The 144,179-nt window shown below is 41.9% G+C and overlaps 1 protein-coding gene across 1 annotated transcript; it reads right to left on the bottom strand.

Moving 5' to 3' along the window:
• Window positions 1–72,569: 72,569 nt before the first annotated feature.
• On the bottom strand, window positions 72,570–141,914 carry cntn3b (contactin 3b). The gene is made up of 23 exons (XM_034083944.2): window positions 141,605–141,914; window positions 136,215–136,350; window positions 131,387–131,522; window positions 115,094–115,269; window positions 109,229–109,327; window positions 105,329–105,532; window positions 103,751–103,853; window positions 103,276–103,460; window positions 102,769–102,905; window positions 98,513–98,642; window positions 97,727–97,877; window positions 95,533–95,660; window positions 92,865–93,040; window positions 88,534–88,651; window positions 86,784–86,942; window positions 85,620–85,769; window positions 83,861–83,931; window positions 83,260–83,494; window positions 82,746–82,855; window positions 81,409–81,595; window positions 79,692–79,804; window positions 79,426–79,591; window positions 72,570–76,317 (listed from the first exon to the last, which is right to left on the bottom strand). The coding sequence occupies exons 2-23, from the start codon at window positions 136,267–136,269 to the stop codon at window positions 76,226–76,228; spliced, it is 3,081 nt and encodes a 1,026-aa protein (XP_033939835.1). The 5' UTR covers window positions 136,270–136,350; window positions 141,605–141,914; the 3' UTR covers window positions 72,570–76,225.
• Between the last annotated feature and the right edge of the window lie 2,265 nt (window positions 141,915–144,179).

The raw sequence follows: 144,179 nt of genomic DNA, 5'->3' as shown, positions 1-144,179 counted from the left end.
GCAGGAACCATGACTCTTGGGGCTCGGGCTGCTAGTCTGGACTTGCGACTCCCTCTCTTAGGAGCCTTTTGGAGGCTCCGTGTGCCTCCAAAAGCCAGAGTTCCAGAGAACGGCTCCTGGACAGGAGCAGGAACTGGGGAAGAAGCAGAGGTTGACTCCAGACGGAACACGCCGAGACGTATGGTGTCAGGTTGGGAATTGGGAGGCAGGGGACTAGCATGCCTGGAGCTAGCAGGCCGGGAAAGAGGTTTGACCTCAAATCTGCCCAAAAAGTCCTCCACCCACTCGGGGAGCAACTCCCTCAACCAGGGCCTTGAGGTTACCTCCTGGCGTGCCGCAGAAATAACTGACTGCCTCTCTTCAGTACTGGAGGCATATCTAAAGTCATTCCTCAAGCATGTTAAATTGTACTTCACCTCGTACAAACTGTCTGCTGGGTCCATTCTTGGTTGGGTCATTCTGTCACGGATGAGTGAAGGAAGCAGGACCCAAATGCAGATAACTCTTGAGAAACCCTTTATTTCAAGGATACAGACAAATAAAGAACAGAACACTCTCCGGTGAACTCCGTCACCAACAAACAATGACCCAACACTGAACACAGACAGAGACAAGACTAAATACAAGAAGGGGTAATCATGACAACGAGAAACAGCCGGGCAGGGGAGGAGAAACACAAGGACAACAGGTGAACACAATCGGGTAATCAGGGAGGGAAACAGACAGAAAGCAGACAGGCAGGAAATGGGGGTGAACACTTAACACAATAAGACAGGAAACCCAAAGACAAGAAAAACACCAACACAGACAAAACTACAAACGTGACCTAACATGTGAATTGTGACAACATGGAGATAAGCCCCTTAAAAACCATGAGTTAATAAAGCATTAATTCTGTGTTTACTCCTGTCATTCAAACAAGACGCTGGAGAGGGGGCGGGCCGTATCTCCATGTAAATCTCCATCTAAATCGGAATCGGATCCATCAGGCTAAACTAACCTGTAGCTGCTCCGTCCACACTCACAACAACGTCATACAGACATAAATAAAGCAGCGACTGTATTCGCCATGACATAGACAGTCTGTGGTTTGTACTTGTTTAACTTTTGTCCAGTTTCTGAACAGATATGAGGAGCTGTGAGCTCTGAGTGTGTGCTAACAGCTAACGGCTGATGTGTTGGGCTAATCACGAAGCGTCATTTCTTGACTGGCAGCAAAAACAACCAGTCACAGCAGTGCTTCTCTGGCTGGCTCTGTCCAATCACAAACAAGAAGTGTTCTCCCTAAGGAATACCCTTTCCGTCCAATGTGAAATGCTGTGGTGTTTTCTGAAATGCTGTTGTGTTTTCTGAAATGCTGTTGCGTTTTCTGAAATGCTGCGGCGTTTTGTGAAATGCTGTTGCGTTTTCTGAAACGCTGTTGCGTTTTCTGAAATGCTGCGGCGTTTTGTGAAATGCTGTTGCGTTTTCTGAAACGCTGTGGCGTTTTGTGAAATGCTGTGGCGTTTTCTGAAATGCTGCGGCGTTTTGTGAAATGCTGTGGCGTTTTGTGAAATGCTGTTGCGTTTTCTGAAATGCTGCGGCGTTTTGTGAAATGCTGTTGCGTTTTCTGAAACGCTGCGGCGTTTTGTGAAATGCTGTGGCGTTTTGTGAAATGCTGCGGCGTTTTGTGAAATGCTGTTGTGTTTTGTGAAATGCCGTGGTGTCTTGCACTTCAGGGCCACCGTAGCTTAGGAACCACTGGACCTCCCTAACCGAAAGGAGAGGAGAAAATGCTGCCCCACAATGCATTGCAGCCGCAGCAGTTTGCCGTCACTCAACAGTCGGCCGTTCACGGAAACAACCGATTATGACGGAGAAATGATATCATCAGAATTATAATCAAAAAGAGAAATATGAACGTTAGTTTTCACTGAAATTATCAAATAAAGTCAACATTTCACAGTCTTTACTGAGCTGTGTGGGGTTTGTTCAACTTCTAAAATATGTCTGAATGGTGATATACACAGTGATAGATGGTAAGGACTAACGTTTATAATGAATACATTTGTATTGATTTTAAGATCTTTAGTTCATACAATCATACGTATTGGGATCATTGGTATTAATGTGGACCGGAGGGAGAGGGTGACGAGCATAAGTTTCACTTTCCTTTTTTATTTCAATTCCAACTTTGGTCCTGAAGAATATGTTTCTCTGTTGTCCCCGTTCATAAAGCAAAGCAGCAGCATCAGAGCACGGTGCAGAGTCTCTAGATGAGTTCACAGTAGTCCCTCGTTCTTATTAAACATCCATGTTGGAGTCCGCTGTATAGAAAACTGTAGTTTCCATGGTTTCCCCACAGCAGCAGACGCACATTCATGACGTCCGCTGGCGCATCATAAACACGTCGGATAGTGAAAGTGCAGTCGGATTCTCTAAAGTACCGCAGTCTCTTCTCCTAAGTCCTTTTGAATTATCCTAACCACTATCCCTTAACCCCGTGACGTTTCACTCAGAGGTCAAGGAATAGGAGATAGGGTTAGAATTTAGGAGCTGATTTTTGTATTATCGGAATGCAACCGTGGTTTCCTTGCGTCTCTCCATCTGGTGGGAGGGACTAGTCGCAGGGAAACTACGCAAGTGAGGGACGCAAGGAATCCATTTAACCGAAGTGAAGCGCAGCCTATATGTTTGCTGATGATACGCCATTATCTACAGGATCACCTTTCTGTATCTTCTTAAAATGTTACAAGTTGGATGAATAAATCCCTTTCAATTGCCAGTTTTCACAGCAACCTAAACAAACAGAAGGGTAAATGCTCCGGAGTTTATTTAAAACGCACACAACAACTTGCTGTGGGTGTGAAATGATGCCACACTGGAGCTTGCTCTGATAATTGGCCGTTGTATACCTGAAAAAAGACTTATTGTTTTACTAAACATCCAAGCCACAGTTGCTTAAGCAAAGCAGTGTGCTAGTTGGAGTAATACAGGACAATATGTAGAATGGAACAAGAATAAAAACCTAAAGCATGCCAATGCCAGATCTCTCAAGGGTTCACAAGATAAATCAGAATCAGAAACAGGTTTATTGCCAGGTAGGTTCGCACGTACGAGGAATTTGACTTGATGTCATGGTGCATACATACAATATTAAAAAAAGTACACAGATAGCGAACTAGCTTAAAGGTGGGGTAGGTAAGTTTGAGAAACCGGCTCGAGATACACTTGTTGTTATATTCCATGGAATGCTCTTAACATCCCGATAGCAATGAATATCTGAAGTGCTTTGACAAAAAAATCATAAAAAAATGTCATCTCTGGAAGCTGTGATACTGTAAAAAGCACGACCAATCATCTGAGCCGGCTAAAGTAACTGGATGGCCTCCCTGCCTGTCAGCCTTCCATCGAGGCACAAACTTATCTCGTGCCCTCATTGGTCATGTGCGCGTGCGTGTGTGTTGGAGGAGGGGCTCTGTAAGGAAGTGGCAGATTTTTTCCGGCTGTGTATTTTCAAATTCTAGCGCACTCGAGCTGGTTTCTCCTAAATTACCAACCCCACCTTTAAGAACACTGTAACTACATACAGATAGATAGCAATACAATAAAGTGAAGTAATTTACAGCGAAATAGAATGCAGTGAATTATAAAACATGAAATATGTGCAGTAAGCAATATTTGAACAATATGTGTGCATTAATGTAATGCACATAGAGTCTGTGTTATGGCTGAGGTAAAGTGTCAGTGGGGGGGGGGGGGGCGGGCCTTGTTTAAGAGGCTGGTAGCGGAGGGAAATAAACTGTTCAGGTGGAGAGAGCTTTTGGTCCTGATGGAGCGCAGCCTCCTGCCAGAGATGAACAAGAAAGAATCTCTAAAAAAATATTTATGCTGCAAAATGTCTACCTTGAAAATCTATTCAAGAAACGAAACAAAAAAGGGAAGACAACACTTTCTCATCAATAAAAGACGTACATAAGCAAACATGTTTGTTAATACAACAAAGATCTGATGTTGCCTTCATGATTTGTCGCAAGCAGAGACACATTCCAATTAGCATGTTAAGCCTGCAGCTCAGTGTGATCTGCTCTCATTATGTAACAGAAGAGACAGAGATAGAACAATGTGTAATGGAGGTACATCTCTCACAGCCGGCTCGGGCAACCACCACTACCCAGCATGCCCTCTGCCTGCCAATTGTACTCTTTTTAACTGTCGCCATTTATGGCAAGGCACTGTTTTGGCCAACGTTTAAATAGATCATCCCATTAAGGACTATTGCATTTTTAAAGTCTAATCACATCGGCAAACCATTGCTACAGATGGGTTTGTTGCTCGTTTCAAATCCTCAACCCATGTTCCTCCATTTTGTAGTGGTCATACTCTTCACTGCTGGTACTGAGATCCGTCCTAACCACATGTGATACATATGATCCACATAAGGAAACCATCTGGTGCTCAGTGCTGTGCCGATGATATGAAATTCATTCAGGAATACAAATGAGGGAGAAAAACACACAGAAAATACAATTTGCATCCTACTTGGGTAAAAATATCATTAGCTGAATATATGAAAAGATTGAATGTGTTGTACCTAAAGTCTGCCCGATGCATTATGTGTTTGACATTAAAGTGGTGCTCGGGGAGCCCAAACCCAATCAATCTCAGCGAGGCAGTTAGAGAGAAGCCAATTGCTTAAGTGTTGAGATGTTCTGATTCGAGTCCCAGGTGACCTGCGCTGTCAGTAATGAGATATTATGTGCAGCCCTGGGAGACTTCTATTCACATAATGCCTGGGGAGACAAGAGTTGCAGTGGCATTTGAAATCTAATTGGAAAGTGTTTCGTCGTGAATAAAGGGGGACACTAGCCCTCTCGCCGTGTGTGACACAATGAAGCATCACAAAACTATTTAAAACAGTCCCAGCTTTCCGTGTGTGCCATCACTGAAGCTAAATACAACCTGCTGTTTGAACAGCCATGTGGAGAGAATCCAGAGTTAGAGGATTCTACTTCACGGCGAGTTATGAGAATGCAAAACAATCATTGACCTCTGATAGGCATTCACACATCCACGCTGCGACCTGTGATTAACATGAAGTCATTACCTGCTTTTTCTTTTATCTGGATGCAAGGGCGGTTCATATAATGTTTCATGTTGTTCCGTCTTTCTAAAAGCCTTTATCCAGCTGTTGGAATCCATGGTAATTTTAAAACAAGGTTAAACAAGGCATTTGTTTTCCTCCTGGGAGTTAGACAAGAATATCAAAATGTGTTTGTTTTGCCAGACAATTCCCCGAATTAGAAACAGCTAGCTTTGTGTGTGTAACATGTTCTATATTTAATTTAACTAATTGGCTGCTTCTCGTTTGTATTTTTAGACAAGGAAGCATTTGTACCAACATCTCTCAGTCGGTTTCTGCTTTTCAACTCTACCAACATGTGCACAAGGCTTTCATTGATATGTGTGCGGAGGCAGAGCCCGTATCCAATGAGGGTTGGGTTGGGTATGGATGGAGTGGTTTTCATCAACCGCACTGTTGACAGTTTTATAGAGACCATTTCTTCTGTGGAAAGCAGTTCCATACATAACTTTAAACATAATGTTCTGGGAATTGTCCAGAGTAACAATGACACCGATTTACGAATTCAAAACATATTAGTGGAAGCCTATATTTATGGTAAACAAGAAAAAACAGGAGTGCATTCCTTTATTTTTTCAATATCCACCAGTGCTGTTACATTTCTTTATGCCGGGGGTGGGGAACCTTTTTCCTCTCAAGGGCCATTTAAATGTTTTCAACATCCTCCGAGGGCCGTACAAATGATTGACCTCTGCTTAAAAAAACAAAAATCACAGGCCATTTATTTCTTCTTTCTTTCATGCTGTGCAAAGAAAAAGCAACCTCTTAATCCAGGTATTTTACCATGACTCATGCATGCATGCACGTGCACAGTTGTGGCATGACCACCAAAACAGAAAGATATGGACACAAATGTGCAAATGTATTTAGTTTCCTATCCATGTGGACATGATTTAAGTGTTGAAGTTAAAAGTATCAATCTGGTGCACTTTGAGAGCAACATTAAGAGATCTATGGATAATCTCTCAACACCCAGATGAAACAGAACTGTAAGCATATTTACTTTTTCTTTATGGATATTTTACAAATCACTCCCCTTTCAAACTGTATTCTTGTTTATTAATAACAACTTTTTTTTACTGTCATATAGTATTTTATACCCGTTTACTGTATTCTCTTATTTTTGTATAACTATAATGATCATATAAAGATGTGCCTTTACCTCACTGGTAGTAGAAAAAGCTTCTTATATTCGTTAGCATAGCGAGCTAACCAGATGCTAATAACAACAAAGTTATTGACTGTCTGATCAGTCTGACAGATGAACAGATCGCCACTGGGCTTTCAACTAAAGACACTACGCAAAAACTGCGGCATGTGTACGGCTCCTTATCTGAAGTGCCGAGCCACGTTCTGGTGCTCTCCGTCAGAACTACACCCCTGTCAGACGAGACATATACCACGTGATGACACGTTAGGCTCGTGTTGTGTTAATGGGCCCTGACCTTGGCCAGGAAAAACAAGCACTCGCTTGTTTAATTTTTTTTGCGGTCTAGATTTCTAGATTTTTTTTCTTTTTTGCGTGTGTTTATAAATTACCTCGAGGGCCGTACCAAATCGTCTCGCGGGCCGTATACGGCCCGGGGGCCGGAGGTTCTCCACCCCTGCTTTATGCTGTACCACACACTGACATCTGTTCACATATTTGTATTGGTAAAGCTCCAAAAAGAGATATTTCCTGATGAATCTAAATTCCCAAACAACGTTTAGGAGAAGTCACAACTTTCAATACAATTGAATATATTGACTTTTTTTTTGTTTAAATTGTATACATTTATTCTCTGGGTGATTTGTCTGATTTTTTTAAATGCAATACCAACCATATATTCTGTGATATGATCACAAACAGATAATGTTTTCATAGAAGCCTCCATAAACAATGTCTGATTCTAAGCCTATGGGGACCTATAGGGACAGCTGTGAAAGTGTTTGCCTAAAAAACAAATAGCTGGACAAAAACAGCTGGAAAACACTGTAACGTATATGATGTATAATAATAAAGTTGAGATTAAAACTACAGTATGACATGAGGAAAACATTTATTATGCCCATGTCCCACCAAAGATGCGTATGCAGGAACACCTGTCAAAAATAGGTGAAGTTTGAATAAAGTCCGCTTTTTCCAATAATATTCAGTGTAACCTGAAAAGATAACATGTGTATATTTTGTACGGTATTTTTAACAATTGTCTAAATCCCGGTTGAATTGATTTATTATACTCTCTTGAATGAATCTGCACATAGCATTGCACTGGAAAAAGGTGCACAGATTAGCGTGTCCACCCGGTTGTGATGTTTTTATGTCTGGCGATAAGAACCCGATAAATACTGTAACCGTGTTCTGCAGATGCATGCGTGCCGATTGTAACCATTCCCACTGTAGACAAAAAACAGATGTTTTGGTTTCTCGTCCAGTGGGAAAGGGGCTTGAGGGGCCATCATGATTTCCAGCTAACTTTGCAGCAAACATTTTGTAGTGCATTGAAAGAGGTGACATCTCTCACTGTAAGCTATTCATTATTTCAAACACATATCATGGCCAATAGAGACTGTCAAGTCTTTCATATCTGCCCTGCAAGGGAAGCAATCCAAAACATGTCTGAACGGTGCCTCACTTGAGATTGTATGTTACTCTGTCTTTTCTCCAAGGCACACGCACTTCACTCCGCTTCTCCTCCTGTCTATACACACTATGGTGCATTGCACTGTGGGACTTCACATCCAATCTATTTAGATGTATCTGCTTCTTGTTGAGCCACAAGCAGACATGTCTCCGATGTTACAGCTCCAGATGCATTTCCAAAAGCCGGCCCTCTACATTTCATCTCTGTCTATGGCTCTGTTTTTATCCACTCCTCAACACTCACTGCGTTTATATTCATAGCATGCGTACACACACACACAACTGTCACATACCTGATTTAAATGCATCTCAGTCGGGGATAAGAGCTCTGAACCTACTGTAGGCAGTTTGGCTATTCATGAAGAGTGGGGGACGGATACAATGTGCAGCTGCTCAGTGGGATGGATTGAGTGCATGTTTGGGCTCATGGCGCTGGGGGGATTCAGAGCTGCTTAGCATGGTGAGACTGAGGTGATGACACACGAGACGCGGGGCCATGCCAGCGTTCAGGCTGCACATTAACAGAACCAGAGTCATGCTCCAGACGAGGCATTAGCCCGGATGAACATACTGTTGTCCAAAGGCCCTGACATCCAATTAACTCGCAGACAAAGGAATAAGAGCTGAGGTTTTGGACACCAGAACTATATTGGTTCTAGGTTTAAGGTCATCCTCATCCACGGCAACCTTGTCATGTTCACATTAATGCAGCAGTCTATAAAACAACCTCCTTAGAGAGCGAATGTATGTTTAATATTCTCCTCTTACAGCATGCTTTAACTCAGGGATGGGCAACTGTGATGGTGGTGGGGGCCACATCATTGATGTACTGGCCACCAGGGGGCTGCAGATTCACTTGGAACACACACACACACACACACACACACACACACACACACACACACACACACACACACACACACACACACACACACACACACACACACACACACACACACACACACACACACACACACACACACACACACACACACACACACACACACACACACACACACACACACACACACAAATTCCATGTGTTGTATGTAATTATTGTGTGTGTATTGAGATTAACCAAAGATGACATACACATGAACACTAACCCAGACATTAGTTGTCTAACTTGAACCTAAAACACTTGAAGCCAGTCTCTGCATTCCCCTTATTCCACAATAAGGGGAATGTCAACACGCCCGCACTCTGCTGTTCCTCAGCGCCACTCCCCCTCCCTCCCGCTGAAATTATGAATGAAAAGCGTAGTAATCATAGATAACACGGCAGGGTCCGTGACAGTTTGTTTTCATCTGATTTCAAATAAACAAAGTCTTGGTTTTAAGAATATTAAACTTGTTTCGCCAAATTCAGATGATAAATACAACATTTAAGCTTGTAAAGGCATAATTACAAGAGGCAACTTAACGTCGCAGCAGGCATAACAACAGCCGGTGTTTCTTGTGAGGGTTTCCCCGGGAAACAAACACAATACACACAAATGCGTCACAGATTATTTTGCGGTATTTGAAATCATGTACGCAGCTCGCGACGTAACTAGGAGTCTAGTGGACGGTATCAGTACTACAAGTAAAAAAAAAAAAAAAAAAATATATATATATATATTTTTTTATTATTATTTTTTTTATTAATTACGTTGTTTATAAATTAATCTGAGGGCCGCAAAAAGAGGAGGTGGGGGCCGCATGTGGCCCGCGGGCCGCCATTTGCCCATCCCTGCTTTAACTGAATGGTGCAAGTGTGAACTTGGAATGTATTATTATTTGCATACAATATTTGAGTGTCGCACTATAAAGTATGGAAGTTATGAAATATGAATTTTCCTTTCCCTAATGCTGACATGTATATCTGGGAGGCATGTTTGCACGAGCACTTATAACATGATAATTGATAGAAGGCTGCTCAGCTCTCTCATGAGTGGAGGTTCTAGGTGAACTACATTTGAAATGGACTGAGGTCACTGCAAGCGTTTCGCAACCTTGAAAATTGGCCTTGACAAAGTTTGTTTCCGAGGAGTGCACTTTGCAAGAGGAAGATTTGACACACGAACAGATGTGTGGCAAATGCAAATGTTTGCTTTCGAAGAGGCATGCGGATCCTCGAGTGCGCAGCCTGGCAGGGTTTTATATCTCAAAGGCATCTCTGGTTGGAAATATTGTACGGTAGTCTCCACTGATCACAACATATGACATCTTCAAAATGAGATGCTTTATCTGAGCGCACTGCGAAAGCCATTATTCCCAACAAATCCGCACTTTTTCGATCAGATTTGTTCCTCCTCAGTGCCACAGAACAGATAGCACTGTCCTTGGTTATCGCATCAGATTTTCTCCCCCATACATCACAAATGGTTAAATGCCAGATCACATCATGTTGACAGCCTACTCAAGCATTTTGAAACCTATTCATACGGTGTGCTAGCAGCATACAGCACTGCCTGCTAGCCTACACTGCTCTGACCCACAGCCCCCATAGTCCTGTTCAACCCCATGCTCCCATTCAGCCATTGTTATTGCCATAGCTCACAGAAGATGCCTCTGGACAGTCAGCTGCCTCGACTTCTATGGCTGGAAATGACAATGAGGCTACTGTTCACCGGACAATAAGAGCTCCAGGTCTGAAAACCATTTGTGGCCCTTTATGTGATATGATTTGACATCTCTGGTCAAACACTAGACGGATATGAAATGTGGATTTGGCTTATACAATCATTTCATTTTAACATGAGTACAAGACCTATAGTCTAAGCATTTCTCTGAGACTGCTATTAGCCACAGTGGCGTTTTGGCCCTAGTGCTAATGTTAGCACGCTAACACTAACATATTCACAGATCTCTTGTTGACCTTCTTCTGTGAGCATGCTAATCTTTTTTTGAATAAGGACCGCACAGACTTATCTGTATTTGTTTTGAGGGTAGTACTGTATGTCCTAAGTATTTCATATTTTGACCACATTCTGCCACTATATGGAAATGTATAGTTTGACCAAAGTTATTCCAATTGAACTTCAACGTGACATGAATGTCTGCACCACATTTCATGTCAATCTATCTTGTAGTGTTTCTTTAGTTTTTAATGGATTATTTAAGAATATCACCAGACACACATGGTCCTGGCATATGTGCCAACGTATGTACGTTTTGCCATCTTGGCAAAATGGTGGAATGAGTTCCCTTTTAGATATCAGGAAAGCTAAAAGTCTACATATCTTCCATTTCTGACTGCACCTTTTGCCTTGGACACCTTTTAGATCATTCGAACTAATGCATCAGCATTTACAAAAGTATGGCTTATTAACAGTAAATCCAATGTAACAGTATATTTATTGCTGTTCTGAGTTTGTATCTTGGTGCTTTATGGTACTTATTGGATGTTGTTTTTAGAAAAAAGGTTTCTGCTTAATTCATTGTAATGTACCAAATAAATGGCAATCCATGTTATAGCTGTCAAAATATTCCAGCCCGGATTAAACTGTTGGACAGACCAACAAGCAGACATTCCTATCCGTAAAACTCTCCTGGATATACATCCAATTGAAGCGGAAAGTAGATCACAGTGATAGTACACTCTGTTCAGCGACTCACTGCATCTGTAGCGAGGAAAATAAATGCCAACCAGGAAGGGAATGTGTATGAACAAAAAAAAAAGAGTTAAAATGCATTTTCATGTGAGAGAATCACATGAAAAGGCCAGCCAACGAGTGTCTAAAGGAATAGCCCGATGCGACAGAAAAAGAATATGTATATTTTACAAGTGAGGAAAAGTTCAAACAGTGCTAAAGGTCATTGCAGCGAAACCAACTTGATGACATCTGACAGTATGCTAATTATACTGCTGCTGCAGCTGAGCCTGCACCAGCACTGCAGTGCTCTACGGCCCACGATGGAGCCACTACAGTCAAGGGGGTTCACATAAATGTACTTTGAAGCTCCACGGGAAGGCTTTTCTGACTGTAAAATATTAACATTCATTTTTACTAGTTTTGTAGCAGACAGTTTTATAGGGACAGAATCGGAACTCCATTAAATTTGCACATCATCAAGATCAGTTTAATCATCAAGCAGAGCACCGTGACTCAAATGTCCTCTGTGGCTATGAAGGAGCTTTGTCCCGTCTTAGAAATAACCATCATGTTGTCACTGTGGTTATGTTGGTCTACACATCGAGACAGAGATACACTATTTACCCCAAATTGAGGGATTGTTGAGTCACAGCAGCAGTGTTGTCAAGCCTCAGAAGAGTAACAATAGAGTAACATATTATACACATAAGAATTAGCATTAGTAGCAAATACATATAGAAAAAAGGGTTAAAAAAATATTTGAAGCAATTATACAGTATACACATTAAAAATAGAAAGGACATATATCACGAGTATCTAAATAAAACACAATATAACAGAGGTACTCAACATTGTATACCATTTTTAAGATTCAAGTATCAAGGCTTTTATTGTCATGCGTACTTAGCTACAGTGTAGTTATGTCGATGAAAATCTAAGGTCACAGCCACATACTGGCATTGGTAGCTGCACATTGTTGTGGGATGTAGCAAAGGAAACGCTTTACAAGGTATGCGGCAGTGAGTTCCCAGCCAGCCAAAGGTGATCAATCAATCAATGTTTATTTATATAGCCCAATATCACACATGTTACATTTGTCTCAGTGGACTTCACAGTGTGTACAGAATATCAGTATGACAATACGACACCCTCTGTCCTTAGACCCTCTGTCCTTAGACCCTCTGTCCTCAGACGCTCTGTCCTTAGACCCTCACATCGTACAAGGAAACCCAGTTTAAAGAGAACATGGGAGAAAACTCAGGGAGAGCAGCAGAGGAGGGATCCCTCTCCCAGGACGGACAGACGTGCAATAGATGCCGTGTGTAAATCGAAAAGATAATACATTTGCAACATGTATCACAGGTGATATGTTGTACAAGGTTATTGCAGTTGGCAGGAATGATTTTCTATCCTTGAGACTCCACATGTGATGGAAAGCCTGCTGATATTTACTAGTATTTAAGTAGTCTAGTTTAGTTTGTGTCTATTTGGAACTTGACAATTGATTGGCTTCCCGGAGGTGCTTGCAGCGTTCGAGAAATGCTTTTCGCTGGTTGACTCTACAGAGGCAAAGAGTTGTTGTATTCAAAGTACCTCCACCGTCCGACAGTTACCGCAGTCAATTAGCTGCAGCCCGTAAATGTCTGCTGTAGACGACGCCCCCGCAGCTGCACAGAGCAACGTTCGCTTGTTCTCATAGTTTATTAAACTTGAACTTCTAGTGTATTCAAATTGCATTCGACTCTGCACATCCCTGGTTCCCCAAGCCTTACACCCACCAAGTATGAAATAGATCAAATGGAACAGTTCTTGAGATATGCAAAAGACATGCAAACAATGAACATTCAGGGATGTCTTGCTTTTTACTTGGGTATCAGTTCGACTATTGAGTGGATTGCCTTCAATTTGGCTCAGATATGTCTCCAAAGAATACATTTGACTCGTTCTTATGATTCCCTGCCTCATCATCTACGGCTGACACTTTCAAAAACTTAGATTTATGACAAAATATCAGTAAAAAATGAACATTTCCATTGTGGGTGTATTTTCTAATACAGGACACATTTCATGTCAATTGGCAAAGACAAAGTGCTCAACAGCTATTCCAATACAAATCTTTCGTTTTGCCTCCCAACAGAATGTGTTGCATTGGCCAGAACAAAAGAACAGTCAGTGACACCTCTCTGACAATGTACCCGTATAAAATAATGCCCTGGTCCATTAATAAACAAGGACAAATTAAATGTGACTGTTTATTGCCCTCAAAGGGGCTGCAACCCTTAGTAACCACCCCATCCCTGTCCCGAGTCTTGTAAAATCCGTCTCTTGTGAGTCCAATAACTTCATGGAAGTACCACGCTAAAACGCTCGAGTACCCCTTTAAAACCTTCCAGAACGGCCTTCTCTGATCAACGGTGTCGACTCGACTTGAATATTGCTTACAGTAGAACAAATACCATGTTCTGTATTTAAAATCGACACAAAATAGTACAAAACATGTATTTCTTGATCCACCTGTAATCACAAGGCAAACTGCACTTGTTTTCGTCGAATAAAGTGCACATATTTGAACTTGAGGTGCTTTTGTTTAGCCAAGTGGTCCCGTACAGCTTATTTTGAGAAACAAGTTATTCATACCGCTACATAACTTTGGCTAGAGGGTAAACTGTCATTTTAAATAATGGATTTTCAACGGAGGAGATCAACACAGGATCAGTGTGGCAGTCTGCCGTCACTCCCACAGGAACACACTGAAAAACACAAAGTGTCTGTTAATGTTCTCGCTCGCTGATGCCCCGGGGGTAGAACAACATTTACCAAGCTCACTCTGCAGTGTGACCTTGTGCCCTGGCCCGGTACTCAGACAGGGAAACCTAAACAGGGTGTGCATACCAAGAGAGCTGCTTTTGTGTTTCCAGTGCAGCAGGGAGCCACATAATAGCAGACCAGAGCAGCTCGAATGATCCCTCCCTCCCTCCCTCCAACTTCCCTCTGTTTACTCCGTCCCGAACACCTGCTGTCTCTCAGCCAGTAAATGAGAGGGTGCAACACAGGGACAGTGTAATGTATATGTGGGAGTGCAGCACACAGGGATTAATTGCCAGCTCAGCGAGAAGAGCCCTCCTTCTCCGTTTCTCTCTGCCGTCTCTTCAAAGACTTAAAAACTCCTACTTCCAAAACCCGACAAGCACCGCACCACCTCTGCAAACACAGATCGCTGAGAGAAAGAGGAGACATCTGTGGTGACAGAAGCAGAGCTAGGCTTTTACACCTCATACGGTATATTTATCTAACCAGTCAGACATCTGCTTCGAAGTTCCAGTGACATACCACAGAGCTGATGAACTGCAATGGCTGTTTTTGGAGGGGGCTGGAAAATGAGAGACATGATTGAAAGTTCGTTTTTTTTCACTTCAATGTAACTTTTGTGTTTACGGAGTTTAGACCTCAATATGTTTTCTATCTGTCACCAAGCAACTGTATCAGAAAATAGACTGTATGTTGCATTGTGAGTCACCTCAATATTCATTTACACTGATGACATTCTCACCAGACTAACACCTTACTGTATGTGATTCTTAGGTATGGGGAATATTTTCTAATTAATGTAACCTACTGTAATACCAATCCAAATGTGTGCTGACTGTGTTGTGTCGAATCAGCATCTTTTGCAGTCCTTGAATATAAATCCACTCAAGCCTGACTCACAGAACAACATGTAGCCGTGTTCCAATGTATTTCATCCACATTTGCAATGCGATGGCGAGGAATCATTGTAATTCTTACCCACATGCTGCTCAGTGAAACATCTACAACATATTCAGGAATCAGTAAAAAGCTAAAACGGCATGTAAACCTAATTGTAAAATGTATAACCATTATGATGTGTTCATGTATACTGCATATTAGACCTTTTTTAAATAGTTTATATGTGTAGCTTCAGCCAGATTAACCCTTCTATTGTCTTCGTTCTTTTCTTTATGGCGGTCATGTTTGACCGGGAACACCATGGTGTTACAAAGTTCACTAAATCGTCCAAAATGCAATGAAAGTGGTGATCAGCAATTTTATATGTTCAAATGTCTCCTGTGAAGGATATCAAAAAACCTTAATGCAATCAAATGTCAAACAAAAAAGTTATGATTGATGAAAGTAGTACATCGATCAGATTTGACCCGAAGACAAGAGGAGGGTTAAATTGCTAGATTTTCGAGTCCCCTTTAAAAACACATTTTGATATTTGGTAAACGAATAAGGTGTCTTTAAACCGCCACATGATGATCAGCGGGGCCACCAGAGAATTGGGACTGAGGTACAGCGTTGGATTATTCATAGAAGGTTCAAATGAAGTTTTAAGAAACAAAAAATGTATATAATGCATGGTACCTAAAAAATAAGTCTCCATTAATTGTATAGGGTGAATTGAGTGGTCTGCAATAACTTTAGAGTACGATAGTTTATAGAAAGCTAGTGAGGGCCCAGCAGCTCTGTGCAACTTGAGACATTACACATTCACACGCATCTCCTGCTAGCTAGTAGCTGCCTTCCAGCTGTTTGGCTACTTTGGTCTCAAACATCTGAACAAATTGTTTATTTGACAGATTAATGCTGACCAACCTCCCGGCTTTTATGTAGCATCTCCAGTGGGTCTAACTTGTATCTGATCCAATGAAATATGTTCATACTTCTGAATCTGTACTTTTCCTCTAGAGCAACCATTATGTTGTTCCTCCCATCGAGAAGCCACCAGATCCACATGTCAACATCTCCAACACTTTGGTTTAGACAAATAACCAGCAGAACTAATGACATCAGCCTCAGTTGATATAAGTGTTCAATACTCATTGGCGAATTACATAATGTCCCTGTTAACACAATCGCTGGTTTTAGCATTACTGTTAGGATTTGTCTGTGTTAGTATTTTTCGTGTCCTTTTCTATCTTTGGGTTTCCTATTTTATTTTGTAAAGTGTTCACCCCCGTTTCCTGCCTGTTTGCTTTCTGTCGGTTTCCCTCTCTGATTACCCAATTGTGTTCACCTGGTACCTATGTGTTTTCTCCTCCCTCCTCACCTGTCTCGTGTTTATGTGATTAGTCCTGGGTGTATTTAAGTTCTGTGTTTTCTGTCTCTCTTTGTCGGGTTGTCTTGTGTCATGACTAGTTCGTCGGTGAGTGTTCTGTTTTGTCTTTGATTATATCTTAGCCTTGAAATAAAGGAATTATTTTTACTTTAATCTGCATTTGGGTCCTACCTGCTTCCTTCGCTCCACCGTAACATTACAACCCGACCTGAAATATGGGCCCAGCAGATCCTTTTGAGCAGGAATTATTGGATTTTACGTTTTCTTTGGCTACCTGCTCTCATCAATGGATTGGAGCGGTCAGGGTTTAGCAGCGAGATGCTGCTCTGGCAGAAGCAGTCCACCTTACACTGAGGAATCAAAGTTTGGTGAAATTCTTACCTGCCAGGCTTTTGGATTACCTCACAATTTGTTTTCCCGATCCTGACAGACCCAGGTCTCCCAACTCCTGTTTTGACACCACACGCATTGGTGTGGTCCGTCTGGCGTCAGCCCCTGCTTCTCACCCAGTGTTTGCTACTGTCCAGGAGCCATTCGCTGGTATTCGTCTGGCCTTTGGAGGTCCACGGAGCCTCCAAACGGCTCCTAAAGGAAGGGGTCGCAAGGCCAGGTTGGTAGCACGAGCCCAAAGAGCCAGGGTTCCAGAACCAGTTCAGCCCCCAGCAGCCATGGTTACGGACCCAGTTCTGGCCCCAGCAGCCATGGTTCCGTGCCCCAGTACCATCCCACATAGCCATGGTACTGTGCTCCAGTACCACCCCACACAGCCATGGATCCGTGTTCCGGTTCCCTGCCCTGCAGCCATGGTTCCGGCTCCAGTGCCGGTCCCAGCAGCCACGGTCCCTGCTCCGGAACCGGACTTTACAGCCATGTTTCCGGCTCCAGAACCGGACCTTTCAGCCAGGATTCTGGCTTCAATTCCGGCCCCAGTCCCGGTCCCAGCAGCCTTGGTGCCAGTCCCAGATGTGGCCCCAGCTGCCACAGTCCCATCTCCAGTTCCCCCTCAAGTTCCCTCTCGAGTTCCCTCCTTTGGTCCCTCCTTTAGTCCCTCCTCGAGTCCCCTCTCTAGTTCGCCTCTCGAGTCCCCTCTCAAGTTCCCTTCTCTTGTCCCTCCTCTAGGCCCCTCTCCAGGTCCCTCCTTTAGTCCCTCCACTGGTCCCTCCTCTAGTCCCTCCTCGAGTCCCCTCTCTAGTTCGCCTCTCGAGTCCCCTCTCAAGTTCCCTTCTCTAGTCCCTCCTCTAGTCTCCCCTTCTAGTCCCCTCTGGAGTCCCCTCCTTTAGTCCCTCCTCTAGTCCCTCCTCAAGTCCCCTCTCTAGTTCCCCTCTCGAGTCTCCTCTCGAGTTTCGTTCTCTAGTTCCTCCTCTGGTCCCTTCTCTAGTCCCCTCTGTAGTCCCTTCTCTAGTCCCTTCCCTAGTCCCTCCTCAGGTCCCTTCTCTAGTCCCTTCTCTAGTCCCATCTAAAGTCCCTACTGAAGTGCTGTTGGAGGTCCCGCAGACTACTCTTCTGCCGGGGGTCCTGCCAACCCCATGTCCTGTGCCGTTGGAGGTCCCGCCGACTGCTCTCCTGCCGGGGGTCCTGCCAACCCTGTGTCCTGTCCCGTTGGAGGTCCCGCCGCCTACTCTCCTGCCGGGGGTCCTGCCAGCTCCTTGTCCTGTCTCGTTGGAGGTCCCGCCGACTACTCTCCTGCCGGGGGTCCTGCCAACCCTTTGTCCTGTGCCGTTGGAGGCCCCGCCGACTGCTCTCCTGCCGGGGGTCCTGCCGGGGGTCCTGCCGGCCCTTTGTCCTGTCCCGTTGGGGGTCCCGCCATCTGCTCTCCTGCCGGGGGTCCTGCCAACCCTTTGTCCTGTCCCGTTGGGGGTCCCGCCGACTACTCTCCTGCCGGGGGTCCTGCCAACCCTTTGTCCTGTCCCGTTGGGGGTCCCGCCGTCTACTCTCCTGCCGGGGGTCCTGCCAGCTCCTTGTCCTGTCTCGTTGGAGGTCCCGCCGACTACTCTCCTGCCGGGGGTCCTGCCAACCCTTTGTCCTGTGCTGTTGGAAGCCCCGCCGACTGCTCTCCTGCCGGGGGTCCTGCCAATCCCGTGTCCTGGTCCTCTTTCGTGGGGGATCCTGCCGAGGCCTGTCCCACCAGCTCCGACACCGGGTCCTGCCCGGCCTCCGGCACTGTCCCGTCAGCGCCTTCCTGCCCGGCCTGCGGAGCTGTCTGGTCCTCGCCCTCGAGCCCGGCCCCCTGACTCTTCCTGCCGCTGCCTTCGCCCCTCCATGGTCCCCACCTTGGACTCTGTCTTGCCCCCGGGCCATCCGCCCGAGTCCCCCTTTTTGGACTCCGCCTTACCCCCGGGCCGTCCGCCCGAGACCCCTTCCTGGTCCTCTGCCTTGCCCCCGGGCCGTCCTCCCGAATCCCCCTTTTTGGACTCTGCCTTACCCCCGGGCCGTCCGCCCGAGACCCCTTCCTGGTCCTCTGCCTTGCCCCCGGGCCGTCCGCCCGAGACCCCTTCCTGGTCCTCTGCCTTGCCCCTGGACGGTCAGTTCAGTCCCTCCTCCGGACCCCCTCCACCCACCCTGCTTGAGTTTTTGGATTTTTGTTTTTTGTTTTGGGACGTCTGGGATCCGTCCCTTGAGGGGGGGGTACTGTTAGGATTTGTCTGTTGGTATTTTTCGTGTCCTTTTCTATCTTTGGGTTTCCTATTTTATTTTGTAAAGTGTTCACCCCCGTTTCCTGCCTGTTTGCTTTCTGTCGGTTTCCCTCTCTGATTACCCAATTGTGTTCACCTGGTACCTATGTGTTTTCTCCTCCCTCCTCACCTGTCTCGTGTTTATGTGATTAGTCCTGGGTGTATTTAAGTTCTGTGTTTTCTGTCTCTCTTTGTCGGGTTGTCTTGTGTCATGACTAGTTCGTCGGTGAGTGTTCTGTTTTGTCTTTGATTATATCTTAGTCTTGAAATAAAGGAATTATTGTTACTTTAATCTGCATTTGGGTCCTACCTGCTTCCTTCGCTCCACCGTAACAATTACGGACAGTACATCAAAGGGAAATGAACCTTTGAGAAGTTACAGTTGGTTTATTTATTATGTGACCATCCCATTTAATCAAAACCAAATCAACCTGCACCCAGTTTGCATAATAAGTTCAACAGCTCTTGACTTGTGGTGTTTTGTTAATTTGCCACAAAGTCAACTTTCGCTATCTGCTTTGCTACAAGTTATAAATTGGATTTTGAAGCACAAAGCATCTCATTCACCAGTGCACCCACATGCTAAATATCAATTGCATGTCAGTATTGTGAGTTTGTTTCATTTATTTAATTGCATTTTCGTCCACAGAACCTGAAACATGAAGGTTTTATATTCCATCTCTTTAAATTGCAGTCACCTGGAGCCCAGCTGCACCGTAGCTGCTGATTAGAGGCAACAATTAAAAACCAGCAAGGCTGAACGTGCAGAGGGTTGGAGTTGAATCCGATATGGTCTACTTCTGATAGTGGGCTTATGTTAATGTTTTATTCGCAGCGTATTTGTTTTGCTTTATGAAAAATACAGCATTATTAACCTGTCTGTGTGCCAGGAGGAATACGATATGTTCAGAGCTTGGAAGCTATGGAGGAGGCTACAACTGTATTTCATTGTGCAATCCTGTATTTTGTAATTACAATACATCTTTAAACCTGAATGTTTATTTGTGAATTGCAATCTTTAACGACTACTATTTATTAGCTAACTCATTTAAGGGGTAACACAAGTACATACATTTTGTCAAGCCTGCAATGCAGCACACATTGAGTTGACCACAAAGATATCTTTGCTGATGTCTGGTGTAGTTTCTAATTAGCTGATTGGTTTTCGATCGCAAAACTTTAGACACCTCTGAGATTTGTGCTACCATTGTCACAGGTAGTGCAGATGCAGGAAGACTGAACCTGTATGCCTTTAATATCAGGGAGTTCACGACACGTTGCACAGCACAACCTACAAGAATCCAAAAAAGACTGAACATGACTTAAATAAAAGCTGAACTAACGAGGGGATCAAGTGCAAGCCTGCAGGAGGTCAGGTGATGCAGGGTTCATGAGGAACAGGTTGAAATAATCAAAAGAGGCGGGGACAAGAAGTACAAAAAGAGACATGACGCAGGGCAAGAAAACGTTTTAAAATAAAACAAGACACAACGAAACTAAAAACTGGGATCACAACAGCAATCTTGTTCAAATGTATGTGATTGGAATTTAGTTTGTGTTGACAGTAATGTTGACAAGCTTATTTCTTTAAAGAAAAATGTCCTGGTTACTGGTTTCATCCAAATAGTATATGTATATGGCAATAAAGCAGAACAGCTTGGCCTTCACCATGTTGTTATGTTCAAACATTTTAGACGCATACACTCCAGTAAGTAGCAAAACCTGTAACTTATACAATTGTGTGTTTTCTTCTGCATATATTGTACGACTGAGCTCCGAGTTTCTACTTCAAATCAAATTCTTATAGTTTGTTTCTTGCTTTGGACAACAGCCAGGCTGCTAACGGTATTGCCATTTTGCCATAATCGATTTACTTTATCCAATCCAATCAAATCCAACTTAATTTATAAAGCACTTTAAAACCTCCAGACCATAGTGCTGTATAGAGAAATATAACATCACAAAGTGCAGCTCACAAAACAAAATCAAATAAATGTAAGAACACAAAATAAACAAGATATTATATGAAATATCAGGCCGCGTCTATGCAGTTGTTAGTCTGTTAGTCTGTTAGTCTGTCCCGTTTTGTTGGTAGAGATCCCTGAACTTTCTACAGTTCCAAAACAACCCAAACTACACAAACAATAGGCGCCTTCACACCGGAGTACTTTTACCCGTACTTTTCCCGTTTACTTCCGTTAGTTGCTGGAATGTTGCGTTCACACCAAAAAGAGAACTTAGTTCAGAGAACTTTTACCCGCATTTTTAGTGCCTGCGAGAGAGGTGGGAATATCCTGGGGAGAAAATAATACCAATTTCTGATTGGCTGGGCGAATTGCAAACTCAGAAAAGTTTTTTGAAGCCGTCATTGTATTTGCTGGCATTAGCATTATTAGCATTATTAGCATTAGCCCCGCGCACCAACGGAGAGAGAATAACTTATGGCAACACAAAATAAAACATGGGAGCGGTGGAGATGAGGAGGTGTTGGCGTTCTGGCGATTTACTCGGAAGGCTTCAGTCGAAGCTGCTGGGAGTCCCAGCAGCTTCTACTGGAGCCAGTCCCCAACTCCGGGGACTTCCGGCCGGGGACTTCAGGTGACAGTATACGCCGTGAAGTGGTTTGCGGCCTGCCAGTAAACCCAAAGCAGAAGAAGAAGAAGTGACGTCAGTGGCTTCATTCTCAGGGAACTTATTCCGGTGTGAACGCGATCTGCTCTTTAGTTCCATGGGGTAACTAAGTGCTGGGAACTAAGTACGGCAAAGTAGTTGGTGTGAAAGCGGCTAAAGGCTCTGCTTAGTACTTGATTGCTGGCATGAAGCGTATTTCTAATGGTGGGTTTTGTAAATTTGTTCAGCCATATTACATTTAGGAATTTTTTAATTTAAGCTTTTGTCATCCAGCATTACTGAAAAAAAGATTTATGCATGTATATTCTCCTGCCTTAAAACCCCCAGCTTAAACTGAGACAACACTGGAGCGTAGCTTTTTATTTGAGAAGATTTCTGCAGCTAGAAAACTGACAAAGACATCAACTTCAATGCAGTGCGGGCCAATTATTTCCTGAATACACTTTTAAACGTCCTTACTATAATTTACAAAGCATGTCTGTGTACTTTTTGTGAAATGTTGTACTTCAGAACACATTTTTAGAAATTCACCTTTCCGACTAATCGCTGTTTTGTTGTTGTTTAAACGTGTTTTGTCCTGTAAGCACTTCCATTCTTCTTTTATCCCTTGAAATCAGATATTTTGTTATTGATTTCTTTCTTTGTATGTAAGACACATCTTTTGTGCGCCAGGTGCTCTTATGGTTCTTTATGTTTTGTAATTGCAAATAATTTACCTTCCTCTGAAAATGTGTTCTGCTTTTTGCTTGAAAAATTGTTATGATTATTATCACTTGAGATGCGAGTTGTCAAAGTTATAAAATCTATAACTTTAACAATGCACAAATCGGAAGCCATTTTTATGCTGATGCAGCCTCCACGGCACTTCTGAATTGTTGGCTGTGTGCATTTCTATTTAAATGATCCAACAGCTTGCTTATTGGTGATAATAGGGAGCCTTTTGAATACTGAGGATTATTTCCCTCAGATACTGAAAGCAGCAAAGATAAAGCTGCATAGGTCTTTGTATTTAATTAAGGCTTCGCTTAGCATAGGCGGCATTACAACTTCTCCCTGAATTGATTTGACAGCCCTTAGCTTGCATCTTTTTGTGTACGTCCCATCTGTGTGTCACCTCTTAATATGAACAGAGTCGATCAAGCTGAAAATGTGTATATAATATTTACGGAATACCAGTTATCCTAATGCATGCCAGCATAATGCCTGAACATTGGGCTTATGGTGCAATGTGCATGACGAATGTGTGCTGGTGTCAGTGATACATGTGATTAGAAAAAGCAGTCCCTGGAGCATTACAGTCTAAATGGAGACGCAGTGTTCGGAGAAAAAGGCATGACCGTGTTTGACAGTAATCAGTTAAAGCAGCAGTGATGATGTAATGAAAAATATTGCTTTAACATGGACTGTCAGTTCCGTTGACTAATATCATTAATAGGTCATGGCCACCTAATAGCTGCGCTGTGAATCGTTCATCATTTTTTTAACCCCTTCATTTCCCAATGTGGATCTGAGCCAACAGCTTTTCATTCATTACTTAGCAAACATAATTAGCTACAGGATTATGAGGAAAAATAAGACATACAGCTGACTAAACAATCACTATTGTCAATTTGCATGCTGTCTTTATGATTTAATATGCTGTCCTCTGGATGGAGAAGAAGGATAAAGTTCCTGTGTGCACATTACTCACCTCATTGCAGCTGGAAATGGTAGTTAATCACCGAAAGATTGATTCTGGATATTTTTTCCTCCAGAGTTGCAAGCTTTTAAAACCTCATGGAGCATTTTAACATGACCATTTCTGGTGCCTGGCGTTGTTACTGCACGGGGGCAAGAGGAGCCTTTCAACGGGCCGGGAGGGGATATTGAAACCTGATATAGAGGCCAACTTCAAACATAGGAGCTTATCTCTTATTAAATTATTTACAGACTAAAAAGAAATCAATTTTTTCAAAGTTAATAGCAAAACCCCCCTCATTGTCCTCTGAAGTACAATTCAATCTTGTGGATTCAGCACACTGTCAGAACCATTTGAAAATCACATAAATATACATCGGCACAGATTTTAGTGTCTCAGCTATTTGCGTACTGCGCGGGGACAATGATGATATTGTTCTGATTTCCTCCTCCAAAGCACAATCCCATTTAATGTGCTCAGAGAGCTGTCAGAACATCTTTAAAACCCCATAAATATAAATCACCAGGGATTGCTGTTACTTACAGATTCTACAGCTAATGCTGATGCCCGGATCCACTTTGCATGTCTTTCTCATGTTGTGTTCAGCAAATAGACCCCATTTTCACTTGGTATTTACATACAATCTGTACTGAGACATCATCGGGATAATTATGGGGCCTTTGCATTTACACCTGGCATCAATAGCCATTCTCATTATCGTAATTGTGTCTGCTTTGTGATCAGATGTCAATATGCTAATGAGGTAGACAGAGCTGGCAGCCTTGTCAACAAGCATGCCTGATTCCAACTAAGCTGTTGAAGGAAGTGTTTCCATTAATTAGCACTTCTTTATTAAATATTATGAATATGTCTTTATTATCAGGCTATGTTCCACAATCATTCAAAGTAGCAGTGATAAAACCGCTTCTTAAAAAGCACAACCTCGATCCAGAGGTTTTAGCCAACTATAGACCTATTTCTAATCTTCCGTTCCTCTCCAAAAATTATTGAGAAAGCAGTCGCAAAACAGTTGTGTGATTACTTAAAAAACAATGATTTATTTGAAGATTTTCAGTCTGGCTTTAGAACACATCATAGCACAGAGACAGCTCTGGTTAAAGTCACAAATGACATTCTAATAGCCTCAGACAAGGGACTTGTCTCTATTCTTGTTTTGCTCGATCTCAGTGCTGCATTTGATACTATCGACCATGATATCCTATTGCAAAGACTAGAGCACTTAGTTGGCATACAGGGAACTGCTTTAGGCTGGTTTAGGTCCTATCTATCTGAACGCTCTCAGTTTGTACGTGTTAACGATGAATCTTCCACGCAAACCAAAGTTAGCCATGGAGTGCCACAGGGCTCAGTGCTCGGACCTATTTTGTTCACATTATATATGCTTCCGTTCCAATATTATAAGGAATCATTCTGTAAACTTTCATTGTTATGCGGATGATACTCAACTATATTTATCAATCAAGCCTGATGAAATTAATCATCTAAATAAAATTCAAGACTGCCTTAAGGACTTAAAAACGTGGATGACCTTACACTTTTTGATGGTAAACACGACCAAAACTGAAGTTATTGTACTTGGCCCGAAGAATCTACGAAAAAAATTATCTAAAGATATACTAACTATGGATGGCATTAATTTGGCCTCCAGTGAGACTGTAAGGAATCTTGGTGTTATATTTGATCAGGATTTATCCTTTAACGCCCACATAAAATCAATTTCAAGGACCGCCTACTTCCATCTACGTAACATTGCAAAAATCAGGCATATCTTGCCTCAAAACGATGCAGAGAAACTAGTCCATGCATTTGTTACTTCTAGGCTGGATTATTGTAACTCTTTATTATCAGGGAGTACCAAGAAGTCAGTCAAGTGGCTTCAGCTGATTCAAAATGCTGCAGCTCGTGTACTAACCAGAGTTAGGAAAAGGGACCACATTACTCCTGTTCTGGCTGCCTTACACTGGCTCCCTATAGAACACAGGATAGAATTTAAAATTATTCTTCTCGCCTACAAAGCCCTTAATGGGCAGGCGCCATCTTACCTTAAAGAACTCATTATACCCTACTGTCCTACTAGGGCATTGCGTTCCAAGAATGCAGGGTTGTTGGTTGTTCCTAGAGTCTCTAAAAGTACAATGGGAGCCAGAGCCTTTTCTTATCAAGCTCCACATTTGTGGAATCAGCTTCCAGTTTGTGTTCGGGCGGCAGACACCCTATCCGTTTTTAAGAGTGCGCTTAAGACCTTCCTTTTTGATAAAGCTTATAGTTAGGGCTGATTAGATTCAGCCCCTAGTTTTGCTGATATAGGCTTAGTTTGTCGGGGGACATCTTACTTCTTCCTTCTCTCTGTCTGTACCTGTGTACTCTCATGTTCCGATTAACCCAGCTTCCCCACATTTCTTTCTTTTGGTGTCTATATACGCTGGGATCCGGAGTCATGGATGATCCTGCGGTCCTGTGTCCTGGATCGCGAGCGCTGGATCTTGAGTCGTGGCTGTGGTCCTGGATCATCGGTCCTGGATGGATTTCCTCGTGGATTCATCTTCCTATTATACACACATGCATTTCCAAACATTTGGACTACCTATGTTGCAAATGTATTATCTTTTCAATTTACACACGGCATCTATTGCACGTCTGTCCGTCCTGGGAGAGGGATCCCTCCTCTGTTGCTCTCCCTGAGGTTTCTCCCATTTTTCCCTTTAAACTGTGGGTGTTCTTCGGAAGTTTTTCCTTGTACGATGTGAGGGTCTAAGGACAGAGGGTGTCGTATTGTCATACTGATATTCTGTACACACTGTGAAGACCACTGAGACAAATGTAACATTTGTGATATTGGGCTATATAAATAAACATGGATTGATTGATTGATTGAAGAGAAGTGATGCAGGATGCTCTTGAGGGACTGCCACCTACAACCAAACAAAGAGATACTGTGCTACAAGATTGCGTCACATAGAGTTGCTCACTTGGTTGCTTATGTTTTTACGTTATTGTGCTCACAATAACAGCGTCCCAAACTGGAAGTGTGAGCATGAGGCCCTGGTTCACTTGCCCTTTACCGATTTCCAATTACCTGCTGCTTTTTTACCGGGCACACTAAGAGTATGTGCTTTTTATGCTGCTGCAACGCAAACATTTCCCAAATTGGGATCAATAAAGTACCTATCTATCTATCTATCTATCTATCTATCTATCTATCTATCTATCTATCTATCTATCTATCTATCTATCTATCTATCTATCTATCTATCTATCTATCTATCTATCTATCTAACTATCTATCTATCTATCTATCTATCTATCTATCTATCTATCTATCTATCTATCTATCTATCTATCTATCTATCTATCTATCTATCTATCTATCTATCTATCTATCTATCTATCTATGAAGTCCCCAGGAAGTGTGCATACGTTAAAGCTGTAGTGGCCAAACGTTGGTACTACAACTTCTGTGTCAGTCCGTGACATCATTGCCCCATTGTATGACATTCGATAAAAGATGTTTCTGTAAATTTGCTTAAGCAAAACGCAAGTGCTCTATCGCCAAAGATAGGGGTACGCTTTCTCTTGAGTCAGACTTTTCTTTGCTTCATGCGCCACTGAACAACTTGCATAGGAATGAACTGGGCTCCACCTCCAACACTGTATCCAGCTCTCTTTATACATCCATGGTGGGTGTGGAGTATAAGTAGAGCACTCTATTTCTCATTTCAAAAATACAGTAAGTTTTATCCTTTTGGCTTTTTTGTCTTTCTAAATTGACATGTAAGCATTCACACAAAGGCCATACAAGGTGTCATGCCATGCCAGTAACCTCCCCAAGGATACTTAGGCTGTTCGACTGCAGGTGCTGCAATCTGGATCTGGATTAATACTGAGCTGAACCTACTGGTGTCATGCTCAGTGGGGGATGGAGAAGCCCCCCCTAAATGTCTCTGAAGTGTTGCCGAAAAGAAAGAGATTGAAAATGACGCTAGAAGCAAATATTTGATCAGTTAGCTTTACTGGTTGCATTTCAGGCTTTAGGTACATCAAGGCATTAACCACCAATTTTATAGACAATCTTGAAGAAGAGGACTCGATTCAAAATGACCAATGAATCCAGAAAGGATTATAAAGTGCAATGTTAATTGGGTTAACGCTACGTGTGTAAGTAAATGAGCTATGTCATATCTTGATATGCAGTTTTCACGGTAGCAGAATCAAGAAACTATCTCAAGCAAATAAAAAAAAAAACATCAGTTGACCAAAGTGCTGTACAGACAATGAATACAATATAAAAGAACACGATGGGAGTAAAATAATAAAACAATAATTAAAAACATGATAAAAAGCCCAACAATACCTGGATATTTAAGTTTTGAAATCATGACGCATTACGGTTTTTAACACTAGTAGGCATAATGTTTAACTTTCAAACCGAAGCAGCGAGTATCGCCATAGTCTGCAGCTGGAAAAGCATCTTCAGGCTAACAAGCATCGAGTCCTCTTGTCTTCTATTCATGAACAAATGAGTTTAGGCCTTGAGAGCCCAAGTGGCCTCTTCCATATTTTGCTGCATAATGGCAGCAGTTTGACACTTACAAGAAGTGAGGAGGGCAGCCAGTGTGTACGAGAGCTGGAGTCAGCTGCGGCAGAGGCAGGTAGAGCTGAGTATACAGGCTGAAGGATGTCAGCGGTGAATGCATACAGCTATGGTAATGCCCAGAGGGGTAAACATGCATGGTTCAGTCCCTCCTCACTGCTTTAAGATGAACCTTGTCACACAGTGATGGAGAGTGCTCGTAACACTGTAAGGTTGAACTATTATTTAGATTTTCATCACAGTTAGTAAGGTGACAAACAAGTGAAGTAGGCGGGAGAAGAAGAGTGCCTCTGTCAATGCCGACGTTAGAGTGAAGACAGATTTGCTTTTTGCTTGAGGCCGGTACGATTCAAAAGTATAATCAGATTTATTCGTTATTTCAGCTAGCACACATTGTATTTTCTTCAAACTCTATCTATAGTCAGAAGAAATTACAGATGTAGCCGTCCAGCTGTGATTCTGATTCCATTACATGTTATTACCAGATGGTAACAGGGTCGTGCATAGGGATACATAGATTGCTATATTATGCAAACTTTTAATTAACACGTGTAGACTGCTTCTGCATGCGACTGATATCCAATCATCCCACTTGTCATTTTCTCACATGCTCCTCAGTAGTCAGTCAAAGACACTGCGTCTTGTCCGGATAAATGTTATCACTTTAGGGACAAGCTGTAGATGTTTCTCTTTCATCTCTGAATTATAAATAGAGGAATATGCCATTGATTTGTATGTGAGGTTTCAGAGTGTTAATTAATTGAAACAGTGCCGCTCTTTACTCAACGCTTTAATTATAAGTGAATTAAACTATGCCCAATGTGAATAATGTCTAATCAGAGGAATAGATTTCACCAATTACGGTGCCCTCCAGCATAGTCCATAATCCAAGTATTGATCTGAACACAGAGGCAGCGTGATTCGATAAATATAGTGCAGCTCTCTCTGTGCATTGCAAAGTCAATTCCTATCCACAGAAAGAGACAGTGATTGGAGACCATTAAGACGACTGCTGATGACATCAGCAGCTCAGAATATTGTTCTTCAACTCAAAGGAGCTGTGGGACTTTAGGTAATGAGAGAACTTGTATTTCAGTCAGTCGTTAACCACCACAGTTCCTGAACTCACTCGTAAGTAATGACCAAAATAATACAAATGCTAGTAAAACACGCACTTAATAATGGTTAGTAATATAAAAGATGGAACACAAGACACGACCTGAAAACAAAGGGTCCTGTTATGCAAATGTTCAGGTTCATATTTGTATTTTGTGCATCTACTTTGACATTTTCTTTTTATTTGTCTCACACTGCCTGTGCTGCAGCACCTCTGTTCACCCTCTGTCTGAAACCAGAGCCCAGTCTGCTTTGATTGGTTAGCTAGACGGCTCTGCTCTGATTAGTCAACCACTGGTGGATGTCCCGCCTCTTAGCCACACGTACAATGTGTTGGAGGGCAGCTGATAGAAGTGCAATTGTTACATAGCGATGTCACTATGTTAAGGACGTAAACAAAGGGGTACAATGAAGGCTTTTCAGGCAGGGGGGGGGAGAGAACATCTTTAGGATTGTACCCTTTGCAGACCAGTTACATGCACAACACCTATCTAACACAGTGCAGGAAAGGGAAAACCCCAAAGAGCATAATAGGGCCTCTTTAAGGTGATGAACATGCGTCACAATGCATATCCAAAAACACGGGCATTTGTAATTTTCTACACATAAAGCAATATTCATAACAGAAGAATATATTAGATCAAGTGCAGAGTTTTCTTGGGTGTGTTCAGTTTGAGTTAACTAGAAATTAAATGGAGGATGTGATGCGTCCATTCTAAAAATAATTGTTCTAAGTTGTTTGTTAGCAATAACAATTAACTGCGCTACACAGAGATCTGTAAAATGACAGATTAATGCATATACACATCTAGTGCTGCGTACCGGTACGCCGAACCGGTACTGGACTTGTAAAAAGTTTCGGTTAAAACCGGAACGTCGGGAACCGGTGTTGCAGTATAACTTGAGTCATGACAACTGGCGACATTCTATTATTTTCGTCACAGGAATCCGGGGCGTGTACATTGAGGACCCATTGTTGACTTACCATGTTGATCGCCTCGTTTGTCGTTTACGTTCATCTTTTGCTATATCTGCCTTCCTAAGATCACTTTGATGCACATTCAGTACTCGTATGTGAGGTTGTGGGTGAGAGGTGGATATCGTGTCGCTTACAGGGAGGTATCGAACATTACAAAGCAGGTGACTGTGTGGATGCCTGTTCAAAATATTGCAAACTTGAATAAATCATTTAAAGGGGACCTATCATGCAAAATGCACCTTTGTACGTCTTTTATACATGAATATGTGTCCCCGGTGTTCCAGGGAACTCACCAAGTGTCAGAAAACACAACCCTCTCTATTTTCCTCCCTCGCCAAATCTCTAAAAAAGGGGCTGCAACGGATCTGAAAAAAACGGATCCAGATTTCAATAATTTTCTACGTCACAGAGAAGTCCTCAGCTTATTGGTCAACTCTCCACCTATCAGGGGAATGAGCCACGGCCACGTGCATTGCCAAACCTCTCATTCGCATATAGGCTATCGGCAGGCTAAATCAACCCACATCTGTGTTTTTGCCTGCTCTTGCCAGGATGTCTAAGATAGTTAAACGTTGTGCTGTTGTTGGCTGCAAGACTCGGGGCAGGGGACTGCATGCAATGCCATCAGTGGAAAAAGAAATGAATCTGTGGCTAGACTTCATTTACAAGGGACATGTGCCAGAAGACCACGGCAGATTTCTGTTTGTGTGTTCCAAACATTTTACGACGGACATGTTTATGAACTTGTCTCAAGTCCAACACGGATATGCCTCCAAAGTAATGCTAAACCCGGGATCAATACCAACCATCCGGGACCAGGCCAGTGAGGACAAATCCAATTTTGAAGCTGTAAGTTTTTATTTAGCGGTGTTTTTCCTGATAAAGCTATCTCTAGCTTGTAGCATGTAGCATGTAGCTTCGCCGTATCAATGTCGCCTCAAACCCAAATAGTAATCGGTTAGGTGTTTATATATTTTTGTAGCATTTTATTTTGTACGCTCCGCAGTCTTTGCTTTGTCATTTGAATTATCAGGCATTTGCTAACATGTTCAGACATACTGCCGTAATGGCGATCTGTGTGAAGGCTGTAAAGCCACGCCCTAGGCGATAACACAAGTATTTATTCTCCTATTTATTAGTATTTTGTATCCTCTACAATCATATTGAGTAAGTTATAATAACAAACGTAATCTTCTGTAGGCAAGTGCCGTTTTTTCCAGCGTTATATGTAAATGCTTTTGTGATTGTAGTCTGTAAGAACGATCAGATATCATCGATCTGTAAGCTACGCTACGCTAATGAGACATGCCGTTTTTTCCAGCGTTATATGTAAAAGCTTTTGTGTGTTTACTTGTTTGCGCACATGAATATAAATGGGGGTGTGTTAGGATACAACACTGTGTATGTATGCGAGGGGGGACACACACCACGAGTAAAACTGAGCTAAAGCCCCGTCGGTCTGTTGTTGTTGACAAGGCCTTACCTCTAGCAACAGGCTAATTAGTGGCTAGCACTCATTACAGTCAGTCTACTGAGCTCAGCCCCTCTCCAACACATCACCTGCATTGAGTCAGAAACACAGCATGCACGTTACGGTTCAAAACTAACTCAGATTGGAAAAGGCTAAGCAAAGAGCTTTGCTAAATAGAGAGCTTTGCTAAATAGAGAGTTTTGCTAAATAGAGAGTTTTAGCCCCATCTTTTGGGATTTCAGACTATATTTATCCAAATAGTATTTTCTCATCCTGAATACTAAGTTGAGATGATTTTGTTCTAACTATGTGTTCTTCTTTACAGGCCAGCACCTCACATACTTACTAATTAGTGACAATTTATACATCCCTTGCTATTATTTACTATTTTTTTTTATCATGGCGGAAATGAAAGACTGTACCTGGCAGCCCTGCACTACAATGAAAACGCTGAGCGTGCACAAACCACTACATCCACTGGAAACCCTCTGTATAAACTGCAGTTCCCAAAGGCCAGGAAGGGAGAATGCAGAGCAACACCAGTAAAGACTGACCCCACATTCCGTAAGTGTTTAAAATATTTATTATACAACTATTTACAAATATAAAATAAAAAAATTAGAAAGAAGTTTCAGTTTTTTACATGCATATACTAATCTAAACCACATTTTTTGTTGTGCTTTTTTTTACCATTGCACAGCCCTACATGGCCAACTTGATGTACCTCATCTTCGACCAAGTCTTTGTGGACCCTGCACCATTATGAGCGACCTGACAGGGAGGAGGTCATCGCGGGGTATGCTACACGGTTCAATTTGGCTGCTGTCTGAACCCAACATCGACATTTCACGGATCAGGAAACTCCCTGCGTATCCTGAGGACAACGCAGGCCGGAATCACCACTCTGATCCTGCGTCCAAGGAAGCCCCAGCACCAGCTCACAAAGCTTCTGTAAAAATATTTAGTGTCATTTATACAAAATACAAGTAGGCTACATTTAGTTTTTTTGTATGGGTTTTTTTAACCGTTGATTTTGACAATAAAGTTCCAAGTTGATATCAAAATGTGTCGTGATTATTCATGTTTGGATGGGTAAAGAATATTCTGATTTCAAAAGCATAAGGTTGTGTGTGTGTGGACCTTTTTGTCGTACACATGGGTGTGTTATGCCATTGCTGTGTAGTATATAATATAATAGTACATGTACAATGACAGAATGAAAGATTGCATAAAGCCATATACACCAGTATTTATTTCCATGAACAATATTAGCATTCGTTTTACAATTTCAGTCAAAACAAACAAACCGCTCTATTTGCCTCAACTGTAGTCCACCATGTTCAGCTCTGTAAATATGCAACGCATTCTGCAGGGAGAACACATTTAGGCACACAGGCTCCAATCCAGGATGGTCCACCATACAGGTTACAGAGTCCTCAAGTTACTGCATCCGTCTTGACACATTGTGATAAACATATATTGAATGACATGTGAAAAATGTATTTAAACAGACAACTTAGTAAAGCTATCAAAAATGTTACCTGTGGTATCTCCATGCAGCACACATACTCCGTTCAGAAGGCATCGTGGCGCAATTTGCACAAAGAAGTCAATAACTGAGCTTTTAAAAACACATGAAACTACACACATTGCTGACAACTTGTTGTTGGAGTTATACTTTTTATCATCCTAAGTTATTCAACTTTCCAACGGTTGTTGCAGGATGTTGGAAGAAAAGGACTGTAAACTATTAAACGCAATGAGGCCATTGTATATATGCTGAAAATATGAATGTCTCCCTTTATAAATATATATATATATATCGCTGTTTTTGCGTTACAAACTGTACACATTGCATTCTTGCTAATTAGCCAAAATATGAACGGAATAAGGAGCAATCATCGTAACAGAGTAAAATAAATAGGGACAACAGCTTGTCAGCTAACCATTCAGAAACGTCCTGCTGCAACCGAGATTTTTGCACCTCCACCAAAACCTCCGCTGCTGCTTCAGGGTCAGTTTCTGGATCAAATTGATAATATGCTTGAACACATGCATTGCTCTGAGATGACATGTGTATTCCACACTCGTAATCACAGCAAGCATGGTAACGTGACTCTCGCCGGCTCATGCCTGCTCTTCTGCAGGGGGGCGTGGTCAGCTGCTGCTCAGAATGTTCAAAGACGGGCTTGGAATAGAGCGAAAATGAGCGAAACGAGGCATGTCTAAAAAATGATCTGTTTGGTATTTTGAAAAATAAAATGTATAAATATACCTTATATAGGTATGGTCATACACTATATCATTTAAATATAGCATGATAGGTCTCCTTTAAATGATATATTTGTGTCCGACTTTCATTTGTACATCGTTCTTAATGTGATGTATAGTAGCTTTGATAGCTGTCCGATACAAGCATGGTATCGGACAGCCTCAAAGTAAAACACAAGTTGTTTATTCACAGCCCGAACGCTCATCGAGATGATTGGATCACTCATGACAAGTTGTGATCAGCTCCGATTAAATTGTGATATCAATTCTGTACCTATTCTCCAGGGAGCACGTTTTTTTAATGAAATACCTGTATCCCTCTCATCACAACAAGACTCTACACTGTGCAGGAAAAAGAATTACATAGGCTACATGAAAATAACCTTGATGCATGGGAATGAATCACACAAACTATCTTCCGTGGCTATACTGATATGTCAGAGTAACGGTAAACTACAGAAAAGTAAGTCCAGCGGGGCACACGTTGAATACATATAATACAGTAGTTCTATTATGACTTTAAGCCGATACGTTTAACCCATAAGAACCCGGACCCATTTCTACTTTTGGGGAAATTAATGGGAACGTCATTTAGACTAAATAGACCACCTAGAACACATTTCTGACAAGTAACCCCCCCTAGTGTCAAATATCTGAAATGTGACATATATGTCACATTGGGCTTTCATGGTAAAGTAACTCTTATTTATAACTTCATTAATGAGGATGATTTTTTGGTTTACATTTGTTTGAACATACTTTGAATTGAATAATAAAGAATATAACTAAATATAATTGAATCAGCTAAATTAACTGAGCAGAGCATAATCATATTTGTAATTGTGCAATCAACTTGTGCCCCGCTGGACTTCCGTTTCTGTGGTTGACGTTTGCAATATTTTGAACAGGCATCCACACAGTCACCTACTTTGTAATGTTCGATACCTCCCTGTAAGCGTCACGATATCCACCTCTCACCCACAACCTCACATACGAGTACTGAATGTACATCAAAGTGATCTTAGGAAGGCAGATATAGCAAAAGATGAACGGAAACGACCAACGAGGCGATCGACATGGTAAGTCAACAATGGGTCCTCAATGTACACGCCTCGGATTCCTATGACAAAAATAATAGAATGTCGCCAGTTGTCATGACTCAAGTTATACTGCAACAACGGTACTTGGACTCGCAAAAAAACGAGCACTTACGTATATTCTGGTGTCTGTTGTTATTTAAACATTCCCTGATAAACGTTATTCAGCGTCAATAAATGAGTGCTCATCCCAGTGTGCTCAGTGTACAACATCACATGTCGTTTCACCTTCGATTCACGGTTTGAAAACGTAGCATTTCGCCACATGCTAATGCTAACCGGAAGTGAATAATTTTCAGAATAAAAGTATTAAGTTAATAGTGTGCACTTCCGGTTTTTCCAGAATAAAAACTTATTTAAATTAAATAGTGTATTTAATTCAAAATTACGCCATATCAACATTGATTTTAATTTCTAACAGTATGTATGTACATCACTATGTATGTAGTATGTACTGTATAATGTGCACATGTAGAGTTGTAGAAAAGACATGGTGTACAGACAGTACACTCTGACTGTTCAGTCACTACAGTGTATACTGTATAGTAGGTGTGTAACAGTGTAATGCGTATAGTCTACTCTACACTCTACCTTTCAGCAACGTTTTAGGGATTTAGGCTCAGTCAGCTCAGGGACTGTTTGGTTACTTTAGTTTGGTAAATGAAATAAACGTTTGAACGTTGTAGTAGTTCACTGTAGTTGCTGTCATAAGTCATTTGTAGACTAAGTGGCAAAAAGTGTTTTTTTTACATTTGTACTTTGTAGAGAAATGTAGACACAAGTTGGAAGGGAGCACAATAAACCTGATGAGTTTGAATTTGAGTTGATTATGAGTTATATTTCAATTGATAATTAACTCACAATAAGTTCACTTTAGTTACTCACACAACTTGACACAAGCCATGGGTTCAGGTCCGGACTTATAAGTCCGGACCTGAACCTGAACCTCTGGACTTGAGTCCGGACCTGAACCTGAATGTGAGTCCAGGTACGCAGCACTATACACATAGCAATTACTTTTGTGTGCTTGAAATTATAATTATGTGTCACATTAAAGGTGTTAACCTTTTTTATATTTCTGTGTTCAGGTTATGTTGACACAATCGTGTATTGCATGTAAATTGCAGGTAAAGTAATACTAATCACAGAGCTGTAATATAGTCTGTTTCAGTAAGAGTGCTATTAACCAAAGGATTAGCCATCTGCTGTTTGTAGGGATGAGATATCAATTTGGATAATGTAGGTCAATATTGATCACTGTTAATACAGGAGTTTAATAAGCCACAGGTCTTAGAGGCTGACGGTGTGCACACAGAGGAATTATATGGAAACAGCTGATTAGGCAAAGCTATGTTTATTTATAGAATAGAATATAATTATTTTATTGTCATCGCACCATGGTACAACGAAATTTAAAAAAGCAATCCTTGCAGTGCATTTCCAAATAAAACGAATAAATATATATCTATATAAACATATATATGCTCACACATCCATACCAACATGCATACAAGCCCGCACATAATTTAAATACAGTTTACAAATGTAAACGGTACATTTATGGTTAATGTGGAAGTGGAAATCAAGGTCCAAATGCTTGCCTTATCTTCACAATGATTGACAACTATTTATGGAAATGTCTGTTTCTATTTCCATACTAGTTTTTAGCTCTGTATAAGTCCATCAAAATCCATTTACTGAAGTGATTGGGAGTAGTCCTGTTGGCTCTAGATGAGTATTGAAGGTAGTCAAAGTATGTAAAAAATACAAATAGACAGATTCAATTACACTTTAAATTGCAATTGTAAAGGGTATATATTGTTTAAGCTTAAACCTGAAGATTCAAATGATTTCAAAGGGATTTAGAGGATAGTTGGAGAAACAATCTGTGGTCAGAACATACTCTTCTGTAAAAGCATGTTATCTAACGCAAGGAAAGTATATATTTGGAAAATAACTGAACCCAACATAGAGCCATGGGGGATACCACAGGGATGACCTGAACTCTCCAATGGCGTCAGATGAAGTTCTGCAGCAGATAGAAAGAGAAAGCCGCCTAAAGCAGTGGCACAGATGCCAACCCAGAGAGTAGGAGTGAGTGATCGCCCGTGTCAAAAGCTGCTCTAAGATCGACGAGAACTAAAACAGGATTTTCCACCTTAGTTACTAAAAGCAAGTCATTTATCACCTTGAGAGGAGCATGTCTTGCTGCTATGAGGTGCATGAAAGGAAGATTGACATTTCTTCAGAGACTTACAGCACAAAAGAGTCACTAATTAGTTTAGTGTCTCCTTTTAAGAGCCCTGGGAAGGAAGGGCAATATAGACATTTGTAGGAATTAAGGTTCATAAAGCAGAGCTATAGAATAGCTGATGGCACTGTTTAAATATAGCAGGGCTGTGATATTTGATAATGGTGGGGGGAAGGATTCATTTGGAGGGGCTATGCATTTAAATGTCCCCTTTTTGAAGACTTAAATGCCTTTGTTACACAGACACAAACACACCGAGAACAGGAACAACAAAAGTTTCACAAAAGACAGATGAGAATAGATTCAGTGCTTTCATAAGTGTATTTTTAGCCGCACTAGCAGCAGCGCTCTGGGGAAGGCAGTGTGTGTCACGTCTGTCGATCTGTCGGTCAAACATTTGAGACCGGTTTAAAAGATTCTTGATTCCTATTAATAGATTATGGCGCCACAGAAATACAGACATGTGATTCTCCCTGGATTGTCCGATCTATCAAAGTTGAGAAGTCAACATTGTGCATCTGGTCTATTCTCTCAGTTGCTATGTGGAAACTAAAATTGAGGCTGAAAATAAAATGTGTTGTCTTTTATTTCTCAGAGTGTTTATATCTGCTTTTATAATGCATATTAATTATATTACTAATTTCCCTGACTTTGAGTACATAAAACCACTCGAATTTGGCCTCAGTTGAGTTTTTATGATGCAAAAAAATGACTTGTAATTACTACTGTATAAGTCACTCTAACTGCAAAGTACTGACCAATCAATCGATCAATCAATCAATCAATCAATCAATCAATCAATCAATCAATCATAAATGTTTATTTATATAGCCCAATATCACAAATGTTACATTTGTCTCAGTGGTCTTCATAGTGTGTACAGAATATCAGTATGACAATACGACACCCTCTGTCCTTAGACCCTCTGTCCTTAGACCCTCTATCCTGAGACCCTCTGTCCTCAGACCCTCTGTCCTTAGACCCTCTGTCCTTAGACCCTCTGTCCTTAGACCCTCTGTCCTTAGATCCTCTGTCCTTAGACCCTCTGTCCTTAGACCCTCACATCGTACAAGGAAAAACTTCTGGAGAAAACCCACAGTTTAAGGGAACATGGGAGAAACCTCAGGGAGAGCAACAGAGGAGGGATCCCTCTCCCAGGACGGACAGACGTGCAATAGATGCCGTGTGTAAATTGAAAAGATAATACATTTGCAACATAGGTAGTCCAAATGTTTGGAAATGCATGTGTGTATAATAGGAAGATGAATCCACGAGGATATCCATCCAGGACCGATGATCCAGGACCACAGCCACGACTCGCGATCCAGGGCTCGCGATCCAGGACACAGGACCGCAGGACCATCCATGACTCCGGATCCCGGCGTATATAGAAACCAAAAAGAAAGACATGTGGGGAAGCTGGGTTAATGGGAACATGAGAGTACACCGGTATAGACAGAGAGAAGGAAGAAGTAAGATGGTTACGTTTTTGTAACCCTGGGTCTATAAGCACAGGTAGAGATCTCCCCTGGACTCAGTGGGCGAACGCTTGCGTGTTATTGGTCAAGAGTATTACCCAAAGAGTTCATTAGAGGGCAGAGCCTGGTTTCACATTGGACGTCGGAGGTCGGAACTGGGAGTTACGCCACATCCAAAAAAAAATACGGACGCCCGCAGGTAAGTTGTTCGCCTTGTTTACAACTTTAGCCATCACATCGGGTTAGCCATATATCAATACCTGTTGATAACTACACTTTGTTTTGTGAATACAAATATCGTAACAACATTTCCAAAGATTGAAGATGAGAAGTACCGTACAGTTAATATAATGTGACACAAATAATACAGGAGCTACACATTTTATATTAGCAAAGTGTTCTCTTAATGTGCATACTGTATGCCAGGGGTCGGCAACCTTTTTCATATGAAGTGCCATTCAAAGAAATCTTTTATCAGCGTGCCGACGATCGGGAATTATCAACGGGGGGGGGGGGGGGGGGGTGAAGAGCTCGACGCTCGTGAACTGTCAACAGGAGGGCGGGGAAGCAGTGTGTGGACCTGTCAGCGCAACTTACATGATGCCGAATTTAACAAACACATTTAAATAATTGGTTTGAACGGCATAATAAAAAGGACGATCGTCCGTTCTGTGATTCTCCAGAGCACACAGGGCCAGTCCGCCCCTGTGTAGCATGTTATTTCGATGAGAGATGAGCAGATCGCCTGGGCTTTCAACTGAAGACACAGCCACGCAAACACTGCGGCATTTGTACGGCTGCTTATGGGTACTGCAATTTGAGAAGTGCTTTCCTCCGTGGTGAAGCGATCAGCGCCACGGAGGAAAGCGGCAGAAAGTCGTCTGGAGTTAAAGAGAGCGGGGCTGCGCTGCGTGCATGGCTTCCTTCTGCAGGTAACGGGGAGACGCGCTCTGGCGGCGGTCTCGTTCAGGATCCAAACTTATTCCACTTATTCCTCGTGTGCCACTGGTTACGGTGCCGCGTGCCAGGGGTTGCCGACCCCTGCTGTATGCAGAGACTCCATTTTGAATGATGATTTCGGGTATTGCGAAGTATCTCCAAGTTTCCAAGTTCCAGTTGAAATTCACGACTGGGAATTTGGATACTCCCACAACAACAATGTAAATGTACGACTGGACAAACCAATAGAACCACTAATTGCAACCTAATAACATATTATAAATACATTTGAGGAAAAAAATGCATTGACATTAAATTAAACATTGACTTGGTTACAGTTTGACATTACATTTTATTAGATTTCTTTATTAATGCTTAATGTCTTTCATTTGTTGTAAAGCACTTTGAATTGCCTTGTGTTGAAAAGTGCTATATAAATAAACTTGCCTTGCCTTACATCAACTCAAGTAGTATTATCACAGACTAAGTTGTTATTCTCGCACATTACCAGTTGGGACACTATGTATTTCCTATTTTGACGTCTACAGTTACTCCAATACTTCTATAGATTGGGTTTCTCCGCTCTCCTTCTTTTTCTCCTCTTTCTGCTGCTGTGCTATCGCGTGCCAGAGCCGTGCCGTTGCAGTCTGATTCAAACATTAGGCCTCAGGAAAACATTAATCATTTCTGGATGACAGAGCGTATGGAACATGCTAAAGTGTGTTCCAGATAAATGGTAATGCGTCTTACTAAGGCTGGGCATGTTAACATAACATAAGCCTAGAATGTTAAATGCTAATTTAGCCGACGGAATTGAAAGTTCAGACTCAGCCTTGTCTGAACTTTCCTAAAATGGGATTAATAACCAGCAATATTATCATCAAATCCTTTTACATTTCAACTGTAAACTGTGTTTTAATGTACTGGTATGCATTCAATTAAAAAAAGTCACTCATGTAAAACTAAAAAACAACAATTCAATGTCTTAATGTCTGTTTTTAAATGCCAAGTTCCTCAATGCTCGTAATGTTTTTTATTTTTGTTAAGCACTTTCAATTGCCTGGACTTTGAATGAAAGTGAAATTATACTATTCATACTGTATCTCCTAACAGTGAGGATCGAAAGTAAAACAAATAATAACTGTCAATTACCACTTTTAATATCGTTAAAATAATTACCCACAGCACTGTTTTTGAAAATAATGTCTCACAAACTCAAAGTATTGAGACATTCATTAAGTTACATTGTCAAATATATCGATGTAGATAGCATTACTATTTCAAACCGGAGAGACGTGATGTAAGGAATACATATGTATTGTTTACACGTCATATGAATGAAATGATTGCCATGATAATACAACAGGAGAATGGAATGGTGTTTGGCGATTAGGCCCCGGTTTGCAGGATAATCATTCAGGAGGGAAAGCACCGCTCCGATGAAACCCCCGGGGTCTAGACACTGGTGGTGGTGGTGGTGAGTAGGTGGGACCGGTCTGAAGAAGGAAGTTTAGCTTTGTCCTGGAGGAGACGGGAGGCGAGAGGGGTGGAGGCGGGTTGGGTGTAGTCACCTGAAATGACAACTGACAGGGAGGAAGAGCAGGTGTTTAAGGAATTTAGCATGTGCAGCAATTGGCTGCTGAGGGGTGACGCCCTCGTATTTAATGAGGGGGGAAGGGAGCCATAGAGAGACGTGTACGTGACTCGTGTTAGGTCTTCCTTATTGAACTTGCGCTAAAGCTTTCATCAGTTCACAAGCAGAAAAACTGCAAAGTGCTCAGCTTTAAAACGTGAAAGCTGTAAAAACACGTAGTGCATATGGAGGTACTTAAAAGGCTTTTCTTTTCTCCCCACTCCTTTATGGGGTTGTCAGGCTCTATTACAGCAGGAGACAACCTTCCAACCTCAGCTCCCGGAGCACTTGTGCCGCTCCACTGCACACCAGTCACCAGGCATACCTTTGCTATCTAATGCATAATTTGGTGCCTAATTTGACAGTCTTCACTTCAGCCTGTTTTGCCTGTAGATTCTCAGTCAGCAGAACCAGCTCTGTATGTATTGCATGCTATTTGTATCTGAGCGCACATCTCTCATTGATAGGTCATTGCTGAAACCCTGCTCCGAGTCTGGGAGCCTCGCATTGGCATTCTTACCTTTTCCTTTCTGCTAAGGAGATGTTCATGCCCAATAATGATGGGGGTGAAATAAAATAACAATGTGTTGTTTTACTGTGAACGGGGGCCATTGCATCGAACATTCACCGCTCATACGGAATATTTGCATTTCATTTGGCAAGCCAGTCCAATTACCAAACCTGAGCCCCCCGCAGGAGTCATGGGATTATCCTTTTATATTCGCGAGCCAAAATCCTCCCCAATCCTATTTGCAGATAACCCCTTTCCCGTGCTGGATTAAGATACATGGAATGAAACCTGGGGAATACCTTCGAGTAAAGTTGACGTTTTCTCCAATAAACAAAATGCCATTATATCTGTCTGTAATGAAATCGACCTCAGCCACTCTGTCTCATCTGCAGTCATTGCCCGGCACTCTGGAGATGGACGCCCTCTACGCATTCACTGTGTTGAGTGTTCTATCAGCAAACAATGATTCAATGCTTTGTGGTCTACCACAAGCTGTGCTTCTCACACATCAAGTGGAGTGCTATTAGAGAATACTTGGGGTGAGGAAGGGTGGTGGTGGTGGTGGTGGAGAGGCGGCGGGGGGATTGGCGCCACAGGACTAGGTCTCTTTGCACTGCAGGAATAGTGCTGACGCAGCCATTCTGATGGACAGGCCATGTCTGTATTCAGCGCTCAGCGAGGCTCAGGAGCCCTATGTGACAGCAGCAGCAGTGTTTGCCAGGGGGGGAAAGGCCAGAGCAAAAACAAACACTGCTTTAGTCCATTGGAAAACGTCTGAGAGGTGGTCCTGTTTGCCAAAGTCTTCAGCTGTTTCTCAAACAGGAAATCTGCAAAGAAAACGCTTTAGGACATTTCTGAAAATAAGCCATATTCTATAGCTTTATAGCACACTTATGATGTCTGCCAAGCTCCAAATTTGACATTTGACGCATGCATTTCAGCATGATATACAAAAGAAATCCAAGGGCGGCCAAGTCTTTTGAAGTCACAGTCAGACAGCAGTACAATACTCGACAGAGCGGTCCTTTGTGTGCACAGCTGCCATTTTATTTGACCTCAAAAACTCTTTTGTGGAACAGACAGTTGACCGGTGGACACAAAAAACTATTCAAAGCCACAATTCAGTTTCAAATATTGGCCCACAGAAAAACAGTTTCTAATTCGGACTGGTTCAAAAAGATGCAAACAGTATGCTTTGGGTGGGCTTTATCAACCAGTGCAGAGCAAAATGGTCCATTTCCCAACCAGCATGAAGATTATAAAGTTCAATATATTCAGATTTCCTGTGGATTTATCAACAAAAGAAGCCATTGAAGTTGCTAAAAACATTTGACATCATCATGTAAGTCAAATAGGAGCATCTCACATGTGGACAATAAGAAAGTACATCAGTTTCGAGTCTTTGTTGGCACGTTTATTTATATAGCTAAAAACAGAGCTATTTTAGATGAAATCCCATCCAAGAAAAGTGTTTTTATTTAAAAAACAATTAGAGAACAGTCATTAATGAGCCAAGAGAATATATATAAATGGACTGTACTTATATAGCGCTTTATCCAGTCTTTAAGACCCCTCAAAGCGCTTTACATACTACATGCCATTCACCCATTCATACTGAGCAGTGTATGTTAGGACATGCACTAACATACATACTAGGGATGTGCATCTCCATCACTGAGGCCGATGCGATGCGCATCTCGATACGTTGCCACGATACGATACATTAACGATACATTTGAAACACCAGGCGATGCGATACGATACGATTCACCCCTGTTGCGATACAGTTCGATACGATTTGATTCAACATTATGCGATTCGGTGCGATACGATGCGAGTCAACACGATGCAAAAATAATGATACTTCAATATGGTACGACAGAGGATTTTAGTTTTATTCCTTATATGCAGCAAATCATACATTAACAAAAAAGTGCTTTACATATTTGGTACTGCACATCTCATCATGCTGTTTACTTTTTTACCTTTAAAAGCTCTCCAGAGTAGCTATAGTACAATTGTATAACACCTCACAGTTAAACAATGTAAGGATGCATTGCTCATGATTAACAATGTGCAAATAACAGCTACCACAGTGCAATGCCCATACAGCTGCCAGCCTGATGTGCTTAACACTCATCCAGAGGCTGACTCACCAGTGAGCAGAAAGCAGTGGGTTCTATAACAATAAAGAATACAAATAACCTTTCACAAACAGCTCTTTCATAACTGCTTACAGTAAGGAAGACATTTAAACTGTGATTGACCGTCACAGGCTGCTGTAAACTAAACACCACTCTCTCTGACAGAACACCTCACTGAGTGATTGAACTTGTCTAACTTTCAGGTTTCTCTTTTCAGCCGCAGACCCCATGTCGCCTCTTTATGTGCGTCGCTAAGTTCCTCGTACTACGTGTGTACTTTAAAGCGGCTCGGCATCGTTAACAATTTGCGAGCGATTTTTCAAGTTGACTGTAGTATATAGTGCCGCGCACATATACCATCAGGACGTTACTGATGGGGTGCGGCTGCGGAGTGATACTGTGTGTATGCAAGCCCGCATCTAGGACGGATCTATGTATCATGGCTGTAGACCTGTTGAGTGATAAAGATACCTCATACAAAGGTCTACGGATACCTTATTACTCTCCATGACCTGCGGTCAGCTATATAGCATAAAGGCATAAATTACACCGTCTTTCTTGAACAATCCGAAGTGTTGCCAAACGTTTGATTTGTAGGTATTTTTCGGTGCGCTGTGTTTCTCTTTCTCCTCAACTTCCGTGTGCGTTGACTCTCGGCCTCCGTAGTGGCGAAGAAATATCAAAGATCGTCTCTGCTGAGCGTTGACAAGATGAGGGGATTTTATATGAATGAATTGTTTTTTTACCGATGCAAAGACTCTACGCAATCGATGCATCGCGAGTTCAACCCGGTTCAACCCGGTTCAACCCAAACTGTAGCCGATGTGCACTCTTTCAACCGGTGCACTCGCATCTTGAACGTTTATGCCGGTGCACCGATGCGAATCGGTGAATCTTAACATCTCTAATACATACACATCCACACACCGTTGGCCATCAGGAGCAACTCAGGGTTAAGTATCTTGCTCAAGGATACATCGACATGTTGACTGCACGGGCTGGGATCGAACCCACAACCTTCTGGTGGAAAGACGACCGCACTCCCTCGCGGCCACAGTCGCCCTGTATAAACAAGATAGAAACAGAATAAGACGGGTATTAGCAAAAATAGTAACAAGTAACTGTTGTGGAAAAAGATGACTAATTATTTGAGGCAGCAACAAATGGGAACAGATGCAGCTTCATTTAAGAACTAGTGAAAGTTGCATTATACCGGCAGCTTTATGAGATATGGTTTTATTATTTGGAGAATAATAACTCTGCTTTTCCCTATAGTGTTGACTCTGGGGACAGAAAACAACCTGAACCAGACGACCTGAGGCTTCTAGAGGGTTCATAATGCAGAAGAATATCAGAAATGTATTTAAAAACCCAAATGTCTGCATCTGCACCCCGGGAGTGGTGCAGATGATGGCTGCACTTAAAGTTGAGACACTGAGGTTTTTTAAAACATTTTGGGTAGATTTTAGGTGCGCATGTATTCACTGCAAGCTTTGCATCATCTCTGTATATATTATTAATGCTGTCTGATCATATAAGCCTCCGAGGTGAAAGTGCACTCACAAACTACTCAGAAGAGAAGAAACTGATGAGAGGAAAAGGTTTCTTCTCATGAGGTCAACAACCATCCTCTTCTGTCTGTCAAAACATGCCACAGTCGTATTCACAGACTATTTCAACACTGCAACTTGCTCGTGGCAATCTCTTTTTTCAATTGTTTTCAGCCGATTTCTGGAGACCGGTTTCTTCTTTCTCTCTCTTTATAAACAACTCAATTTCATGGATTGTACAAATCAAATATAAATAATTTATACAAATATAGATTCCTTCTGTGTAAACTCTTGAGTCATGCATAAACAAACAAGTGCAATATAACTCTAAAACAATATTGCAACAATTAAAGAATGAATACTTTTTCACCTTAGAGAGGCGAAGTCCCGCGCTTCTGCTTCCGCCCCATGGGACCTTATTTCGGAAAAAGCATGTATTGAAGTCAATGGGGAGAGAAAGATTATCTTTCGATCCCGAATTGTGCCACGAATTAAACATATGATGTTTGTCAATCTTAAAAAATCTAAAACTGTTGAAATATTTATGAAAAATACGCAACTAGAAAGACTACAAATCCCAGAGTCGCGTAAGTGATGTCATTAACGTTACACATTACACTCGAAACCTTGTAAAGCCGCTCCCGCATGCTGGCTCTCACGGAACCGACTAACTCCCCTTGTGTGTACGTGCAGCTCTCAACACGCCCAGACTTGGAGTGATTTTCACCTCTTTGAATACGTTTCGCCTCATTCTGAAAGAAAGAAGTGAAATGTGTTAACGTGACGGCCATCTTGTTGTGCAAGACCAGAGTTGTAGTTCATTGAGCGTTTCACACGACACTTCTTTTCTAGTTTTGACTTGCAAAATGATCTTTTAAATTGACAAACATCATCTGTGTAATTCGTGGCACAATTCAAACGGGATCCAAAGACAATCTTTCTCTCTCCATTGACTTCAATACATCATTTTTTTTAAATAAGGTCCCATGGAGGGACTTCGCCTCTCTATGCTTCTTTATTGTGTTTATGGCATAACAAAACAACAACAACAATGGAATGAAAGATTGCCCCCAGAACGGTGTTAAGACAAAGTGGAGATGCAGTGCCCTCAACGTTGCCCTCCCGGTGGAGAAAATGGGATGAAGTGACTTGTTGGGTGCCCTTTGAGTGGAGATAACTCAATGGTGCCCTTTCAAGGTAAAAAGGCATAAAGGAGTGCCAACAAGGATGACCTTACAGTTTAGAAAATGTGATAAATTGCCTTCTAGTGTGTCCTTCCAGTGGAGAAAACGAGAGGCAGCGTCCTTTTAGTGGAGAACACATGATAAAGTGCCTGGAGGGTGCCCCGCCCATGGCGAGAGACTAATAAAGAGTCTACTAGGGTTGCCATAAAACATTTTGGATACACAATGCTGTCCCATAGGCTGCACTATGATAAAGAAGGCATCAATCCCTTTTGGATTTTCATTTCTAATTATCCTGAAACATGTATTTAATGATCATGATGTGATTTTAAAGAGGATTTGTACCAAACAAATATGTTTTGAAAGTCTGTAGAATACGATTTCTCCACAATACTTAACTACATTTAACTAACTAACTAATATTGTGGTCCCTGCAATTTCATTATGTTATAAACTAACTAAACTAACTAACGTCCCTATTGCAACCCTGTTTAGAACCACATTATTGTTTAATTAATACATGTATAGGTGCTTGTACTACTGGTTGTGATGTTGTTCCTATTCCTATCCTATTTCATTGTCAAACCACCTTGGTTGTGACTGTATGTCCTATGCATCTCACTACTTCCTCTGCAGCACTGTTAATAATTCATTTGAGCTTTATTTTTCAGGCCGATGGCATCTATGTGACTACTACAGCAGATCAGGTACAGCCCTGGGCAACAGAGTCCTGTGTCGGTGCATCAGGAGGTGAAGCTGGAGAGGCTTCACATACAATACACCACACTGCTCATCCTCTACACCCTTGAATCCCATGGCCTCTCTGTGATGGCAGTATATTTATGATGCTGCTGACAGATTGACAGCAATTGAATAATACACGGTATTTATGACTGCGGAGGAGGACCTCCAAAGTAGTTGCATATAATGAAAGATGATGAGGATGTCATGGGAAAACACTGAGTGAAAGAAATGTGACTGATATCAGAGTCATCTCATTTTGTGGAAACAAATGCATAGGCTGTATAAAGGGAGGGGTTTGGCTTTCAGCATGCATCTGTCAATTCAATGTGGTGTCCTTCCTGGTGCAGACTTGTATTAAATGTAGTCAAGGTTATAATCCAGATGATATGACTAGATCTTATTCCTCCTGACTGTCAGGACTCGGAAGTGGAGCTATTAAAAAGTTTAAGTCCAGAGAAGGCTAGGCTACGCTACACCGGGCTAGGCTAGGAAAACAGAACAGAACCGCATGTTGTACGACATACAGGAATATGAAATTGACTAAGGGAAAAGCAGGACTTCTTTAGAAGCTGGACTAATGAGGGGATAAAGTGCATGTGTACATATCGTCATGTGGTTGCCGGGCAAATGGGAAACAGGTGTTCAAACTAATAAGGCAAAATCTAAAAAGGCGGGAAAACAAACGGTTATGACACAGATTGAGATAACTTCAATCTTGACACTGACAGAAAGGTAACATGGGTTTTAAGTGACATAAAACAGAATAATGTAAGAATAAATGCCTACTGCTTTGTCTAGAAAGTACAGATACCTACATTCAGAATGTGAATGGCAAGATTGAATCGAGGGAAAATACAAGTTATTAGCTTTCCTCGAGCTCTTACATTTAAACCTAAAAACTCACAACAGTAAACACATTCATTTAATTTCTGCCTTTCCAGTTAGCCAAGAATTGTTTACACACATGCATGCATTAGTGCAGCAATATACAGTGTACTTTGGTGCTGGAACATCCCAATTTGAAGTCTAGGAAAACACAGCGTGCCTGGAATCTAAAATCAATCGCAACCTTCATTAGAGTCGAGCAAAGATGACTATCGACACATACAAATGTACTGACAGGGAAATGGATATATTCAACAGCAACACTGTGTGTGTGTGCGTGTGTGTGTGTGCGTGCGTGCGTGCGTGTGTGTTTGCGTGCGTGTGTGTGCGTGTGTGTGTGGAAACCTATGCCAACAGAGGAGACTGCTCTCTCTAAGTAATGAGATTAGCAGCAGGATAGTCATGTTGCAATGCACTCTTCGCCTACACCACCCTCTGGTCAGATTTACTGTTGCAAGATGGCAATGGCTTCCCAGTATTGTGATGCAGTATCCATTAGCGCTATTTTCAATACATGCAATGGATTAGTTTGTCCTGAGATAGCAACACACTCAATTTGTATTGGATCCTAGTGCCGACAATTATTTACTCAAGTGCAATAGAGAAGGCATGAGTCCTAACACCTTGGAACGAGTTAGCACTTTACCGCTTCTGGTTCGTTCGTCTGAAAGTCAATGTTTTTTTTTAATTTGATTTTGGTTAGATGCCTGGAATAACTAAGTGGTTGATACGGGCTTATGAAATGCTTAAGTTTCATTTTACAACATACCATAGATCAGTAAATACCCCACTCGTTACGTGTTTTCAATAATAATAATAATATATTTAATTGATATAGCGCTTCTCATCTGCCAAGACAAATCTCGAAGTGCTTCACAACAAGGGATACTGATACACTTTGAGAGATTAAACAAATAATTGTAATAATAATAAGAAATAAAAAAAAAAAAAAAAATATATAAAATAGAGTACAAAAATAAAAGTCGGAGATAGCGATAAAAATGGCAGTACTCCAGGTGTACCATGCTCATTTATTGGAAGGCCTGCCGAAAGAAGAGGGTCTTAAGGCCGGTTTTGAAGACCTCGGTGGAAGGGGCAGATCTCAGCTGATCTGGGAGGGAGTTCCAGAGGCGCGGCGATTGAGCAGAAGGCTCGGTCTCCCATTGTTCAATATGTGACTAAACTTAGCGGCGTCGCACTGAAAAGCATTCAGGTTCAGCTTAGCATTCGTGATTCACAGCCACCATGATGCAGTTTGTTTACATCCTGACATTAGCTTTTCACTTGATTGCATTTACGTCACCACGGCTCCACTGTATATTCTTCATGATAAAGTTAGTATGTGTTTCTGTATTCGTCCTATCGCCCGCGGCGTATACATCTGTCATTCTATGGTGGTTTGAGGTAGTGGGTGGGTTGCGAGGGCTGGATGCAGCTGGCAACGTGTGTGTGTGGGTGTGTGTGTGTGTGTGTGTGTGTGTGTGTGTGTGTGTGTGTGTGTGGGCATGTGAACTTGGCAGAAACATGAGATGAAAAAATACACTCACCAATTCTATTGTCTCCCACTGGAGATTGTACATCACAGTTCAGCCCAGGCGGTGTGTGTCTAAGCTCTGCAATGCGTTTACCGTCCAAAGGGAGGATTATCCAGGAACAGCTACAGACTTATCTCTGCTCTGGAATGGCTCAGTTTGTATATCTTCGTGAACAAAAGCTCAAGTTCAACAAGGGTTTTACGTATTGCAAGATTTCAATACACATGGTTCTTTTTAGAAATGTAAATGAAAGAAGTGATTATTTAATTCTGCTAAATTAGACACCATTGATTTCTGAGCAGGCAGCACAGTGACTCATGTGTTGATGCAGTGAATTATTAATCTGTAATTGTGAGCTTGTCTTTATGGGGATTTGTGATTCGTGATTCGTTGTTTAAATGTGCTCTGAAACTGATAAATAATAGATAGGCTTGGAACCCCAACATCCATCCATCTTCTCCCGCTTCTCCGTGGTCGGGTCTCGGGGGTAGCAGTTCCAGCAGAGAGCCCCAAACTTTCTTTTCCCTGGCGACATCAACCAGCTCTGACTGGGGGATCCCAAGGCGCTCCCAGGCCAGCGAAGAGATATAGTCCCTCCACCTGGTCCTAGGTCTACCCCTTGGTCTCTTCCCAGCTGGACGTGCCTGGAACACCTCCCTAGGGAGGCGCCCAGGTGGCATCCTAACTAGGTGCCCGAACCACCTCAACTGGCTCCTTTCGACGCGAAGGAGGAGCGGCTCAACTCCGAGTCCCTCCCTGATGACCGAACTTCTCTCCTTATCCCTAAGGGAGACACCAGCCACCCTGCGGAGAAAACCCATCTTGAAGCCCAACATGAACATGAAATAGCCAAATCAATGTTCTTCAGATTGACTTCATTTACCAGTGGGATATTTACAGAACAGCACAAAACATGAACGTCTCTTAAACTTGTGTTCCCACAGACATGTCATCGCAAACATATTGTAAACAATTGACTTGTTGTCCAGGTTTCAGGAGTGCAACACTGGGGCATGGCTTGCTTGTTGTAGCTCTCACTACTCGCTTGCTGGAGTAGGTTAAGAGTCTGGGTGTCATCCTCAACAGCACACTTTCATTCAAATCTCACATCAGTAATATCACTCGGTCTGCCTATTCCCATCTACGCAACATCAACTGCCTCCGCCCGTCCCTTAACCCTAAGACCACCGCCATTCTTGTTCACACCCTGGTCGCTTCCCGCAAATCGACTACTGCAACTCCCTTCTCTTTGGTCTCCCTCTCAAATCCATCCACAGACTTCAACTGGTTCAGAACTCTGCCGCCCGCATCGTCACCAGAACCCCCTCCATTATCCACATCACTCGTTCTTCAGCAGCTTCCCTGGCTCCCCGTCAGATCCCGTTTCGTTTCTAAGATTCTGCTCCTCGCCCTTAAGGCCATCCATAACCTCACTCCTCTACCTCTCCGACCTCCTGCACGTCAACACACCCATCCGCACTCTCAGGTCTTCTGCTTCCCTCCACCTCACTGCACCCCCCTTCCGTTTAACCACCACGGGGTCTAGAGCCTTCAACTGAAAATTCACAATAGCTTAGATAACAAACTGGCTGACTAGTATCACAAGGTTCAAAAACGACTTGGCACAGGGAACACACAGAATAATACACATACAAGGGACTCTACAGGTGCAAACAATACGGGCGGGGCAGGTAATCAGGTCGGTGAGCATACTGACAAGGTAGGAGTCGAACTATCTGAAGTGAGAAAAGAAATAATAAAGTAAAACAGGAAATGGCAGACAACAAAAAGGGTTAGCAGACGTGGACTTGACGATATAAACTAAATAGAGCAATAATATTAACAAATCTGACGAGACACAACACTGACTCTCTCCCCATTTTCAAATCACGCCTAAAAACACATCTCTTCACACTCGCATATCCACCCTGATCATTCTCCATCACACATCTTTATTTATTTGGTTATTTGGTTAATTGATTGATTTATAAACTGCATTGTCTTGTTTATGTTCCTTATGCTGGTGTTATCTATTGTGTATCTTGTTTTGTGTGTGTTTGTACGGCGACCTGGAGAGCCTTGAAAGGCGCCAATATAAAAGAAATGAATTATTATTATTATTATCTACTTGACATACTTAATAATAATCTTTCAACAACCGTTCATCCGATTGACTTCACACGAGTGTATTTCCATGGACCAGAGGGAGTGTCGTGTTGGTTTTGAAGTTGTTAGGATAAGCGCTTTTTAAAGAAATATTCAAGAAGCAATACCAGTGCCATGTTTTAAAAAGAACGTTAGGCCTATAATCCAATATATTATTCTTTTAACCATACATGTATTAGACACCCCATTGATAAATGTTGAAATACAAGAGAAATTCAAGATGCTGACACAGAAGTCAATGCACTCAGGTTCATTGACTCCATCATTTTTACCCAGGGTTTTAAGTGCATGCAAGCCACACCGCGGTGCGTCTGGAGTCTCTGCGGTGGAACCTCTGAGAGAGGGATTAATAGGAGTGGGGGTCTGCTGATGCATGCTCTTGCTCCTTCGGGTCTCCATAATTCACATTGTCAGCTGAAGAGCCGGTGCCGAGCGCCAACCCGGAGCTGTCTCTCAACATCACACACAGTCAAGAGCCTGTCAGAACAGATGAAGCCACCGGCTCAGCACTGTCGAGGAACATTGAGGCGTGATTCACATTCTCCTGCCCCGACACTGCAGGCCTCACTGAATCCAGGTCCTGCCATGAAACGCCCGAGTCTGATCAAGGAAGCCCTGCGTTGAGACCGCGTGAGAGCCGCTGCGCTATAAACTAGATTAGCAATGATCGACTCGCCCTGACTCCCCATCACGTGATATTGGCACCAAAAATGCACGTGTCGCCTTCCACAGCTATTCAGTATGTGCCTGTGCATGAATTCTCACAATGAAAAAAAGAAAATTAAGACTTGTCTTTTCAATTCACACCTAATTCAGAATGTACCAGATGTGTGTGACACATAGAATCATTTCTTCTCTTCGTTTTTCTCATGCAAATTGTATTTCAGCGAAATCAAAATTAAACTCCGGGGGGTTATTGGGGATTAAATTAGTGTAATGATACGCAACATCACGCTGCAGTGTCCTTTTTTCACCTCCTAGAGAGGCGTGTGAGTTCATCCGACCCAGTGTAGCTTGATCTCACGCAATTATCAGCAGCAGCAGCAGCCTGATATTTGTGCTGATAGAGCCTACACATCCTGGCAGATGCGTACAAAAGCTGCAAAGCCCCCATGTCTCTCTGACAGCGGGAAAAATGAAAATCCTGTGAGTATATTTAACTTTCAACACCATCAGCATACACATTCCACATCTGTGTCTGAGCGGCTTAATGAAGCTGTAATTAGGAAGTGGGGGGTGCTACACCCAACTGAGGGATATCTGGTGCCCAGTGTCAGGCCTCATTTATACCACTATGGTCCATGATGGACACCTCAGTCGTCAGAGAAGCCCATGGCAACAAGAACACCAAACACAGACTAAAACGATGTTGCACATAGCCACAAGCCAGACTGAAGACAAAAGCAGAGATTACAAGAGATCCAGCAGCGACCAGAGGAACACTTAGCAGGGACATGTTCATTCCCCTGGACGACATTTATCATGGAACACTGACGATTGTTAAGGAATATATGAAGGAAATTTCTCTGGTGTAGACCCGAGTTGATTTAACATTACAACAGTTTAGCATTGTTAATCACTGCATTTCCCATTGCTTCAGCGCGCTGCTGAGACAAATGTAAATGTAACTCAAATACATATTTAATTTGCTCCAGGCTTGTGTGCAAGAGAACAAATTGAAGTGCAGTAAAATAACTGACATATTAACATATGTCTTCTGCCAGTCCTTGGTTTTATGCTAGCTTCTCAATTAAATTAAGTTTACATTCTCTGTGCACGTCTCTTAAAGCTGTCACACTTTTACCAGAGTGTGTAAATGGCTTGCTTTGAAGCATGCAACTCAAAGTGCAATACTGTACAACATATAACTAAATGGATATACGTACATGTGCTGTGTAGTTATTTATTTTTAAGCTTCATTTAACATGTAAATCCATAAATGTACATGTGTAGCTTTTAGGCAATAATGTATATTTCTGTAGACTAGGCAATACTTCAATCTGATAGGTTCATTTGGAAATTCAGAGTTCTGTCCTTTGTTTACTTCCGTCACATAATGACATGACTATGTAACACTCCCTCTTCTATTGGCTAGCGCTCCAACACATTGTACGTGATGTGCAGGTGACCAGAGCCGGCCAGCAGGGGTGTCAAACTCAATTTCATCGCGGGCCACATTAGAAATATGGTTGCACTCAAAGGGCCGGTGGTAACTTTAAGACTATATAAATATACATAGATAAATATACAATAATGTATTATTTTACACTATTGCCTCTTCATTGGATTAGTATCAGATAGGGTAATAACTTCATAATTAACTACGTCTGAAAGCAGAAGTCTAGGGAAAATAATTGCAAGTCTCTTCATTGCGCATGTCACAAAATGAGATGCATTGTGGGACATGTAGTTTATGGGCAATGTTCTCCTGTAAAGCGGCACGTAACATTATAATAAACTCATTATATTCTTTGTAAGCTCTTGCAGGGCCACATCAAATGAAGTGGCGGGCCGGATTTGGCCCCCGGGCCTTGAGTTTGACACCCCTGAGCTAACCAATCAGAGCAGACTGGGCTCTGGGTGAAAAGAGGTGCTGCAGTATGAGAAAAAGCAAGAGCTTTTTGAACATTAAAGCGGGGAGACACAGAAAAGGCACAACAACATGAACCTGGAAATGAGCATAATACGTTTTCTTTAACACCATAACTTCCTGGGAATGATTTATCTACGCACTCCACCGTATGTGTGTCATTATCACCTGAAAAAAAGATTGTGTTATTTGCATCTGTTTAAAAAGAAAACCTTTAAATACCAGCAATCCCACAAGAACACCTGCAGGAAGTGTGAAAGTGCTTCTAACTATGGCAGCATAAATGTGCTCGTATTTGTGCTGTTTATTAATTGTGTAAAGAACCTTTTAAATGCTCGCATGTTCCACGATGGCTGGCAGAAGTGACACTTTGTGCGGCTGCCAACAAAGCAATCCAACTGTTCTCGCAATTTCAAAAACGATGGTAAGAAGTAATGACATTTTGCAGAGAAATGTCACCGAGCTCAGAATGTGTGATTATTTGAAAAGTTGAAGTAACGTTCTGTCATAATGAACTTTTTAAAGAAAACGAAATTGCAAAGTTAAAACTCCACATATTACTTATGGTGGAAAACGTATTTAGAGTCTAGTCAAGTGTTTTCATAATTAAGTTCCAGCACCTTAGTGCTTGTATTCTGGGAAGATGTATCATTAAGGTGTATTATTGGAGCTTTGGCATAATGACTTGATGCTGTTTTAGCAGAACATTCTTCATGTTATATCGGAGAAACTTATATAGCATGAAGAACATCATCTATCAATGTCTTTATCACCCAGGTGCATGTACTGATATCATTTGCTGCCATGCACTGCTATGCAATAAAAATGGCGGTGGAGATATTAGTAATACAAAATAAAAAAGTGACTAAAATCCAATTAGAAAAGTTCCAGTAAGAAGAAAGACCACTGGTACACGTGTTATGAATATCTGCTGTTTTTTTCTACCTCTGCTTTTAAAGAAAGTAATATGCTGTATTACACTTTGACATTACGTTGTGAATAGGTCTCCAATGGAAAACAGTATTGCACACACCTGACACACATCTCTCGCTGATATCTACAGTTTAATCTGCAGGAATCTAAATGAACATGTTTCATATAAAGACTCCACACTGGATTACATTTCTGACACAATTCTGTAACAATTGTAATGCCAGCTGCTTCTGATAATCCACTGTAGAGCGATAATGAATCCAGACTCAGAGGACTAACACTAGCAACTCAAGAGGGAGCCAGTCTCGATTGAGGCCCATCAGCTCTGATCTTCCCCCACAGAAACTGTATTTAAATCTCATCCTGGTGACTGACCTGCCAGTGTGCAACTCCATTTTAACAGGATAACAACTGGTGACTTCTAGAATTGTGTGAGTAACATTCTGTTTTTAGACTTCTCTGTTTCAGTGTGTGTACTCTGTATCAATGCTCTGTAGTAGATCTGACTGAACATTGTGATTTTAAATCTCAAAACCGTTACAGTATCTGTTAGGCAGAAACTTGGAACAAGTAATTCGACTGAAACCTTAAAACTGAACTAACTGACTGCTAGGGTTAACTTTGATTTAAACATTTGTAGAATACTAAGAGCTTTATTGAGTAGGTGTAACTGTATTAAGGGTTAAACTCATAACTTTATAACTTAGGGTTTAATGTAATTGTAAAACCATTGGGCCACTGAAAAGATACTATAGCAACTCAAGAGGGAGCCAGTCTCGATTTCCTTTTGAGGGCCACTAGCTGCAGAGAGTGAACTAATTAAAGGGACGTGGCCCCACAGCTGTGAGAACTCAGCAATCAGGTGTCCATTTAGGTAGCACTTTCCTGGACCGTCAGCTTCAGCATCAGACAGGCAAAGACTGACAAAGACAAAGGAGTCCTGCGGGAGTCAAAGACTGACAAAGATAAAGGAGTCCTGCGGGAGTCAAAGACTGACAAAGACAAAGGAGTCCTGCGGGAGTCACAAGGGAGGCAAAGAGGAGGCAAATCCTACTTTGATTGAGCTAAATATCGCTGGTGTTTTATTTGGTTGTTTAGCCCCTCATGCTATAATCATGTGTATTTTCTCCATTCCTGTTTATGTGTCTTCTCGCAATTATCACTGGCCCCGTGTATCTCCTAATCGCTATAACCGACCTGCTCTCGTCTATCCCACGTGCTCCACTGAGATCCAACATCTAGTTTCAGGCGGCCTGTGGAACTGCCAGTCAGCTGTTCCTAAGGCTGACTTCATCTCTGGCTACGCCTCCCTGCAGACCCTGGATTTCCTTGCTCTCACTGAGACCTGGATTACTCCATCCAACACATCCACCCCAGCAGCTCTCTCCACAGCATATTCCTTCTCCCATACACCCAGACCCACTGGCAGAGGAGGTGGCACTGGTCTCCTGCTCTCTCCCAAATGGAGCTTCTCCCTCTTCAAGCTACCTAACTTCACTCCTTCCACCTTTGAATTCCATGCCGTCACAGTAACCCATCCTATACAATTAACCATTGTTGTTCTCTACCGTCCACCAGGCGCCTTGGGGGACTTCTTGGAGGAGTTAGATCATCTCCTCTCACACATCCCTGAAACTGGCCCTCCCGCTGTACTTCTCGGAGACTTCAACCTCCAGACGGGGAAGATAGACGAACTAACATCTCTGTTAACCGCCTTTGCTTTCTCACTGTCTCCGTCCCCACCAACTCATAAAGCTGGCAATGTCCTTGATCTCATATTCTCAAGGAACTGCACTACTTCTAACCTCTCTGTAAACCCGCTCCACACATCCGATCACTTCTTCATTTCATTCTCTCTACTCCTTTCCAAACATAACAAACTAATCTCTTCTCATCCTGCACCTGTCCGCCGTAACCTTCGTTCCCTCTCCCCCTCTACCTTTGCCTCATCGGTGCTCTCAGCCCTCACTTCCTCTGACTCGTTCCAACTCCTGCCTCCAAACTCTGCTGCTCCTCTCTACTCTCTCATCCTCTCTGGACTCTCTCTGTCCTCTCACATCTCGGCAGGCTCGCCAGTCCCCTCCTGCTCCCTGGCTAAATGACGCACTGTGTGCTAATAGAACCGTCCTTAGGGCAGCATAGCGGAAACGGTGGAAATCCAAACACCGCGACGACCTCCTAACCTATCAGGCTCTCCTCTCCTCTTTCTCTGCTTCGATCTCTCAGGCAAAAAGCACTTTCTTTCGAGATAAGATCCAATCTTCCTATTCTAATCCCAAAAAACTATTTTCCATCTTCTCCTCCCTCCTGGACCCTCCCAAAGCCCCTCCCCCCTCCTCACTCCTGTCAAGCAACTTTGTTAACCACTTTGAAAAAAAGGTTGACGTCTTTAAACAACTCTCCTGTTATCTCCATCAGAACAACCTTCTGGATCCGCACCAGTCTGGTTTCAAGGCAGGTCACTCTACAGAAACTGCCCTCCTTGCTGTCACTGAGGAACTGCACACGGCTAAAGCAGCCTCCCTCTCCTCTGTCCTCATCCTGTTGGACCTGTCTGCTGCATTCGACACGGTGAACCATCAGATCCTCCTTCGCACTCTCCAAGAACTTGGAGTTTCAGGCTCTGCCCTTTCCCTCCTCACCTCATACCTCAAACACTGTACCTACAGGGTTACTTGGAGAGGGTCCGAGTCCGACCCTTGTCAATTAACTACAGGGGTCCCTCAGGGCTCTGTTCTCGGTCCCATCCTCTTCTCCTTGTACACAAACTCGCTCGGATCTGTCATTAGCCCGCATGGTTTTTCATACCACTGCTACGCTGACGACACCCAATTCATTCTGTCCTTTCCCCGCTCAGAGACCCAGGTCGTCGCACGCATCTCTGCTTGTCTAGCTGACATCTCTCAGTGGATGTCTGCTCATCACCTCAAGCTCAACCTTGAGACAAGACAAGACTTCCGGGAAAAGATTGTCCAACTCTTGACCTAACAATCAACATCGGCACCTCTGTTGTTTCCCCGACTCAGACTGCAAGGAATCTGGGTGTGATCCTAGATAACAACCTGTCCTTCACTGAAAACATCGCTGCTACAACCCGCTGCTGCAGATACACGCTTTACAACATCAGGAGGATACGTCCCCAGCTGACACAGAAAGCCACACAGGTTTCGGTCCAGGCTCTCGTCGAACGCACTTATTGTACGTCGCTTTGGATAAAAGCGTCAGCTAAATGCAATGTAATGTAATGTAACACTTTTACAGCGATTATTGCTGAAGAAACTGATTCATAATTCAACAACTAATTATTCACATTCAAACGGTTCTACAACATTTGCTTCGCCAGAAAAACACATATTTATGTTATTTTGACATACACTAAAGTAAACTGTTCTGTTTCATATGGGTGTTGAAATATGTATCCATATCTCTTAATGTTGCTCTCAAAGGGCACCAGATTGATGCTTTTAACTTCGATATTTAAAAAATCTTCCCGGGAGAGCATGCCCCCCGGACCCTATAGGTCCTCCTATAGGAGGTGAAGACCCTCCTAGAGGAGGTTAGGTCCGCCACCCACTTGTAAAAAAATAGCACTTTACCCCTGCTTACACCTATTTGCCGTGAGCTGATTATCGAGCCTTCATTGTAACAGTCGCAGGTATACTGTGTTTGTGCGTGTGGGGAGTGTTGCAGTAGATATTTCCACTGTAGCGCCCGGTACCTTAACGTACCTTAATGTACCTTACCTTATGTGCCTCGGTGTCATTCTGGACGGCTCCCTCTCATTCGCACCACACATAAAAAACATCACCCGCACCGCCTTCTTTCATCTTCGGAACATCTCCAGACTCCGCTCATCTCTGTGCCAACCCAGCACTGAAATCCTGGTCCACTCATTCGTCACATCCCGGATTAATTACTGCAATGCACTTCTGACTGGCCTTCCCATCAAGCTCCTCAATAGACTGCAAATAATCCAGAACTCTGCTGCCCGGATCATCACCCGCACCAACTCATCCGACCACATCACCCCCATTCTCACTCAGCCACACTGGCTTCCTGTACGCTACCGTATTGACTACAAAAACCTTCTACTCACATAGAAAGCTCTCCATAACCTTGCCCCCATCTACATCTCTGACCTCCTTCAGGAGTACACCCCCTCCCGCACCCTCCGCTCTTCGTCCCTAGGACTTCTCACCGTCCCAAGCTATCGCCTCAAAACCATGGGTGCTCGAGCTTTCAGCTGCTCGGCTCCCAGACTCTGGAACTCCCTGCCACGACACATCCGACAGTCTGATTCCATAACAACATTCAAAACCCACCTCTTCAAACTGGCATTTTCTTTATAATCTGTACCCTGTGTCCTTTTGTGTCCTTTTGTGTCCTTCTGTGTCCTTTTGTGTCCTTCTGTAGTCCATTTCCTGTTGTTTGTCTTGTCTTACCCCGGCTGATACTTCACTAAATCCACTGTTTTAATTTGTAAGGTAAAATTGTAAATGTAAATTGTAAATCTGTAACCCTGTAAGGTGTCCTTGGGTGTTATGAAAGGCGCCCCCCAAAATAAATGTGTTATTATTATTATTAATGAACTGTGGGCTAAGCCCTGAATGTTTCCAGGTCCAGGAAATGCCCCTGCATGTGTGTCTGAGCCGCAGCGACACGGACTGATTCAAGTGCATTTATTGTCGTCGGATTTTCTTTACACAGTCTCTTTGCAAGCTACTGAAAAGCTGCCCGTGAGCTACCGGTCGCTCGCGATCGACGTGTTGGTGACCTCTGCACTACAGTTAAGGGAAAACCCCCCAAAACATAATAGGGCTTTTTATCTATCACAAGTCTGCCTCAAAATGAATACACGTCCTCCTCTCCCCTAATAATCTTGATGCAGACGGGGAAACGCTGTGTTAAAATCCGTAAGAAATGCAGAATAGACAGGAGCAGCAATACCAACACATTCTCACTCCCAACTCGGCCTATGTTGACGTTATGTCAGGGTCCCTGTCGTCACTTTCCAACGCAAGGGGGGGCCCTTTAGCGTTGAGTTTCAACTATCAGGGAGTCCCATTGACTTGCATAGAGCTCCCTGAACGTTGGTAATAGACGAGTTGGGATCACGGCGAAATGCTCTCCGCAGATCCATTCTCACAGCGTTTATCAACCTTTTTCTAACTCAATATCAAGCCAAATTTATTGTTTTTACTTCTTTATTTTAATTGAATAATGTAGGGCTTTTGTTGCCGTCAGTTATGAGGAGAGTAGCGGCTCAGAATACTGAAATCTGTATTGTTTCATCGTTTTTTCCTTCTAATGTTGTATTCTTTTCTAAACCACGCACTGTTATTTACTCAACAATAACACACAATTATCCTTGTGTTTATTTATTTGTTTGATTGTATAATGTCGGACTTTTGGAGTCCGTCAGGACCGAGGGTCGGAGCAGCTCATAGTAGTTGCTTAATAGAATTTTACACCTGGAAGTAAGTATTCTCTCCGCTTTGCTCAAACCCTGTGATGAGTCCTCAAGCTCTGTGATTGGATGGTTTAGCCGCAATGCACGCTGGGATATGGTGTTTATGTGATATGAAATCCGAAAACATTTAAAAAAAAAAAACTTTATTCCGAGTGTGCTTGCTTTTCTCTTTGGAAGTCATCACATAACGGCATTGTAATACACGGTTCGGCTGCATTAAATATTACACATCTGCCGTAGTTCTTTATTTATAGAGCCCCGATGAGAAGACTTCTAGACAAACAGGAAGAACTGCCGCCGAAACTGAATGTGTGACTTAAAATTAAACAACATCTTCAATTTCTCTTTACAATATACGTCTCCTTGGAGTATCAATACTAATTTGGCTGACTTTTATATTTGATCCAATTGGTAGATAGGCTATATTTACACCATTGCACGGTGCACAGCTGATAGAAAGGGACACCTGGTGGTTAAAGCATGTTATTGAAATGTATTATTTGTATTATTAGATATTAATAGGAGACACAGACAGACAAACTAATAAGGCTTTATTTAAACATTAAAGAATACTTTTAGGTTAAGGTCTTATTTTGAATAAGAAAAAAGCTTTGGGGGTATAAATATTAAGCCTGACAAAGTACTAATATATTGCTTTCCTGCTATGTTAACTGCTGTATGTTTAAGCATTATACTCTTTGTTACGTCCCCCTTCTAGGGTAGGGGAAAGTGACATACACCAGTTGGAATTGGTAAGGTTACAAGTATTTATTTACACACAAGTTAAACAAAAAGGCAAGCAAACAAAAGGGGCCAAAAGGGCGCAGGCTAAACTAAGGAGCAAACAGAAGGAGGACTGTAACAAAATGAGCCTATTCGAACGACAAAGAAATATACATAATAAACTAAATACCCCTCACTATCACAGTGGTACAAACTAATAAAGGAACTGAGCAAACACAGCGATCGACACAAACAACAGTCCAAAATGATGCTAAGCTAACCAAGACAAATCTAATATCACCGAGTTAACCACCGTTAACAGATTTGTCCCACAAACGAAGAGCATGTGGCGAGGGGCGTCTGTTCCCACAACAGAGCCTCCCGAATGATCACTGTTGACCGGCTTTGTAGTCGTCTCATCGAACGTGTGCGCTGGGATTGGGGTGCTTCGGGCCCGGCGTGCTCCAATCACAATCTTCGGGGACGGACCAGAAGATGGCAGCCAATGACGTGAGGGCAACCGCACAGCTCATTTACATAGAACACACATAGCTGAAAACACTCACAGACAGATTAATGAGCAGGTAGAAGGCGGAGACCGTAACACTCTTATAAGATTATCTGTATGTAGATAGTATAAGAAATGTGCAGAATACGACAGTTTAATGGTGGAGGTATGCACACATATTGACAGATGTCTTGTAATGCACTGCATGTTGAGGAACCTGCGACCCAAGTTTTTCATCTCCGACCTTGTCAGGTACTGAACATTCAATAAATAAAGAACACATAATTATTAAATATAAAACACAGAATTTGTGTGATTATACTAAATGATTTACAAATAAACACCACTGCATATTTACAACTGTTACACATGCTGATGTAACGCAAATGTTCCAACTTGGGATCAATAAAGTATATCTTATCTTAAGATGATCGATGGCTACTGCCATATTTGCCTCTGAACCTTGACAAGTGCATGTTTCAGGCTTATCAATGAACAACAGGAGGGGTCACAGACATACGAGCAGCTGTTACATAAAGCTCTTCTGACCTTATCTGTCATGTGGGTATATATTAATGCTGCCCATTATGGGCACAAGCCATTTTCACCCATTTATTAATTATATGTTTTAAATGTGAGTGTTTCCTATCCCCTAAACCTCCAGGGATGTACACAGTTTAATACTGGCAACTTCTTATTATGGGAAATACGAAAACGTCTTAACTCCCAGTAGAGACGTGCCATAGAGAACATCTTGCGAAACACACAATAGCCAGCATGTGTAGTTCTGGGGACGGGGTGGGGACGGGGTGGACCCGTTCAAATCCAGTTTTGGACAGTCTGCCGTGGTTCCATCCCATTTCAAAGTGCTGTTCGGCGCTCGGCGTAACCCTCGGCGCACACTCAAACATCCAATCACAGAGCTTGAGGACTAATCACGGGGTTTGTCAAGCGAAGCGGAGAGAATACTTACTTCCGGGTGTAAAATTCTCTAAAGCAACTACTATGAGCTGCTCCGACCCTCGGTCCTGACAGACTCCAACTTGTGTTTATTAATTAAACAAATAAATAAACACAAGGGTAATTATGTCTTATTGTTGAGTAAATAACAGTGTGTGGTTTAGAAAAGAAAACAAAATTAGAAGGAAAAACCGATGAAACAATACAGATTTGAGTATTCTGAGCCGCTACTCTCCTCATAACTGACGGCAACAAAAGCCCTACATTATTCAATTAAAATAAAGAAGTAAAAACAATAAATTTGGCTTGATATTGAGTTAGAAAAAGGTTGATAAACGCTGTGAGAATGGATCTGCGGAGAGCATTTCGCCGTGATCCCAACTCGTCTATTACCAACGTTCAGGGAGCTCTATGCAAGTCAACGGGACTCCCTGATAGTTGAAACTCGACGCTAAAGGGCCCCCCCTTGCGTTGGAAAGTGACGACAGGGACCCTGACATAACGTCAACATAGGCTGAGTTGGGAGTGAGAATGTGTTGGCAATACAGCAAGGAGAACATGTCAAGTGTCAATATCGTGTAAAATATATATGGAGAATGTTACTCAGCGAAGTCCACTTCCTCCCTGACCTGGAAAGATGACTACACTTAGACACTTAGGTAATTCTCAATAACTCCAGTCACAACAAGAGAGAAAAGACAAGGATGCAATTCAGAGAGACAAGAAATGTCAAGTGAAGATGAAGCAGGTCATTTTAGACAACGCATGAGGTGAAATGAACAAAGACAATGATGCTTTAGAAACGAGGGCCTCTTGTGTCCAGTATGTGAAGTTGTTGTAGTGGAGAAGGTTAGGGATGATTTTGCTCAAAAGCTTGACATTTATTTCTCTTTGTATCTCTCTCCTGTTGAAGAGTAAGTCCATACTCAAATGTAGCAAGAGAACCCTCCTCCTATTTTTACAACAAAGAAGAGGTTTAAATATCCAGTGAAACTAAAGAGCTCAACATATATTAAGAAAAACGCCATGTTTATTTACTGGCAAGAAAGACAATTCTAGTTAATGACGGATAACTAAGATTAGCAGCTAATAAGAAAGGATGAATTGGCTTAGATCCACACTTTCACAATTCAGTTTTTATTCTTAGCATATTGTTTTCCCTTTGCTGATCAGATTTCATAAATGTATCCTTAAAGCTGTTTTTATTAAGTACTTTTGTTGGTCTATAGTAGGGGTGTCCAAACTACATTTTGAATCGGCCCTCAGAAAATTCAAAAATGTCAATGGAGTACACGACACAAATGAAACTTGTGCTTGTCTTGTATTGTACTTCTTAAAAATAGATGAAAACAGTAGACAGTATTCATGTGTTCCCACTTTTCAAACAAATGCAGTCAATTAAAGTTGAAAACATTTTCTATCAAATCTAAATTGATACAAAAAAACCCAATAACTTATTTTCATAACACACTTGAAATAAACCTTCCTACAGTATTTCCTCTTGATGAGCATGAGGCTCCTGTTTTAAAGAATGAGCTGCGAATGAAATAAATGAAACCTTATGGAGAGCTTTGATGTAGGCTGTTGTTTTTGTTAAAGCCTGCGTCACACTGTCCCGAAATTGACACCCGATGGACACACGATGAAGGAAATGTTCAAATTCGGCTCTGATCGTAACAACATCGGGCCATTCGTGAGGGCATCTAAGCCATCGTATGACCGCCGGTGGAGTTTCTCAGGCTCCGGCGGCAACTTCGTAAGGCACTCGTGAGGGCATCTTGTCAAATCGTGTCATCTTCGTGTTATCATCGGTGCCATCGGCATTCGCCCCGATCAGAGCGAGGGCGAATGCCGATGATAACACGAAGTAAAGATGCCTTCACGATGGCCTTACGAAGGGCAAAATTGACACCAAAATTAACCTTTGCAAGGTCCTTCGGCAATTTTTTGGCATTCCAAAGATGTTGCCACCGCTCACAAAGTTGCTACCGGAGCCTGAGAAACTCCACCGGCGATCATACGATGGCTTAAGATGCCCTCACGAATGGCCCGATGTTGCTACGATCACAGCCGAATTTGAACATTTCCTTTATCGTGTGTCCATCGGGTTGCTTTATTGCACAACAAAATCATGTAAACATATTATATAAATAACCCAATTTGTGTTCTGTGAAACTGGAAAGGAAATAACATATTATTTTGAAGGCGAGTTGACAGGAAGTTGTTGTTGCTATGGAAACAACATTAACTTAATATCTTCAACATATAAAGACGGATAAAGTAAAGAACAAAGTCTGAAGATATCAGTACAGTATCATAGTACTTTAACATAATTATTTTTGTTACTTTCGTTGCAGTTGTAAGTCTTAAATGTAATATAAATGTTGTTGTGTGGTTCGGGGCCATCTTCGTGCGAAATTCACAATTCCATATTCGTGTGTCCATCGGGTGTCAGTGTGACGCGGGCTTTAAGCATATTCAAGTATTAAGCATAATTTACCCACATTTGATTAATTTAGCTAACTTATGAGGCAAAATACTTTACCTCTAGTGGGTGGCCCAGCCCTTCGTATATCTTTCTGTATGTGGCCCTCGGTGAAAAAAGTTTGGACACCCCTAGTATGTGCTTACCCCTTGAAAAAGATAAATGTAGTGTTTTACCATTGAGGATGAATAATATATGGAAGATAATTACTTAAATACTGTTCTTTTGTGGTGTACATGTTCTAACCCTAACCCTGCAATTGTTGCCTATCCTTAACAAAGTGTCCTCTTTAACTAAGAACAGTGTGGATCATGTGTTGGGCAATACACAGTCAATCTAAATATGAGCTATCAACACTATTTATAAATACATAGAAGTACGAGGCAGGGACTTCTTTGTCATCCCTTTAACATCCAAGTCATTGTGTGTCTACATTATGAAGCTTGAAAATCCCAAATGATCTGATCTAGGTCAACCTTTGAGATTAAAACGCTGGTAGCATTCAGAAGCAGATGCTAACCTTGTTTTTCTAAATGATCATCCCTTATCTGTGTAGAGATGGTGGATGCCATGCTTCCTACTCACTCAATTACATTTCCAGCGATGAGCTGCCCAGCACAGTCCTCTGCTCTCGGCCACATCGCAGCACCACAAGGGCAAACGGGGGTTAAGTGTCTATAACAAGAGCAGAACTCGGTGGCGTTGAGGGAGGGAAAACATTCCTCATTCAATTTCCCGGCCTTAGATTTCCCCCGCTGGTCCTTGGATTTAAAGTATATACCTTCTAGTTAGAAACCTGCCTGTCTAGCCTGACCCTCACCGATAGAAAGACTTCTATTGAGTACCAGTCTTTTCCTGGCGCACTTTAATCAATCTTGATCTGGAAACCAAAGGAAATGTTCAAAGATTTTGTTACACTTTCCCACATCAATACTTCATAACTTCAACCTGTTTGAAGAGAAAAGGTAATGTCCTACTTCGCCATGGTGGTCCCGTGTGTCTCTGCAGAAATTGCCAGTGCTTATTAAGTCTATACCCAAGAAACCTCCAGCACACAGCCTCTGTCTCCTCGCCGTCCTCGCCTGAGCAACTTCCTCCTCGATGGACAGTGCATTTATCCTTGAAGTTCAGTGAGATCTGCTTGAGGTGGTTTGGATGGAGCCACTCGGTGAGTCAAAGCACATTGACCACACTGGATTGGACTGGAACACATTGTACAAGTTTGTGATCTTGTATACATTGAAAACTCATTGTTCAAATTTGAGGTATGTGCCACTTCTCAAGTGTTAATGAAACCTAATTTTTTCCAACAGTTTCAATATTTATTGAAGATTGAAGACACCAAAAACATATTAAAGGTCCCATGTCCTGCTTTTCTGGTTGTTACCCGTCCCCTTGTGTTATGAAGGTTTTTCTGCATGTGAACGGTCTGCAGAGTCACAAACCCTCAAAGTGCACCCTGTAGCGAGTACAACTCTAACACAGAAGAGACCTGTCTGTGCTGCCCCAGAACGCCTCGTTGGACATTTCTCTTTTTCCATTGTTTACTTCCTGGGTACAGTGACGTGCCCATACCCAAATGGACCCATTGGTGGAGCTCCTCACACATACACACTCTCTCAGCGGCGAAACTGTGACGCGCTGGGGGGGGATGCTAGTGGAGCCTCGCAGCGGCAAAACTGTGCCCTGCTTACACTGTAGGTGCGCCGCGTTTGGGGGTGCGGGGGGTTGCGGGGGGTGCTGCAGCCCCCTCAGCATCCCCCCCCTTCCCGCGTCCATTCGCGATGTCTCGCTGTCTCGCAGATCCCACGCAGCAAGCAGGAACACGGCACCCAGACCTTGATCTGTTTGTCATTACTGGTGTCCTTTTCTGGTTGCTAACAAACGCCATCGTAAAACATAATCACTGATGTTCCGCTGTAACGTGGTGGACTCATCAGAACAGAGTGGGCGAGCTGACCAATCAGAGCACAGTGGGCTCACAGGGAGGGGGGGGGGGGCAGGAGCTCCAACAAGCCATATACAGAGATGCTGGATATGTGAGTATATGTGGAAAATTGCACAGTATAAATCTATTCTAGTCAACAATGGAATTATGATCAGTAGAAATGGCCGTGACATGGGACCTTTAACTTCATGGATTATTCACAATGTTTGTTAATGCATTCCTTCAACCAAACAAATATTGCAACTGCACCAGTGATCTTCCTCTTCCTGTGCAATATATCAACCCAACACCGCCGCTCTCTTTTAATCAGGTTGATTTCATATTCTATTTAATTTATGCAAAAGCAAACACTTTGTATTATGGTTTTGTTTTCTCTCAAGCTGATAGCCTACATACAGATTGATAATGAGAATTGTTGAACAAAAGCTGTGTTAATTATGTTTGTTCAGTACTTCGCAAATATTAGATTGAATTATTATGACTTTGTATAAATATTCACTATTCAGAATGCCATCTCGTGCCACCGACAGATGCCAGTCAGTCTTTAGATAACATTTGTTTAGCGCTAATTGGAAAACACCAGATACATGAACATGACAGACATGCTGCATATCAGTATGAAATATAGCAATGGTGCTAATGTTCGCATGCTGATGTTAGCATTTAGCGTTAGTGTCACAAGTACAGGTTCACAGAGCTGCTAGATGGTTACAACAATATGTCTTTTAAAGTTTTTAATGAATTAAAAGCATAGTATAAAATATCACAACAAATTCATAAAATGCACGTTTCTTACTTCTCCTAATTTAGAACCTGCTAACGAAGTATGAACACCACATTAAATGTCATTTAGCCACGTGATTTTTTTAGTCATTAAAAAATCAGGAGAAAGAAGATATTTGGCAAAGGTTTCTGAAGACTGAGTGCTCGTTGGGGGTGTACATAGCACAAGGAGGTGATGCCATTCAGGAGCTCTTAGTAGAGACATTAATATTGGTCCTTTCAAACTGAATGCATTGGATTTGCCTTTTAACAATATTTTTTGAGGTTCATTCTGGATATCAGACGATAGTTTTCTTTTCTTATCTTGTGCCCACGTTAAAGATTTCCTCTAAAAGCTTTTCTCCGCTGGTGTCCCCACACAGTTTGAGAGTGATGGATGGAGCTTGCGTCAGATCGCTCATTCTCATATTGTGCTCTGGCCACACAGGGCAGATACCCCCTCATTAATAAAACATCAGTAATTCATTTCCAAACCTCCCTGTTGTGTCCCATGTCGTCTGCAAAAAAAGGCGCCCTCCTAATTAGTGAACACTGATCGAGCATCTCTAAGAGCCCAGGGACAAAGAAATACATGAATAGAAAACTCACGGTGACAGAAAACTTTCATCTGCACCTTACGTCGCCTCCTAAAGATATTCCTAATTAAGAAGTCTGAATTCAAGATTATTTTGACTTACTATATCCCCACAAATTATGTGAAAATAGGCCTGAATTTGAGACATATCAGACTCATGCGTTTCTTGCTAAGGATTATGGGACATTGATACTGCTCCCAATTATGTCTAATAAGGGGGAGCAGGTGGAAGGTTAGCTTAGCGTAGCTCAAAGGGCTGTGACCAAATTGGAATAACCGATGATGTCAAAATTAGAAAAATGAACGCCAGTAATCATTCATGTTAGCCTGAAAGGGTGCGTGAAAACAGAGGGTGTTTCTCAATGTCGAGGAAAGCTGCTCCAGAGCCACTATTTCAAGGATGTCATCGAGTGCCGCCGAAGGACTGTTCTAATGTCCACGATACTTGGAATTCTACAGAGGCCGGCATACTTAGTTGCGGGAAATTTCGCAGCTGCACATGTGTAGACTCCGCGGTCTTAAAATCCCCACAATGCTTTGTGCACAGACCAATTTCCAAATCTGTGGCGGAAATCGCGCTCCATTTAAGGCGGGGCCTCGCATATGACGCACACCTGTTCCTTGTGCACAGGTTTCCGAGGCTAGGAAGGATTCTTGCCTCACTTCTGAAGCAACTGACTCGGAGGTACATGTGCTACCAAGCAAGCCTCCTCGACATTGAGGAACACCCAGTTTGGCAGAAGGAAGTTTGTGTGCAAATATGTTGAGCTTTATATCTCGAACCACACCCGGCCCAGGTGTGGCTTATTTAGCTGACGACCGGGATACAAGAGAAACGTTTAGTTAGTGAAAGGTCGATGGCCTTTGCGACAAACCAGGAATGCTTAGATTTTTCTCTCATTTTGATCAATCTTTTTAATCCTTTTAAGTAACTAGCGATTGCATGGGAGGAAGGTCAAACCTTTCATATTTTTAATGAAAAATGTAACATTTCTGAATTTTTGTTGGCACTTAAATGCACATTTATATTGACTTTTATAATCACCTTGCACAGCACATCAGAACTTCTGTGTGAGGAGGCCGAAATCCTTTAATTTCAAAACCCATATACAAACCATGATGAACATGTGGATGTTTGAAATGTGAGTGCTTCGTCCAGCTTGGAAATTAAGGTTTGCTACATTTTCACAATTGTATTCGATTATAACATGTATTGTGGAATAAATAAGAAAAGCATAAAGCAACTTTTATTCATAAAGATCTCCACTTTAACCGGCTTCTGTAAATAAATGGGGCGAAGCCTGCGAGCTAGTTCAGGCAGTCAACTCGAGCACTTGTGCTGCATTCATACATAACGCCCCTTGCCACTCTACAACCAGCCAAACAGTCTCCTTAATACGCCGCTCTATTTAACCTGCCAGATCTCTCTCCATGCTTTGCTTGCTGCTGGACATTTTCAAAAAAGCACTCAAAACGCACCTTTTTACCAAGGCTTTCCCCACTGTATAGTTAGTTTAATAGGTTTATTTTTCCGCTACTTCCCCCCCCCCCACCCCCTTAACCTGTCTGCCTTTTTTCCCCTACTCCCCCCCCCCCCCCTACCCGACTTGTAAAGCGACCTTGGGTTTCCTGAAAGGCACTATAAAAATATTATATATTATTATTATTATTATTATAGCTGCTGCTGCTGCTGCTATTGCTGCAGCGACTTCCACGTCGCTGCTGCTCGCTGCCCCACCGCCACCCTAGCTTCCACCTGTAGGCTCGGGGGGTTAGTCATTTAATCATCACTCATGGTGCTATGTGTATCTGTGGAGTGATGATGCCCGAGCCTATAGTCGCCAAACTCAACTATATGCTGCTTCTAATAATCATGTTAAAGAAACACGTGAGTCGTCTGACTGAACTCACAATACGCAGATAATGCTTACACTGCTACTGCAGAGCAATTACTGCTGCTACATTGGTGAGACGAAACGTTAAGTGATCTTCCTTTTTCAAATCCTTTTAACTGAGTATAAAGTGGAGCTCATGAAACAGCCCTCCTGTTGTGCTATTCATCGTATTATTCATCGTATTTTAAAAACAATTTCCCCGCACTGAAGGACATTAATTAACTTAAGTATAAACAACAAGCACACGAACACTGAGCATTGAAGAAATGCTTTCATATGCGTCTCATTAACAGGACATTCAGCGGATGCATCATAGATATTCAGTGGTTGTTGCATGCATCATACAGTAGATCTTCAAAGATACTGTAAAACCGAACAAGGAGGCCAGCAAGGAGTGAAAGCCAAAGAGCAGAGAGACACATCTCTTCTTCACGGATACCGTGCCTGTGTGGGGATAACGATGGGTAAAATGCACAGTGGAGAAGCGGAGCAAAGCGGTCCTTTGATGAATCGGGTGATTATGTTCTGAAACATTCCTTTCACTCTACAAACTGCTTTGGCATAAAGTAATCCTGTTCAGATCTCGCTCTCTCAAATGCCGTGCTTTGCCTTGATGTGTGAGCCACACAAGCAGAGGCTGCCTCCGATTACATAAACTGGCACCTTTACTTCAACAAGTATTTATATGATGTCACCATTACTGGTAAAGTTAATACATCTCATTTGCACATTGGATTTATCTTGATATCTCTAAAGCCCTGGCAATTCCCCCCATGAATAATTCAACTGCCAGGTCTATAGATCTATAGTTCGCACTATATACGGCTTTAACATGTTGTTAGGAGTGCTTACAGGGCCCATGTCAGGCTTTTCTGGTGATCACCCGTCCCCTTGTGTGCTATGAAGGTTGTTCTGCATGTAAACGGTCTGCAAAGTCACAAACCCTCAAAGTCCACCCTGTAGCGAGTAAAACTCTAACACAGAGAAGACCTGTCTGTGCTGCCCCAGAACACCTCGTTGGAGATTTCTCATTGTTTGCTTCCTGGGTTCAGTGACGTGTGAACACCCAAATGGACCAATCCGTGGAGCACCTCACACACCAGGACCCCTTGGCTATAACAGGGAGTCCCATTGACTTGCATAGAGCTCCCTGAATGCTGGTAATAGACGAGTTGGGATGGCGGAGAAATGCTCTCCGCAGACCCATTCTCACAGCGCTATAAACCTTTTTCTTTCTCAATATCAAGCCAGACTTATTGTTTTGACTTCGGCTGTGAGTGTTTGTGTGCTCAGGATGAGTTTTGCTTGTTCTCGCTGTATCGCCGACCCGGACTCCAGCAGCGAGCCTCGCAACGTACCGACCATTCAGAGCACACTGGGCTCACAGGGGGGGGGGGGGGGCGGAGCTCCAACAAGCCGTTTAGGACAGAGTGAATACACATACCATACAGAGATGCTGTTTGAGAAACCAATGTGAGTTTGGAAAATTGAACAATTTAAATCTATTCTCGTAGACCTCTACAATGGAAATATGATCCGTAGAAATGGCCATGACACGGGCCCTTTAACACTGGGTCATGCTATTGATTTGAAGTGTGAGTTCTTAACAGAAACATGTATGTTTTCGTTCTTAAAATGATAAGCAGTTCTTGTAAATAAATCGATGTCTTAAATAGACAACATTTGTCCTGTAAGTACCAACACAGGTTGGGTGGTAAGGCAGACACAGGCAGACATCCCATTGGCTGGAATAAACATTTTTATTAAGTTATAGTTTTAGAAAAAAATCCAACACAAATTCACAAACAATGATCAACATGCACAATTTTAGTATACAAGACAAAACAGTTACTTTTCAATATGAAAATGCCACTCTACAGGTCAGTATCTCACAGAGATCAGTGATTAATACAGCAGTATTAAGGTCGGAAAACACACTATATAAAAGCAGTAAGGTTGTCTTTGATGGCCATGTTTAAAAAATATATGCAAGCTATTTACACTGCAGCAGGTACACTCTTTTCTAGCAATAAAAACCACAGAAACCAATCTAATCAAACAGACCTCGTGGATATAAATAGATATGTTGTTGTTCTTTGATCAATGCACTTCAACCCTTCAAGCTGATGGCTCCGATCACTTTCTAGATTTTACTTTGTGGTATTTATTAAAGCACAAGAAACTGTAGTTTTGTTTTTCTGTGCGAGCAAGAGCAGAGGTAAGAAACATTAGGCTTGTATTATGAAAGTTTAGTGAAACAGTTTAACACATTTTAACACTGTGAATAGGAATCTGCCATCTTCCAATGAAGTTACTTTTTTTGGATATTGACGGAAATATTAACATCACTCGGATCCGGTATTTGCACACACACAAGCTTATTTGTGGCCCGGTCACACCAGAAAGTGTCACAGCGATATTGACCTGCACGTCTTTTTGAAATGGGCTTTGTTAGAATAGCTACGCACAGAAGATAGTGCTTGAGATACTGCAGCTGTTGAGCCAACGGTAAAACATGACGGTGGGAAACAGTCTTTGTTCTCTATCATTAAAGTAAACTCCCCAAGCTAGTTAGCTTGCTTTACTGATGCTTATGTCCCACATCTTATTCCATAGATACTATATACCATCAAACCCAGTTTCATAACTTGTCCTAAGTCCCGATTCTGACAGAGGATGGGTTTAATGTTAAATTATTAATGCAACGGAGCAAAAAAGATATTTTAGCTTTCTCCATTTCGAATATTCTGGCTTGTCAAAAGGGCTAGCTAATGTTCAACAGCACACACATGAAACCTACATCGAAATGTACAAATTTACTTTGCCAAATGTGCATCCGCTGATTGCTGCAGTTCCATTCAAACGAACCTATTGTGCCAAAGAGGTTTACGGTTTAAGAGGACCAGTGTGTAGGATTTAGTGGCGAAAAGCCACTCGAACTAAAGAAGCGACCCCAAAGGAGAAGATATTGCGACCAAACGAGCACTTTTAGGTATCCATTCAGCTCCCTTTGAACACACAAGCGAGGTGGTACCAATAAAGTAATACATACCCGGTATAAAGTATATCTACAACGTTTGCTAATTGAAAAACAAAAAATATCCACTCTGCTGTGTATCATGCAGTGTAAATGCATCATTAGTTTCGGATAACTAAACATTATTGTATAATTAATAGTGAATATCAAATTGCATTGCTGCTAATAGATCACCCTAAATCCAAGACAATGGTCCTTCTAACGCTGGTGTGACTTTTACGCTATTGGAAAGACTGATACAGCAGTGTTTTGATATACAACTTAAACAAAATCAACCAGCCAATCAGTTTCAGGTTACTGCTCCAAATCTACCACTACATTACAAAATACTTGAAAACCTAGCTAATACAGTGAAATGTCGAGTGAAAGAAAAAAGCAAAACACAACGAAAGAAGATTGCCTTTTGAAATAGGGACAGTGCCGATACATCAGTGACGGTAACACAACAGAACGAGTGCGATAGAAACGAGACCATCAGTCAGTCAAGCAGCTGAATTGTGACAGCTGTAATAATGGGGCAGGAAAATCAATATCCCATTGACTGGTCCGCAGCAGTCTAATCAAAGAGCGCAGAGCTTTATGAAACCATTCAAGGAGCAGAGAGGACGGCCTGATTACGTCGGCCATTTGGACTTTTTTTACGAGGCCTCTGGGGTCTGCACACCTGCTAAGTGAGGACATCCAGTCACCTTGCATCAATTCCTTGTGCTTTCATTCGACTTTGAGGAAGTAGGGGGAAAGAGTGCAAAAAACAGACGACGACGACAGACTCCAAGCTAATGACCGTACACAGCCCCGTGTTCGGCAAAGGCACAGTAATGTGTAGCAGTTCAGCTGATCCTTTCACATCCTCGTGAACTTCTTCAGGACCCCAGTATTCACACCTCGGCTCTTTCTTGGGTGGCTTTTGACACACTCGTCCACGTGACAAAGTGGCATGAAAAGTAGTTCACTCAGCAGCGCAGCAATGCTCTTTAGTTACTCTTCAGTCTGGTGTGTGTCCAATAGGCGGTGACGGGGCGGGGGTAACATTACAACTAATAATAACTATGTATTTTGCTCCATTTCAAGTCAGGGCACTCTGTCTGATATCCGCAGCAATTATTCGACGCCTTAATAGCTCAAATTATGTTTCGGATGGAGTCAAACTTTTATTATACCGTAGAATATACTTGGACCAACATTTCCGCCATTATCTCAATCCATTGCAGCTTTCCTAAAGACTCTTTCTAATAATGGCTTCATGTACATTCTGAGTGTTGGGTCCTTCTGAACGAACTTCTTCAGAAGGAAAAGCAAACGATGCCTCTTCTGCAACATGAATCTTTCCCAAAGGAGAAGAAGACAGAAGTGAGTGGGTGGGAGAGTGACTAGTGAGCTCTAGTGAAGGCACTGTTATCCTTTAGTCTACTGTGCACTGCGTCAGCTGGTCATCTGGGGTATAGACGGAACATGTTCCATGATATGATATACGTATCTAGAACACAGGTCATCTAAATGTAGAGGAGGAACTGTTCACTCGGGATATGCTTGACATAGTAATACCGCAGGTCTCTATCTCCTGCAGTCCCAGCGTTCTAGCTAGACTGCGGGTGAGGAGTGTGATAGGCAATTATTATTTAGAGGAGCACGAGATGGCAACATGCCAAGATCTATCAGGGTGCTGTGGAGAGGGCCTTAAGCTCCGGAAACGGCTCTCGAACACACCGAATATCATCTCAGTGTGCAGAGATAAGAGGGTTTGAGGCACAGTTGATCAATTTGCTATGCATCCTTCATATATATGTCAACGCCTGGAAATATGTTAAGCCTGTAATGGATGTCTCTTTTGGCAAAAGCTGCATGTGATAAGGATATTAGCTGATGTTCTGTCAATGGAACAGGTTAAATTTAAGATTTTTTAGTCGGTAATATAAGAATGAACCCAATGACTATAGATTAATCGTCTGTAGAGAATTTTGTTTTGAACACAAATCCTTCTGAGTATATAGGGTTAAAGAAACCACCAAACAAGCAGCCTGTCACCTACTTTGGTATGGACTTTCTGTGTACAATGGGTTTTAAGGCATTAGTATCTACAAAGACACTAAGAAGATAAGTCGTGTGGACATCACAACTTCTAAAATGAAACCTTGAGCACGGTGGCACTTATGACGCTGTGAGAAATACTGAAAGATATCATGCACGCAACATCTTCACGTCTCTGTGTGACGGCGCTTCAAAACAAAGTGGCGTGGTCCCTTTAAGAGATTGGCGGAGTCCAGTGTTGTCCAGTGTTTCCCAGTTCTGCCACTGAAGTCCGGGCCTTGCGCCAGTCCAGAGAAAGGGATGGAGGGGGAGGGAAGGCGCTCCGAAGGCTCTGATCGGACATCACCAGGCGGAGCAGAGCAGTGCGCTGATGAGGACTGAAGAGAGGACCAATGGGCTGAGGCGAGTCGCTCCCGAGCCCCGCGCTCCCATGCCTGCAACCAAAAACCAGCAGAGCACCTCGTGAACAAAGCAGAACACCCCTCACATCCAGAGGTGGGAAGAAGTGGAGAACAAATACTTCGTTACTGTACTTAAGTACACATTTCTCCACTACTTCTTTTTCTGACGACTTTTTACTTTGACTTGTTACATGTTGAACACAAATACCTGTACTTTCTACTTCTTACATATTGAACACAAATACCTGTACTTTCTACTTCTCACATGTTGAACCCAAATACCTGTACTTTCTACTTCTCACATGTTGAACCCAAATACCTGTACTTTCTACTTCTTACATGTTGAACTCAAATACCTGTACTTTCTACTTCTTACATGTTGAACACAAATACCTGTACTTTCTACTTCTTAAATGTTGAACCCAAATACCTGTACTTTCTACTTCTCACATGTTGAACCCAAATACCTGTACTTTCTACTTCTCACATGTTGAACTCAAATACCTGTACTTTCTACTTCTTACATGTTGAACTCAAATACCTGTACTTTCTACTTCTTACATGTTGAACCCAAATACCTGTACTTTCTACTTCTTAAATGTTGAACTCAAATACCTGTACTTTCTACTTCTCACATGTTGAACACAAATACCTGTACTTTCTACTTCTCACATGTTGAACCCAAATACCTGTACTTTCTACTTCTCACATGTTGAACCCAAATACCTGTACTTTCTACTTCTTACATGTTGAACCCAAATACCTGTACTTTCTACTTCTTAAATGTTGAACTCAAATACCTGTACTTTCTACTTCTCACATGTTGAACACAAATACCTGTACTTTCTACTTCTTACATGTTGAACACAAATACCTGTACTTTCTACTTCTTAAATGTTGAACTCAAATACCTGTACTTTCTACTTCTTACATGTTGAACCCAAATACCTGTACTTTCTACTTCTTAAATGTTGAACTCAAATACCTGTACTTTCTACTTCTTACATGTTGAACCCAAATACCTGTACTTTCTACTTCTTAAATGTTGAACTCAAATACCTGTACTTTCTACTTCTTACATGTTGAACCCAAATACCTGTACTTTCTACTTCTCACATGTTGAACCCAAATACCTGTACTTTCTACTTCTCACATGTTGAACTCAAATACCTGTACTTTCTACTTCTTACATGTTGAACTCAAATACCTGTACTTTCTACTTCTTACATGTTGAACCCAAATACCTGTACTTTCTACTTCTTAAATGTTGAACTCAAATACCTGTACTTTCTACTTCTCACATGTTGAACACAAATACCTGTACCTTCTACTTCTTACATGTTGAACACAAATACCTGTACTTTCTACTTCTTACATGTTGAACCCAAATACCTGTACTTTCTACTTCTTAAATGTTGAACTCAAATACCTGTACTTTCTACTTCTTACATGTTGAACCCAAATACCTGTACTTTCTACTTCTTAAATGTTGAACTCAAATACCTGTACTTTCTACTTCTTACATGTTGAACACAAATACCTGTAATTTCTACTTCTTACATGTTGAACCCAAATACCTGTACTTTCTACTTCTTACATGTTGAACCCAAATACCTGTACTTTCTACTTCTTAAATGTTGAACTCAAATACCTGTACTTTCTACTTCTTACATGTTGAACACAAATACCTGTACTTTCTACTTCTTAAATGTTGAACTCAAATACCTGTACTTTCTACTTCTTACATGTTGAACTCAAATACCTGTACTTTCTACTTCTTACATGTTGAACCCAAATACCTGTACTTTCTACTTCTCACATGTTGAACCCAAATACCTGTACTTTCTACTTCTCACATGTTGAACCCAAATACCTGTACTTTCTACTTCTTACATGTTGAACTCAAATACCTGTACTTTCTACTTCTTACATGTTGAACTCAAATACCTGTACTTTCTAATTCTTAAATGTTGAACTCAAATACCTGTACTTTCTACTTCTTACATGTTGAACTCAAATACCTGTACTTTCTACTTCTTACATGTTGAACTCAAATACCTGTACTTTCTACTTCTTACATGTTGAACTCAAATACCTGTACTTTCTACTTCTTACATGTTGAACTCAAATACCTGTACTTTCTACTTCTCACATGTTGAACTCAAATACCTGTACTTTCTACTTCTTACATGTTGAACTCAAATACCTGTACTTTCTACTTCTTACACGTTGAACTCAAATACCTGTACTTTCTACTTCTCTCATTCTCCAAACAGCTGGTTCCTTTAGTCTGAATGTGTGTTGGTGCGTGATCATTATTCTTTAGAGTCACTGCGTGCCTATTGGTTGGAACACGATCCGTGTATCCATCACTTCCTGGTCTTCTCTAAAGAAGAGGGACCAATGGAAACGTTGTCATGTTGCCGTTGTTCAGCATGGAAACATTCATTAGCTAACAATGACATTATTGTTCTATTGATATAAAGGGAGGTCAGGTACTCTTTAAAGCAGCTGGTAGTTATGGGTACTTTTTACTGAAGTACACTTCAAAGCCTCTTTACTTTTACTTGAGTAAAGAAGTTTAGTCAGTACTTCTACTTTTACCAGAGTATTTTTAAACACGAGTATCTGTACTTCTACTTGAGTAAAGGATGTGTGTACTTTTGCCATCTGTGCCCAAATCAAATTAACAAAACTCTGCCGTGCTATCCTCAAAATCTCTGGCAAGTCATCATAAATCAAACGTCCAACTGTGACCGTTTCCCATATCTACATGATTACTGACTTCCAACAGGAAAGGCTTCTTAACGACCACAGGACGATAACGTTGGCATCATATCAAAGAGCAGCAAACGGGGCCGCCTTGCCATTTCTGCAGAGCAGCGGGATGCGAGCACAGAACTGCTTTATATGCATCAGCGCTGTGCAGCCAGTCAACAAGGAATAATAACCCAACGGCAGAGATGGATGACTCCGTGCACGCATTTCTAAGAAGGTCGCTTTTCTTGTACTCGAAATAAGTCTATTACACGTGGTTGGAAACGGAGGCGATGAAGCCAAATGAAATGTTCTCTGAATTATTGGATCCGCAGTTTTATCAGGGATCAAAAGGGAAATGGAGGAACACATCAGTCAACTCACTTAGTTTGTGGATGTGGATGGGTTCGCTGCCCACACCTTCGCCGCCCTCACTCGTGGTCTTGATCTGGATGAGATAGTTGTCGTAGGATGAGAGGCTGAGCTCCACAGTGGTCTTGTTGGTGGAGATAGCGCTGATGTCATTGTTGCGATGTCTTTTCAGCAGGACCTGAGCCGAGAGAGGGCGACGCAGAAACATGAGCTAATGCAAAAGCAGTCGTCCCTGATTCAAGAGATACATTAGAGATTTGCATCGAATTGAGACCCACCAAGTATCCAGTGACCTTTGACTCCGTCTCAAAAGCAACGACGGGATCCCAGTGCATCGTAAGTGTGGAGCCAATCATGGTCCATTGTATGTTGAGAGGCGCCCGATCTGGAGCTGGAGCAAGAAACAGGGGTATAAATATAAGATATCCTGCAGCTTAACTGTTTTCACTGCATGCACGTAGAACATTGGACAGATTTGTTTGCAGTTTGCATAATGCATTCAGGCTGCAGCGGAGCGCCTAATAAAGACGGACTGAATCCAACAGCGGCCCTGAGAAGTCAACACACGTTAACTTAGAACACACATGCAAATTGACAACATGCACAGCATTAAAGAGGCAAAATGAGAAAACACAACCAATACAGGAGAAATGTGCTAAATTAGCATTGTGTTCAACTTTAATTATCTATTAGTTTTCTGTTTGAAGTCCATTTCTGTATTCGTCTTTGAGTCCATCCTTGTGTTGCATATACTGTTGCTGGCTAACTCTTTCTGTATTCAAGCTAGCTGCTAGAGACCGCGCAGTCCTGCCGTAGAGTCCACTTGTTTCCCCTCTAAGCCAGGGGTGTCGAACTCAATTTCATCGCGGGCCACATTAGAATTATGGTTGCACTCAAAGGGCCGGTGGTAACTTTAAGACTATATAAATATACATGGATAATAAATATAAAATAATGTATAATTTTACAATATTTCCTCTGCATTGGATTATTATCGGATAGGGTAATAACTTCATAATTAACTACGTCTGAAAGCAGAAGTCTAGGGGAAATAATTGCAAGTCTCTTCATTGCGCATGTCACAAAATGAGATGCATTGTGGGACATGTAGTTTATGGGCAACGTTCTCCTGTAAAGCGGCACGTAACATTATAATAAACTTATTATATTCTTTGCAAGCTCTTGTGGGCCACATAAAATGAAGTGGCGGGCCGGATTTGGCCCCCGGGCCTTGAGTTTGACACCCCTGCTCTAAGCATTAAGAGGCAACACCTATTTGCATATCTGTATTTCTGCTCAAATGTTTCTAAATCCTGCTGTTTTTTCCACATTTGTTTTCTTGTAGAAATCTGGAAACATCTGGTTTGGGGAAGTATCGTGACGGCGCTGAAGAAAGGTCTAACTTCCCCCATTATCATTATGTGTTATGCCTTTGGCTTGGGTTATATCTTTATGATCAAAAGTATTTCCATTAAGTTTCTTTGAACCAATCACAATCATCTTATGCTCAGCTAAGTAGTGCCATTACAAACTGGTGGCGGAGATGGCGTAAACGGAGGAGAATGGTGCATGACTAAAGTCAATGGCAGGCTTAGAACTACAATCTACAACCGGTGAGTCAGTCTTAGGCCACCAAATATGTATTTCTTCTATCCTTAACTTTACTATCCCGCTGTCAGGAATCACCGGTTACTTTTCCTTCATATTGCAGAAAGCTCTTATCCCAAAATGTGAAGAATCTATGCACAGCCGTTTTCTTAGATGATACATCTTGTACTCGCACATCACTTGTGTCACGGTAGGACTGTTCCACTCAACACATTGATCACTCTTTTCATCCCTTGTCAAATTGGATCGTGTGAGCAGCACAGGCGGAGCTGAAGGAATGCTATGCCTGTCACGTCGAGGACAGTACGACGTCATCCGAGAGGGGGACCTGGTTCACGAAGAGGACCATGTGGAAGTAATGTAAATGGCTGTCGGCGAAGGACTCACGTGGTTTCTTTGTGGTGGTGTTGATGGACGCAGACTGTGGCCCAGGGCCGCCCGTATTGAATGCAGCCACACAGAGGTAGTAGACTGTGTTTCCTTTCAGCCCCGTAATGTTAACCAGCGTGTAGTTTCCAGATATGCGCACTTTGCCAATAGTGTCAGGCTTGGTGTCGTCTTCCCAGTACATGACCTGTTTGACGGAAAAAAAGTCACAATCGTGGGCCAATTCTTTGCGGTGCATTTCACTGGATTGTTTTTATTCATATTCAATCGTGAAATACGAAACGCTATATATTACGGAAGGGAATTGAAGGGAAGGCAGTGAGTAATGATGAGCAATGCGTTTTTCATAGTCTCAATTACTAATGCACAACCGCCCCGCCATATGAAAAGGGCATTAGAGGGTCGTATGATAAGCGACCCAGAAAGCAAAATACATGATTATTGCCTGTTTTGTTCATTAAAACAACCTCAGCTTGTGCTTTTGCCTGAGACAAATCGATAGGTTATGGATACATCTTGATTCAGACTTCTAAGCATGCTCTGGGTAAGATACAGAGTTCCTTCAGGCCTCCAATTAAGGGTTGCAGGTAAAGCGATATTTAATAAATATATAATTTGCCGCTCGCTTTGGGTCATCTTCAATATTCAATATGTCTACTATTAAGAGGTAAGTCAATTCATAATTAAATTGAAATGTGAAGTCCGCCCTCAGGGATACGATTCAGTTGCATTAAATGATTGTATTTCCAATTTATTTTCAATTAAAGTTCTACATGAAAAGCCCTACCGGTACTACTAGGTTTACGGTAACGTAAGCTGTAATTACGATGAATACATTCAACTGGAAGCGAAAGGCTGAGCGATGTATATGCGCGATGCACAGCTCCATAGTGTTGGAGGCCTATTGAGATTCAAAGGCTTAAATCCTCTTCAACACCGCGTTGGGAGAAACGAGCTCTTTTCTGAAAGGACAAAGTGGACACAGCCATGGCAACTGGAGAGCTTTGTGCGGCGGGCCAGAGGTGACAGATATTGAAAGAGCACCGGTGGGAGATGAGGGGGGGGGGGGGGATTCTTAAAAGGATGATGGTTTTTTATCTTATTTTCCTCTTGTGGGTGTTTTGCTGTTGATGCACCACCGTTTCGGGGTCACTTAATTATATTACATTCAAAACAAAATCCTTGCCGAGCTACATGAGAAGAATTAGTAGAATATTACAAGAAAGAAAAAGAAAGATAGTGCCAAGAAAGAACGGTTATGATCCGACAGTCACGCGGCAAAGAGAAGGTCAATTATCATGTTTTTTAAAAAGGGAGAGAATGATTTCCCGACGTACCTCATATCCGAGCACTCTTTCCGATATCGCAGGAAGGGCTTCCCAGATCACTTCAATTTGCACCGCAGACACAATCCTGGTCCTCACCCTCTTAGGAGGCACACCGGGGACTGTGGAATATAGAGTGTGGTGAGAATCCCAGACACCATCACACACACCATCAGCGATACGAGGAAAGGCACAGAACCAGTAGTTTCACCGAGAAGCTATCCCCCCCTTCTCTTGTTAATGGGATCCATGACTGACACAAGGGAAGACTATCTGCCTCGCCAATTCAATTAACAGAATACCTCCCTGACAGCGCCGTGTGGTAAGTGTCTGCTAGGATTTCCTGTAATCTACCAGCATGATAACTAATATCAAGTTGACATTTCAAGCTTAGCGGGGGAGGCAAATCACCGCAGTGGAAAAAGGAATATCTCCTCATCACTACGATTCAAGGTCGTCGGTGTAAGGAGAGAGATTATAGCATTTAAGCATCGCTCTGCCGCCGGGCTGTGGAGTCCTCACGTACCTTCCTCTGCCGAGAACACGGTGGCGATCGAGCTGAAGGGCCCCTCCCCTCGGTTGTTGAACGCCCCCACCTTCACGTCAAACGGCGAGAACGCCGGGATGGTGTCGTTGCGGAAGTCGTACCGATACACGCCGGGGGTGGAGATCACCGCGCGGGTCCACGTGACCGTGCCCACGGGTCTGAAGGCGATGATGTACCCGAAGCCCTCTCCGTTCTGCAGCTCCTCGGGAACAGGCTGGGAGCAAAACACACAACTATAGTGATATTAAAACGCATACAGACAGAGAAACAGACAGGCCCGTCTCTGCGCTGCCCCTGCACAAGGTCTTCTGGCATTCGACACCGCCCGGTTCTCGGTCACCACCCAGAAACACTCAGCAATCACCTTCCGTCTTATCTCCTCCTGCTGCATGGCCATGTAACTGTGGCTAAAGTGCAAAACTCTTCCGAGCAAGTGCTCTCTTGCACTCGGTGGCTGAGCCCGGAGGAGAGGTGGCTTGCTATAATGTGGGCCATAAAATTGCTCCGTTCAATTCTGCACAATTAAGCAAAACCATTACCCGGCGATGGATAGAACAGTGAAATGTGACAGATGACTTACCTCCCATGTTATCACTAATTCAGACTTTGTGCCGCCTCCACCTCCGACATCAGTGGGAGCTGTATCGGGAACTGAGAGGTAAAACCCAGAGGAGAGCAATTAGAACGCAGTTTACAAAGCGCCACGACAAGCATCAACTACACGTGTAGCTTCGTGACAAGGCTGCAGATACTCTTTCCTATGTTACAGCCGACTCGTGTCGAACACAAGGATGTGCACTTCAGAGAAAAAGTGATAGTGCCCAAATGTCACCGTGCCTAAACACGAAGCCAGATACGTGGTATTTTGCAGATGACACTCAACTCAACCACTTCAGTCCCATTCCTACTCAGCTGTGTGTGATGGAAATGCTGAATGTGTGGGTGGGGAGGGGGTCTCCTATCGTAAGTGGAGCATCACATGTAATGTGTTGTACCAGCAAATGGGTGTTGAAGCATGTTCAGACCTATCTGATGTCCTACCGATGTAATGTTGGCCATTCCCGTAGTAGCTTAGGAACGGAGAACTCCGATTTCTATCCAAACTTCATTACCTTTATCCTTTTCAGAGTCCTCCCTTGGCTGCTAACACTCGTGTTTTCAAACTCTGTCTCATGCTCTCACACTAAGGCTTGGCTTGTCCACTTCTCACAGATTACCGTACTTTTCGGACTATAAGCCGCGACTAGGGAACCTCCTAAATCTATGGATTTTACAGGTAAAATTAACCACCTTTAACTCTACGGGCTCTATGACCGGTCCGCGCCCGCCACCTCTAAGCGGCGGGAAAAGCTGGAGGCCGGAAAAGAGTGAGACAGGTCGCGCCAAAGTAAAAGTGGAACCGAGAGACAGAACGAGAGCAAGACAGACGGACCATTTAGCTGCTGCGGCTTATATGACGGTGCGCTGTATAGTCCGAAAAGCACGGTAGTCAGTTTGACCCCTGACTGATCGTGTCGACACATGGAAGTGGCCTTGGGCGGGACTCTGAATCCCACGTTGCTTATGATAGCCAGGCCAGGGGTTTGCATGGCAGCCCCGTTGGAATGTGTGTGTTAGTATATAAGAGGCCAATTGTAAAGAACAGCGTAACACAAGTGCAGTCCAGTTACCACTTACCTTGACACGTGGAGGCTAAATAAAAGGAAGTGACCAACACTTGACACCCATTGATTCGGCTAAGCCATTTATATAAGCTACCTCTCCACAAAGCAACACACTCAACATAAAGCTTTCCTGCGCAGATATAAGGGCTCGAGACTTCAATAAAAGAAAACCTTCAGACACAGTTTGTGAAAGAGCAGTAAATACGTAAAATAGAACGCTCAGAAGAAACTTATGTGAAAAAGTCTTGAAGGGAAAATGCTATGCTCACAATAATGGCTCATTCGAAATAGCCGAAGGGAATATGCCGAGACTGATACCAAATGTATCCAATTAGGTTGATTTGTAAGGTACCAGCAATCCTCAAGATGAGTTCTTGTTTCCTTTCCTCACTGTCCAAAACTTTTATTCTCAGCAGGCAATTGGAAACTTGGCAGTGTGTGACAAATGAGTGCTATGGTGGAAGATATCATTGAATCCATAGGGAAATCAAGGGAAGAGTTTCAATGGTAAGTCATCATTTTAAAATCACTACCTTCCTTCATCATCTTTTATCTATGTGTTTCATTGTTGGAGGAGCTCAGGTCAGAAGAATGTCATTGCCCTTTCTACACTGTGGCTTTGTGCATATGACAATATTTGAATGTGGGTGTATGCGAGTGTAAGATGTCACATACTGGTATCCTCTGTCCTGGTCATGGCCGAGGCTGGACTAGGCTCTCCGAGGCCCACGGTGTTGCGAGCCACTACCCTGAACTCGTACTCCACCCAGGCGTTCAGACCGGACACCGTGGCCGTCAGCATGTTCCCGTTGACTTCCTCCGGCACTGCGAACAGGAAATTAGTTCTTTCAAAAAACATATTGTCACACACAGAGATGGCAAAAGTACTCTCATCCTTTCCTCAAGTAGAAGTACAGATACTTGTGTTTAAAAATATTCTGGTAAAAGTAGAAGTACTGAATTCTTTACCCAGTAAGAAGTAAGGGCTTTGAAGTGTACTTCAGTAAAAAGTACCTATAACTAGCAGCTGCTTTAAAGAGTACCTGACCTCCCTTTATATTAATAGAACATTAATGTCATTGTTAGCTAATGAATGTTTCCATGCTGAACAACGGCAACATGACAACGTTTCCATTGGTCCCTCTTCTTTGGAGAAGACCAGGAAATGATGGTTCAGGTATTTGTGTTCAACATGTAAGAAGTAGAAAGTACAGGTATTTGAGTTCAACATGTGAGAAGTAGAAAGTACAGGTATTTGTGTTCAACATGTAAGAAGTAGAAAGTACAGGTATTTGAGTTCAACATGTGAGAAGTAGAAAGTACAGGTATTTGAGTTCAACATGTAAGAAGTAGAAAGTACAGGTATTTGAGTTCAACATGTAAGAAGTAGAAAGTACAGGTATTTGTGTTCAACATGTAACAAGTAGAAAGTACAGGTATTTGAGTTCAACATGTAAGAAGTAGAAAGTACAGGTATTTGTGTTCAAAATGTAAGAAGTAGAAAGTACAGGTATTTGTGTTCAACATGTAAGAAGTAGAAAGTACAGGTATTTGTGTTTAACATGTGAGAAGTAGAAAGTCCAGGTATTTGTGTTCAACATGTAAGAAGTAGAAAGTACAGGTATTTGAGTTCAACATGTAAGAAGTAAAAGTAAAAAGTCGTCCGAAAAATAAGTAGTGGAGTAAAGTACCAGAAAGATGTACAGTAACGAAGTATTTGTTCTCCACTACTTCCCACCTCTGGTCACAAATGAAAACCTGTTTCCCCAAGGGAGATCAAAGTACCTTACATCTACAAGAACCTGATAAGTACTACATGCAGACAGCGTGTCATGGTACCTGTATCCACAACCTGCCAGCCCACAGTGAAAGGAGTCCTGGCCTGGATGATGTAGCCGGTGATGGGGCTGCCATTGTCCCTTCCTGGAGTCCAGGAGAGCTGGGCAGTGCTGTCTGTGATCTCCTCCACCGACACCTTGTCTGGAGGACCTGGCGGACCTGAATCAATCGTACATTAAAGAGGGTGACTTTGAGGTGATCACCCATTCCAAGAAGCCTCACTAAGACGTGTGCACCTTGTTACATATCAAGGCCTCCGTGGTAGCTTTAATTAAGGGCTACGTCCTCGGTGTGTGCATGCGGGGACTTTTCATTCACTGCGTGTGTGATGTGCCGCGCTACAAAGTCATTACTGGGATCGCCGGCAGTGGAAAGAGACACTGGATGGGATCGTTTATGAGACAAGGAAAGAGGGGCTAGATTGGAGAAGACACGAGAGAGAACAATGAAAGAATACAGAGAGGGGGAAGAGAGACGCGAGTGTATGTGACTGTAAAGCGCTATAGCTTTACTATGTTGCTGTTGTTTGCTCAACTGCTCAATTATTTAAATGCTTTCCATGATATTTTGCCGATGTGTAAATGAGCCAATTATAGTCATTTTCCGTGATAACCATTGCCGTCTCAAAGCACCTGGGACCACTATTACAGTTTGTTAAGGACATGAATACCAATGTAAATCATCCAGTGCAGTGAGACAGATTCCCCAAACACATATTAACAAAGCTGCTCACACACATGTCAGTGTTAGTGTGTGTCTATCATTCTTTTTAAATCCAGCAGCACATCTATAATGTAAACAGAAGCTGGCATGACTGACAGCGGTAGCATTCGTCTATTTTCCGCACTGTATCTTAAATGAAAGCCTAAAGGTTTTTCCAATCTTTCAAAACGTCTTTCTCTTTGAATATACTTATATGTTTAACCCTTCGATGCACGAGTGACTGGACCCTACACTCTTCCATAAGTGGGTCAAAAAGGACCCATATTAGAATAATGTGTTTTTTATGCCATTTTGGTTTAAAAAAAATCACTTGTATACTAGTTTTTATTATATTTGGGTTCACACTAGAAATATTGCATATTGAATTTTTCACTATTTATAATTTTAGACATTTATTTTACATTTTGAAAAAAAAACGAAATTCCATAGAAAATGCATTTTTGACCCACTTATGGAAGCTTGGGGTAGTAATACGAAAACTACAATTTCTTAAAATGTATAACATTTACATTTAAAATTTGAATGGCATGATATCCAAAACATGTTTTTTGAGTATAGCTGGAATATGAAATAATAAAAAAACGTTTTTCCTTGTACGATGTGAGGGTCTAAGGACAGAGGGTCTAAGGACAGAGGGTCTAAGGACAGAGGGTTTCGTTTTTCTCATACTGATATTCTGACCAATCTGTGCGGTTGTATTTGCTGTAAAGTGTCTCTACTGTAGGCTATTTTTATTATATGTACAGCACTTTGGCTCGACCAAAAATCTTTTATAAATGTGCTATATAAATAAAACTTGATTTGATTTGATAACATTTAAAATGTGAATGGCATGATATCCAAAACGTGTTTTTTGAGGAATAGCTGGAATATGAAATAATAAAAAAATGTAATCACAAAGATACTTCCAGAATACCACCTCACCGGGTAAAAAAGACCCACTTATGCATCTAAGGGTTGCATGTCTCGTGATTTACAGAAACATATAAAAGGCTTGATAAAAACATGCTTTTAATTCAAGTCTTACCTTTCACAACTAAGATGGCAGAGGTGGACAGGCTCTCCACATCAGTGTCAATAACGCAGACATATTTCCCTCCGTGGTTCAGCTGGATGTTACGAACCATCAGATCCCCTGATATACTCTGAGGAATATGATCGGTGAATAAAAAAAATAGGGCTAAGTAAGAGATGCAGTGTTATTTCATCACATGGATTTTGGCTCCAGGACCTTTGAAACATTTATTATGCTTCCCACAATCACATGGTCTCCAGGCAGCTGCTGTTTGCATCTCTTCAAACACCAACAACAGACATGGCAGATGTACTCGGAACACATAATGCTTTTGGCTGTCCTTCAGGCGCTACCTGACCAACCAGCCCCCCCCCAAACCCCTACAATCAGCTCGTAGCTAGGACACACAAAACAAACAGTTAATTGGAAAGCCAATCCTAATTGCTCTGTAATAACATTAGGCTCAAGCGAGATAGGAGTATAACACCAAGCAAATATGTTTTAACATACGCTGGATGCATGTTTCGGCCAAGAGAGAACATGATAAAACATCAGGAATAATATTAGTATCTATTTCATCTGTTTACGGACATTTCTATTATTTATGGATGCAAAGCCGTACACTTTCAAAGGGTAAGAAGGGTTTTCTATATTTCCTTATTGTCAACAAATCTCATTAAAAAACCAACAGTGCCCTTGAATGTCTACTTAATACTTAATACATGTGCTACCCTGTTTGTGCTACTCAGCCCCAAGCTCGTTGATTTACAGTACACTGAAGGCAAGGCAAGTTTATTTATTTACTGAAGACTTTCATTTTTGTAATTTCTTTAAACATCACTGTATATAATTTATTTTTCAAGGCAAAATAATATCCTGTAACAGACGGACACTGTAGTTAAACTATTGTTCTTCTTTAGTGGAGTTTGCTTCTATGTTAAGCTTCGAATTAGCACAGTCGGTGCCCTTATGTCTACTTTATTACCTACAGCAGTAGTACATTGTACGTGATATGAATCTTAAAAAACAACAGTGCCCACGCTGAGGGTCCCGATTGTAATGAAGAAACAGCACACGCACACAAAAGGAATCGTTAGGCTTTAAATCCTCAAACAAATGTTGTTATGACCCCGGTTGGGTTGTCCCTTACAACATCAATAATTGAGATGAACAGGGCAAAACCTTTTGTTGCCAAACCTAATGTAGGGTACTAAATAACACTTTAACACATATATAACACAGTATTTGTTACCTTGGCAACCAGACAACCACTGAAAAACTCACTGATCCAAATAAAGGACGACATTCTCATAATTAAATTGTCAGTCCCTTTATAATATCGACCGCATTAACAAACTTGCATTCAGTATACATTCTTCTCCAGTCACCAAAAGTTGGGTTATTTCTAGGGCCGGGACTTTAACGCGTTAATTAAGATTAATTAATTATAAAAAAATTAACGCATTTTAATCGCACTTTAATCGCACTTATTTTTGCACAGCGGAACGTTTCTCACTGGATGAGTTTCAGGCGTACCGATTATACTGGAGCACCAACTAACGTTCATGACTTCCGCATGGGACTTCAAACAACAACAAACCACGGTGAACAATAGTCAAACATGAACGAACAAGCTGATGAGACCGCTTTGGTCGGCCCCGTGGATGGGAAATGTTGTTTTAAAAAACGGACGGATGGAAGCGTCGACAAGAGCACGGTTGTGTGCAAATTATGCAAAAAATAATGTGCATATCACCGCAGCTCATCAAGCCGAAAGTATCACCTAAATGCAAAGCATGTAGCAGCTAGCATGTAGCAGTTAGCCCGACTCCGAGTGCAAGGAACCACACCCTGACCCAACCCACACTCAACCAGATGACTGGTTTCAGGGCCAGGATAAGCAAGTCCACGTCTGAGAAAATAACCGGCTCCCTGGCTCACTGGATTGCACTCGACTGTCGACCACTTGGAGTCACATCCATGTGGAAACTGCTTCTCACTGTTCTCAGGTCAAATATGTATATTTGATTAAAAATGCGATTAATTTCGATTAATTAATTACAAAGCCTCTAATTAATTAGATACATTTTTTTAATCAAGTCCCGGCTGTAGTTATTTCATTATATTTAAATAATTTAAACACTTTCAAGATGTATACACATAGAGGTCAAGAACGGTCAAGAACTACTTTACTTTACTTTTACTTTAGTGAATAAAGAACAAACAAGGCATTCAATAGTGAGATAGTAGGTACTCTATTGCTATTGGAATCACATGACTGGTTTTTAACTTTTTTAAATAATACCTACTCCCTGTATAAGGAGCATTTGGTAGGATGACTTCATTGTTGGTTTTGGTCCTTTGGTGGAAGTGACTTTCATGTTTGTGTTCACACAGTAACCCATTGTGACCGCGTGGAAATCAACCTACTGAAACCCGACAATTGAAGTGGTCTTTTCACAAAACATGTCAGCCCGTGAAGAGAAGACTGTTGTTCTTTAAACGAGTGACCCGGGGATGCGCCAGGTATACTTTCTGCTGTCAGAGCAGATTTCATCAGCCCGGTAGTGATCATAGCTCCCAGATGCAGCACCTGCAAAGGACCGCCTGTGGGTCTCCACCTCCACCACCACCACCTGACACAGAAGTCTCTTCAGCCCACGGGCTGAAGAGACTTCCTCTCCTACTCTCTTTTCTGCCGCGTAGAAGTGCCATTCGACTCGGCTCCTCTTTTCTTTTCCCAACTTTCCTTTCCTTTTCTTTGCATTCGCCTGACAGGGTTTGCACGCCACTCTGCCATGTCTGATTCTCTCTCTAATGTCAGCCACCACCTGGCCAAGCTGGGAGCTTATGCTCGACAAGCAAGGTGTCCTACCTTGGCAGGAAGGAAGTGATGAGGCAGATTTTCTTTAATTATGTTAATTAATTCATCAGAGGCTGTTGAGCGGGGGCTGGTAATCTCTCTGGACAGCAGAAACAGATTCTATAAAAAAGATATCTCATTATATTTATGTGCACGGTTCAATGTCATTAGTAATTGCCATTTGCATTCATACAGATATGAAGTTGGCATGTCCACAACACATGCGGGCCACCTTTAACACGAATGGCAGGGATTGGACTGCTGACCTTGGATGATAAATGGCATCGTGTTCAAAGTCATTTCAAGCGTGAGAAACTCCGAACAATTTACTTCAACCTTTATCAAAAGGAACACATATCCGACAAAGAGTTGTCCTTTGGTATTATATCAGGGAACGAGGATTTCAGATGGACGTGTTCTGGTGCCGTGCCTGCTGCCGGCTCATTACTCAATTATTTCGGGGCTTACGATTCACAAATAGGTATGCAAATTAAATTAAAGCAGAGGAAGGTGATAAGAACATGTTCTCCCTTGATGAAGGAGAACTGGAAGTTTAAGGGATAAAGACATACTAAATTAGGACTCTTTGTAGGACTGGAATGGCGTTACACTACACCTCTATGGTACCCAGGTACATGTCAAAGTTCTTCCCAAAGGTCAAGGAATACCATGATCATAACACCAGAGGGAGCTCCACAAATCATGTGAAACCCAGATGTGGCACAAAAAAGGGGGAATACACGTTTCGAAATGATGCCACATCAAGGTGGAACGCTCTTCCCACAACTGTAAAGGAAAGTAAAACTTTACTTACCTTCAAAGCCTCTCTTAAAGAGCACCTTCGGGGGAGAGCGTTGCACAACTGGCCTCGGTAATGGGACAAATCTCAACCTGTCGTCCAATGGACAGCTTCCCCCCCCATCTATGTATATACTCGCATTTTAGACTATGTTACTAACTGTATATCTGTAGACTTGGTATGTCTTAAATGTCCGGTTAGGATGTATTAGAACGAAATTTAAAATGAAAATTGTAAATAAGCCATCTATATGTCAAATATGTCTTATCTGTCTTAAATGATATGATGAATTGGAAGTCTTTCTCTGGTCTGCATCCCCTTAACAATTGTATTTTTTGAGCTGTACTGTACCGTACCCAATATACAAGCTGTTAATACACTAATCAATCAATCAATCAACACAATATATCCCTGATTACTGACCCTGTTCTTCAAAGCGTTAACAGGACAGGGTTTGAAGGAATTGAACTGATATGGTTCTGTCTTTTCTTTCTATACTCTCCGCTGCTGACCACTGTGAAACCGTTCTAATGGACCAGTCGTGGCAAAACAAATGACTGCTCGGTGTCCAAGAAGACCGAGGCAGGGCAGCAGAGCATAACCTCGCATGCAACACAGTATGTCCCAATGAATCCCCAAATAGCCCGAACGTAGCTGTGTGTAATGTTTGCGATGACTCACCCCGCCCACTCTTTCGAAATGATCGCCGTCTCGCTGGAAGTCGATGAGATGGCCGTTGAATGCCCACGAGAAAGAAACCTCCAGAGCTGGATCGCAGGCAATCTGGCAGGGTAACACGATGCTCTCGCCAACAATAATCTCCATGTTAGTAGGCCTCACGGTGATCCTGGTGGGCTCTGGGCAGACGACAGACGACGGAGTACACATGTTACTACGGCTGCCACGGGAACCTTTAACACCACCGTGACCTCGGCAACTGCCATCTCACTTCAATGCACGGCTAAATCAAGTCACCGTCATTACATTACCCACGGATGTGTGCTTTTCCTGCTTTTTAATAAGCACTTAAATTCCAGGCCTGTCCATTAGCAACATGTTATGACATATCAGGTTCCCACTTTATGTTCGGCATCAGTTTGACGGGAACATGTTTGAAGCGGGATAACAGAGACGGGAGCGCAGTCCCACTGGTGGCTACGGTGGATTGGAGGCCTCGTTGTGTGTTGAGGAAAGGTCAGAGTAATTAAATTCCATGACATTAAATGGTTCAGCTGTCAGTGGAGAAGAAGAATAGAAGCTAATGAGAAAAATAGGTCAGGTGGCTAGTCTACACTCAATAGATTAATCGCGAGGACTACGTGGACGTGTTGTGTCATCGAAATTATAAATGTGGTGACACGACCTTTCACTAAATCAAGGTTAATGTTGTGCTGCTTATTTAAATGTTGTTTTGCATAATGCATACCAGACATTTTTATTTGATAATAACCTTGGTTTTTAACGTTACACATGCAGTTTACATGACTATAAATAAGGACATTATGAAGCCATAGATTGGCAAGAAATCATTGACCTTTAGTTTTGAATAACGATTGCTTATCTCCGGCCTCGATAATTGTCCAATCATGTCTGTTCGACCAAAACCAGGTACAGTGAGGCTGGAAACGCTTTGGATTCATTTAACAGCTGAAACCGTGCATAGGGATGTAGAAAGAGTAGACTTGGTATCTCCAAAGACGAGATATATATATAATATTCGGCTGAATGTCTGCATTACAAAAACAATGCTGCTATTTTGTTGCCAGTTCACCTACATGTTAACTGCTAACTTTTCTCTAGACCTTTAAGCTTCATCTTTTTTGCAAAGAATATTAATATGATATAAGAGCACTGCTTAAGCATAATGTGATGTATGCCGCTTTCAAATGCATTCTATAAGTGAAAGAACGTTTTGGAATAGGCATATTTCTTTTCTTGAGTTGGATAAGGAGATCTGTACTCTAACGTCTGTAGGCAATATTGAAGGCTACTGCCAGAAGCCGGCTAACTTAGCTTGGCAAAACGATTGGAGAAAGGGCGAACAGCAGCTAGCAATACAATGTTTTATAGGGAGCATATGTTGGACTATTTCTTTGTTCAGACCCATTTCCTGGTTACAAGCAACACCGAATGACCATTGATATAAATAGTCCAACCCTTAACCCCCCTGAACAAATACTAGCTTAAACGAACATGATACTGTATGCTAATTTGTTAGCTTCATGGGTGCTAGCAAATTGATTGTGTTAGGCAACTAATGGCAGAAAATACAAATGTTTGTGTACAGACACGCAAGTGGTATTTACACATTCTGTCACGATACGGTTTGGGTTTATTTTGCTGTTCTGTTCTCCTTGTTTCTTGTCTGGTCCTCCTCCCTGTCGTTAGTTTCCCTGGTGTGTCTAATTGTCTGATTGTGTTCACCTGTTGCCCTTGTGTTTCTCCCTCCTTCACCCAGCTGTTTCTAGTTCCTTGATTACCCCTCTCTGTATTTAGTCTTGTGTCCTGTGTTTCCTTGTGGGCTCATCGTTTGTTTGTCCTCCCTTCAGGTCACATGTCATGTTCTTCTCTCCGGTCTTCCTCCATGTTTTTCACGGTCAGTTTTTGTGTTATTGTGTTCCTGAGCTACCGTTTTGATTCATGCCATGTTTTGTTTTTTAAATAAAGCTCGCTTTTTGTTTCTAAACCTTTTTCCGTTTTTTGTAGTCTGCATTTGGGTCCTACCTTTTCCGCGATCTTACAGATAACATATTCTTCTTCAAGTGCTACTTCATTTGGAGATATTGTCCAAGCCGATATGGCCAGCCGTTGTATTTTGGAAGAAATAGAAGGCTTATAATAAAATCTACTAATGTGGGCGACTGTGGCTGTGAGGGGGTGCGGTCGTCTTTCAACCAGAAGGTTGTGGGTTCGATCTCAGCCCGTGCAGTCAACATGTCGATGTATCCTCGGGCAAGATACTTAACCCTGAGTTGCTCCCGATGGCCAACGGTGTGTGTGAGTGTGTGTGATTGTTAGGTCCTAGAGTAAGGTGCACTTCTCTGTATGAATGGGTGAACGACATGTAGTATGTAAAGCGCTTTGAGGGGTCGTAAAGACTGGATAAAGCGCTATATAAGTACAGTCCATTTACCATTTAATAAGGCTTGTCATTTGACCTTTTAGACCCACTTGCTGATTGTAAATAACATGAAGCTGCCTTTGTCCTTTCAGTTTGAAATCAAGAACCCATTGTTTCAAGTAACCTTCAACCTTGAAAGGAAAATCTACCCATTGTTATCAATGTGCTTGAATAGAAAGCAGAACATAAGCACAGCATAGTTACATCAACAAAGGAGAACAGACTCACCGGTGATGAGCAGCCTCCCACTTGTGCTTGCCGTCCCAAACTGATTCTTAGTGATGCACGTGTAGACGGCCGCATCCCGTCGGGTAACATTGGCGATCTTTAAAGTCCCGTTGGGAAGCAAGGTAATCCTGAAGAAGGCAGAACAGATGTTACGGTACGGACTAAGGTGCAGAGTGTACCGTTTGAATGGCATCTGTCAGTGGCAGTTTTTTTTTTGTATTCTTGACTAAAAATATTGAAAGCCTCTGAAGCACTATGACCCTAATGCTGCTTTAAAGCCGCCCACTAAAGCTCAGGGAAATGAAATTCTTTGACGCAGCAGGCAGAGTGGCCCATCGCCCTCACTCAGTGGCGGCTAAACGCTGGGACACATTACTAAATGAAGAAATATTTTACAAACAGCAACACTGAATAACTCAATGAATAAATAAAGTGCGCTTCACAGGCTTTATGTTGCTAAGGGCAGAGAGGAAGCTTTCATGCAGGGAACCCAATATCTCTATTACTGTATATATGACTAGAGAGAAGGCAATTAGTGTCCGGCAAAAAAGTACACCGTGTTCATTTAGTGACCAACAAAGAGTTTTCGAGACAAAAAGGTACATTGACTTTAGTGGAATTATCATAATCACCGTGTCAACTTTTATAATATCGATAAATATAATAATGCAAAGTTCTCCATTGGGTCACCACTGTTAAGAGTTCAAACGTGTATACTTGGTAATTGTTTATGCTTGGCAGGGTGCTACGCCATAATTGGTGCGCTTCGCCCAGGTAACTGTTTGTGTCCCTCTTGAAACAAAAGTAAAAAGTACTAAATGATATCGTTATTCTGAAGGAAGTCGAGCTTCTTTCCCGTAACTTCACCAATTATGTGTATTTCTTAAACATATCCGAATAGTTCTGTTTCATAGTGCTTAGCAGAAAGGTCACATGCGCACTGCCACGGTTCCATAATGTTAAATACAGTAGAACAGATGTATAGTGTGTTGTTTTGGGAGACAGTGTCGAAACAATTCTATAAGCAAGGCTCAGATTTACAGCCGGTGAGAAAACACTTCCCATGCAGTGTCTGCGTGCGTCCAGTGCGCACCTTGAAACACCGTGTGGGCTTCACATACAGTGTGCTACATGTCAGTCAGCTTGGGAATGTTCCCGATGTTCTGCAGCTATCGATGCGGCTTCCCATCTGGAGCCTCGGTGTTGTTTTGACAAGACGCTTTGCTTATATTGTTGCTTTCAGACCTCCTTTTGTAAAAGCAGTATTGGCGTGATTCAATGTTTAGAATGTCCTCTGTGGGCTGAGACGTCTGTGTTTCTGTTGTTCTTATTCAGTGTGCCTGCTTGTGTGTGTGTGTGTGTGTGTGTGTGTGTGTGTGTGTGTGTGTGTGTGTGTGTGTGTGTGTGTGTGTGTGTGTGTGTGTGTGTGTGTGTGTGTGTGTGTGTGTGTGTGTGTGTGTGTGTGTGTGTGTGTGTGTGGCCTAGCATTACTATACCTGTGGGGACCTAAATCTGTTTGCACAGTTACGTGTGGGGACTCGCCTCCCTTATGGGGACACATTGGAGGGCAATCATTAATTTTAGGGTGAAGAGTGTGTGTGTGTGTGTTACACATTCTCAGTGTGTGTGGTGAAGGTTTAGTCACCGCTTTTCTTCTTCCTCCGACGATGATGAAAGTTCTGCTTGTGGATTGCTAATACTGTGTCATTTCTTGCCTCGGATATTGTTTGATTTCTTCACCTTTTAATTGGTGCTTGGGTATTGTGTGAACCACTTTCAGTAGCTCAACAACAACGAAAGTGAAGCACCACTTTCAAACACTTAAGTGGTGCCTTAAGTTTGCTCATTGGCGGCATAATGTCTGCGCAGAGTTTGCCGTCGAGTGAGCTGTCTCTTTGTCTCCATTTAAAAGCTTTTATCTTCAGCATGCCTCCATTTGCTAATCTTTTATGGTCTCAAACATGTCATGCATGCAGCGAGGATATGACCAGCTGGCATCGTCATCCCAAGCTATTTGCACACGAGGGTGCACGCAGCATATTAGCCATTTGCAATGTTCTTGGTGGGTGCTCTGCTCTCATTCCCCCCGTTAGCCTTTCCTTTTAAGCAGCAGCACAAAACCCAGATATACAATTCAAACAAGTGGTTTTGTGTGATAAAAGCTGAGGGGTATGCATGTGGACTTGTATCCTACCTTCCGCTTCTCTGCAGGATCTCATTCCCTTTCTTCCACAGGCTAATTGCTGGGGGTGAGGCCTCGGGCTTGCATTCCAGAGTGACTTCACTTCCTGAGCGGGCTTTTAGCAGGGCCCTTAGTGGACTTTTGGAGAAACTGGGAGGTGAAGCTGTGTGTGGGGAGGCAGAGAAAGGTGTAAGATTAAAAACCATAGGCAACCTGTACCTTTGCAGATCAGCCGTGCCGTATCGACATCGACTTCCTTTCAGCTCTTAGCGAGCGCGGCTCAAAACCTCAGCGTGAACTCGGCAGAAATGCCTTTTTGGCTCAAGGCTAAACGGACACGCCTGCCACCCCACCCGTCAATGCTTCAGCACATAATCCACCCTCAGCGTGCTTCCAGCCGGCGCCGCTTTTGGCTGTTGCCCACACTCATCATCACATTTTGTCAGCCATCATTTGGACCCCCAAGTGTCATCACATGCATCAGGACAGCACATGGATTTGTCATCGAGCCAGTCAGTTGGAAATCATCAAAGCTTTGCAGATAAATCAATACTCCATCTACATGAGAAAGCATGTGCAGCGCCACAAAGTAATGCTGCGTTCCAAAATCAATATGATGAAACGAGTAAAAGTAAAACGAGACACTCCATCAGATTCATATGTCCTGCTGGCAGAGCCCACCATGACATAAAATGAGTCTGCAGACTGATTGCTGAGCAGATAGCAGGGTCCTGGTTTGTATCTTAGGAGATGATCAAAGGCACAGACAGATAAGCAGAGGGAGGGATGCACTCTTACCTAACACCATTAGTTGGGCACTGGAATAAATAATGCCATGTTTGTTTTCCGCCACACACTGATACATCCCTGAATCGGACAGGTTTAAAGCCGCTACGGAGAGGGCCCCGTTTTCGATTTGTACCCGGCCCTGAGGAGGAGAGAGAGACATCATCTGCATATCCATGGCAAGGCAAAGTTATGATGACCAAAAGCGATGCAGCAATTACTGGTGCACCATGAAGGGAGGAGGACAGCGGGAGAGGAGAAAGAGAGAAGAAAAAGCGTAGCGCCAGTGTTCATCGTGGAGTAGGGGAAGAGATGATGAGGCACTGGTGGAAACTGCTAACCTGCATCTTAGATACACAGAGTATAAGCAATGTTGAAAACAGAACCAGCAGCATATTAAAAAGCCATTTATTTCCCGTGACTGTTCAGATGGAAAAACTATCACGACTGCTCCGATGATGACTTGGTGATTGATTTTGGCCCAATGAGCGAGTCAGAGATCCGAAAGGCTGCAGTTGGGGAGGATTCTTATGCTGATATCCTAACCCTCCTGTTGTCTCCCCCCCCCTTACTTTGGTGTTCGCGGTAACATGTGACCGGTCCTATTTGAACTGCTATTACATTAACACAACAACCGTTAATCATCACCGAATTTCATTCAACACCCTTTCAAACTGTACATATTGTATCAGACTACTGGTGTACATGAAACACTGCAGTACATATACAAAGAACAGACACTGAACATGTATTGCGTGTGCCAGGTCTGATCCATGTGGGGGGAGGGGCACATATGAGCGTGTGTGTGTGTGTGTGTGTGTGTGTGTGTGTGTGTGTGTGTGTGTGTGTGTGTGTGTGTGTGTGTGTGTGTGTGTGTGTGTGTGTGTGTGGCCTAGCATTACTATACCTGTGGGGACCTAAATCTGTTTGCACAGTTACGTGTGGGGACTCGCCTCCCTTATGGGGACACATTGGAGGGCAATCATTAATTTTAGGGTGAAGACTTGGTTAAGTTTAGGGTTAGGGTTAGGGTTAGGGTTAGGGTTAGGGTTAAGTTAAGGGTTAGGGTAAGGGTTAAGTTAAGGGTTAGGGTAAGGGTAAGGGTTAGGGTAAGGCATGTGTTGGTTATGGTTAAGGTTATGATAAGTCTCCAGCAAATGCATATAAGTCAATGTAATGTCCCCTGAAGTGATGTATACATGGTATGTGTGTGTGTGTGTGTGTGTGTGTGTGTGTGTGTGTGTGTGTGTGTGTGTGTGTGTGTGTGTGTGTGTGTGTGTGTGTGTGTGTGTGTGTGTGTGTGTGTGTGTGTGTGTGTGTGTGATCTGATCCGGATGGTTACTAATTCCTTTTCTTTATGGCGGTCCGGTTACAAAGTTAACTAAATCATCCAAAATTCAATGAAAGTGGTGATCAGTAATTGTATATGTTCAAATGTCTCCTGTGAAGGATATCATGAAGCCTGAATGCAATGGAATGTAAAACAAAAAAGTTATGATTGATGAAAGTTGTAAATCGGTCAGATTTGACGCGAAGACAACAGGAGGGTTAATTATAGATGCATGGAGAGAAAGTTGGAGCGTATTAGTGAGGTACTAAGTCTCCTTACTCATACATACAGTAAGGCTATAACCTTCACAGCGAATGTAATCTAACACTTCAACAGATAATGCATTATTTGCACGTTTTTGCTTCAGTGGCTAATTGAATGTGGCAGGACAGTGATTTTACACATACAGGGGTGATAATAGATATACATAGTATTGTTGTGGACCATAGGGTTGATAAATAAATGGTTATTAGAAAAACTGAGGTTAGAAATGTCAGGCTTTGATTAGAAAGAGTCCTTTTTCACCGAGAGTAATTTCTACAGCTGGATCATTTGGGATGTTCAGACATGGGAGCTTATTTTTTTTGTAGTATTAGTTTTTATTATTTGACTTGGTGGGTCTACACATGTCTTTAACACAAACACAATTCTCTACAGGCAGTATAAGTAAAATACATCAGAGAAACATGCCTTATCATTTGCGCCTGTGGGTAATGTCCACAGTATTGACATGTCTAATATGTGTAATATGTCATTGTAAAGCACTTTGAGCACCTGTAAAAGCGCTCTAATTAAAAAATGTAATCCATTATTATTATTATTATTATTATTATTATTATCGTATGCCTTGAATCCAAACACATGTATAATTAAATAAATAGATAGATTAATCAGAAACAGGTTTATTGCCAGGTAGGTTCGCACATACTAGGAATTTGACTTGATGTCTCGGTGCAGACATAAAATATAAAAAAACAAGAAATCTAATATAAAACAAATTTTATTTTAAACCGTAATAAAATACAGTTAAATAGCAATACAAATTAAATAAAGCAGTAATTTACATGGGAATAGAATGCTATGAATGCATTTTAGAATGTGAAATAAGAATATGTGCAGAAAGGATTATGAACATTAATGTAATGCATATAGTCTATGATGTGGTAGAGGTAACGTGTCAGTGGGGGGGGCGGGCCTTGTTTAAGAGGCCGGTAGCGGAGGGGAAGAAACTGAAAGTGAAGTTCCATAAGTGAATGACTACCCCATGTATTGATTTGAAGCCAAACCATCATCTTTTAACTTATCCTAACCAAGTGGTTTCTTTGCGTTTTTGTTTTGTTTTTATTTTTGCGCATAGTCACACTCTATTGGCTGGCGCTCCAACAAATTGTACGTGATAGGCTAACGGGCGGGACATCTCTAAGCAATTGACTAATCACAACAGAGCCGGCCAGCTAACCAATCAGGGCAGACTGGGCTCTGGTTTCAGACAGAGGGTGAAAAGAGGAGCTGCATGAGAAAAATAAAGAGCTTTTTGAACATTAAAGCATGGAGACATGTCACAGGAGAAAAACAAAATACAAATATGAACCTGAAATTAGCATAATATGTCCTCTTTAAAATTAATGCATATAGAAATCAGACCACTAGAATCAACATAAATGGTATTAAGTGTAAGCGCAAAGGCTTGTGAATTAGCTGTCATAATCCGCATAAGATATACAGATAATATGTTAATAGCAGGTGTGAATGGGCCCTAAATGTCAGACTGCCTCTGCCTCTTCTAAATCTGTCGGCCCCATTATGAAAGCAGCACTAAAATGTGGAGTACCCCTCACATTTCATGAACAGTATTTCTCCCTAGCAAGTGGAACATGGATGAGAGGTTGATTCTATCTATCAAAAGCAATTTTTTGACACAGCACATGCATTTACCTGTGCATGGTCGGTGTACCATTCATATTTCAAACTGTTTCTGTGCATTTTTGATTCAGTTTAACTACACTGAACAAAAATATAAACGCAACACTTTTGTTTTTGCTCCCATTTTTCATGAGATGAACTCAAAGATCTAAAACATTTTTTATATACACAAAATAACCATTTCTCTCAAATATTGTTCACAAATCTGAAAAAATGTGTGATGGTGAGCACTTCTCCTTTGCCGAGATAATCCATCCCACCTCACAGGTGTGGCATATCAAGATGCTGATTAGACAGCATGATTATTGCACAGGTGTGCCTTAGGCTGGCCACAATAAAAGGCCACTCTGAAACGTGCAGTTTTGCTTTATTGGGGGGGTCTGGGGGGGTCCGAAAACCAGTCAGTATCTGGTGTGAGGGGTAGGGGTAGGGTTAGGGTAATGTTGTGAATCGAGTGGCCTGTGTTCGTCGTCCATAACATACGCCTGCCCATACCATAACCCCAACACCACCATGGACCACTCAATTCACAACATTACCCTAACCCTAACCCTACCCCTAACCCTAATCCTAATCCTACCCCTCACACCAGATACTGCCTGGTTTTCGGACCCCCCCAGACCCCCCCAATAAAGCAAAACTGCACGTTTCAGAGTGGCCTTTTATTGTGGCCAGCCTAAGGCACACCTGTGCAATAATCATGCTGTCTAATCAGCATCTTGATATGCCACACCTGTGAGGTGGGATAGATTATCTCTGCAAAGGAGAAGTGCTCACTATCACAGATCTTTTCAGATTTGTGAACAATATTTGAGAGAAATGGTTATTTTGTGTAAATAGAAAATGTTTTAGATCTTTGAGTTCATCTCATGAAAAATGGGAGCAAAAACAAAAGTGTTGCGTTTATATTGTTGTTCAGTGTAATTGGAATGGAAATATATGCATCATTATGTTGCCTCAATTTGATTTCCCTTCACTTGTCACCAATTTGTATAATAGTCTCATATCTCCATACCTCAGCCATCACTTGCTCCCCATTCTTCAGCCAGCTGTAGGACGGTTTGGGCTTTCCATTTGCCTTGCACTCCCAAAAGAGGTTTTCTTCGATGGACAGAGCTGTGTCCGTCATCGTCTGGAGCCAGTGAGGTTTAGCTTGAAATAAACGAGAGGATTACCTTTTCAAACATGTGTTTTAATTATAGCAGCAATGGATTAGTCAAGAGTGGTATCAGAAATCATGAAGCCTTTAATGCAGCCTTCAAAGTGGATTATCAGCCTAATGAGGAACACATGCTGGTAAATAGATTTGAATATTGATTGGAAATTCGCGGCCTGTAATCTAATATACACTTTTTACTTTTTACAGTGTGGATCCGTACAGAAATGTCATGGTAACATTATGCCCCGCAGGTCTTAGACAAATAGGTTTTCCGTCAAACAAACAAGATTAAAGCTGCATGGGAAGTCCATGTTTCCCGTACATACACATTCTCCCCGCGTCAATTTAAAATGGTTCACTCACCATGGAATGAGATACGACCCCGTGCAGCGTTTTTCCCTCGCCGATTCTCCGCCATACATTCGTACGTCCCGGCGTCTTCCTGCTGTAAATTGGGGATTTCAAGGACGGCGTTTGAATTCTTCATTTTCACTTTGCTGGGGAAAGGGATGCCGCTGGTTCTCCTCCAGCTTATTTCTGGGACAGGGCTGCGAAAAAGACGATCAAAAAGGATTCCCATGATGGCAACTGTCAGTCTCAAAGATCCAACCGAGTGTCTCGTCAGTTATTGTTCTGCAAAAATCTAACTGTGAGTGCTCTGATTAAGAAGCTCTTTAAGGAACTTTGATGTCTACTCCCTTGCCGTGTCACGTAAGAATTGATGAATCTGAGAATGAGTAATGTTACGCTTGTGCATCCTTAAATCCTCTTGAGTGGCGCTTATTCATGCATGAATGAGCCCACAGCTTATGTCGCACACACAATGAGATTCACTTACTTCCCCAGAGCGAAGCATTCGAGTTTCACCACCGATTCCTTCGCAGCTGGAACCGAATCAGGGAAATGCACTTCTATTTTGGGTTCGTATTCACCCATTACTCCTACAAAAGTGAGACAACAGACGACAAGCTTTTTACATCAATGATTAACGGCGTAGATTATACACGTGTTGGATCAAAGCGAGAGCAGTAACCGCGTGGGACAGCTGACACAGAAGTCGTTATGCATGCGGAGCAAAAGTGACCCCCCCAAGGGCTGGTGAAGAGCGGGGAAATCAGAGGTGGCTTATAAAAGATTCAGGGACACATCAGGGAAAATACTTGCCTGGTAGAGAAGCAGGTCCGACCGTGTTGTTGACATATATTAAAAGCAACAACTGTAATACATCAGGTTGAGCGATTAACTCTACCGATGTTAAAATCACAATTTAAGAGAGAACTATTTTCCGGTTAGGGTTCCTGAATTAGTAAAGCCATTTCAAGCTGATGTTCATGAAAGTAAAAACCATTGATTTTGCCGTCTATATTGATAACCGTCACTGTTAAATAAAATACTGATCTGTAGCTATCTTTTAGTTTGCCATTATATCATTTTGTTCTGTCCATTTGAAAGAAGAAGCTTTTGTGATTGGTACAATCTTATCTTGTTTAGTGCATCAATTCAGGCCTGTCATTTAATTTATAAAATATAATCACCATTTAAATGTTCCATTATAATAAATTGTGACCTAGAGGTCCGTAAAAACGAAACAATAAAAAGTCCATTTTAACCTTGGCGTCACTCACAGCTACTTGACAATATAATGGAACTCTTTTGACCCACAATTGGAAATATACTAAAATTAAAATGCAATATCTGAACCCCTCAGCTCCGAGTTTTTGTAGGGGGGGGTTTCAATGCTGAATTCTTGCAGTCCGATAAGCAAGTTCAGAATGGATGTGCTGTTGAAATATGGCGTCTACGACACAAGGCGAGTCATGTCAAGCTAATAAAAGGCTGAATAATTGTAAATACACTCGGATGCAAAAGCTCAGATATTGCATGTCAGTCAGTGTTCCATCTGTTTTGCCCTCAATATGAACCGTTTGCCTGTTTTCAATCAAAGCCTGCTCATTGATCAATACAACTTGGACAACAACCGGAAACCAGGAAGCTTCTAAAATGGTATCCTGTTCTAAGATCTTAAAGGTGGGGTAGGTAAGTTTGAGAAACCGGCTCGAGGTCGCTAGAATTTGAAAATACACAACCGGAGAAAATCTGCCACTTCCTTACAGAGCCCCTCCTCCAACACACACGAACGCGCACATGACCAATGAGGGCACGAGATCAGTTTGTGCCCCGATGGAAGGCTGACAGGCAGGTAGGCCATCCAATCGATTGGTCGTGCTTTTTACAGCGCCACGGCTTCTACAGATGACATTTTTTTATGGATTTTTCGTCAAAGCACTTCAGATATTCATTGCTATCGGGATGTTAAGAGCATTCCATGGAATATAACAAAAAGTGTATCTCGAGCCGGTTTCTGAAACTTACCTACCCCACCTTTAAAATAATTCTTTATATTCAAGTCATTTACCATCGCTTCTGAGGACCAGCGGTGTTGGAGAGCTGAGCACCTTCTCCTTGGAGACGGTGTTGTTAACCACACAGGTGTAGTTGCCAACGTCTGAGGTCTCCACTTTAGCGATGTACAGACTCCCGGTCTCTTGAGAGATGAATCGCCTGCTGTCTTGCTGGACAAAGTACGGGTATTCATTGAAGATCCACGCAAATGTCAGCTCTGGAATGGAAAGAAATACAATTTAGCTGAGAGCTGAGGTTTTCTGCTGGCATTGCTCTTTTAAAACTGATACCACACATAGTTTTAGATCTCTATAGCTGGGACAGTTGAACCGAAAGAAGATACCCAAGTTTGGCCTACATTTTTTAGCATATCACTCAATGTGTTCTTGGGAAGAGATACCAAGGCAAGGCAAATGCAATATCTATCGGTGCAGAAGCAATGTGAGACCCAAGGAAAGGAAGCGAAACAAAATGGATTACAGCGCGTCAGCGGCCCTCCCCTGACACATGGCCTGCATTCCCCGAGTGACATGCTGGTTCATGGGAGGCACGAACGAATAGTCGGATGGATTGAGGGTTGAAAGGATTGACGTATGGAATTACGAACATGCTGTGATGCGCATTAACAAGCTGCAGGTCCGCCATAAGAAAAGAGGAACCTGCCATGATGAATTACTGTGTCCTTTTGAAAAGCGCACACGGCACAGATCTGCAAGCGCCAGGAGACGCTCAGTGTAATCTACCACTCGGGAGGTGAGGGGCTCCGGGTCAAAGGTGAATGCAATGACTGTCAATCATTCCCCCCCCCCCCCCCCCAGGGACGGCTTCGGATGGGATGGAGCGTCCGAGCTGGGAGCGGTGATGCAGATACAAAGCTCCTTCTGATTAGGCAAGCAGGACCCACAAACTTAGGAGTCAGCATTACCTCCATCTGAACTACGCGGCTGTAATGAGCAGTGATACAACTGTAAGCGATAAGTCAAAAGAAAACACGACACAGGGGCTTTTTCTGCAACAGAAGAACAAAAGTGGCCCATGTGCTTAAAAAGACCTTGGAGTAAACAAAACTCTGAAAACGAGCACTTCCCAATTGCTTGTGACAATATTGTATTTAATTTAGCAGTTGGGGGTGATGCAATAATGAATGCGGCCGGGGAACAAAGATATTCCGAGTCAACAGATTGAGAAACCAGATTCTTTTTAAAGAGGTGATACGGTACAGTGAAGTTCAAGGTTATGAAGAAAAATGCATGCCTTCAATTTACAAGAGAGAAAAAATGCAGAGAATGGGAAGAGAGGGAGAGGAAACTCAGAGGGGGAGTGACGGGGCGAGAGAAGGAAGAAGGGCTCGCACTGCACTACTTTTCATTCACTTCTGAACATTTAAGAAACACACAATAGCGCTACGGTTACAGCAGCCAACCGCATATAAGCCCATGTCAGAGGAAGGCTGTCAAACTCTATTTCACACCGAGTCCTCTGACCCATTATCCCATAGACCAGCTGTACAATGCTATGCGCTAAACTGTTCTCTTGTGAAGGAATTGGTTGTTTCAATGTGCAAGCTACAGTATCAAGAGGGAGACAAGCTAGGCAGCAGCCATTGTCCATACCTACTCTGCGTCTTTATCTCCTATTCAGCCCTCTTATTTAAAGAATCCATTTTGAGCTTCTCAGTTGAACAATAAGACAATGTTTTTGAATGTGTTGAGGTGCTTAAATATATGGATACAGCCAGCAGCTGGTTTGCTTCCCATAACAAGAAACAGCTAGCTGGGCTCTGTCTGAAGGTTGCTAAGCTCGCCTATCGCTCGTCGACACAATAAAACGAAATGTAAAATAACAGGTTCTACTTTGAAAAGGCTGTTTGTGTAACTTTAAAGACTATAAATATATCATTTTAAAATCACTCTTATTCAACTGGAAGTAGTACACACAATGGTATGCAGATATTGTCAGGCTACGCTAAGCTAACCCATTGCTGCCTTTAGCTTCCTAATTACAGAAACAGTTTACCGGGCTCTGTCTGAAGGTTGCTAATCTCGCCTATAGGTATAAGGCTGTTCACGTAACTTTAGAGATAACTATACATATCTTGTTTTAAAATAAGTTGAAGTAGGCCTACACACTGGTATGCAGACATTGACAGCCTACGCTAAGCTAAGCTAACTGGCTGCTGGCCGTAGCTTGATATTTGGGTCATTCCAGAATTGGAGGACATTTCATATCCCCCATGTAAGAAATCTAATAATCCATGCCCAAAAAGCTAAAACATGCACTTGTTGTGTTAAACATACTTGTCTTGAGACAAAATGTATATAAAGTTGTAGAAAAAGTGGTTTCAAAATATTATTTAAATGATCAAATAGCTCTCGAACACCGCCTAAAATGGCATGTTTCTCTTGTCCCCGCTTCTTGGTGACCAACTTGCAAGTCAAATATAACATTTAAAATAGGGATTTTATTTACTTTTCTCTGTATTATTCTATTGATATATGTCTCTTGTAATGGTATTTGTTAAATCATAAACATATTTTAAATAACAGTAATTTTGCACAGAAGGCGTGTCCCTCAACATGCGTTCAACCCTGTTACCCAAACCTTTTTAGATTGGCAGAGGAAGTGAAACAACTGTAAGTTAAGTGTGTTAACTGTCAGACAGAGGTCAACTTATATTGTATTACATTTTGTCAGAAATATTACAGTGACTCACTCACCAGATATATTATCACAAAGGTTTATAGCGCAATATGCACAGCATAACTATCAAACACGACATACAATAGAAGGTTTGTATTACCCAAATCTAAATCAAATATGGGACAGAAAACAGTCCAGAGCCATGCTCAGCTGGAACTCTTTACCGGTTCACATCCTTCAGGAAAATTCTCAAGTACATTTCAAATGGTTTATTACAAAGTAAATTTGAACTGTGGCTATGTATGCATATATTATTATGTACACTTATTTGTATTTACTTTTGTTTGGCCTTAGGATGGCGATAATTGGATGACCATTTTAGTTTCACTTCATTTCACTGTAAATAGCATGAAATTATGAGCGGTTTTGTTTTGTTTTAATTTTGTTGTATGTATGTTTATGTATGTTTGAGTGTGTGAGGATCCCAGGAAGAATAGCCAATGCTCATGCTAGTGCTAATGGGGATCCTAATAAAGACAATAAGACAATACAAGTCAGATGACACAGTGGAAGTGACATCAGCTAGTGCCATGGGTAGACCAAAACTAAGTCCTCTCTTTTATTTTTCATATTTTTACAATCTTAAAAGAGTGTGGCACTCTGACCCACTCAACCCCGTCACTGATATTATCAGAATAAAGCATATTCATTTCAAAGTTCCTTTCATTTCAATACTTCCTGAGGTTGAAGCTCAAATTAGCATTGATTTTCAACCCTGTTACTTTAATTAGAGTAACAGGGGCAATTCTTCATTGGAAAATATACATTTGATGCCTTAGCTGGGAAAATCACTTTTGTTGATGGTTTATTATCTGTTTTTCCGAAATACATAAACAAATTATAAAATAAAAGGTTACATTTTCAAAAATGTTGGTGTCTAAATTGTCCTTGAATTCTGGAATGACCCATTTAACGGATATATCTGAAATAGATATCTTCTCATCTAACTCACAGCCAGAAACTCAATAAGCACATATGAAGACGAATACAGGATACGGAAAGAAACACCCACGAAAGGATTTGCACAGTAGTTCAGTATACATTACATAAGGGGGAGATTATAGGCAGCATGTGTACTTATAATGGGTGTTAAAACAGATTTAGTTAGGAGTGAGGAAGTAATCCCTGATCAAAGGTTGCCATGTGAAACGATGAATCATGATTAAGGATAAAAGGGCACAAAAGCTGCATCCCCAGAGAGAAACCAACTTACCTCCAGCATATGTAGGAGGTCCACATAACAGAACCACTCCTTGGCCCTCGCGGACGTTCACAGCGTTCCTCACTGTGAGAGTTTTGAAGTTGTCAAGATCTGATGAGTAAATAAAATCGAAATTAGACTGCAGCCGAGAAAAAGCAGGGTGTCAGACAGCCAGAAAGTCCACAGTGTAGAAAGTTTGTATTCTCAAGTTTCATTGAAAAGGATATAGCTCTGATATAAGACATACGTTTTCCCAGATTCCCTTTACTGACTGACTGAGTTCTCTTTTTGATGTTACATGTTGAGAACCGGGGCTTTAACAGGGCATGATTGATTGCCCCCAGACACCTCATGACAGCCTTTGACACTTTCAAAGTCATCTTGGGTGCTGATGAAATAGACTGACTTGCAGGGGCGCAGTGGGGGGTGAAAAGTTAGGACGATTCTAAGGGCCCGTGACTGACAGGACTATTTTAGAACATTAAGAAAAAAATGTTTAAGTAACCAATGTGATATCTTTTCATGGGGCCCAACATCCCTGGCGGCGCCCCTGCTGACCTGACGTTGTGATGTTTACTCTGCACCACCACAACATAGCACAGTGAATCAGATAAAATAAGCAGTTGGGAGGGGGAGGGCGTTTTGGACTGAGAACACACCGGGGAGTCTGCATGACAAACGACGGTTAGCAGTGCCAGCAGCAATAAGTAACATCATTATTAAATGTGGTGTAATCTCGCACTTAAAAGCATTAGCCCCACCATCAATACTCTCAGCACAATCCATCCCCGTGCAAATGAATGAGCGGTTGCTGGCAGACGCAACCCAAAGCCTGGGATGATAAACTACCCCTGGCTTCATGACTGATGGAGGGAAGCTACCGCAGTCCGCTCTGTACTCTGTCTGCACCCTCTGGCTAACAGCCGAGAGTGAGCCTTCCAAACACAAACAAAAGAAAGTCAGTGTGACCGATAAGGGAAATTAGGAGGAGGAAGATTATGGAGGGAAGTGGGACAGAGTGTTGGTAAGATTAATGAGCAGCTCTCCGATGACCGCAGTGGATTCAAACAGAGCCAAGTCACGGCAGGAGACCAAGGAGGCCACAGGATGAGCCGGCCCACTTCAAAATACCCACACAGGCAACGTCCGTCTGATCTCACCGGGCTGCCTTAGTAAATATACGGAGTCCATCTCCCAAAGACGTTTATGATTCGAAGAAGCTGAAGTGAGAGAAAAACAGCAACGAGGCAGACCAGCAGTTGATAATTATAACAGGACTTGGAAGCAGCGGGAGGTGAATCAAAGAGCGACTGAAAATGACTTTGTGGACAAGGAAAGGATGACCACTTTCCCAATAGTGTGCCAAACGGTACTGAAGAGGTTCGGAGATGCAGCTGGGCTCAGACCTGGAGGGGATACACTTCCGTCTGCTCTGGCCTCTGAGCAGAAGAATAATGGGCGTTAGTGGAGTGAACTGACCGCACACCGTCACGGTGAGAGGCCAAACCCACTGTAGCTGCGGTGATTCCTTTGGAAGCAGAATCCGTCTTTGCCACGAAAGAACGACTGGCCTCGAGAATACAGAGAGCAGCCATTACAGCTGGAAGATAATTGGTCTGGGCAATGGCGTCACTGTGTGGACATTCCCTTGTATATATTGTGTCCAGCAGTGTTCTTGAACAAAGGTACTTTTACCTGCTGTACATGTATGTGTGTACAGTGTATGTATGTTTCAACCCTATACTGCAGGGATCACCAACTACGTTTGTCCAAGGGCCAAAATGTATCCAATAGACACAATCGCGGGCCAGTGATTTTTATATCGTCCACAATGCTAGTGGAGCACACTCAGGTACTGCGGACCTTTAATTTATTATCTGAAACGATGTAATAACTTTTAAAACGTGTTCCAGTCACTTGCCCCATGCATTCAGCAGCAGCAGGCCATTCACTTTGATTTCATCCCGTTATGAAATGTCATCATTTCGACAATAAAGAAATGCTACATAAACGTTATCTTGCACATTTTATCTAACCATCTCCGTTTCTAACTTTCAATATATTTTAAAAGAGATCTCTCTCTCACTGCGTGCGGGGGCGGGGCCTCACAGACACGCTGCATCTCTCTCTCTCTCTCACTGCGTGCGGGGGCGGGGCCTCACAGACATGCTGCATCTCTCTCTCTCTCTCACTGCGTGCGGGGGCGGGCCTCACAGACACGCTGCATCTCTCTCTCTCTCTCACTGCGTGCGGGGGCAGGGCCTCACAGACACGCTGCATCTCTCTCTCTCTCTCACTGCGTGCGGGGGCGGGCCTCACAGACACGCTGCATCTCTCTCTCTCTCTCTCTGCGTGCGGGGGCGGGCCTCACAGACACGCTGCATCTCTCTCTCTCTCTCACTGCGTGCGGGGGCGGGGCCTCACAGACACGCTGCATCTCTCTCTCTCACTGCGTGCGGGGGCGGGGCCTCACAGACACGCTGCATCTCTCTCTCTCTCTCTCTCTCTCTCTCTCTGCGTGCGGGGGCGGGGCCTCACAGACACGCTGCATCTCTCTCTCGCTCACAGACATGCTGCAGCGCTGTGCTTGTGCACACAGTTCTGCCGGTAATGAATATTACATTTTGTGAGGAAGCTTTTCCACCAATAACTCCAATAAGTATTCCAAAATGTATTCACTTCAGGTTTATGAAAGTAACTGTAATCAGATTACTCGTTTTTGAAATGTAACGCCAGCTGAATGCAGTTAGCCTACTTGATTTTTAAATTCTGCGTAACGCCGTTACATGTATTACGTTACAACCAGTCTATGGTTACAACCCAACCCTGCTTCTAGGCTACTGTCCCGCAGCTCCTGCCTCTCTGTTGGACTCCGTCGCAGCGGGGCTACTGCTGCGCGGAGCGCACAAAGCAGACTCTTCACAACGAAGGGTCACTTCTTCTTGAAGGCAGGGAAGGTTTCGCAGTACGCAGTCTACTGTCCCGCAGCTGCTGCCTCTCTGTTGGACTCCGGTACTGCACCTTACTCACGACATTGTAAACAAAAAATGGGTGGGAGGCGAAAGCAGTAACCACTCAGCTAACGCCACAGTCACCCCCGTCGTGCGGGCCGGATGAGAATGTCTGGCGGGCCGGATGTGGCCCGCGGGCCGCCAGTTGGTGGTCACTGCTATACTGTATACACGGTTGATTAAACCTGGGGCTTTTGGTGTTGCATCGGTGGCTTTTGTTCCTATCGTTAAAAAAAAAGAAGTAATTGCTGAGAATTGTTAAATGGACAACATCATTACAATAACACGTTGTGGTCAGCTCTCCTATCAGATTGCAGACAAGCCAACAGACGGGTTGAATAGTCATTTATAATTAGTTTGGCAACAAATTAGCAGCAGATCAAACCTGTTAACACAACAGCAATGGTGTTTGCACGCTGTTGCTTAATATCACAAATCTAAGTCTAATAAGAAAGTGTTTTAGCTCTAAATTTGGTCTCCACCATCTCTTCAATTCTTCAAATATCTGGCTGGTAAGTTAGTTACTGTATCAGTATGTTGTTTGGTGCTGTTCGAGGTGTAAACACTAAACTGCCAACTGTGGCTGGAGATGACACTGATGAGAGCCAAGCCATCGAGTGCTTTATTGAGCTGAGGTTAACTGCGTACTCAATCAGCTGCTGTGTCGTTATGTTGCAGGTTTGCCCCGGCGAGAGACAAGTGTAACACTAGTTACCTTAAATGTGCACTGGCTCGAGATAAGGCTTGATTAACTTGTTTGTTTTTTTATGTCACCTTAAGGCCACTGAAGTTCTCTAAAGTGCTTGAAATGATAAGAATAGGCATTATAATGTGTTTCTTAATGAGCAGCTCTTTATCACAGACTTGTAAAGTGAGGGGTGTGAGGGAGTATTCAGTTGGTTTCAATCTGCAACTGCAAGTTCCCGCATAATCCTACACTTTGTCTCATTAGGCGCGTTCACACTGCGGTACTTTTCCCACAAAGGTTCATGCGAACTTAGTTCATGCGAACTCTTTAGTCCTCATGAACTAAGTACAGATCGCGTTCACACCGGAATAAGTCCCTGGGGGTGGATTAGGAAAATGAAGCCGCTGACGTCACTTCTTCTTCTTCTGCTTTGGGTTTACTGGTAGGCCGCAAACCACTTCACGGCGTATACTGCCGCCCAAAGTCCCCGGCCGGAAGTCCCCGGAGTTGGGGACTGGCTTCAGTAGAAGCTGCTGGGACTCCCAGCAGCTTCTACTGAAGCCTTCCGAGTAAATCGCCAGAACGCCGACACCTCCTCATCTCCACCGCTCCCATGTTTTATTTTGTGTTGCCATAAGTTAGTCTCTCTGCGTTTCTGCGCTGGGCTAATGCTAATGCTAATAATGCTAATGCGAGGATAATAAAATGGCGGCTTCACAAAACTTTTTGGGAGTTTTACGGGGCGTGGTTTGCAATCCGCCCAGCCAATCAGAAATATAGCTCTTTTCTCAAATAAGAGCCGCTCGAAAGTCCCTGCTCTCTAGCAGGGACTTTCGAGCGGGTACAAAGGTTCGCATTAACTAATTTTAGTACCGGCTCTTTTTGGTGTGAACGCGATCATGAACTAAGTTCGCATGAACCTTTGTGGGAAAAGTACCGCAGTGTGAATGCGCCTTTTGAGAGAGCTCCAAACTGCGTTGAAACTAACAACCCAAGTGGCTAATCATGGTACTACACAAACAGTCCCCTTTGGCCTCAAAGCATTTTTCCACATCATATTTAAATGTTGAAACACTAGTTGATATGACACCTGATTTTCCCAGGGCTAAGATTATGATCTTCACATCATTGGTGCAATGCAGGAAACCCGGTTTGTTTAGAGAGAAAAGATACAAACCGCATTGACTGAAATGCAAGTTAGTTATTTCTCTTTAGTTTTAACATCAATGTGTGGACTGTGCTTCCGATTAATATTGTCATTTATATGCAGGTATCTGTTTTTGGTAGCAAATGCAATTTTGTCTTTCATTCTAAGCAATATTTCGCATTTTTTTATAGTTAGCTGTCATAAGAAATGTGAGCGTACAGTTGAAGCAGTTGAACTTTGAAGGCAAACAAAGCAGCAAAAGGCATGACATTTCTATGTTCGGGCATGGCCTCATTACACAGAAAAGCAGAGTATCAACCATGCTGATCTTCTAGACCTCCCTCACTGCGCATTAGGCAAGACAATAAATGTCAAGCAGCTCTGCTCCTCACCCAGTCCCACAAGTGAGATTCATTACTAGCTATAGGGGTAATGGCTGTCCATCTCCTGAGAGGAAGTTAATGCTCTCTTTCCTTGGGACATGATCAATAGTCAGCAGGCCTGTTCAAGAGACGAGATGTGCTTGTACAGTGTGATAGGGAGGAGCTCCACAGCATCTCTCTCCACCAGGCCCTTTGTATTTGGAGCAGCAGGCTGACAGGGCAGCACACAGCCTTTCTGATCCACTCAAAATCTGCTGTATACATTATTCATGGCGAGGTGGATGTGATTACAGAGATGCAAACACTTCTCGAGCATTATTTGAGTTTGTCTCCTTTAAAGTCTAGATAACAGGAGCTCGCTGGTGTATCACTTGGCAAAATATGAGTGAATATTGGATCAAGCATAGATGCTGTCAGAGTTGGACCCACTAATGAGAATCAATGGAGGCAGTCAGACGCGCGTTGTTGATTCTGACATATCATTCGATTAACATGAAACATCTATTCTCAGGCTAAATGAGAAATTGGAATAGTAAACGAAAAATATCTTTTCAAAAAGCCTGGGTAACAACACATGTCAGCAGATACAAAGAGACGCCAGGATGTCCTTACATGTCGAGCCAAGAAACATGTTAAAAGATGACTTACATGCAAAGTGCAGGCTGGCTCTGCGGCTGAGGATGGACCCCCACGTGTTGAAGGCCGTGCACTGGTATACCCCGATGTCTTGGTTCTTGTCCAGGTTGCTAATGATCAGGCTGCCCCCAGACATGTGACGCCGGTAGTCATTCCCCAGATCAATGAGTGTTCCGTTTAGTGACCATCTGGAAAAACGCAAACACAATCAGTCGCTGAGCCCCCTGGAGATGCACACTCACGGTGTTTATCACAGAGATCGATTCAATCGGTCAAATCCTGCTGAGAAGATAAAAGGTCAGTAATAAGAGAGGGTTCCTGTATTGGGGAAATCTGAATGTAGTATGTGTCCCTTAAAGCAGGTTAGGACAAAAACTAAATGTATCGATATTGTGAACAGCTGTATCTCCCTGTTTAACGTTTCCATCCATTGAAGTATTTTGTTTTTTACTAATGTAGGAAAAATACCAAAACTGAGCAAATCTGCGTTGGTGAATATTCCCTTTTCTCCCACTCACATGGTGAAGTCGGTTTTTATTTCATCTCAATGTTATTTACATTCACTTGCGACGTCATGTTTTTTGTCCCGTTTGTATTTCTGCTAGTAGAATATGTGCAAACAGATTCCATCGACACATTATGGGCTAATTTAGTGTTTTTGTTTTTTAACAAAATAATGTGTCATCGTTTAGTGAGAAGAAGCTTTTTCAAAATGGTTGCTTTTTGTAGACACCCTGAAGGCATCGCACTGTCGATCGGAAATATCTTAGCAACTGTTGGATGGGTTACCATGCCGTTTGGTTCAGATAGCAATAGTGTTCAAAAGGTACTTTCTAATGACTTTGGTTATCTTTTTCACTTAGCACCATAACAGTATTTCAAATGTTTCAATTATCAGTTCCTAAGATCTGCAGGGGCAACCATGAGATTCAGATTTGTAGTTTTTAGTGTACAATTTGGCAACACCCCCAGCCACTGGCATCCGCTGGGCTTTTGACTGGGACACACCCATTTGAGTCTGATCTGGAGTGCTACATCTGTAACTGCATAAAGGAAAATCAGTACAAACATGTATGTCCCGCTCAGGATGAACATCTTTAGGGATTCCCAAACCATTCAAAATATAACTTGAGTTAAGGTAGTGTTATTATTTTAATTTAAAAAGGTCCTCAAATCCTTAAATTACAATTATTTGCGATCTAGTCAAAGGGGCGCTGGCAAAATCTTTATATGAAAAGTGATGATTGTAGCTGCGTAAATGTAGTGAAGGAAAACATTTTAATATGTAAAGCTTAAACACAAAATTTGTTAACAAGGTAAACAACATACGGTATCCACAACAAATCAGCATGTTTGCGTTTCCACTATGAGGATGTTAGCATGAGGGCGCTAGCTTTTAGCTCAAGGCACAAGTTTGCCAAAGTACAGCCTCACAGAGCAACGAGCATAAGTCCCTAAATCTATTCATACATTCCTGCTCTTTGAATAAAAAAGGAAAACAGAAGTCAATTGCATCCAATGATTGTATATGTGTATGCAAATGTTGATGCAGATCAGATCCATATTAAGAAACCCTTAGCATTTTGTTGAATTCAAATTTCAAATCTGAAGGACTGTGAAGCCTCGGCAGAGTTATGTGCTCTCTGAGTGCTTTCTAATTAGTTCATGTTTGTGCTTTTGTGTTTCCGACTTATTGCTTTCTGACACCTTCATATTGCGTCTTCGACAGACCATTTCCTTCACGGAAAGGTCACAAGACACTTTGTCATGCGAGCGCCGTTCAGAAAGTGACGACTATTAATCACAAGCGACCAACAGAGACAAAACACTTGAATAATGTTCCTGCTGAACAATGGAAACACTTTATACATTATTCACTGAAATCTACAGTCTGTCGGCTTGGCAGCAACATATTTCATTGTGTTGCAAACGGAGTGATATGTACACACATGGAGGTAACAGAACTTTATCTCAGACCATTGAGTCAGATACAAACAACCTTTCAAGTTGCTTAAAGCTTTTTTGAAAGAATACTGTATGTGCCTTTGTGACAGGACTGCAAAATGACATTTCCAACGATAAAGAAACAAAAAATCAATATCATTTCTTCCTCTCCCGGGCAAACTAACAGGCTGTTAGAATGATACTTCATGCCGTCATAAAGCCCGCCATGGCTCGCCCTGACAGACTACAACAGATGAAGCTGTCTTTCATCTCATAGCTTGCATTATTCATCTAAAATTCACCGCCAAATCTGACTGATTGCACTCTCACTGTTCCAATGACAATATTACTAACTACTTCTCGTGTTTCTAAGAAATACAAACGAAAACATTTGTATTAAAACATCAACTTGAAGATTACATTTTAAGGCATTGTACTCTTGCCTGTTTCCTCACTCAGTGCTAACAGGGGGGATTATTGTGTGTGAGAGAGGAGGAGGTTAAATGGAAAGGGATGGGAAGCTAGTTAGACTTCCAGCCACCCAGCATGATTGAGCCTAATGGGAGAGGAAGGTGGGCAGCCTGTATAGATCACACAGCATTGGTGTAGACAGCTGGTGGGGTGTGATGGTGTCTCTGCACCACGGACGCAATCAGTAGACCACCTCCCTCCTCTGTCTGCAGAAACACCTGCTATTAGAGGACAGGGGAACCATGTGCAACAGCGGCTTATGCTCCTAGTACTAGGATGGGTTAAAAGCAGGGACTACATTTCACTGTGTGTGATATTTGCATGAACATGTGTGACCAATAAAGAGGGTTTCATCCTCCAATGCTATATGGTTAGCATTAATGCTAACCATATAGCATTTGAGGATGGGTTAGGGTTAGGGTTAGTGCACCACTAAGATTAAGATGGACTTTTATTAATCCTCGTGGGGAAATTGTTTCTCTGCATTTGACCCATCCTAGTGTTAGGAGCAGTGTGCTGCCATTTTGAACGGCGCCCGGGGAGCAGTGTGGGGAACGGTGCCTTGCTCAGGGACACCTCGGTAGCACCTGGTCTTGCTGGGACTTGAACTGGTGACCTTCCAGTTGCCAAGCCAACTCCCTATCGACTTCACCGCCACCGCCCCCTACTACAGGCTAAAACATATCCTTTTGAGAGTTTGGGCATCCCTAACATGAACTCGTTCACACTAGTGAAAAGAAAACAACCAAAATACACATGTAAGTTTATATTTCACCAACTTTGTCGACTGGTGTCTTCAGATTTCTCCTAAATGTACCCGAAGTTAGCCATGTATAATGCCTCATTAAGCTTTTTTTAAATAACATTTTAGAAAATATTATACACCAACAATTATTATTTAACTGTACATATCTTTAGAGGCTGTTTTTATCACAGGCTGAGTCAGAAATCTCCACTTTTCATCACTTACACAGTACATACAACACACCCCAATTGCATTACGTTCTATATTCTGGAGTTGTTTTTACAGAGGGAGTTGTTCATTCATGGCCTGATTTATTCCCAAAAATACAGAAATAGATGTTGTATTTATGGCTGTTGAGTATTTTCAGTTTTATGGAGTGATAAAAAACATCCTAACACTATCCCAAATTCCCTCTGTAAAAACCTTTGTTTCCATGTCAACAAAATGAAACAAGACATTTGAACCTGGCTTTATCCAATGATCAGATTTATTATTTTGGCAAATGAATGCAAATTAGCACATAATATAATGTCTAATATGCATACAATTTAATTAAACTTGTAACACAATTGTCTTAATGTAAGTAATTCAATGGAGAAACGTCCTGGTAATAGCTATATTTACCCTATGTAATCTACACAATTCAAATAACCATGTTGGCATTTGAATGGCAGCCATGTCACTGCTTGTCGTTACCAGCAAGTTGAGAACAAACAAAATAAATCCGCTCTAGTAATTTCCCACTTTGTGACATTGACAGGTGTGTGAAGAGATGTGAGCCTTTGCACTCAGCAAACATGAAGACACATCAGCACAACGCACTGCTCAGAACAAAGCGTCTTTAGAAATGCAGCTGGCTGTAATCCTTTATACCGAAGGGACCAAACAGAAACATGAGTGAGAAACGCAGCCTTCTCAATGGTGTGTTATTTTACGGCCTTTTGGCAGTCTGTTTGAATTGTGAGCATATGTTCAAATTTGCCGGTTCCTCTTCAAACAGTTTGAAATGTTTTTCCGCCATCAAAACACAGCATGGTGATTTATTCTGCAGCCCTACTTTGTGAATGACCTCCTTATGAATAAGCCAACAGCATGAGTGAGTCACCTGTGATTAAATACATGTTAATTATGAAGCAGTAAACCATCAAGTCAAGTAAATGTTTATAGGTCGTAAATACTGTTTATTTAAAGGAGTCTAATGAATTAAAGTGTAATGCTACAGTAGGGCTGCTCAATTAATCGTATTTTAATCGCAATTACGATTTGGCTTGCAACGACTATGAAAACAACATAATCGAAACAAAACGATTTTTTATTTATTTTTTGGTTTTTCAGTTGAATTATATACTTAAAGGTGGGGAAGGTAAGTTTGAGAAACCGGCTCGAGATACACTTTTTGTTATATTCCATGGAATGCTCTTAACATCCCGATAGCGATGAATATCTGAAGTGCTTTGACAAAAAATCCATTAAAAAAATGTCATCTGTAGAAGCCGTAATACTGTAAAAAGTACAACGGCCCGGCTAAACGGATTGGTTGTACTTTTTACCTGCCTACCTGTCTGTCAGCCTTCCATCGGGGCACAAACTTATCTCGTGCCCTCATTGGTCATATGCGCGTTCGTGTGTGTTGGAGGAGGGGCTCTGTGAGGAAGTGGCAGATTTTCTCCGGTTGTGTATTTTCAAATTCTAGCGATCTCGAGCCGGTTTCTCAAACTTACCTACCCCACCTTTAAGGTTCAGGGTAATCAACTGTTCAAAACATACTGTTAAACAATTTTTTTTAAATAAATGGATGTTTTCAATGTAAATGGATAATCGTTTCTAATAATCGTGATAATCGAGATTATGATTTGTCATAATCGAGCAGCCCTATGCTACAGAGGGATTTTCCAAAACAGAACATAATGTTGTTCTAATTAATGGCTTTCAACTGTTGTAAAATTGACGAGTAAATATTCAATTATCTGTAATACTATAGAGAGGCGAAGTCCCTCCCCTTCCGGGGGACCTCCATGGGACCTTATTTTGGAAAAAATCATGTATTGAAGTCATTGGAGAGAGAAAGATTATCTTTCGATCCCGTTTGAATTGTGCAACGAATTACAGATATGATGTTTGTCAATTTAAAAGATAATTTTGCAAGAAAAAAAAATTAAAATGTGTCGTAAAATTGTGAAGCAACATATTTTTTTGTGTGAAACGCTCAATGAACTACATCTCTGGTCTTGCACACGTCACCAACACAAAGATGGCCATCACGTTAACACATTTCACTTCTTTCTTTCAGAATGAAGCGAAAAGTATTCAAAGAGGTTAAAATCACTCCAAGTCTGGGCGCGTTGAGAGCTGCACGTACACACAAGGGGAGTTAGTCGGTTCCGTGAGAGCCAGCATGCGGCACCGGCTTTACGAGGTGTCGGTGAGTAACACGAGTGTAATGTGTAACGTTAATGTACGCGACTCTGGGATTTGTAGTCTTTCTAGTTGCATATTTTTCATAGTCTTATATTTCAACAGTTTTACGACAAACTGTGACTTTTTTGACATGGAAATGATTTTTTAAGATTGACAAACATCATGTGTGTAATTCGTGGCACAATTCAAACGGGATCGAAAGATAATCTTTCTCTCCCCATTGACTTCAATACATAATTTTTCAGAAAGAAGGTCCCACGGGGCGGAAGTAGAAGGGCGGGACCTCGCCTCTCTATACTGACTGAACATCACTTTTTGCAATCATTTAAATGCACTGCTCTGATTGGTTAGCTAGCCGGCTCTGTTGTGATTGGTCAACCGCTTAGAGATGTCCCGCCCCTTAGCCTTAGTGTTTTATAGTGAGGTTGTTATGTTACAGAAGTAAACAAAGGAGTCCAATCGAAGCGTTTCAGGTAGGGGAGTGTGTGGGAGAGAAACTCCCTTTGGAGGGAACTTTGGAAATGTAGACTTTGCAGACCATTTACATGCACTAAAACCGATATAAACACACTACAGGAAAGGAAAACCCCCAAAAGCACAAGAGGGCTTCATCAAACATCTATCAGAGGAGGAACATCTATGTGTGGTTGCTTTATTTGAAGGGGTCACCAACCAAAAAAACACACTACAAACCCTTCTCATGTATTATCAAGAAATTCAACTCAGACAACTATAACAAAAATCAATAAGCAGTTTTCTACCTGTGTCCAGCCTGCTGCTAATGAGCGTAATCAATCATAGCAGAATCTTCCGGCAGAGCCTGCCAGGCTGTTATTGTGTTCACCTGTGTGTCAGCGCATGTGTGTGTGTCTATGGGAGGATGTTGTGACCATGGCATTTCGTCCATGCCCAACGCAGACACCAACACATACAGGTGTGTATCAAAATTAAGGTCAAGTTGTGGGTGTGGTCTGAGCAGGGGGTGTTTCTGTGTGGGCGCACGACTGTGGAGAGATGCTGTGACCTTGATAGCATCTCAACAATGCAAGACAGGCATGATACTTTAAAGATGTTTTAAAGAATGTCGTGTTTAAAGATGGGTACGGTTTGCAAGGGGATTAGAGGCTATTAGGGCCATTTATTCCTCATGCGGCCTGATTTTGTCAACACAAAAATGTGCCGAAATGTGTAAAAGAAAGGCTAAGTTCAAAGATGGCTCTGGTCCAAGAAAAGGAGCTGGAAGTAAGAAGAGGGGAAGTGACCATCCCCTGACTTCAGGCATAGGCGAGATTGTCTCTCCACGTTCTTTACTGGTATCTTTGTGTACTGTATAATTCCCTCTCTCCAACACAGACTGCATACGTAAGTAACAGAAGGTGACTCAGGCAGAGCGGAGGTCGTACGGTTAGCACAGCCACAACTGAATCACATACTCCATCGAACACCACATCAGGTGGAGGGAGCTTACAGTGGATCCCGGAGAACAGAATGCTGCGGTGCTGCAGGCGCGGGCTGATCTGAGCGTGCTCTGCATGAACTCCCGGTGACCTTGAGGTTCACATCAATTTTGCAAGAGGTCTACTCATCAAATAGACCAGGGACTGTACTGCAGCACTGGCTCACCTGCGTTCCTTCAGGCAGACACCACACACACCCACACACACATATCTCTGAGCTGATAATGGAAATTCAACTGCTGACCGGGGTACTCTGTACACTTACGTTCAGTAGGTTATTGCTGTTCCGTTTTTAATAAATTGATGTCCATTTGGCTTTCAAGCCAAATGTTACACAATAAATATTCCTAAAACCACCGGAGTGTGTGTGCGGGTTTGTGCGCCTGTGTTCCAGCTTAAAAATTGTTGGCAATTACTGACATGATGCCATAAATATAGTACATGTGCAGAGCCATATTATGTGAACAGCAGATATAACACCATTTACAACTACAATTTATAGCCAGGAAATATTATGCTTTTACTCATAGTAAAAGTCAAATGAATAAATAAAAGCATAGTCGTCAAAGGCCGACAGAGTAAATAATTCAAAGACCATATATCCAGACATATCTCCCTCCCACTCGTCATACAGAAAGGCTCGGTCAGTGCCCCTTGGAGTATGATACAAATGTACCAACGTTATAGAGAGCTTTGGGAAGGTGCGAAGGGATGATGAAATGAACAAACAAACACAATATTTTTGCCCAGCAGACCTCTCTTCATGTCCTCTGTGAAACCAAACGTCCCTCCAGAGATCCTGGGATGGGGACATCTTCTTTTTAACATACTCTGCCGCCGTTCCATTCTTTTGAAACGGTCGTGTCCTTACGGAGCTTTTAAAAGGGTTTTTATAAGGTTTATGTTTACGGAGGTTTTTAATGTTTTTTTAAACACCTATCTACCGAGAGCCAGTGCACCGCTGCACTCTTCCCCAACCTAATCCTAATTTAACAGTTATTCTATGTAACAAACACTAACCCTTTCATCCTGTTTTGGATTAAACTAGGGCTGCTCAATTAAATCGTATTGTAATCGCGATTACGATTATGGCTTGCAACGATTACGAAAACAACGTAATCGAAATAAAACGATTATTTTTTTATTATTTTTTTTCAAATATATATATATTTTTTTGGTTTTTCAGTTGAATTATACTTAAAGTTCTGGGTAATCAACTGTTAAAAATATACTGTTAAAAAAAAATCTCCAATAAATGGGTGTTTTCAAAGTCAATGAATAATCGCATTTAATAATCGCAATTACAATTATTGACACAAATAATCGAGATTATGATTTTTGCCATAATCGAGCAGCCCTAGATTAAACCACACTTTAACACTAACCCTAACTAAACACTTAAAGTAATCCAGAAGCTCTCTTCTTATCTAACCAAGTCATGTTGCATAAGTAAACTTAAAACTTACATTTTTTAAAGATTGTATGCATTAAACAAGCTGGAAACTGTACATTTCCATGTTTATTCTGAAACACCCGATGCATGTAATGAGCAGAAATCGACTAGAGGTATCGAGAACATCATAGCTTGAAGCATAGGGCCTCTGAGCAAGCTTGTGTATTTGACAAATTGTCTTTATCTTTAGCCCCCATGGCTGCCTTCATCCACTTTATCCCTTTGGTTTTGAAATGGATCTCATAAGCCCAAGAATCATAGAATTGTCTCACCCACTAAAAAGACAAGTCAACCTCCAAAACATACAATCGATTTGACTTGAAACAATTTCTACATTCAGCCCTGATATCTGGCTCTTTCATAACAAAAGAAATCTTCCAATAACGCCGTCCCATTTTCTATTTATGTCCCCGTTACCCTGAACCAAACCCGTAAACAAAAGGTAGAGTCATACATCTGCCTGAAGTCACATAACATGATAGCAGACACCAGCCAGAGTACTTTTTTATTCCCCGCTTTCCAATCACTGCTGTGCCCTTGATCCTGTGTTACAGCAGATTCATAGTAAACACAGTGACAGGTGTATTCATAAAGCATGGCTCTGAGCCCTGGAGTGTGCTCTGGCGCTACACCGGACTATTTGTCAACTGAAGAACTGTCAGGGTTCCTGTTCATATATTCATGGTGTCAGCGAGTGGGCGAGGTGCAGGGGAGCATCCAAGTGTTGGAAACTAATCCGGACCATATGAAGCTAAGCAGTCAAAAGGGGTATGAGCATAACCACAATTGACAACCTTATATTCTAATTTTCTCTCTCTACTTTAATTTTAACCAATCGGATGGGATATTCAAACCTGTCAGACCGCCTGTTTAATGACTCATCCACCTCTTGATCAATGTTAAATTGATTTCAGTATTACAGGAGCAATTATATGATGATTTGTTAGGTTTAAGATGTTAGGTGTTTCCACTCTGTATGGCTCTTTCAGTTAGCGGTACCATGCATCTTCCAAAATGCCAGTCTGCATCACATCCCGATCTGCCGGTGCTTTTTCCATAATGGATTTTTCCATGTGTGATTTTTGAGCACCAGTCTGTAAAGCCTTTCAAGTTCTTGACAGTCTCTGACATAGTTGCTGGTAACGATTTAAAGCAGGGTGATTTTACATATTGTTTTTCCTGTCAAATCCTGCTTGTATCCGTCAGAGCTTTTTCCAGATTCAGTTCATTTGGTTGCTTTGATACCATCGTCGCATTCGTCCCGCGTTCCCTTTGTGTTCACGCTATATCCATGAGCGGTCCAACAGTTGCCAATCGTGATCAAGCTATTCCGTCATTGTTGAGAAGTATCACGAGAAGAACATTAACAGTCTTTTCTTTTTTCCATCTTCATTATGGAGAACCAGCGGAGTGTATTGCTAATTGCTTTCATTGCGTTATTGTGGATAATACACACATGTGGATTAACTGAACAAAATACCCTCTTCCAGCAAACAATGGCAGTTCTAAAACAATCAAATAATACATGTATAAATTAGTTAGAGCACGTTGCATTCTGAGACGGCAATTGCTTTTCTGACAGCACGTAACCCAACCCTAACCCTAACTCGATTATCTTTGTAAAGCTAGACAATGTTTCTTGTCATAAGCTATTTTTCACATCAGGCAAAGCACGAGTGTGTCGTTTCTGACTGCAAACCGTCTGTGCTCGAGCCATGATGTTAAAAACCACATCAATGAGTCACAATGTTACACTGGGTGATTTTGATTATTACTTTGAACATGAGCACTGTGGTTTATTTTGACTCACCCCACATGCACCATCCTTCTACTCTTGATACTCAATGAGCAACCAATTTGTATTAATGCACTACTGAAATAACTCCCCTTTACCCCTGTTTGTGATATGTTTGCTAAAAAAGACAGTTGTTAAAGGAAATCACTGAGCGTTTATTCTTATTTCCATGTTTAAATATGTATGTCTTCAGTACGAACCAATGGGCTTGGATGTGAGAACCATACACAGGGAAGTCAGTTAGATTAACAGAACATTATTTTAACTACCTAGTATGTCTGGGTATGTTCAAGAAGTTTGCAGACAATGAGAATATATGTGACCTGCTCTATCGAAATCAGTCGCATTGACCCGAAGACACGTTTTGAGTTGTATACACTGTTGGAAAGAGGAGATTCCTAGCTTTCTAATGATATCAGGATTGTTGTTGTACTCCAACAAAATACGTCGCATTATATAATGACTGTCACGAGTCATCATTTTGAGAAAAATGTCTTCAAAGTTTCCTCTTCTCTGGAATCCATCGATCTGATTGATTATTAGCGGAGAAAATGATAAACAAATATTTCCGTTTGGATTACTGGTCTGGGGGAAGCTCGCGAGTGTGTGTGTGTGTGTGTGTATACGTGTGTGTGTTTGTGTATTTTTGCGTGTGTGTGTATTGTGTTTGTTTCCCGGGGAAAACGCTCACGAGAAACACCGGCTGTTGTTATGCCTGCTGTGACGTTAAGTTACTCCGTTATCCGCTTGTAATTATGCCGAAGCTTCAAAGTTGTATTTATCATCTGAATTTGCCGAAACAAGTTTAATATTCTGAAAGCCAAGACTTTGTTTAATTTAAATCAGATGAAAACAAACTGTAACGGACCCTGCCGTGTTATCTATGATTACTATACGCCTTACATTCATAATGTCAGCGGAGGGAGGGGGGGCGGCGCTGCGGAACAGCAGAGTGGCGAGCTGTCTTCTTCCCTTTACAAGCTTCACACATGTATTTATCGTGTGATTTTGGAAATAAAAGTTTCATATTCTGAAAGCCAAGACTTTCTTTTTTTTTAAATCAAACAAAACACCCGAACCCCGAAAAACCCCGCGGGTCACATATAGACTAACATTTAAAGTGGAGTAAAAGGTCAGCGATGGGTTCGGGTAACAAAACTCCCAGAAACCTGCAGGTCCACAGGTCAACTTACCACTTTTAAATCCAGACTGAATACTTATTTTTTTTGCCACTAATTTTAATTGAACTATTCATATCTTATACTGCACTGTAACTGTTATTCATGTACCTGTATTATTCACGTTTTATTATCTTTGCTTTTTAAAGGGGACCTATCATGCAAAATGCACTTTGTGATGTCTTTTATACATACATATGTGTCCCCGGTGCGTCGGGGAACTCACGCAGCGTTAGAAAATAAAAAAAAAAATGTTTTCCTTGGTCCCCACATTTTTTAAAACGGATACAGATTTGCGGCTGATATGACATACTTTCGAATGGTGGACCCACAGAGAGTTGCTATGAGAAACAATGCCTGCCGGTTTTGGAGGTAATATGGTCTTTGTTTACATTAGCAAGCCTTGCTAACTAACACTCAGAGCTAACCTGTACTGTAGAGCAGTGCTTCTCAAAGTGTGGTCCGCGGACCACTGGTGGTCCGTGAGCGCCCCCTAGTGGTCCGTGAGTATATTGGTAAAATTTCACATTTGAAATAAATTAATTAATTAAAGTTTTCCGCACTCTCGTGGGAATATCTCCGCAATGGAGCGAGCTTAAGTTTCACTTTCGATTGCATGATATAGCCCAGATAAACACCTTCATCACACATGTTGCCACTTGTTTGTACCATTTTCAGGCGATTTGTAAAAAACAATGTGTTTTTGGATATTTGTGGAGTTAGGTGGTCCGCGAGTGTTTTTTTATTGGTTAAGTGGTCCTTGGTATGAAAAAGTTTGAGAAACACTGCTGTAGAGCACATGTGTTTAAAAAACAGGAAATAAAAAAAGAACTCACCTTGTGGTAAACCTGCAAGAGAAAAAGCATTTGAGCTCCATACTGTTTCAGAAATAATCTTTGATGTGGTTTAGAACAGGATGGCGTTCGTTTTATCACAGCAGAATGTAACTTTATCTCCGGTAGAATTCTGATCAGGCATTAGCTCCGCCTCCTCTTTTTTTTTTTTTTCAAGCTAAGGACCCAAAATCTGCATTTCTCTAACAGGGCTGGAATAGAGGGAGGGATGTCTAAAATGCATGATCTGTTTGTATTTTGAGTAAAACACATCATAGACATGTTTTTTTATATTTCTTTTTATATATCTGAGACCCATACTATATGCCTTAAAATAGCATGATAGGTGCACACAATGTTTCTAATGTGTTGTATGCTCTTAATGACTTTTAATGACTCATTTTTGTAAAGCACTTTGAATTTCCTTGTGTTGAAAACTGTTATAATAAACTGGCCTTGCCTATATGTATCCAATTCATCCAGATACAATCTAATGAATGATTGTAATATTCTATCCATTATCACTGTAGGAAATACAGTGTTTCTGTAACACCCTTCTGCCAGAGAACTGATGTCCTCAGCGCTTCTTTGGCACCAAAGGGTTAACGGCATCTTCTCTGGCAAATTCAATAGTGTGTGACCTAATTTTTTCTATGGATATTAAAACGAAATGGATGATTTTTTTCCGTAATAGCTGCAGTAACCGAGGAAATTAAGTGTGGCGCTCTGAATGTAATACCCTCTCGTTTGGCATATCTAATTATACAAATACTGTTCGTTTGCAGAGGGTCTAGGCCCATAGTTTGCAGAGTGTGGTGAAAGTCACAGCATGACAAATGCATACAGGCAGTTTTTTTCAGCACAGGACATTTTGAGGTTTTAATTTCAGCGTTGGTGAAATAAATTGCCACGGATATTTATTCTCTCTATTTTATCATCTGGATGAAAATGTCCTCTCCTCGCCCGGAGTGAAACAAGTCAAGGGCGATCAGCGTCAGAAAAACTGATGCAACCCAAATAAAGCAGAAAATATATGACTCTTTATCTCAAAGTGAGATTAAGGGTAGACATGTAGTGTCTTTTAAAAGCATTATCAGAAATGTCTATCATTCGTGCCGAGACTTTGCTCACTCAATGCTTCCTTTTAAACCTGGTTTCAGATTTGTCTATTCATAACTGATAGCATACAGAGTTGAGAGATACAGAGTGAGTTGACCTAGATCAGGGGTGTCAAACTCAAGGCCCGGGGGCCAAATACGGCCTGCGAGTTCATTTCATGTGGCCCGCAAGAGCTCTGAAAGAATGTAATATGTTTATTATACGGTTACAGGCCGATTTACAGATGCACGATGTCCATAAACTACATGTCCCACAATGCATCTTACCTTAGATTTTTTTTTTATTGTTACTTTTTTTTCAAAATGTCACTTTTTTTTGTATTTAACTGTCACTTTTTTCAGAATTTGGCTTTTCTTTTAAAATAATTTTGTGACATTCTCACTGAAGAGGCTTGCACTTATTTGCACTAGACTTCTTCTTTCAGACGTAGTTATTTATGAAGCTTTTACCCTATCCGATAATAATCTAATGCAGAGGCAATAAAGTAATATAATACATTATTTTATATATATTAAATATTTATATATGTATTTTTATATAGTCTTAAAGTTACAACCGGCCCTTTGAGTGCAACCATAATGCTGATGTGGCCCGTGATGAAATTGAGTTTGACCCCCCCTGACCTAGATGAAAGACGAGTGCTCCAGAATGTTGGAAAGTTAGCGGGATCCCATTACTACAGCTCTTAGGACACATTCAAAATGGAAATAGGAGCCACACTAGATGTGCATGAGAGGAGCGGGATGAAGTGAAGCAGCAGCTTTATATAAAAAGAGAGCAATACTGACTGCTTCACATTATTTACGATTTGAAATCAAAGCACTTAGTTGTAGCAGATAGTTTTTTTGTCCACGTTTGACAATTTGCCTTGTAAAGTAACATGTCTAATATGTGACCGGCTCCATCGAAATCAGTCGCATTGAGCCGAAGACACATTGAGTTGTATACACTGTTGGAAAGAGGAGATTCTTAGCTTTCTAATGATATCCGGATTGTTGTTGTACTCCAAATATTAAGCAAAATATGTCACATTATATAATGACCGTCACCGAGTCATCATTTTGAGAAAAAGGCCTTTAAAGTTTCCTCTTCTCTGGAATCCATCGATCTGATTGGTTATTAGCGAATGAACTAAATACTACAGAGGGAAGATATTTTGGTTTGGATTACTGGTCTGGGGGAAGCTGAGTGAGAGCTGTCATCTTCCCTTTACAAGCTTCAAACATGTATTTATCGTGTGATTTTGGAAATAAAAGTTTCATATTCTGAAAGCCAAGACTTTGTTTATTTGAAATCAAACAAAACGCCCCGAAAAACTTTTTTTGTACGTTATTTTGAAATGAGCCGTTGCGACTTTCGACTGATTTCGATAGAGCGGGTCACATATATTGGCCAATCAATGCTTACACATACCTACCCTTTTTTGTACACGATTATGTCACCATACGATTAAACTGCATTGTACATTTAGGGAGAAAGATATTTTGCTCTTTGATTATGTTCACGGGTATACAAAAATAAAGATTAAAAAAGGCTAAATTAAATTACTTAGTTGGGTCATTTTTGTATGTTACTTTTGGCTTTACCAATGAACACAGACTTTGAATATTTGTGATACATCGTGAAGAAACGTAATAAAGGACAACATATATTTCCTTTAAAACGTTAATGACAATGTGATATTTAGAAAAGCTTTTGTTTTTCAGTATTTTAACTTTGTTTGGGACTCCTACTCCCGACACATCCATCGGGTACTTGTGCTTCTAAATTCAAAGCAAACTAATTGAAGTCAAGACAAAATGACCAAATGTTACCAATCACATATTTTGTCACAAGGAACTTACAAGCCGTTTAACTCTCAACATCTTTACACCCTAAAGTCAGGAAAACTCCTTTAAACAAATACATATATAATGGGAAACAAATAGAGGAGGGATGGAAAAGGGATCAATATGTTATCTCGCGAGTCTCTAAAGCTGTTTGCCTGTCGGTTGATGCTCGGTAAAGAATGCAGCATGAGGTCCATGTATCTGTGCTAAAAGCAGCCTTCTACTGCCCAGAGAGCCTGCAAGAGAATATTCTTTAGGTTGCGAGTAAAATAATGCAAGTGATGGTTTCGGCTGACGATACTGAGATAGCTCCGGTTGCACAACAAGTATAATGATACCCCCTGCTGCTGCGCCTGCACCGTGTTTCCGGAGCAGACGCAGTATAGGAAATGTAAGCATTTAACAGAATGTCACTCACAAGGTTATTGCCCCTCTCCCCTGCTGGCGGGGCATCTACATGGTGCTGACCAAGCTCCGAAACACAATCCACCACCACCACACAAAAAAGAAAAAACACAGCCAGCTGCCATTTTCAGGCAGTCTCTCCACGCCGTCGGGGGAATAGCCGGGGAGATATCAAAGGATCTGCGGTGCAAATGAGTAGCTTGAATCTCCTTTTCTCTCCTAATGATTTTCTTAAGCAGCTCACCATATTACAAATCATCAGCTTAAGCCGTTCTGTGGCTTAAATCTTATCATTAATAAAGTTAACCTCTCTCACATCTGAGGTGTTGGCATATTCATCAAACCCAGTGGCGCCTCCATGACTTCAACCGAGATCGATAAGCTTTTTCTTTCAATTAGGAACGGATGCTCAATTAAGCTCTTTGAGGCCTGACTTTTCATTAGACGGTGCATAATCTCTCGAGCATTGATGTCCAGTTGTTCTTAAACAAATCCATCGCTATCAACGCTATCGGTACACCCTTTGATTTCCGTGGAAGCAATGAAGATTCACAAGCAATTAAGCAGCGATGGATCTCCACGCTGTGAAACCAATGTGGAGCCAAAGCAGGTATGACTCGAGGCTTGTGGGAAATGTAGCTTTGATGTGGTGACTTACCTGTACTGCGGAGGAGGGCTCCCCTCTGCCTCGCACGTGATGGTAGCCTGCTGGTCCGGGGAGTCGATCGGCAAAATTAGGTCAGTGGGCTCCGTCCTCCATCTTGGCCCGTGTAATATGACATCCTCTGCACCGGCTGGGGAGAGGGGAGAATGTCTATGGTAGTTCAAGCCAGATAAATTGTCTTTTTGACCTTATGGGAGATACCGGAAGAAACACGGACACTGTGAGGACACATTGTTAATCTTGCAGCAATTCAGAGTATATTACTTTGTCATTATACTATGTCTTTCAAAAGACAAGCAAATGAATGCATTAGGACAATCCAAACCCTTTACTTATCCTGCATTGAAATGCGCTAATCCCACTTACCCTTGTTCGTTATGTTTATCTTAATGTGTGCATATGTGTAAATGTGTCTGTTGTGTATATATAGGATATACATATTTTATACATATTTGTATTTTAGTATTCGGGATTGTGGGAAACGGTATTTTGATCTCTCTGTATGTACACACAAACTGAAATATTGACAATAAAGTTGACTTTGACTTATTAACGGCTCATGTGACATATTTATATATATATATATGTATATATATATATATATATATATTTGTGTTGGTTTTGTTGAACGTGATAGTGGAATAGTGAAGTAAAAAACAATGACAATGGTGATAAATCATCATATTGTTCCTACTGTCCGATATAAATAATTTCCCTGCTTCAAAACTCACATGTAAAAATGCAAGTAGGTAAAAAATACTGCAAACATGTCTTGCTGCTGTTAAATACCAACCACCTATGTGCAATATGTGCAATATTTATAGATGCCGTTAGTAACTGTGTAATATATACCTGGCTGCTAAATCCTAAGAACCGTTACAGGATGTGTATGTTTATATTTTTTAATTATGTAACTTTATTTTTTATTATATCATAACTTAGTACTTTTGTCATATATTTAACATATGTAACATCAAGCTGTCTGTGGCTCTTTTTCCTGCTGTAACTACGCAAATGTCCCCTCCGTGGGACTAATAAAGGTGTTCTGATTCTGATATAATGTTTTACTATGTTGGAATAATCAGATAAGGGGGTTGAAAAGGTTTAAGGCAGTTAAACAAAGCTCACAACAATTATTTAATTATTGCCGAATGAAAGTGAAATAATGGCCAACAAATCTGATAGTAGACAATTGTTTTCATTAATGCAAGGATTGTTTGAAAATTGAAGATTGTTTCAAATATGGAGATTATCCTACTTTACTGAATATCTGCGGACTCACAAACTCACAAAGATATCACCTTAGACTTTAAGGAACTGGGATGGACATTTTTTCCCTTATTAAATGGGAAAAAAGTCTGCAGAATGTTAGTTGCAGCCCTAAATGACTTGCCATAATGATAGATAATAATAGTTGAGGACTTAAGATGGGCTCTCAAATCTACCAAAAATTGCAGAAAGCCCCTTTTCACAAACTTCCTCAGTAATTAACTACTCTCTGCTGGTGACAGGGATGATGAATAAAGCGGAACAATCTATTTTCAGAACATCTATGTCATACTTCCAATGCACCGGTTAATTGAGGCCATAAGGATGCACTCGTCTGCCAGCAGCTTAAAAGGAAAGGATGTGGAACACAATCTGGTGCTAAATGAAAGCAGAGCCAACAGACGGCCGGAGTAGGTCTAATTAATATCCTACTGCTAACAGATTGCAGCATGTGGCTAGCAGTTCTACACGTGGGTTATAACCGGTGGTAATATGTCCAGGCATCAAAACATATTTCAGTACTATGAACACAAGATGGAAACAAATCCTGTGACGATCTTGGTTTGGTTGATCAGAAAATGGAGCGGAAAACCAAACAGGAAAACAAATATTACATTTTGGGTCAATCTGAAACTTTGAAAAACATATGGTATAAAAATGGATTTGGAAATTATCAAAGAACTAGAATGACGTAAAATCAATTCAGCCGCACACGTTTGGTTTAACAAGCTTCGAATAAAGCTTTGTCGGTCTGTCATCATAAATAAACTCCTTCCTATTTCATCAGGTCTTCTTTTTGTTAGCTTCCCTTTGATCACAGTGTTCTTTAATTGTTAAACACCACCGATTATGGATCAATGATTATTTCTTTAAATTAAATCATACCATGAATCAAAAAAAAAAAAGTTACTTTAAAAAATATATATAGAATGTTGGAACACGGTGTGGAAAACCAGAAAACAGAAAAAAAGAAACATTTAATTTTGGGTGGAAAAACTCACATTTAAACATTTGTAAATGATCAAAGAACTAGCATGAGCTTCGAGTACAGCTTTGTCTATCTGTCATCAAAAATAAATATATCCTTCTCCTTTCATCAGATCTTCCCTTTGATCGCAGTGTTTTTTTAATAATTAGACGAAAACAATTATGGATCAATCATAATTTCTTTAAATTAAATCATGCCATGAATTCAGAAAATTGTATGTAGCATGTTGGTCTTTACTGGGCGTGAATTACCCATTCGATCCAAAATGGTGGAACGAGCTCCCCATTGAAATCAGTACAGCAGAAAGACGACACATCTTTCGTCGCACACTGAAAACCAACTGTTTCTGTTTCTCGGCCAATAAAAAAAATATTATGATAGAAAATCTCTCTTCTGTTCAAAGCACTTAGAAAGGTTTGGCGTAAATTGAAGCTAATGCGCCTCAATTGCTGCTTATTGATAGCTAAAGTGCCTGCAGGATGCTTGTTTTTGTATTTGTTTCCTCATGGTTGAAGCCACCTATTGTAAGTCGGTTTGGAGTCTCAGCCAAATTAAATGTAATGTAAACAATTCTCTAGAGCAGGGATCACCAACTACATGTGTCCAAGGGCCAACATTTATCCAATAGACACTTTCACGGGCCAGCGATTTTTATATAGCCCAGAATTTTGAAGTTGTTGACCGGGGGTGGGCTCTCTGTTGGACTTCGGTACTGCACATTACTCACGAGACGTTGTATAAAACAAAAATTAGTGCCGGGCGAACGCACTAACGCCACAGTCACCCCCGTCGTGCGGGCCGGATGAGAATGTCTGGCGGGCCGGATGTGGCCCACGGTGGGCCGCCAGTTGATGGTCACTGCTCTAGAGTTATCGGAAATATTTGTCAAACAAATCGGACTCAGCTAACACTGGAATTCTGGTAAAAGTACACTAATTGTAATATTAGTGTAGCCTAGTCTTTACCTGTAATTGTGCTCCAATAAGAGGTTGAAACCAAATGAATAGATATGCACAAATCAAAGCAGGAGAGTATTCAAATGCCTGTTGTGTGAATCTGGAGAAGACGCCATGCATCCTAACATGTAAGGTGTAATTGCATTTCGTTGTCTCCCAGAATATAGAGCATGTCACTTCAGACCTCGCAATGATTGTTATCATCAGCTGTAGTGATTTTCAAGGGTTTCCATCACAACACTGAGTGAGAACCGGCACTTATAGGCCCCCGTTCAAGACACTCGTCCGCCAGGAAGGTGAGCCCGCTTGGATCTTCCTCCCTCGAGTACTGGGCGTGAATTACCCATGAGCCAATTTGAATACCATTCAATGGGATTTACAATGTCATTGGAACAAGGGTTGACATTCTGCTGGAGTGTCTCTCCCACTCGAATCCCAGGTGGCCACACAAGGCCAGAGTGAGGCAGGCGGCAGGGGGATTGTGCTAAAATGCAGGGGACTGGATTCATCGCATGGATCCTGATAATGATCTGGACTATAGGCCATAAACAGGAATGGGATCGGACTCTCGGTCATGCCTGACAGCGTGCCGTAAAAAGTGAAGAAGGACGAGAGCGGTGAAGGACATCGTGCTCGAACGCTGCTTCTTTAATGACTGCGACTTAATCAGTGCAACCTTTTTGGTCGGGAAAGATTATTTATTTACCGTTCTGATTCTGTGTCCTACTCACTAATGGATGAAACTCTTCAATTCATAAACATTGCTACAGGAGATGGAAATGTTCTTTAAATTGAACCCTATTTTACTTATAGGTCGATGCAATTCAACAAAGTGCTAAAGCAGACACTGATGTTCTGCTCGGGGAATGTATAGCTAATGCTATCTTTCAACTCGTATCCCTCGTTAGGCTTTAGCTTGAAAAGTGCCATTCAAATACACAGTTTGCAGTGTCGTTAATTCACTGTGGTAATTTAGACTTAATTAGCAGCAATGGGTACCGCGTCTGCTTTTCGCCGGCACTTAACCTTTGTTGTCAAGTATTTTATATCTGAAACGAATTAGATTTTAGTCGGTAATGGGTTGTAACGTTGACAACACTTGATTTTCTACATCTATCGACAGTGTGGTGTTGTTAAGGTTGCAATTCACTGTTATGCTCTTTTCTTTGATAGATGTGGAAATAGGCTCTGGGGCTTGACTTTAAATATATCTCAAAGCTAAATTAAGAAAACAAAAAAAAAGTAAGTAGCTCTCAAAAAATATGCTTTGATCCTTTATGTTCAGTATCATTCATTGTAGACGGTGATGCTTGAGTCCATACTGTCATACAATATGAAACATAAGGATGAAAGAGTGTATAAATAACCAGACTGTTTGATATATTAAATATGATTAAGGTTGATCTTTTACATTTCTATCCCATTTAAGGATCTTCAATTATTCCTGAATCTTCATTTCTAAACTGAAGCCTTTAATCTGACCGACTTGTTTTTGTTTGTGACATTTAAAAAAACAGAATATGGTAATGAATATGGAACACGAGAGATGTTGTCCTGATACAAACAAGTGCAGTGACAGTGAAATATAATAAGTGTTCAAATATCTTACCTGCAAGGCATCCGGTGATTGATAGCAGAACAATTTGTTTCCATGGAAACATCATCTTGAGTTGCCGAGGGCTAATAAGACTCTCATCCAATTGCTTGCGACTGGAATGTCCTCCCTTCAATACAAGAATTTTAATCTGAAGGGAAAGTAATTATGGATGTGATTAAAATATGACATTTTGATCCAAATACGACATGCATTCATTAGGAAAAACACATTATTATAGCACCGCTAAGTTACATAATAGGTTCTTATTATTCGGGAGGTATTCAAAGGGAGGAGAAAGTGAATCTTGAGAAGGGAACAGCACACAGGAACCTGAAGATTATGTGTTCTTAAAGGTGGCAGAGAAGAATAGACAGCTGCTAAATGGGAATGTTTTCATCTCGCCTAACAAGATCAATGTTCAGCTTTAAAGGGAAGGGAGGAAGGGAGCGACCTCAAAAGATACTCTTCATATTTTACTATTAATAGGAGGCGGCAGACTGTGTTTCAGCAATCTACAAAATGCCACTTCATACTTTAACAAAGGCTTCAGTGGGCGACTTTATGTAAGCACACTGATTGTATTTATTTTAGTATGCACACATGATGTCCTACCGTCAACAGAACTATAAGAAGGCCACATACTAAAACAAAACGGCGTATTTCCTTGTCTGCTATTACTGTTGGCTGAAATAACTATATTTACTGTTCTTTAATTCAAACAAAGTTTAGATGGGAACACCCACCATTTTACACACCAAGATCAATTTACAATTCAGGCCGTCCATCTGAGACAATAGATTGTGTTTATTTTTGTGAGATTCACATGCTTAATTTCGAAATTAAAGGGGCCCTATTATGCACGTTTTCAGCTTCATATTTGTATGTAGTGTCTCCACTGGGACATGTCTCCACGCTTTAATGTTCAAAATGCTCTTTATTTTTCGCACACTGCCTGTGCTGCAGCAGCTCTTTTCACCCTCTGAGCCCAGTCTGCTCTGATTGGTTAGCTGGCCAGCTCTGTTGTGATTGGTCAACCGCTTTGAGATGTCCCGCCCCTTAGCCAATCCTGTAACAGTGGTCGAAGCGCTAGCTAATAGAAGCGCGATATAATATTACAGGAAAGGGTAAACCCCAAAAATCATAATAGGGCCTCTTTAAGTATACATTGCAGTTACTTATGTTGGTAGTTTTGACAGTTTGGGCCTGTTATATGTTTAATTTAAGCATTTTTAATTCCACACAACAGATGGAAAAACCTTGGATAAAGGTGAGTATATTTGTCCATGATGTAAAAGCGTCAACCTTAGCTTTTTGCTTGGGTGAGGCTGCAGAGGCCAGGCAAATATACGAAACCAAATACATTATTGCTCGACATGCTGTTGGTGTGGAAAGTATGCTAATGGTTGCATTATGGGAAGTGTGTATCCAGTGGTTTTGAAGCGTGGTCGAAACAAGTGAGGACATCTCGCACCGATTTTAAAAATGATTTTGAATCTAACCCTCCTGAGTTCCCTTTCATTGTGGAAACATTATATGTAATTGTTGGAGTACCACTGGTTGTATTAGTCTGTCACTGATCGCCAATTATAATGCTAATTCTATCCAAAAACACACATTGCAATCTTTATACTGCAATTCCAATACATCTTGATATAAGTTCATGTTAGAAGATGTTATCCTTGCATATCTGCCACCCCCATCAACTGTACTGCCACGTGGTCTTACACCCAAAGATTGATCATCCAATAATTGCCGCATCAGATATCCAATCTAACTGGTGATCAATGACCTACATGGCCATTAAACTTTCCATATAAGGAGGTCAAAGGAAGAGCCATACGACTGTAACTGGTATCAGTGGCACAGGAGGGGCTTTGCTCAAGCCCTGACCTACATCACAGTAAGTAGAAACCGATACGCCTCTCAGGATTAAGAATTCATCCCGACCCCTAACAACACAAGTCTGTTATGCGGATTAACAGAGGGCTATCTTTAGAAGTCTTGAAAATATTAAACCACTCACTTGTTTCACAAACTTGTTACTGAGGCTGTGGACTTATGTGAAAGGAATGACTAGATAATCGTTGAGTACGAAGCAGCTTGGGGGCGCTGAGCAGACACAGTAGAATCTACATTTGCCTGATCACAACTTAATGGAGACTATTTGACCCTCATGGCGCCGGTAATTGTTCCTCATCTGGTGTAATTGCAGGCACAGAGAGATTTAGAGTGGATTTCCTGGTGTCTTTCAACATTTCTGGGGCGTTTGGCCACTCTGAAACCTCATCACATTGGATTACACGCATTGGAATTCTACCAGAGCAGAAAAAAGAAAGTGTGCTGCATTTTTCAGTTTGAGGGGAGTATATTAACTGCCATTCGTTTCTGCTAGGATCCGACTTCGTCATCCCAAATCACTCCAAGAAGCCTCAAGATCCTAAGAAGAAAATCTCTTGGAAATACTCTCCCTGCAAGTTGGCTGTACCACAGTTCATGGCACAGCGTCTCTGCTGATATGAAGGATGCTTGCCCCTGAGCACAGCTTCATTCTGCAGCCTGTAAAACATGCAGTGACATTTTCATGTGTGAGCATTTCCCATCGCAGCTGATTCGTGTCAGCATTAACGGTTCATTAAAAGGCCAAAAGGAATGCCATTTTCCTCCCACCCATTGTGTAAGAAGGGTCACCCTTGCCTTGGAAATTATTTCGGCTGACAGCTTTTCAGTGGCTCTCGCAGGAGAGCTTAAGCGTCTCATGATGCCCCAAAATCCATTTCTGAGCTCAGAGAATTGTATCACTTCTGACCTTCAAAAAAGCTGCACTCGTGTCAAACCTCGAGGAACTGCCCGAAGCTTTAGCAATAATCCCCCAACCCAAAAAAACTCTGCACGCAGAGAAACAACTCCCTCCGGGGTTTCGTGGGACGATGAAGGTGAGATGGCATTTTCTTTCTCCCTCGAAATGATGAGCAAAAGATTGTTCCGCCAAATGTAATGAGGCATCACACTTTCACCTCCGCAGAAGCTCAATCTAATGGAAGTCATTGGCTAAACGCATTCCAGAGTAAATGAGATGGCTTCTTGGTTAGCGGGGCTGTTGTTTGGCACATAATTGATAGGAAAGGTGGTTAAAGGCATCCATTTCACCCCCTCCGGAGGGCACCGTAATTGCAAAAAGAATCCAATAAGAGATGGAGCCGAGGAGGGTGTGTATCACAGGGGTGTGCAGGCTCAAGGTTTTTGTATTCAGATCACAAAACAGAGTTGGGAGATCAAGATATATGAGATCCTGCACACACAAAAAACCTGTCAAAATTGCACAGCAGTGGCACAAAGGCTACGACTTCACTACCGTGTGTGATGCATTCATTCCCACTAACTCATTGTCTTTATGACTTTCTGCTGCCATCTTCATTAAATCACTCGGCAAGAGAACCTGGGAGAGGATCCGCCACCCGGGGACCGACTCCATCTGAATACACAGCTGCTCTGTGCTTTCGCCAATGAATGAAGAATTCACAATCAGCTGTGCACTGACGCCACCTAATTCACTCAGAGTAGCTGCAGACCTGACTATTACACATGGGTGGATCAAAAAGGAAAGTCTTTAGGAAATAAAGGCAGGGCTTAATATCTGCATTTCACGGTTTAGGATGCAGCGACATTGTGAGATGAAAAGTGTTGTTGGGTAGGCCTATTGGTTGCGTCATAGCTTTGCATTATCTTAGGTGATAATCAGATGTTTCCACGGCTCGTTTCAATCAGAAAGGCTTCTCGTGTAATTGCAACCCAACCAGCTGTTACATTAACATTCATGAAAGAACTGTGTGCATAGTCTCTCCTGGGAGGTTTCCTACATGTTTCAGGCAAGCTAAAGAAAAGCAAGTAGCCACTTCACACATGTTTCTTCTGACATGTGAATAACGAAGCATGATTACAACTGTGACTAAGGTCACGTGTGAATGCCGGGGGACAGCGATGAATACATGGCGAATAAACCGCTTTATTCACTCCAGAGAGAAGCAGGGACATTAAGTGTACTGCATTTACATAGTGCTTTTCCAGTCCCCTCAAAGCACTTTTTCATATACAAGTCAGCATAACTCACATACTTATAAAGTGAACCAACGACCTTTCCATCCAGCTGTACTTCCTGAGTTATGTGGCCGAAACATTACGCTCAAATATTAGGGTTTTCACACAATGCAAGAAAGCTGTCCTTTAACTTTTAAGTATTTTTTCCTTCATTTTTACCACGTATGGATAAACATCTGGGCAAGACGCTCTGGACACAGCTGTGTATTTTCATGCGGAAAAGATAACCCCTAGAAGACAGCCGGACTCCCCCAGTGAATCGTTCCCATGTTAAACACGGCTGCATCCCTCAGCTGCTGCCTAACGCAGGGGCAGGAGAGTGTGCACTTAAAGGAGAGGGGAGCAGTGATCCATTTCTCAACCCTATCATCAGCCAGGCACATCCCCTGGATCCTCATCCCAGACACAGCCGTGACTGGAGGTCAAGCATGAGGAGCAGGAGACTCTCACACAGGCTCTTTACATTTCTTTTTGTATTATATTCAATCCATTTCACAACCTCTGTTGAAAGATAATCTGGCAGTGCGGTATAATTGCCACTCAGGTTCAAATCAAAAGGGCTTTTCGTAGCAAATGGTGCCACAAACTCATCCCCGCACAGCCGTATAGAATAATTCACTGCATGTCTTCAAAGACACGTTTCATCTCTCATTTGTAAACAATATTTGTGAGGGATCTATAAATAAACATAAGCAGAGAGTGATTACCATCTCTGTGCTGAATAGTAGGATACTTTGAAGCATTTTGATTTTTTTTCTGTTGCCGGGTCTGTCCATTTTGCAGTCTGGGTGGGGAGGGGGGGGGGGAGTATAGAGACCGCTGGTGGCCAAATATGAGCTTTTCCAGGCGACATTGCATGAATGGAGCTGAGCTATTTCATTATTTCTTTAAATAACTGGGCTGCAACATCACCCTTGGAGATTTACTTATATAAATATCTGAATACTATTACGTAAAATCACAATTTGGGGAGGAATCTTAAAACATAGACTATTCCTCTGTGGGAATAATTGCCTTAAAACAAGTTACAGAGAGCTTTTCCTGAGCAGAGCGGCACCATGTGGACTTGATGAGGGGAATGAGCCCCAACAGGAGAACTCCCAGTAGGACCACGCATTTGGGACTCGAGTGGAAATGCATTTATCAGCAGCATGCATGTGTGCCCACGATCAGCATGCACACACTGCCCAATGTAGATCATTAGATAAAACCCACAGGGGTTATTTTATTATGCAAATTACATTGGATTTGCAACACATTTTCAAATAAAGTTCATGCAGGGAATGACACAAAAAAAGCATACTTACTTGTTCTAGTTGTTCCTCTCCATGAAACTGCTTTGATTGTATTCCAGTGTCAGTTTTAGTGTGGCTCTAGTGAGCGGATGACATGTCTCTCAGTAACTCTGGTCCAGAGGAGAGGCTCCGGTATGCTCTTAATTCTGCTCCGTAAAGTGCGCCTCTCGGTCCTGGAGGGTGGGACTGACTGCAGCCCCTTCCTCGGTAAATCCCACACAGAGTCAGGGAGTTGGGGTTGATCCGCGCCGCACCCGGGATGCTCCGGTATTACACTCCACAAGATGTTGGCAAGAAGAAGCATAGAGGACAGCCTCTGACCGGAGAGACTCTCACATTGTGCGCATCCCCGGGCTCTGCTCTCTTTGTACGCAGGAAGAAGCGCCCACTGGTGACGCGGGAACACAAAAAACACCCATCGCAGCACAGTACTGCGCCACCAGCCTATGGGCACCTGCCATTCTTCTGCTAGAGGGGAGAGCCCACTTGATCTCCCGGATATATTTCGATATTAAAAGCAGAAACCAAGAGGGAATTTGATTTATAGGGATTTGATTCATGAGGTGTATATAAAAAAATTGAAATATAAAGAGAACATGCTTGGGAGGACATTATGAAAATGAACAACACCTGATTATTTTTCACAGTAACCAAACGATCTCATCTTAGTTTTAAAGTGCTGTTTGTGGTTAATTGATGCAGGGGATTTTTCAGTATTGTGTTCTGATTTGCAGCTTCTGCTGATCAATGAAAGAAGGGGAGATAATGGGGGAAAAGTGATGCATTAGAGAAAAAGGGAGGCTTTTAAAAATCAAATAAAAACATCAACGGTTATTTTTATATGTAGAATGGACCTTATTTCGGAAAAATAATGTATTAGTCAATGGAGAAAGAAAACGTATCTTTCGATCCCGTTTGAATTGTGCCATGAATTACACATATGATGTTTTTCAATCTTAAAAAATAATTTCCATGTAAAAAAAGTCATAGTTTGTCGTAAAACTGTTGAAATATAAGACTATGAAAAATATGCAACTAGACTACAAATCCCAGAGTCCCATAAGTGATGTCACAATTGTTTTCCTCCGCTAAGAGATAGCTAAGATCAGCGCTGGCTAAGATAAGATAACTTTAACAAGATGCCTGTGTGCTTAGTACCAGGTTGTTATCATTCCAGCAATGGGTCTTGCTCGTTCTTTCGCTTCCCGTCTGATGAAAGGACCAGGAGTGGCTGGATCAAGTTAGCTACCTAGCTCGTAGCTAGCACGTTAGTTAGCATTACAGCCTTGTCATTTTTATTAGCCTTAATATGAAGTAACATTAAGTAACCCAAAATGTTAAACAGTAAGAGTAGTAGTCATATTTCGTGAACCCTTTGAAGAGTACTGTCACCGATGTGATCATTCTATAATACACCATTTAAGCCCGGGGGAGAAATGCTAACGCTAGCATCGCCGATCTTTTCTACTTCATGCTATCTGCACAAATGGTTGACATTAAAAAAAACAGGCAGTTCAGAGAGAATCAAAGGAAGGCAGGCAGGCAGCTTTGCATGACATTCTTCTGGACGTGTTTCCTTGTGGTGATAGTGAGGGTATATCAATCGTTTTATTGACAAAACAGTAGTGACGGCCATCTTGGTGACGTGTGTTGTTCTGCGAGACCAGAGATGTAGTTCATTGAGCGTTTCACACAAACAAATGTGTTACTTCACAGTTTTACGACACATTTATTTATTTTTGACTTGCAGAATTATCTTTTAGATTGACAAACATCATATGTGTAATTCGTGGCACAATTCAAACGGGATCGAAAGATAATCTTTCTCTCTCCATTGACTTCAATACATAATTTTTTCGAAATAAGGTCCCATGGAGGTCCACCGGAAGGGGCGGGACTTCGCTTCTCTATAGCTCCAGCCCCCACCCTCCCTGTGAGCACAGTGTGCTCTGATTGGTCTATATAGTGGCGAAGTCCAGTCGGTTCCGTAAGAGCCAGCATGCGGGACCGGCTATACAAGGTTTCGGTGAGTAACACGAGTGTAATGTGTAACGTTAATGTACACGACTCTGGGATTTGTAGTCTTTCTCGTTGCGTATTTTTCATAGTCTTATATTTCAACAGTTTTAAGACAAACTGTGACTTTTTTGACATGGAAATTATTTTTTAAGATTGACAAACATCATATGTGTAATTCATGGCACAATTCAAACGGGATTGAAAGATACGTTTTCTCTCTCCATCGACTTCAATACATAATCTTTCAGAAATATGGTCCCATGGGGCGGAAGTAGATGGGCGTGACTTCGACTCTCAATTACGGCTTCCACAGATGACATTTTTTTATGGATTTTTTGTCAAAGCACTTCAGATATTCATTGCTATCGGGATGTAAAGAGCATTCCATGGAGTATAACACAAAGTGTATCTCGAGCCGGTTTCTCAAACTTACATATCCTACCTTTAAGGATGAATACATTAATGCACCAACAATTTAATACATTATTTTAAAATGCTGAAATAGACCAATCTGCATAATGAGTACATTTACTTTTTGTACTTCAAGTATTTTTTAATGCTAATACTT

Source organism: Pseudochaenichthys georgianus, chromosome 5 (assembly GCF_902827115.2).
Source record: "Pseudochaenichthys georgianus chromosome 5, fPseGeo1.2, whole genome shotgun sequence".
Lineage (NCBI taxonomy): Eukaryota > Metazoa > Chordata > Actinopteri > Perciformes > Channichthyidae > Pseudochaenichthys > Pseudochaenichthys georgianus.
This window is presented reverse-complemented; position numbering and strand designations above follow the sequence as displayed.

What these genes read in the sequence shown, in the direction of transcription:
- cntn3b (XM_034083944.2), bottom strand. Translation starts at nt 136,269, where the DNA reads ATGATGTTTCCATGGAAACAAATTGTTCTGCTATCAATCACCGGATGC. An exon ending in GGGTCGTATCTCATTCCATG is followed by an intron (nt 102,906 to 103,275) that starts GTGAGTGAACCA and finishes GTTTATTTCAAG; the next exon opens with CTAAACCTCACTGGCTCCAG. An exon ending in CAAAGGTCACTGGATACTTG is followed by an intron (nt 79,592 to 79,691) that starts GTGGGTCTCAAT and finishes CTCTCGGCTCAG; the next exon opens with GTCCTGCTGAAAAGACATCG.